This window comes from Hypomesus transpacificus, chromosome 8 (assembly GCF_021917145.1).
Source record: "Hypomesus transpacificus isolate Combined female chromosome 8, fHypTra1, whole genome shotgun sequence".
Lineage (NCBI taxonomy): Eukaryota > Metazoa > Chordata > Actinopteri > Osmeriformes > Osmeridae > Hypomesus > Hypomesus transpacificus.
In genome coordinates this window covers 721585-860779 of record NC_061067.1, presented here as the reverse complement: position 1 = coordinate 860779, position 139195 = coordinate 721585, and the positions used below count along the sequence as shown (strand labels likewise).

At 42.9% G+C, this 139195-nt stretch overlaps 14 protein-coding genes across 31 annotated transcripts in view; 7 read left to right on the top strand and 7 right to left on the bottom strand.

The window, feature by feature from the left end:
* Nucleotides 1–1479, top strand: part of LOC124470206 (cystatin-B-like) — a 16629-nt gene extending 15150 nt beyond the window's left edge. The window contains exons 2-4 of the mRNA XM_047023976.1: nt 674–750; nt 912–1013; nt 1112–1479. Coding sequence (XP_046879932.1) covers nt 674–750; nt 912–1013; nt 1112–1240 — 308 coding nt within the window. The 3' untranslated portion in view covers nt 1241–1479. The remainder of the gene's footprint in view (nt 1–673; nt 751–911; nt 1014–1111) is intronic.
* A 5496-nt stretch (nt 1480–6975) lies between these two features.
* si:ch211-161h7.8 (thiosulfate:glutathione sulfurtransferase) lies at nt 6976–9914 on the bottom strand. The gene is made up of 4 exons (XM_047023407.1): nt 9553–9914; nt 9032–9154; nt 8568–8730; nt 6976–8200 (listed from the first exon to the last, which is right to left on the bottom strand). The coding sequence occupies exons 1-4, from the start codon at nt 9689–9691 to the stop codon at nt 8146–8148; spliced, it is 480 nt and encodes a 159-aa protein (XP_046879363.1). The 5' UTR covers nt 9692–9914; the 3' UTR covers nt 6976–8145.
* Nucleotides 9915–10136: 222 nt separating this feature from the next.
* Nucleotides 10137–11056, top strand: cst14a.2 (cystatin 14a, tandem duplicate 2). The gene is made up of 3 exons (XM_047023410.1): nt 10137–10312; nt 10471–10572; nt 10670–11056. The coding sequence occupies exons 1-3, from the start codon at nt 10247–10249 to the stop codon at nt 10796–10798; spliced, it is 297 nt and encodes a 98-aa protein (XP_046879366.1). The 5' UTR covers nt 10137–10246; the 3' UTR covers nt 10799–11056.
* A 286-nt stretch (nt 11057–11342) lies between these two features.
* On the bottom strand, nt 11343–14371 carry mix23 (mitochondrial matrix import factor 23). The gene is made up of 5 exons (XM_047023409.1): nt 14297–14371; nt 13491–13616; nt 13181–13327; nt 12521–12580; nt 11343–11893 (listed from the first exon to the last, which is right to left on the bottom strand). Exons 1-5 carry the CDS (start codon nt 14345–14347, stop codon nt 11843–11845), a joined length of 435 nt encoding a protein of 144 aa, XP_046879365.1. The 5' UTR covers nt 14348–14371; the 3' UTR covers nt 11343–11842.
* A 384-nt stretch (nt 14372–14755) lies between these two features.
* Nucleotides 14756–18755, top strand: fam162a (family with sequence similarity 162 member A). The gene is made up of 5 exons (XM_047023406.1): nt 14756–14927; nt 15478–15576; nt 16427–16538; nt 17055–17163; nt 17510–18755. The coding sequence occupies exons 1-5, from the start codon at nt 14885–14887 to the stop codon at nt 17639–17641; spliced, it is 495 nt and encodes a 164-aa protein (XP_046879362.1). The 5' UTR covers nt 14756–14884; the 3' UTR covers nt 17642–18755.
* Nucleotides 18756–18919: 164 nt separating this feature from the next.
* kpna1 (karyopherin alpha 1 (importin alpha 5)) lies at nt 18920–25587 on the bottom strand. The gene is made up of 14 exons (XM_047023405.1): nt 25442–25587; nt 24488–24621; nt 24144–24257; nt 23880–23979; nt 23675–23769; nt 23398–23529; nt 22758–22846; nt 22514–22613; nt 22189–22352; nt 21694–21772; nt 21445–21570; nt 21099–21226; nt 20691–20866; nt 18920–20571 (listed from the first exon to the last, which is right to left on the bottom strand). Exons 2-14 carry the CDS (start codon nt 24611–24613, stop codon nt 20384–20386), a joined length of 1617 nt encoding a protein of 538 aa, XP_046879361.1. The 5' UTR covers nt 24614–24621; nt 25442–25587; the 3' UTR covers nt 18920–20383.
* A 2781-nt stretch (nt 25588–28368) lies between these two features.
* si:ch211-161h7.5 lies at nt 28369–33154 on the top strand. Its single transcript, XM_047023879.1, has 8 exons — nt 28369–28740; nt 28833–28941; nt 29047–29191; nt 29391–29504; nt 31340–31484; nt 31978–32126; nt 32265–32404; nt 32639–33154. The coding sequence occupies exons 2-8, from the start codon at nt 28842–28844 to the stop codon at nt 32791–32793; spliced, it is 948 nt and encodes a 315-aa protein (XP_046879835.1). The 5' UTR covers nt 28369–28740; nt 28833–28841; the 3' UTR covers nt 32794–33154.
* A 725-nt stretch (nt 33155–33879) lies between these two features.
* On the top strand, nt 33880–41071 carry si:ch211-161h7.4. Of its 2 annotated transcripts, XM_047024063.1 has the most exons (17): nt 33880–34169; nt 34322–34365; nt 34516–34583; nt 34742–34843; nt 34910–35011; nt 35201–35429; nt 35748–35816; nt 35957–36037; nt 36210–36371; nt 36534–37357; nt 37559–38095; nt 38305–39007; nt 39139–39209; nt 39339–39482; nt 39884–40044; nt 40205–40295; nt 40588–41071. In XM_047024063.1, exons 1-17 carry the CDS (start codon nt 34146–34148, stop codon nt 40668–40670), a joined length of 3495 nt encoding a protein of 1164 aa, XP_046880019.1. In that variant the 5' UTR covers nt 33880–34145; the 3' UTR covers nt 40671–41071. The 2 variants fall into 2 exon arrangements, with proteins under 2 accessions (XP_046880019.1, XP_046880018.1); XM_047024062.1 differs by having other exon boundaries at nt 34742–35011.
* A 5691-nt stretch (nt 41072–46762) lies between these two features.
* Nucleotides 46763–53428, bottom strand: LOC124470552 (sterile alpha motif domain-containing protein 3-like). Of its 8 annotated transcripts, none has more exons than XR_006956423.1 (6): nt 53250–53428; nt 52356–52411; nt 48408–52260; nt 48070–48225; nt 47764–47856; nt 46763–47576 (listed from the first exon to the last, which is right to left on the bottom strand). XR_006956423.1 is itself a non-coding variant. In XM_047024522.1 (6 exons), exons 2-6 carry the CDS (start codon nt 52210–52212, stop codon nt 47280–47282), a joined length of 1599 nt encoding a protein of 532 aa, XP_046880478.1. In that variant the 5' UTR covers nt 52213–52260; nt 52356–53428; the 3' UTR covers nt 46763–47279. The 8 variants fall into 8 exon arrangements, 5 of the variants coding, with proteins under 5 accessions (XP_046880478.1, XP_046880480.1, XP_046880479.1 ...); XM_047024522.1 differs by having other exon boundaries at nt 48408–49451; nt 52204–52260; nt 52356–53428; XM_047024524.1 differs by lacking the exon at nt 52356–52411 and having other exon boundaries at nt 48408–48988; nt 49028–49451.
* A 1985-nt stretch (nt 53429–55413) lies between these two features.
* On the top strand, nt 55414–101199 carry vipr1b (vasoactive intestinal peptide receptor 1b). 6 transcript variants are annotated; one of them, XM_047023997.1, is made up of 16 exons: nt 55414–55499; nt 55650–55725; nt 58224–58298; nt 58378–58452; nt 73772–73862; nt 76460–76576; nt 84648–84748; nt 87155–87252; nt 89921–90053; nt 93239–93392; nt 93477–93537; nt 93617–93689; nt 95482–95573; nt 96203–96332; nt 96947–96988; nt 98260–101199. In XM_047023997.1, exons 2-16 carry the CDS (start codon nt 55702–55704, stop codon nt 98455–98457), a joined length of 1464 nt encoding a protein of 487 aa, XP_046879953.1. In that variant the 5' UTR covers nt 55414–55499; nt 55650–55701; the 3' UTR covers nt 98458–101199. The 6 variants fall into 6 exon arrangements, with proteins under 6 accessions (XP_046879953.1, XP_046879954.1, XP_046879952.1 ...); XM_047023998.1 differs by lacking the exon at nt 55414–55499 and having other exon boundaries at nt 55562–55725; nt 76460–76570; XM_047023996.1 differs by lacking the exon at nt 55414–55499 and having other exon boundaries at nt 55562–55725.
* Nucleotides 101200–110527: 9328 nt separating this feature from the next.
* On the bottom strand, nt 110528–115715 carry sec22c (SEC22 homolog C, vesicle trafficking protein). The gene is made up of 7 exons (XM_047023681.1): nt 115514–115715; nt 114576–114787; nt 114096–114259; nt 113529–113708; nt 113268–113386; nt 113021–113086; nt 110528–112811 (listed from the first exon to the last, which is right to left on the bottom strand). Exons 2-7 carry the CDS (start codon nt 114755–114757, stop codon nt 112611–112613), a joined length of 912 nt encoding a protein of 303 aa, XP_046879637.1. The 5' UTR covers nt 114758–114787; nt 115514–115715; the 3' UTR covers nt 110528–112610.
* Nucleotides 115716–115834: 119 nt separating this feature from the next.
* On the bottom strand, nt 115835–118228 carry idi1 (isopentenyl-diphosphate delta isomerase 1). Its single transcript, XM_047023709.1, has 6 exons — nt 118129–118228; nt 117824–118032; nt 117343–117515; nt 117164–117256; nt 116914–117044; nt 115835–116603 (listed from the first exon to the last, which is right to left on the bottom strand). The coding sequence occupies exons 2-6, from the start codon at nt 117970–117972 to the stop codon at nt 116286–116288; spliced, it is 864 nt and encodes a 287-aa protein (XP_046879665.1). The 5' UTR covers nt 117973–118032; nt 118129–118228; the 3' UTR covers nt 115835–116285.
* Nucleotides 117980–134533, top strand: LOC124470036 (WD repeat-containing protein 37-like). Of its 5 annotated transcripts, none has more exons than XM_047023706.1 (15): nt 117980–118149; nt 119309–119493; nt 122039–122135; nt 122262–122357; nt 122699–122763; nt 123725–123860; nt 123996–124067; nt 124305–124349; nt 124641–124717; nt 126090–126321; nt 126411–126552; nt 131807–131941; nt 132088–132202; nt 132663–132790; nt 133525–134533. In XM_047023706.1, exons 2-15 carry the CDS (start codon nt 119353–119355, stop codon nt 133532–133534), a joined length of 1491 nt encoding a protein of 496 aa, XP_046879662.1. In that variant the 5' UTR covers nt 117980–118149; nt 119309–119352; the 3' UTR covers nt 133535–134533. The 5 variants fall into 5 exon arrangements, 4 of the variants coding, with proteins under 4 accessions (XP_046879662.1, XP_046879660.1, XP_046879663.1 ...); XM_047023704.1 differs by lacking the exon at nt 117980–118149 and adding an exon at nt 118289–118385; XR_006956368.1 differs by lacking the exons at nt 117980–118149; nt 133525–134533 and adding an exon at nt 118289–118385 and having other exon boundaries at nt 132088–132527; nt 132663–132836.
* A 3510-nt stretch (nt 134534–138043) lies between these two features.
* adarb2 (adenosine deaminase RNA specific B2 (inactive)) overlaps nt 138044–139195 on the bottom strand; it is a 99666-nt gene continuing 98514 nt past the window's right edge. The window contains exon 10 of the mRNA XM_047024152.1: nt 138044–138795. Coding sequence (XP_046880108.1) covers nt 138619–138795 — 177 coding nt within the window. The 3' untranslated portion in view covers nt 138044–138618. The remainder of the gene's footprint in view (nt 138796–139195) is intronic.

Genomic DNA, 139195 nt, shown 5'->3' with positions numbered 1-139195 from the left:
TATTAAATAGCCTACTTTCTTTCCCCCAGTAATTTGATAATTGAGCAGAACTTGACCGCTGACCTCAGTGTGACCCCTGTCCATCCCTCTGCCATCCCTGGGGTCAGAGGTACAGAGCCTACAGTGTCTGTGGTCCTGGGGGTCAGAAGTACAGAGCCTACAGTGTCTGTGGTTCTGGGGGTCACAGCTGCACTCTGGTCTCAGTCACACAGATGCAATAATAATTCCCAGTGTATCGCTCTGTCTCCATGCCAGTGGGTTAGGGTGTCATTCCTTCATTCGTTTCTTCTCCAATCTGAGCAGAGAGGTCAGTGTGTGTGTGTGTGTGTGTGTGTGTGGGTGTGTGTGTCTCTGAAGATGTTTCTTTTTTTACAACAGGTCGATAGGCAACCCACCTGTGTGACTAAAATCCTCTGAACTGTTACACTGTATAAAGGACCCAGGCTTCCTAGAATTCTATGGAAAATTGTGCTGTACATGTTCAAAACAGGATAAACTTGTTTCAGTGATGGATGGTGAATGTAGGCTGTGCAATTTGGCTGTTCCAAATAAACCCTCATGGTCATGTGATCGCTACCAAAACGGAACTCCCAGGTCAGGGAAACAAATAAAAGCAGCATCTTTCTCTCCCATCATTTAATCTTGTCGTCTTCTGTCGTTATTCCTTATTCAGCAAAAATGGATGTTGTATGTGGGGGACTATCAAAGCAGGAACCTGCAACACCTGAAATCCAAAAGATTTGTGATAAGGTAAGTTAACAATTTACTTTCGTCCTGGTCCCGTGTCTTTAATAAAATCCATTAGTTCCCTGAATCTTCTTTGAATAGATAGTATCTGAGCCTATTATTATTACTGCACAGACTGCAATGGGCCCAATATCAATAACCTGTTACCTGTATTATACGCACAGATTAAGTGGCAAGTAGAGAAGAAGACCGGAAATAAATTTCCAACCTATACTGCGGAATTCTACAGGATGCAGGTTGTGGCCGGTACAAACTACTACATTAAGGTAAGGAGACGTGCAGTTTATGATCTGAATAGGATGCGTGTTGTGTCATATTTCCCGTAGCTTACCTACCTCCTCAAACATATCGTTTTCTGTTCTAGGTCTATGTTGGGTTAGAAGACCATCTTCACCTGAAGGTGTTTGAGGAGCTGCCTTGCAATGGAGGACAACTGGAACTGACGAGCCTGCAGGAGAACATATACCACCATGCTCCCATTGAACCTTTCTGATTTAAAAGTGATCTACGTCTTCAAGTAGACCTGATTCCCTCCAGTCACTGGTTGTTTCAGTCTTTGTTACTTGATTTGTTACAATTTTAAATCTGGGAACATGTTTTCATCCTAATTTGTCGATGCAGAAATTTGTCATATTCAAACATGATTGTGTGTGTGTAATCATATTAGCAGTTAGATTGTATGACAACAGTTTCTTTTTTAACATGGCCAATAAAATAAATGAAAGAACATTACTTCAAATGCAGTTTTTTGGATGAAAGAATGGAATGTGGTCACTTCTTTTCAAAAACCACAAGTTGTAAGATATGCTGGGCTGCACACTTATGGGCAGCTGACGATTATTCATTGTGGCTGGTGAGCATCAGACTTTTCCACAACACGCCTAGTACCAGTGAGAACCTGTGTATGTTTACTTGGTAAACCTGAGAGAACTGCAATCACACACATCACAAAAGGATCCGGCATGACCAGAACACTGTTCAAGGATAAGGATACAGCACCCACATGTTCAACACACATTGGAGACAGTGATTCAGTCAGTTTATGTTGACAAATACTTTGCATTGAGGAATTGATCACCTTTTTCACAAGTTTAGTAATCACACCATAGATTGAATAGATAGCTTTTATTGAAGCAGGGCTGGTAGCAGAGCCGAGCCTGATGGTGTAGGAGGCTGGTAGCAGAGCCGAGCCTGGGGTCCTGGGAGGATGAGTGTGTGATTAGGGGATGAACATGTAACAGACGTGGTCTTGCAAGTTCCGTCAGAGGTATACGGGCTGATATATGGGTTGATGCGTATTAGTTTATTGGAGAAAAGGAGGAGTCTTGGTGTGCCATCTTCCTCCCGAACTTTACTTAATCTAACTCCATTTAGTCACAGTATGGATGTTGGTCATGTGGTCAAACGAACGCTGTTTACAACTTAATCTGGCTCAAAAAGCCAGCCTCATGCCAGCATCAACCCATGAAGACAATTGGACAACAATTAATGCTTTCAAAAAATCTTATTTGGTATATAACAACTTTAAGTAAACTCTTTTCAGGTCCTGTAAGTCCTCTTCTCCCATCACTCTCTCATTGTCTTCTGTCCAGCACTCACTCTGAGGAGGAAACAGAGAAACAGAGCCATGAAGGATGGACAGGGAAGGAGAGAGGGTTACAAAGTGGAAATTAAGAATAAATAAAAAAAGGTTTGCAGTTTTAACTCACTTGATTTGTCAGAGGTTTGTCAACGGGGCATCCATCCAGATATTGGTCAGTCTGACACTCCCCCTTGTGGAAGTGAAGGAAACGACACCCTAATCCACTGGCATGGAGACAGAGAGATACACTGGGAATTGACATTAAGTGTTTCTACGTATTCTTATTATTATTATTATTATTATTATTATTACACATCTTCTTCTGCCATGGGAGTCTATGGCAGCCCCTAGAACCAATTGGTCAGAAGTTGTGAATTTTGGCACACTATTTGGGACCAGTCCCCTCATCAATTTCACCAAGTTTCATGTCTCCCATTCCAACCATCTAGCGCCACCAATGGGTCAAAGTTGAAAGTGTGTTTACACATGTTACTTTTAAACCATATGCCCCATTGTCCAAAATGAGGTATCGTTGGATTCCCTGGATCAAGACGAGTTCAACGCACTCTATGACATCATACCCAGTTCTATAGATTCTCCGCCATTTTGAATGTAAAGGAAAAGCGTTTTTTCGCTACTCCTCCTACAATTCTTGTCGAATCTTCTTCAAAATTGCCACAGATGATCTTCAGACCAAGCCTCACAAAAATTATCCCCTGGAGCTTTGATTTTCGCAACCGTTTGTTATATACAGCCACATCAAATCAAATTGATGTGGCTGAATTGATGTGGCCGCCATTTTGAATATAACGTTTTTTCGCTACCTCTCCTATAAGGTTTGTCCAATCTTCACCAAATTTGGCACAGATCATCTTCAGACCAAGCCACACAAAAGACATCACATGTTTTTTTGATTATCTAAACCTTTTGACTGGAACAGCCAAACAAAGTCGTCAACCAAGCCACCATAAACGAAGTGAGGTCATATCTCAGCACCTCTTTACTGCATTGACACCAAATTTGGTATAGGGACTAGGGACACTGTTCTAAAGAGGTCCAAAATAGGTCATGCCATTTCACCTCTAGGTGGCGCTGCAATCAGCAACATTTGGCACCATTTATCTTCAGATCAAGCCTCACAAAAGACATCACATGTTTTTTTGATTTTCTACACTTTTTGACTGGAACAGCCAATCAAAGTCATCAGCCAATCAAAGTCGTCAACCAAGCCACCATAAAAGAAGTGAGGTCATATCTCAGCACCTCTTTACTGCATTGACAACACATTTGGTATAGGGACTAGGGACCCTGTTCTAAAGAAGTCCAAAATAGGCCATGCCATTTCACCCCTAGGTGGCGCTGCAATAGGCAAAAATTTGGCACCATTTATCTTCAGACCAAGCCTCACAAAAGACATCACATGGCGTTTTGATTTCTGCAACCGTTTGTTAGTTAAAGCCAATCAAATTGAGCAACTGATCCGGAAAAAGGAAGTGAGGTATATCTTAGCCAAGCTTTGATGCATTGACTCCAAACTTGGTGTATGGACTCAAGGCCCTCTTATTAAGAGGTTTGAGACAGGTAGTGTCATTTGACCTCTAGGGGGCATTACAATAGGTAGGATTGTGTTTTGACCAATAACTGTTGATTTGTTTGGCGTATTTAAGCAATTCCTATGTCTCGTGATATCTTAGGAGATCCCGCGTCTGATGCATGTTAACGCGTGATACCAGACGAATTGATGAGGCCGCCATTTTGAATGAATGAATAAAACTTTTTTCCTTACTCCTACACAATGTATCCAATATTCACCAGATTTGGCACAGATTATCTTCAGACCACAATCACCTTGCCATGTAAAAATATGACTGAATTACAGCTGTTTAAAATCCGGCCAAATCTGACCATGCATGCCACAGGAGAAACGGCTTCCTTTTTGTATTCAGTAACTGTACACAGCAATTCCCAGTGCTGATAATGGCTCACTGGGATAGACTGGCTCCGTTGAAGTGCAAGGTCGTAGGTTCGAATCCAGGCAAAGTCTCAGGCATGTCATGATACTGGTTTATCTGTTTAGTGAAGCCAGGTATGTGACAGTAGCTGTCGAGCAGTATAATCATAATGGCCACGATAATGTTTCATTCTCAGGGGATTTATACTCATGAAGAATCCGATTTATTGTGCTTTGTAGATATAGTGAATCTACATCTAGCCAGTGCATCGGATTTCTTGCATCATAACTTCTGAACAGATTTGTCATAAATCACAAGATTGGTCTCTTCTGATTCTACGTGGCATACCAAGTCGAAATATATCACATTGTCCCGTGTCCACCATTTTGGGCGTCGGCCATTTGGAATTTTCATAAAAACATACTTTTTTGAACTCCTCGTTTGCCGTTGCTCCTATTTTCATGGACATGTAATCAAATCATTTTCAGACTACAATCACCTCGATTTGTCAAAATATGACTGAATTACAACTTTTTATACTTGGTTCAAATCTGACAACGCTTCCCACAGGAAAAACGGCTTACTTTTTTTTACATAGTAACTGAACACAGTAATTCCTTGCACTGAGAATAGCTCACTGGGATAAGACGGGTTCCTCTGAAGTGTAAGGTCATAAGTTCGAATCCAGCCAAAGTCATCACGCATGTCAGGATACTTGTTTATCTGTTTAGTGAAGCCAGGTATGCCACAGTAGCTGTCTAACAGTATAATCATAATGGTAATGATAATGTTTCAATCTCAGGGGATCTATACTCAAGAAGAGTCAGATTTATTGTGCTTTACAGATATGTGTCCTCTAACCTCTAGGGGGGCGATCCCATGTCTGACACATGTTAACTTGTGATACCAGCCAAATTGATGCCGCCATTTTCATTAATTAATAAAACGTTTTTGTCCTACTCAAAATGTATCAAATATTCACCAACTTTTACACAGATTATCTTCAGACCACAATCACATTGACATATCAAAATATAGGACTGAATTACAGCTGTTTAAACTTGGGACAAATCTGACAACCGCTTGCCACAGGAAAAATTCTTTATATTTTTACGCAGTCACTGAAATCTGATTTCCAGCACTGAGAATAGCTCACTAGGTTAAATTGGTGTCCTGGCAACGTCAGAGGTTCAAATCCAGCCAAAGCTGACAAGCTTGTCATGTCTCTGATTCTCTGTTTAGCGAGACTATAAGCCACTGCAAAGAAAGCCAGGTAAACCGCAGTCACTAGATGTCGAAAGTTTCTTCTGGGTCATCTGACCTGCTTGGCCACCACATTGCTGCTTGCAGCTATATTTATTATTGTATCTGTGTGACTGACTGAGACACCAGAATAACTAGTTTGAATGTGTGTGTGCTACACATAGAAAACAATAGTACCTCCCAGAGAAAAAGAAAGTGAATGAATTATCATGGCATGTGGACAGTCAGTGACTTTCTTATTTATACTTTAACAAAATCATTTTTTGAAGGGGCACAGCATTCCATTTGGGGAGACATTGCCCCCCAATGCCCCCCCTTGGAGCCCCCCCTGCCTGTACCTGCATCCTAATGGAGGGAACACGAGAGAAGGGGGGGGTTGTGGAAGAAATTGCGATTTCCTGTGTGCGTACATTATTCACTAATCAATAGAACTAGTCATTGGATTCTAGTTAGTATGTTCTCATGTATGCTATTATTAAGAATAGATTGTGTCTACGTGTCAGGGTTAATAGATGTTCGGGGTCAAGAAAAAGTGCTGGCTAAATGTTCCTTGTCATGGCTACAAGAGGAGCTCCAACTATGAACTCTCTAGTCTGAGTGGTCATGTGTTGGGAGCTGTGAATCTCTTTCTCTGAGACTGTTGTAACGTCATTACTGCCTGACTGTCACTATCTATGTTTACATTCTTGTGCCCTATAAAAGATGGTCCTCCGGCCTTCAGAGCGGAGAGAGACTTGATTGAGACCTAAGCCTGGTGTTGTGTTGTTATTTATTGTCAGAGGTCTGGTTTTCTCTCCCAATCTGCAGATTGATAATACTTATTGAAATCCATAACTCAACTGAACTTAGTCACTCCGTTTATGAAGAGACGGACTAAACACTTTCTTCATCAGGGTAAAGAAGGAGAGAGTGAGGTACAGAATGAGGGAAGGGGAAGGAAAGAGACAGTGCGAGGGAACGGGAAAGCAAAATAGGAGAGTAATACCTGGTGTGTGAGAGGTTTACATAAACAATGGTCCCTTACAATTAAATGTAATGTGTAATATGCATGCGGTGAACGATGTATTGAATATAATTGTGTGTATGGAAGGCGTGGCCGGGTCTAGGTCAGTGCCTGGTTCTGCAGGGGTCCTGCCAGCTCCGGGTCAGTGGGCCTCAGGTGGTTCAGCAGGAGTCTGATGACGGAATGGGTGTAAATCCTGACCTGGCCCGTCCGCGTAGGTCACCTGACCATGGGGGGAGCAGGGGGGGAGGTCACCTGACCATGGGGGGAGCAGGGGGGGAGGTCACCTGACCATGGGGGGAACAGGGGGGGAGGTCACCTGACCATGGGGGGAGCAGGGGGGGAGGTCACCTGACCATGGGGGGAGCAGGGGGGGAGGTCACCTGACCCCGGGGGGAACAGGGGGCAGGTCACCTGACCCTGGGGGGAACAGGGGGGGAAGAAACAGTCTGTCCAGCTGCTTAGGGAATCCCAGGGAATGGAACCATGAATCTTTCACGTCGTTTTGATGAAAATCAGTTCATTGACCCAAGATTTGTGTGGAATTCCAGAACATGAAATCTACCATCTCTGTCTAATAATATACTGCTGCATCATATGACTCCTTTCATTTTCATATTCACTTAGAAGTTACCGGTCAGTAAAATATACAAATGTAAACAGAGAGAACATTTAAGACTAAAACTATGTTGAAAAGGTCCTGAACCACAGCAACTGAAGGACACGAAGGTGAAAGGTACACAGGCCTGAACAGTACCCACAACAGGTGAGGTATAAAGGTGAGGTATACACACTCACAACTCAATGTTTCTTTCATCCTCACATTGCTACTCAGCTCTCTCCCTTTCCCTCGTATTCCATCTCTCTTTCTCCCATTTTCTCTCTTTCTTTTAAACATAACTGAGACCTTGAGCTGACTGTGTGCTTGACAGCTGTTTGCAGAGCCGTCACAAGATAAATAGCTGACCAGAATAACGAAGGTTTGACCCTCAATGACCATGCATACTGGCCCTTTAAGAACAGGCGTTTAACTGTGGTGTATACTTTTAGTTGGGAACACCTTTACCATGAGATCTATATGGGTAGTGTAAGACACTGCTGCCATCTATTGGCTCAAAGTTGAAATGACAGAAAGAGCCTTGAATTACCCAAACATGGACTTCAACCCTCCGTGTGTTTTCACACAGACATGTTCCAAAAACAAACAAGAAAGACACTAAAGGATGTGCTAGGATTTTTAGTTTCAATTGTATTATTTATCCATTTTTATCAAACCTCTTTCACGCACAGGGCCTTAAGGTTGCTCAGTAACTTCAGATTGTCAGAAGTAATACTTGTGTCACAAAAGCAATATTACAAATATTTCATATCTTGACTTAGGGTCAAACCTATTGTGCAAGTCAGGTTTAATGGGATCCTAAACCACTCGATTGCATTCAACTCTTTCAGTACCAAGCACACACCTTGTCAAAATCAGTAAGCAGTCATAAACGTAACTCAAAGATATATCAGAGGAAGTAGTATCAGATCTTGCAGTAACATCATCTGTTACAGGAACATAACAAACCTCCCTGAAAAGGCCGGTTATATGTGTGCCATCATTTGCCCTCTCTTTCCACCCACTCGCTGTAGCCCCCTTTATAATGTCTTGCTCTAAAAGAGAAAAGAAAACAGACATTGAAAACCAAAACAGTTAAGTAAAATACAGACCTACAAGCAATGAGGGAGGTCACAGGTATGGATGTAGCAGTGGTGTTTACCTAGTGAACCCCAGATTATAGGCAATGAGGGAGGTCACAGGTATGGATGTAGCAGTGGTGTTTACCTAGTGAACCCCAGATTATAGGCAATGAGGGAGGTCACAGGTATGGATGTAGCAGTGGTGTTTACCTAGTGAACCCCAGATTATAGGCAATGAGGGAGGTCACAGGTATGGATGTAGCAGTGGTGTTTACCTAGTGAACCCCAGATTATAGGCAATGAGGGAGGTCACAGGTATGGATGTAGCAGTGGTGTTTACCTAGTGAACCCCAGATTATAGGCAATGCCCAAGGCTTTGACACTCCTGTTTCCACTCTTGCAGTGAAAAACGATATTGTCATCGTCTTTCAGTGGAGCAGGCACCTGAAAGGTCTGCTTAAAGTGCCCAGGGGACAGCTTCAGAGATTCCTCCAGCTCACCCACTGAAACATGCATAAAAACATGACATATACACACACACAATAACACACAAATACACACAAACACAGATGTATATCATTTTTTTACATTTTACAATTAGTCATTTAGCAGACACTCTTATCCAGAGCGACTTACAATAAGTACAGGGACATTTCCCAGAGGAAAGTAGGGTGAAGTGCCTTGCCCAAGGACACAATGTCATTTGGCACAACCAGGAATCAAACTGGCAACCTTCTGATTACTATCCCGATTCCCTAACCACTTAGCCACCTGACTCCCTATATCACACACACACACACCTACATGGAATGTTCACAGCGTCAGGAATTCGACCAGCGAGATATTCATCGGGATTGCGGACATCAAACAACTGAATGTTGCGATTGGACAGCATATTCTTCAGCTGCTCATAGGACACCACTGATTCTGAAACCACAATATTACATTAACTATCATTGCATCACAACAGTTACATGCCAAATCATTGCACAGCCTACACTCACCATCCATCGCTGAAACAAGTTTATCCTGTCAGGTACAACACAATTCACCATAGAATTCTAGGAAGCCTGCTGAGCCCTTTATACAGTGTAACAGTTCAGAGGCTTCTAGTCTCACAGGTGGGTGGCCTATCGACCCTTTCCCAATACCATCCATTGTTGAGCGGTTACAAAGCAGGCTACAAATATACACATAGGCTCATTTACTAGAAGAGGCAGTCAAAACCCTCATAACATGATCTGCAGTATTTGAAGCTAGAGCGTATAGCCTAGCCAACAAAATACAAGGTATACCTTGTTCTAAAATGATCTAATAAACTTTACCGCTGTCGATCAAGGGTTTGCCAGACTTTGATGTCGACGTTCTAAAGCTCAGCCAGTGACCACACGAGCCGAGTGACAGACGGCTGGCAGTGTCGGCTGCTATAATTACTGTTCTCCGTGATAACAGGTAAGACAACATGTTAACTGGCTTGATAACAAACTACATGTAGGCTATTGAAGGGCTACTTTTATATTCCGCCCTCTATTGGCAGTGCTGGAATATAAAAATCGATAAATCTGTGTCGTTCAAATACGTATTTCAATTTCAACATGCATTCTGAAGTCCTGTCACAAGCACACCACTAATCAATTTTTGTGTTTTCATTTTTAGCTTAACATTTTGGGGAAACATTTTACCGAATAAACCATGTGAAATACAGTGGGGGAGTCCATATGTTTAAATCTAGTTCTATATTTCCTCATAATTCTTAAATAAACCATCCAGCTAGGACTATGAAATATGTCCCATGATATTAAATAACGTTTGCAGGAAATATTAAAATTTCCTTTGGTAAAAAGTTAACTATAGGCCATGGTATGTTCCAAATTCAAAATAATGGTATGTCCCAGAACGAGGGTCATGTGATCGCTACCCAAACGGAACTCCCAGATCAGGATAACAAATAAAAGCAGCATCTTTCTCTCTCACCATTACATTTTTTCGTCTTCTGTCGTTATTCCTTATTCAGCCAAAATGATGTGTGGAGGAACATCAGCTGCGGAAACAGCTACAGATGAAGTTCAAAAGATTTGTGATGAGGTAAGTTACTTTCGTCCAGGGCCCGTGCCTTTAATGGTATCTATTAGTTCCCTGAATGTTCTTTGAATAGATAACATATCCAGAGCCTTTTATTATTACTGCACAGATTGCAATGGGCTCAATATCAAACATTTCAACTAGCTATATTTTACGCACAGATGAAGCCGCATGCAGAGAAGAAAGCCGGAAAGAGTTTTGACACCTTCACAGCTAAATCGTTCAAGACGCAGGTTGTGGCCGGTACAAACTACTTTATTAAGGTAAGGAGACGTAGAGTTTATGATCTGGATAGGATGCGTGTTGTGTCGTATTTCACGTAGCTACCTACTTCCTCAAATGTATCGTTTTTGGTTCTAGGTCCATGTTGGGGGAGAAGACCATGTTCACCTGCGCGTGTACAAGACGCTTCCTCATGCAGGAGGAAAACTGGATCTGACGAGCCTGCAGGATTCCAAATCCCACCAGGATCCCATTGAGTTTTTCTGAATAAGTGATCTACGTCTTCAAGTAGACCTGATCCCCTCCAGTGCCTGGTTGTTTTACTCTGATTTTTTATGATTCGTTATAAAATTATATCTGGGATCATGTTTTTTTCTTCCTAATTTCTCTGTGTAGAAATGTATATTAAAAAGTTAGTTTCATATTCAAACATGATTGTGTGTGTGTAATCATATTAGCAGTTTGATTGGATGACAACTTTTTGTAACACAGCCAATAAAATAAATTAAAGAAACTTACTTTAAATTCTGTGTTTTGGATTTTTGTGAATTTTTGTAAATTTTGTGTTTTGAAGGAATGTTAAGCGGTCACTTCTCCTTTTCAAAAACCACAAGTTCTAAAATATGCTGGGCTGCACACTCATAAGCAGCTGACGATTACTCATCGTGGCTGGTGAACATCAGATTCCTTCACATCACGCCCTTCTATGACTACAACCAGTGAGAACCTGTTGTGTGTGTGTTTAGCAATGTAAACCTGAGAGAACCGCAATGTAAACCTGAGAGAACCGCAATTACACACACATTACTAAAGGATCTGGAATGACCAGACCACTGTTCAAGGATTAGGACACAGTACACACATGTTCAAGACACATTGGAGACAGTGATTCAGTCAGATTATGTTGAGTCCTTTGCAGTGAGGAATTGATCACCTTTTTAGTCATAGTATGGATGTTGGTCATGGGGTCAAACAAACACTGTTTACAACTTAATATGGCTAAAAAAAACAGCCTCATATTTTACTCCATGAATACCATTGGATAACAATGAATGCACTTAAAAAGTCTCTGTTTGGGGGATGTTTGTTAGAAAATAAACACAATCATGGCTCTTTCCTTTACATTGGTAATTATGCATCGACACGGTAACACAAGTGTCCTGATCGTCGTGGGCAACAACTGAAATGAGGCAGTGCTGGTCGGATGACAGAGGCCCGTCTGTCTGGACAGCAGCACCCTGCTGGTTCTGTCTCCAGTCCTGGTGCAGCCAACTGGATCTGCGTCTTGTCCCAGGAAACCAAAATAGGCAATCACTTAACCTTAGGAGGAGTGTAGTGGATACGGCACCTTTCACTGAACACCTGAGATGTACAGGAGAAAAGGAAGATGGGACAATGAAGGAAGTTCATGGATCGTTTTTTATGCTGCAAGCTGTTCTGATTACCGCAGCACAACCCTTGGGTTAGTATGCTTTAATTTACAGAAGATAAGAGACCCTTTGTACAACTGTGTTCCACACGTGTAGATAGGTGTGCGTGTGAAAAGGAGTATGGAATGTCCACTCCCTTCAAAAACCACCAGTTCCAAGACTGGGCTGGCTACATACTGTACAACATCTGAAGAGAGACTGTCTTCTCTTTTCTTTCCCCACTAGGAGGTGGAACACGTCTATACGTTTAAATAGATTAAAGTAAAGCAAATAAGAGACCATTGTGTGCATGTGTGCTTTTGGGGAAGAGATCATGTTAGATGTAGAATTTGTGTGTGCGTGTGTGTGTGTGTTTGAGAAAAGGAGTATGGAATGTGGGGACCTCCCTTTTCTTTTGAAAACCACCAGATTTAGGCTGAGCAGATGACAGTGACTTCCTTAACCTCTTTCACTACTAGGAGTTACAATATGTCTACGCGTACAAATACGATCCGATTTACTGACAAGAATGCAGGCCAAACCGTACAAGACCCAGCAGAGAACAGAAATGCCCTCTCACCTTCAGACTTCTATCATTGACGACCTCTTCAACATTCAGCTCTGATTGCATCAGTTTTAACTAGAGGAGAGAAAAAAAAAAGTTGGTTCAGCTTTGTCTTCGAGTAGGACTTACATGCATGTTTTAATTATTTAACCGGATAAAACTTCATGCATACACATAGTATATACTGGATTTTCTTCTCCATCTGCCGTAATCATTCACTCAAGGTGTGCTCTTTGCTTCAGCTTTCCGTCTAACTGAGAATGTCTTCTGTAGGCTACTGAAAGTTTATCTTTCATGTATAACTGAAATGATTTACATCTATCCGTGTGTAATGCACACACATCTACATGTAAGACCACAGATACATGTAATGGAAAACGTCAATCAAACCTTTTAACCAGGTTTTTTTTAATCATATGCAGCAGATTCAGTTACAATCTAAAAGTGTTCAACAATATGTATGCCAGCTTTTCCAGTGAGCTTTCTCAAACGCATGTGCAAGTGATTCATCTGAGTATGTGTTCACATATGAGTGAGCATAGAATATGTATGCATGAGCCATTCACTTGCAGTGATGAGAAACAAGCCTCACAGGGCCCCTCGTACTTGTCAAACTCATACTAATCCGTCACGAATGCCTCTGCTGCACTCTAGCGGTGATCAAACTCGTCTTACCTTGGTCTGCTCCTTCCTGAGTTGTTTGACGAGGGTCAGGTTGTCACGGTCCCTTCCTCTCTCCTCTCGCAGCTGCCCCACCACCTCTGAGGTCTGGGCTATACAGCTCTTGATGGCTCTGTCTCGGCTCAGATGGCCCTTCATCATCTACCAGACAGACGACACAACATACAGGAACAAGGTTACAGCGTGTTAAAAGAAACCAAGAGGACAAACGGTGATCTCAAAATGTTAAGCACGAGAAAATATCATACACCATGAACAAACACACACGGCACACGCTCGTGAAGAGCAGGGTAATTACACTCACAGACTCATAAAGTTGTTTGCATGTCTGTGTGGCGTCGACCTTGCCCGAGAAAGACACTGTTGGCACTGTGGTGTTGAGGGCATGGACAATCCTGTCATCGACGGTGCGCATCACTTTCAGCACCTCCTGGTAAGCACAGAGATACAGGAATAAGGAGCTGCGCATTTGAGTGAGTACCAATCCATATTGCATAAGCATTATTAGCTTAACCTATGCATTATTCGCACATCACCTTGGAAAAAGTATCTGCTTCATGAATAGAATGTGAAAACATGGTTGGTACAGGAAGGAAAGAAGTTTGAAAAGTAAAATGGAACTAGCTAGGGGACTGCATTCACTATGTGAATAACACTGGCTGTTTCTGTGTCCGTGATTTGAATGAATCTGTGAGACTGACTGACGTGGCTCTTGGAACTAGTCTAGTCACGGAAACTACACCAACTTAGGTTGCAAGTTTTCATAAATATAGCACGGTGGTTTCTTGTGATCTGCTATAATGACCTAAAGATATTATCGTGATGCAATAATAAACACAGTCTACAAGCTGTACGAGATCTCAGCTATCCTTATTAAAGACATCAACCAACATGCTGAACTTATTGTCATTACTCTGTTTACATATAATGCACATTGAACCCTGTGTAACTGTCTGCTCCGCAGCAAAGAGAAGGGGTCACTAATTCAATCTCACCGTGATCCACACCATAGAGAACGAGACCTGCCCATTTGCTTTGAGTGTCGATTCAGGAAAATGCAATTTCATGATATAGTATCTGTAAGCGAGACTTTTTACACAATCATATTACCTGAAACATTGAAAAGTCCTCACAGTTTAAAGTTTCATTGGGCGCCGCCATAGTGGATAAACAGGTCCTGCACGCTTACAAAATTTATGTATGTCTTTTGTCAATGCCTGAACGAAAACATTTAATTATATTATCTATAGAAATTAATTTTGGTGCTTGCGGTGTTTCTGTTCATATTATGACGGCGATTTAATATAAATTGTGCAAACTAACCTCATAAAATACAAAGGTGTGAACGTACGTATTTATGGGTATAAATAAACACATATGGCACATTTTTCATGTGTTTAATTCTTTGTAATTACAACTATATAATTTTATGTATTGAAGTATATATGTGAATATAACGGTATTATCTCTCATGTGAACATCAACACGAAGCACCCAGTCTGTGTGTGGAAGGTTATGTGCGTCAGAAGCAGAATTAAGCAGGCATGTAGCTAAACTTCCAAAGGTCCTTAGACTGCAGCGACAGCTCACTTTGGTGTTTTGGAACGGTATGAAAGGTTGACATTCAACAGCCAAAGAACTTTGGATTTCACACCTTCATGGCTTAACGGATTGTGGCATAAACTACTGCTTTTTAATATGAACTTCATCAGATCTCGCATTGCCACTGGGACGTTGATTGGTGAGTAACTTAGTTGTATTGTTTTCGTATTTTTGCGGTTTTCATAGTTTTTGCTATCTAGCTAGGCTTCTGAAGCTGGCTCACGTGTGAGGGTTGTTCAAATTAAACCAGGTCGTATTATAAGCGTATTAACACTTTAGATATCGTTTGATCGTCATCGTCGTATAGTAGGCCTACAACTCGTAGTTAGGTTTCTTGATGTTTGGGCATACGTGCTGTCGTTGTGGGCCAAGAGTAAAGGGGGGTGTGTTCCTCGATTGGAATGACCTATTCTATTTACAACTATAATAATACTTTTAATAACAATAATGTAAGCATTTGGAGAATGCTTGTATCCAAAACAATGTACATGAGGATTTTAATTTGCAAAGATACAGACTTATAACTATCCCCACTGTATTGCCTGCTAAGATAGTCTGGGCGTGGGCGTTTACCTATTCTTTACAAATGGAACCGCTGTCAACAAACAACTAATAACAATAGTTGTACCAGGAGAGCAGAATAAGAACTCAGGATTTGGGTATCTGTTATCACGATGTTTTTCCACCAGGTCAGTGGCGCGGACATGCGCTGGAGCATGGGGGTGTTCGGAAGATGTGTAACAAACCTCAGGAGGGGCACTCTGAGGTGCCTGCAGTACCAGCACAAGGTAGGACAAACACACAAACACAAAATAATCTAAATAACAATCACACACTTCTGTAGAGATCCTAGTTGGGGATGAGTTGAAGTGAGCTGAGTTAAAGAGATCCTGATCTCTCCCAATTCCAAATATAGCCCCCATTTCCTCTGAGGGTCCATTCCAATAGACGCACTGGAAGCCTGAGGATGAAAGGGACAAAGTTCGGGAGCATTTTGTAGTTGCTCTAGGATTCAGTACTAACTTGACTGGACTCAGTGGGACTTTAGTGTTGTAAATTGGATAAAACAGAGGAGAGTTGATTGTTTTTGTAAAGATGAATAAACAGCATTTAGCCAGATTATCATCTCAGCACAGCTATTTAGGAAATGGAAGAGGCTTCCAAGAACAGATTATTAAAGATAACATAACTCTGTAATGTTGGCAAGCACTGAATGTGATCCTCTTAATTGGCACTGTAGTGATAGTGCAGCTCTCTGATTGGGCCACATGGGTGCATGAGTGAGGTTGTTCTACAACAACATCCCTCAAACATAATCATATTACCGGAAACATTGAAAAGTCCTCAGTAGTTTAAAGTTTCCTTGGGCGCTCCATAGTGGATTAACAGGTCCAGCACGCTACAGTAGTAACCAAGGGAACGTTTCCTGTCCCTGAGGATGAGAAACAGGGAAGTGAGGTCATCACAGGGTGGAAGTTAATGGCTGGAGCGTGTGAAACATACACAATATCTTAATCTATGTTTATCGCACGGGATGTGAATCTACTCTTTGTATACAGTACACTTGGGTCAGTGGAACATGCATGGTTTTAGTTACCTTCTTCATTGTGTGTGCTCTGTTTCCCCCCCCCCCCCCAGCACCCCGTCCTGGGTTCAAGCTACCCGGCTACAGACCATCCAACATGGACAGGAAGATCCTAGTCTGGTCCGGGCGCTTCAAGACCCCCAACCAGATCCCAGAGCTTGTGTCGTAAGTGACTGTTCACTGTTTACACCAGACGTCCCAGCACACCCACCTCTGGTTGGCTATTTATACCAAGTGACATCATTGCCGTGCTATCTGCCAGCTAATTGGATGAGTGTTGTTACCGGGGGGGGGGGGGGGGGGGGGGACACACACAACTGTTGTTGTTCAAACCAAATCTGTCCGAAGGCTAAGATAATTTGGGACGTCTGCCATCTGGGAGAAGATCTAAGAAGATCTGTTGGTTTGATTTAGAGCAGCACTCTGTCCCAAACAGTCAGTCTGTCCCAAACAGTCAGTCTGTCCCAAACAAACAGTCAGTCTGTCCCAAACAGTCAGTCTGTCCCAAACAGTCAGTCTGTCCCAAACAGTCCTCCTCCCCAGACTGTCTCACAGCCACACCTCATACTTTCTTCTTATTAAACAGTAAAACACACCCTCCCATGAAACGTACTGCATGTTGTAAAGTTTTTCATTTGTGACTTTATTGGATTGAGATAACATTTGATATACCTCACACAGGTTCGAGATGCTTGATGCGGCCAGGAACAAAGTCCGAGTAAAGGCCTGCTACATAATGATGGCGGTCACCATCGGAGCCTGTCTAGTCACAGTCATCTTGGGAAAGCGGGTGAGCTTTAACAGGCAATAGAGAAACACAGTGATGTCAGTGTGCTCTCATGCATGCGAGTGTGTACATGCTATTCTCCATGTTCACGTGTTGATAGAAATGTCCTGGGTTGGATGGATTTACCCTCCTCCTCCTCCTTTAGAAGTGAGTTGAGTACATGACTCGAAGGGTCCATGGTCTAGCATGTGTTACAGTTCATTTGTGTTGTCTTAGTGTTCACCTCGGGTCAGTTCTGAAAGGAAAATGTTCAAATGAAAGTAATAACTGAGCTTGACGATGTCTCAACTGAGTCATCCTGGGCTCGGTTTTCTCCTGCCTGAGTGTCTCTTCCTCTGCCCCTTCCCAGGCCGCTGGCAGACATGAGTCTCTGACCTCTCAGAACATGGAGAAGAAAGCGAGATGGAGAGAAGAGATACAGAAGGAGAAGGACACAGCAGCAGCCCTAGAAGCAGCTAGCCTGACCGTAAAGGCTCAGTGAGAGGGACTGGATGAGAACGACCACACCTCCACCTGTCCCCCAACACTACACTCTTGTGTCCCACTGTTGTAGTCCCATCCTCTGGGCTGATGGTTGGTACGGTAGCCTGTGGTACTGGGGACTCCATTTCTCTTGTAACGTAGCATCGCACAGGAATTGAGCAGAGAGATTTGGTATTTCGTTTTGGTTCAATTACTTACACCCTAGATCCCCTATCTATTTCAAAAGAATGTATGAGAGGTCAGTTGTATACAATAACTCATTTTATAGAGAAATCTTTACTGAGTATATGTATTTGGTTTAGAGCATCTCACCCACACAATGGAAGTATGCCAAATGTTCATTGCTTTTTTCATCCATAATTTGTGTTTGATAATTTGGTCTAAATTGTCTGGAAGTGCTGTTTTTGTTTTGGGATTTTGCTGACATAATGAAAGCACTCACTCATTTTTCTGAATATAGCTTATGTGACTGTCCAAACCATCCTTATTTCTCTCTCATGCTCCTCTATGTAAATGCCTTAAATGTATCCATATTTATCCTAGCAAGAAAGTAAAACTTTAGTTTAGAATGTGATAAGTGTTAAGGATGATTTGGTCCATTCTGGCAGTACCACTAAGCCAGCAAAGACTGTAGGTGTTTGGAAGGCTGGAATTTCAGTCAGGATGGCTAAATCATGACTCAAGGTACACCCATATACATTGTGCACTTCAAATGTACAACATGGCTTATTTTCAGGTAAGTACATTGGAAAGTGGATCATGGACGGGTCCTCGTGTACATGCCAGATCACTCCCTTTAGCTTCATCCTTACCTGAATGGAGTGTCCTGACACTGAGCAGTGTACAAACCTCTGTCTGTTGTAAAGCCATTCAAATGATTGTGAAAATCTAAGTCCTGTTAAAGTAGTTCTGATTAAGTTTGATGGCACCGTGTTAGAATCAAAGAGGTTTAACTTGAATGAGACAAGTTCACGACAAGTTCATGAAACAGCATTTATGCAAATGGCATAACATAGGACAGTTACACAAACTTAATACGACTGCAGTATTGAACATGAAGAGCTAGTAATCAATGGAGGAATCTGACAAAATAAAGAACTTGGTAAACAATCTTTCAGCCTTGGTGACTAATAAATTGCTAGTATTCAATTTGAATTTAAATATCTCTATTCTCTGCTTCGTTTTCGTAAGAGATTAATTTGGCACCTCCGGTACTGACAGGTTTTACCCCAAATTAAAGCAAATCATGTTTTCAAAGAACTCAGTTTTTTTTAAAAACTCTGTTGTACAATCACATCGTTGGATTAGGTTGGTGTACTTATTTGGCATGATCAAACTGGAGACAGAACAGTATCTCAATAGCCAATACCCCAAAGACTAGCGGAATTTTAAGATTTCTTGAAATGGTGGAATTCTAAGTGCCTTGAGACATTGTCGAGCTGAAGTGAAACAACTAGTTCATTAGTTATAGTCCCAACTGAGTATTTACACCTCACTTCCTGAGGAGGGGAAAGAGCCATTGTGAACCAATGACAAGTGAGCTCTAAAAACTTCTGAAAGATTTTGAATGAACAGGTGAAATTCCTGAACTAAAGTGCAGCAAATTAAATGGAATTGCGGATTTAGGTTTTCAAAGTTCCCATGATCTGTTGGACAGGTTCACGGAAATAAATAGTTTTATTTTGTCTGGTCTACGTCCGTCCATTTGTCTCAGTGCGAGGGAAGACTCCAATTCCCATGATTCCATGGGGTATTTGTATCACACCAGAGGCAGGAGCCAGCCCAAACTCTTAGGGTGGAGCCTGCAATACAGATGGAGGGAGTCCCACCACTGTAGAAAGGAATGCATGATATGGGGACTGGAAGGGTAAAACAAGCCAGGTTAGTCACAAAAACAGGCTCCACCCCTCACAACCACTGGTTAAACTCCTATTAAGTCAATCCATGGTGACCAATCAATGGCCAAAAAGAGGGCAAAGTAACCTCCTTTTTAGTCGTTTTTAAGTGCCTTCAGTAGAAGTCATTCAGTTAGGTTTGGACTGGCCACATCACGCCGCTGGGGGCGGGTCAGTCCATTGACCACGGTCGAGACACGGTTGTGTGGTCACACAGTCTCACGGTCAGTCCAGTGTTTGGATTGGATGCTGGTTGGGGGGGGGTTTGGCACATCCGCGTGTGCCTTTTCTCAGTCGTTGATGCAGTTTAGTCAGACAAACAGCTTGGCTGTACCTACTCCCATCTCCTCCGGGTCTGGGTCAGGTCATGGTCTGGGAATGTGGTCGTGGACAGGTTGTTTTCTCTTTCTTTTCTCTCCATATGGTAACGAGCCAGTTAGGGTGAAGGGGCAGTTTGGTATCCTCTGAATGAGGGAGGGTGGGAGGGGGCTGAGGGGAGCAGAAGGAGGAGGAGGAGGAGGAGAGAGGGTTGTTGTTGCTGTGCTGCTGAACAATGAAGCGTGTAAGTGTGAGCTCGGAGAAGACTTAAGAGCACGACAGCGAAAACCTTCACCAACTGGCTGACAGGACTGCAAGGACTCTGCCTGCGTTGCACGCACACACGTGCTCTGGAAATATTACACTTCTAGTAATCATGATAATGATTAAATCAATCTCTCTTAGGGGAGTTGGGGGTGTGGGGGAGGTAAGGGGGGAGGGGCTGGGGGGGATCTGAGGCAGAGGGCAGAGAGAGGGGCAGGGGCGTGTGCCAGGGTGAGGGGTTTGAGGGAGAGAGGTGTTGAAGATTATAGCTGGAAGCCCTCCATTGGGGCCTCGCACTGCTGGAAGAGGAACTGTTGCTGCTGCAGGTCGACGGCCGGGGCCAGGGACGGGTCCTCATCCTCGGGGCTGAAGTAGCGCTCGATCAGGTCGAAAGCCTTCTGGTAGATCTCCTGGTTCTCGTGGCCCTGTAGAAACTCCAGCTTGTCCAGACCTGGAGTGGAGGCGGAACACAAGGGCCGTCAAGACCAACCCCGGGTCTGTGTGCTGTCAAATATCCTGTCCTTCCTTTATTTTTAGAGAAGCTACCAGCTAGGCTGGATGTGTGCGTACCGTAGGCCTCCTCTAGGAGAGCACAGTATGGGTTGATGCCCCCGCCCCTCTTGGCCTCAAGTTCTCCCAGCCTCAGGATGTTCTCCAGCCCGTTCAGGGCCACCTGGACGATCTTAGAGTCCATCAGCGTCAGGAGGTCACACAGAGGCTTGATACAGCCCAGCTCCACAAGGTGCCTGCAGAGAGAACACACAGACACACACACAGACACAGAAGATTTTAGTTTGATAACCTGAATGAATTACAAGGCGGTGAACGACACCTGGACAGACTGCAGTTTGAGAGCAGGCGTGGTGGCTCCTGGCCTGGGGGCTCCTGGCCTGGGGGCTCCTGGCCTGGGGGCTCCTGGCCTGGGGGCTCCTGGCCTGGGGGCTCCTGGCCTGGGGGCTCCTGGCCTTGGGGCTGTACCTGATCTGCTCCGCAGAGCCTCCTGAGGTAGCGTTGGTGATGGCCCAGGCTGCTTCCTTCCGGGTGCGGAACTCTGCCACTTGGAGAATATTGATCATGGGGGGCAGCAGCCCTGCATCCATCACCATCTACAGGCCAGGAGGGGGGGAGGGGGGGGAAAGAGGGAGGAGGGGGACGCAAAAAGCAACAGATTCAAGGAGAGTTAGCTCTTGGAAGCAGACTAACTTGAATGAAAACAAGCTGTGACCACGTAGACGGTCACCAACCAAACGAGTGACGGAGTTATAGAGCTGCTGGTCGCAGGAAATGAAAACATTAAAAGAAACATAAAAGCACACACACGTACCTGTATCTGAGCACGGTTCCCTGCAGTGATGTTGGAGATGGTCCAACAGGCCTCCTTCTTGATGGACTCCTTAGGACTGCTGAGGAGGTGGAGCAGAGACTGGAGGGCGGAGCAGTTCAGGATCACCTGGAGAGAGCGCGCACACACACACACACTGTGAAACAACAACAACACACAAGACAAATGCTGGCCAGACCAGCAGTGAGCTGCTCTGAATGCAAGCAGGACGTTCACGTCTGCGGTCTTTACCTGTGTCTGGAGGTCGTCTCCTGTGACGATGTTTCCCACGGCTCGCAGGGCTGGTGACACCACCTTGTAGTCAGCGTGTCTGAAATGACACCACAAGAGGCATCGCAGGGTTAGGTCAATGTCTGTAGCATAGAGAGGTGTGTGTGTGTGTGAGGATGGTGACTGAGTGATGCGTGTGTGTGTGTGCGTGTGTGTGTGTGGTGACTGAGTGATGCGTGTGTGTGTGTGCGTGTGTGTGTGTGGTGACTGAGTGATGCGTGTGTGTGTGTGTGTGTGTGGATGCTGACTGAGTGATGCGTGTGTGTGTGTGTGCGTGTGTGTGTGGATGCTGACTGAGTGATGCGTGTGTGTGTGTGCGTGTGTGTGTGTGGATGCTGACTGAGTGATGTGTGTGTGTGTGTGGATGCTGACTGAGTGATGCGTGTGTGTGTGTGTGTGTGTGTGGTGACTGAGTGATGCGTGTGTGTGGTGACTGAGTGATGCGTGTGACCTTACAGCAGCAGCTCCACCAGGCGGCGGCAGACCCCAGAGTCTATGACGGCCTGGATCTTGTCATTGGGGCCATCTGATAGGTAGGAGAGAGCCCAGCACGCATCCGCAAGGATGTCCGTGTCGTTGACAAACAGCAGCCACGACAGCACACTGAGACATGGAGACACCTGGAGGAAGAGGGGGTGGGGGAGAGGGTGGAGGAAGAGAACATCTATTGTTTTGTGTGTTGGTCTGCTGTTGCCACAGTCCTAGTTTAGAGACATCAAGATGGTGATGCGGGAGGTGGGTCCTGTTTGTTACCGTAGCGATGTCAAAGGTGGGACGTTACCTTGGCGAAGTCCGGGGGAGGGTTCTTCCCTCGACAGAGGTTGGAGAGCGCCCACACTGCGTTCCTCATCATGGTGAGACGATTCTGCTTGGCCAACAACCTGGCAGAGAGAGAGAAGCCACAGGTATTGATCTATCAAAGAACATAGTTCACCTGATAACGGCCTGTTATCAAACTTGAAACCCCCCAAAAAACATCAAGGCGTGAAGATTTCAAACAAGGGAGATGGTAGTTGAGTACTTACTGTACTAGAGAGGGCAGGATGTTGCAGTCCACTACATAGTCTCTGCACTCTGTGCTGTCTCCTGCTATGTTCCCCAGGGCCCACACCGCCTGCAGCGACAGCAACACACAGCGTCACAAGAACATTCAGAGTGTATCAAAAACAATGTGGTACAGCGACAATCCAAAACCAGAGGCACACTCAAACATTCCTCTCCACACACACTGGTATTCAACACAGCTCCATGCGCAACAACACACACAGAGGAGACGGGTGTGTGTTTTGCGATTAAATGTGTAACAGGACTCAGATGGCAGTGTTTCCCCTAGGTTTACAGCTTTTGTGGGGTGGGGGGGTGGGCATGTCATTTCTGTCCCAATGACAGAAATGACATGCCGTCATGTAAATAAGATAAACAAACTATATGGCCTTATGTTATTTAATAAAAGAGCAAGCTATTTACCTGTTTTATAGGAAAGGTAACTTTAAATGACTTATTTTGTGATCTGGCGCTATATAATTTATGGTTTATATAATATAGTTTATCAACTTGACCTTCCAGGGGGGGGGGGGGGGGTGTTGGGGGGGCGCCCCCCTAATATAATGGTAGGGGAAACACTGGATGGGAGAGAGAGGGCCTTCCCAGATGTATGTGACGTACCTGTTCCTGGACGTCCTCGAAGTCGGAGCTGAGCATCTCTATGAAGACGGGCACGGCTCCAGCCTGGATGACCACGCGGGTCTGGTGGGACGTCCCTGAGGCGATGTTGGTCAGGACCCACGCTGCCTCAAACTGGACACACACACACACACCCAATGAACAATCACTACTTGAATGGTCATACATCCACAGACATTGCTACAGATATGTGTGTGTGTGTATGTAAAGTGCAACATTTTGCCCACAGACTGAATCAAAACAGGTTGCGTGAATCTACCTGCAAAGTGCAGTTTTCCCTCCTCTTAAGGAACTCCACAAAGCGCTCCACAACTCCACTGGTGGCGATGACCTCATCGATGGGTGGGTTGGGCTCTGTGTGACGGATTCGACAACAGTGAGAGACTGGGCATGCAAGGGTCAGAGTGACGCCTGTGGTGAGGTCGGCACCCATACAGAGGCAAGGGCACAGCCGGCATTCTTACCTTTAGATAGCAGCTTCCTGAAGCGCTGTGTTGCCATTAGCTGTTGTTCAGGAGAACTCGAGAAGATCATCTGGGTCATGTCCTCTGAAATCACTCCTCCCTGGAGAGAGAGAGAGAGAGAGAGAGAGAGAGAGAGAGAGAGAGAGATGGACAGAGAATTGTGAGAATCAAGCACTAGTCAAATCAGAAATAAGCATAGCTTTATCGATTGATGTTAAGCAATGTGTGCGCGTGTGTCTGTCTCCAATTGTTCACACTACTCACAGTGAGGGGGTCCATGTTATTAGCCTGGGACTCTAAGTAACCGCTGTCACCCATGCTGTCCTCCTCCACGGTTCCATCCTCCTCCACCGTTGCAACATTCCTCCTCTTGAACAGCTTTACGAGAGAACCAGCTCAGATCGTTATGCTTGTTAATCGTTCAAGTCCATACAGCAACAAAGACACACAGCCTCATCACGCTTTGGCAGATGTCTACAGAGAACTGCAGGTTGCCCGGCAACGATGTCATACTTCACCTATGCTGTGATCCTACTCTGTAGATCCCCATGGGAACGTAGGGAAGGGAATGATGGTAATGTAACAACATGTGGCTTTCTTAGGCTCACCTGTTCATCTTTCTTCTGTTTACGGAGTTGTAATCCCTCCTCCTCTCTCCTCCTCCTCATCTCGTCTGTGTTGAGCGACTTATTCTTGTAGCTCTTGAGCCGTGCATTGTCTTTACCCTGACTCATTCTGTAGTCTGGAAGTAGGCAATGAGTTATTTAAAGAGGGGTTAAATTATGGGGAAAAAATATATAGTATGACCAAAGTATGAAAATAATGCTTGGAAGTAATGGATGTGACTGCATGGACTTACTTTCAGTGGCTTCACAATAATAGCTAGACTAATGATTGTCTCGAATAAACGCTAGCTAGACTAGCAATAAGAGGAAATGTAATTATGTCAACTATCCAGACAGCTACTTCTAAATGTACAGCTCGCTACACAACGTTGCCAGTAGAGCAAAATTGGCTAGCTAGACTTGACAAGTAAAAGACAACCAACATGTAGCTAAACCGCTTTAATCGGCGAATGTCCGATTTAACCGCGTTGTTGTAATTAAAGCGCTGTAACGTTGGCCCAGCAAAGCAGCTGGTAAAGGCTGTTTGAAGATATAGCTAGCCTGATATAGGCTAAAGCTATTTTAGCAACTAATGTTATTGTCGGTATGTAGCGTTAGCTAACCCAGTTTGAGTATCCAGGACTGACCTATGGTGAATTGAGTCGCTGCTGCTGGGCAAGTGGTGGGTCGAAACCCCCCTAACCGTCTGTCATGCGCCGGATTGTGAACAAATAACAACAAACGAAGGCAACAATTCTACTTGAGCATAATTTCACGTCGTCGATATTAGCTCTAGCTATTTGACGACCACCGAAGCTAACCTAACGACTGGCATACTTAGAAAGGTACATAAAAGGTCTAAACAATTTATTACTCGTTTTTGAACACAATGTAAATAGGACCTTAGATGCCGTAAATAATATCTGGTTCTTAATAACCTTGATACGTTTTACTGACCTGTATAATTTGGGTATAATAATCCCCCAATTCGCTAGGCCACCACTCCTACAGCCACCGCCGGTTGAAGTACTGCGCATGTGCACTTGTTTATTCCTCTCAAACAAACGCAGATCATCTACGAAGTCCATGGTTATTTAGAGTAATACTAAGAAATTACGTGTTTTAAGAAAACATTTTATGGTGCCACCTACTTTGCCCATGTTTTGCATTGCATCAATGCAAAACGAGTGCATTGAGTGCACTCATTAAATGACTAAGAGAAGTTACTCATTTATGAATAAGAGGATCTTATTAAATGAAGAGAGTGATGCAAAAATAGGTGGCACCAGAACACGTTTTCTTATCTCTGGAGTTACAGAAGTGTCCTGGATTTGTATCTGCATTTTATGGATACACATTGTTTACACAGTGCTGTTCAAAATTAGGTTGTAGTTTTTGTAAGGGTTTTTGCTAGGATGAAAGTTTGAAATTGTAATAGCCTACTATGACATTGGTCTTAACATTTCCCTTGCATGCAGCTTTTTCTGATGCCTTTGAGTGTCATTTTAAGCTTAGTCCTAATATTATACTGAACTGCACAATTTGTTAACCCTAACCCTATAGCACAATGTGTGTATGTAGCCTAAATGCTAAACAACAAGCTGCTGTAATGCTTGACGTGTATTATTCAGATAGATATTATCATGCACTATGGTTTAGAACATGACGTGTTTGTATGGCATGAGCTGCACATGCAGACATCTTGTGCACCTGGCCTGGCTGAAGGTGGACTCAGAGAGGGCTGAAGTGGGTCAACAGACCAGAGAAATAACAATGTTTCAAGCCAGTCAGACGCTCAAGTGGGTTGTCTGGAATCAATCTTCTTTAAATAAGGTGTAAATCAGACCTAAATAAATTACCTTTAAAGTCTATCTTACCCAAACCGTAAATGACATTGCAGTTCTCTCTTGTGCAATTTGATCAATCATCAACATCAACCCAATTTACCTTTCAACCTTGCACATATCTTCTAACAGCAAGCGCAGTGCATGCTTATAGGTCAATGTGGTGTGAGATTGATATGTACTTATCCTGGCATTGTGTTGGAAATATGTAAGCGTTTGTTGTTAGAACTGTCTGTGATGCAATTAAACCAAAGGGTTGCAAAACGAGACACCAAAGTAAACTAATACAAAAACAAAGACACATTGCAATAAGTGGCGCCAGACTGACGTGCGACCACCGTGTCGGCATGCCGCCTGCCAGACAATGTTGCAATATGAGGGTCAGTCAGTCACGAGCCAGACACCTATAAATACTAGGAGACACAAAGCCCCCAAGAATACAACAACCACGAAAAATGACAACCATGCAGAAACATCTCGCAGAAGAAAACAGCATCGGGTCAAGCAATGACTTCGACATGTGGCACGACTATATGAATCTTGGGAGGACACTGGAGCAACTGAGTGTGATGCGCAAGACAGAGAGTGGACCCCCAATGCCCGAGTGGATTCGATGCGTGCCAGCGGTCCAACCCCGTCGCCGCGATGACTCTTTAAGTAACAACTCTGAATCTGATGATCTAAGCTCAGCAAGTAGTATCTCAGACACCAGCCGTTGCAGCCCGACCTCAACTTGCTGTGCCTTCTGCAAACAGAACGGCGAAACGGAGAAAATCTACCGATCCCACAAACTGAAAGCAAAAGACGGAAGGGTTATTTGCCCCATTCTGAGGAGTTACATCTGCCCGATCTGTGACGCTACCGGTGACAAAGCTCACACACGACGCTACTGTCTAAAGCGCAAATGAGGGACAGGCCCTGGGAGACTGAAAGTTAGGCAAATCAGAAGGGAAAAAAATAAAGAAAAAACACGCAAGCCTAACTATCTACATAAGACATGGCAATGTTGTAGTTCGCTGTTTGACCAAGTTTGCCATAAATGTTGAACAAGTTACCGTTTGTTTTGTTACAAAGAAAGTAAACATAGCCTATTTTTTTACATAAACGTTGTCTTTGTCAATATTGTTTTTATTCTTCTGATCTCACCTCAACATTTCGTTCCAGATATGCTAGACATAATTAGCCTACCTCACATCTCACACTTCAGATAGGCTAAATATTAGCTGAACAATATATTGTTGCCTAATTCAACTCAAGCACCGATAAATAGTAGTGTAATAATGTTGTTTGTAAATACAAATATTTTGTCTGTCCATTTTATTTCACATGTTGCTTCTCTTCAAACTGTGAGGTCTTTCCATTGCACTTAACGCTAGTGAACAGGTTGGTGCGCTACTGCCCCAGCTAGATATTAACGTTTTATTCTTAACAAAAACGAGGCTCTCAGCAGCTACCATATCTGAGATTAAAGCTGCTATAGAAAACTATCACTACATAGCCTACTTGTGTGATGGAAAGACGTAGTGGTTCTCAACCCTGTTTGTTTGAGATGTTTCCCTGCTCCAACACACCTGATTCAAATGCATGTTCGTTACCAGGCTTGTACAGAGCTAGATAACAACCCTTTTATTTGAATCAGGTGTTTTGGCGCAGGGAAACATCTAAAACATCCAGGACAGGGGTTCCCTGAGGACAGGGTTGAGAACCACGCTAAAGCCAAATCAGTCGAAAGCATCGTGGATGTAGGAAAGTGTTAAGGATAGTGTAAACTGGGAAAGCTAACCATAAAACTTCAAATTCAAAAAACCGTGAGCTACAAAGATTTGCCCTGAACGCCTACTAAAAGTACCGTGAGATCATCAGTGTAATTCTTCTTCAGAATGTATTTTCCGCAACTCGAGTCGCAAATTGTCCTCTGTTACTTAATCGTTGACAGGTACTTCCTTCGTGAACGTATACTACAACGACAATATGACGGTTAGGGGCAAGGCCACTTGCACATATTTTTTTTTTTTTCTGACTTGCATTAAAGTTAACTGGTCGAAAAGATCCACTGGCAATATATGACAACGGGGATATGCAAAGGAGTAGCCTATCTATGTTTACATTTTAGAGGGATGCTGTCAAAGTACAGCCACACCTAACCACGTGTTCTACGTTTTATGTTTTTGTTTCGTAAGATTCTTCAACCAAGGCTTGATTTGAAAAGGAAAAAAAACTGCATAGGATATCCTTTTGTAACAGGTACTATACTCACCTGTGGTAAAGATAGCGTGCACGTGTTGTTATACAAAAAAACTGGTTCAGGTTACACAACTAGCTAGGTATATGAGCACCGCACGCCAACCATATAGGCTACACCCATTCAGTCAGTCTGTTCATCAACATTTATCCTAGAGCGGAACGGAAAAGGTATGTGTAAATTATTTTGGTTAAAGCTCATTATATGAGTGTTGTTCACGTCATGCCATTACACATGTTAACGTTAAATGTATTTGTTGCAGTTAACCAAAATGGAAAAGCACAATCCTGGTCGTTTGGCTTTAATAGTAGCGTCACTCGTTTCCTATATCATCATAATTGTATTCAACATATTGGCCGGTCCAGGACTCGGTGAGTTAGCGTAGGCCTACTAGAAATGCAATTCAAAATTCAGAGACACTTGTTTGGGTGTAATAGGGTTACACTGTTTGATACAATTCTGTATTTTCTTATCAGATCCATTTAAGTCCAGCACAGCCAATGTGTCAGCCGAGTTTGACACCCAGATTACTCCGTCAGGAGGGACGTTCTCTATTTGGGGAGTTATCTATGCCTGGTTGACGCTCATGTTGGGCTACATCCTCTCTGGTCTCTGTAGAAAGTAAGATAAAACTTCCAGTTTCTTCTCCGATACTCTTTTTATGGTTTATTTTGAAGAATAACTTTTAAGTTGGTTTCTGTATAGCCTAATACATTTCTATTTTTTCATGACAGATATTTTTGGGCTTTACACTTATATTACACTTTCAGAGTTGCTTTGGTAATTACATGTGACATTTAGATGTTCTCATCTTTTCTAGAAATGCCTATGGGTGGGTGTACTGTAGTCCTCCAGTGTTGCCATATGGGTTCTTTGTGTCCTGGATCCTGAACATGGGTCTAAATATTGGGTGGTTACTGCTGTGGGACAGAACGTAAGTGTGACAATGTCCATCAAATACAGTGCCCTCCAAAAGTATTGGAACAGTGAGGCGAATTCCTTTATTTTTGCTGTAGACTGAAAACATTTGGGCTTGACATCAAATAATGAACGTGAGACCAGAGATCAACGTTTCAGCTTTTATTTCCAGGTATTTACATCAGGATCTGATGCACAACTAAGAAAATATCACATTTTGTTTGAATCCACCCATTTGTCATGTGATCAAAAGTATTGGAACAGATATACTTAAAACATATTTAAGTGAATAAGACTTAATATTTAGTTGCAAATCCTTTGCTTTCAATAACTGCAGCAAGTCTGTGACCCATTGACGTCACCAAACTTTTGCATTCTTCCTTTTTGATGCTTTCCCAGGCTTTCACTGCAGCCTCTTTCAGTTGTTGTTTGTTTTGTGGGGTTCCTCCCTTCAGTCTCCTCTTAAGCAGGTCAAATGCATGCTCTATAGGGTTTAAGTCTGGAGATTGACTTGGCCAGTCTAATACCTTCCATTTCTTGCCCCTGATGAACTCCTTTGTTGTTTTGGCAGTGTGTTTTGGGTCGTTATCTTGCTGCATGATGAAGGCTCTGCCAATCAGTTTGGTTGCATCTTTCCTTAAATTGGCAGACAAAATGTTTCTGTAGACTTCCGAGTTCATTTTGCTGCTGCCATCATGTGTTACATCCTCAATGAAGATTAATGAGCCCGTCCCAGAAGAAGCCATGCAAGCCCAAGCCATGACATTACCTCCACCGTGTTTCACAGATGAGCTTGTGTGTTTGGGATCATGAGCAGTTCCTTTCTTTCTCCAAACTTTAGCCTTTCCATCACTTTGGTAAAAGTTAATCTTTGTCTCATCAGTCCATAAAACTTTGTCCCAGAATTTTTGAGGTTCATCTCTGTACTTTTTGGCAAATTCCAGCCTGGCCTTCCTATTCTTCTTGCTAATGAGTGGTTTGCATCTTCTGGTGTAGCCCTTGTACTTTTGTTCATGAAGTCTTCTGCGAACAGTAGATAGTGATACCTTCACTCCTGCCATCTGGAGGTTGTTGCTGATCTCACTAACAGTTGTTTTAGGGTCTTTCTTTACAGCTCTCACAATGTTTCTGTCATCAACTGCTGATGTTTTCCTTGGTCTACCTGTTCGACGTCTGTTACTTAGTACACCAGTAGTTTTCTTCTTCTTCAGGACATTCCAAATGGTTGTACTGGCTATGGCCAATGTTTCTGCAATGGCTCTGATTGATTTTCCATCTTCTCTAAGACTCACAATTGCTTGTTTTTCACCCAAAGACAGCGCTCTGGTTTTCATGTTGTTTTCACCTCTGAATACAGTCTGCATAGACAAAACCTATCTTACCCAATCTGAACCTGAGTGTAGACATTCAGTGGTATTTATTGATTGAATAATGTATGTAATAGGACACACCTGGGCAACAAAACACACCTGTCAGTCACATGTTCCAATACTTTTGCTCACGTGACAAATGGGTGGGTTCGAACAAAAAGGTGATATTTTCTAATTTGTGCATCAGATCCTGATGTAAATACCTGGAAATAAAAGCTGAAACGTTGATCTCTGGTTTCACATTCATCGTTTGATGTCAAGCCCAAATGTTTTCAGTCTACAGCAAAAATAAAGGAATTGGCCTCACTGTTCCAATACTTTTGGAGGGCACTGTATATTTTTTCTATAAGAAAGTTAATTTCTTCTAAACCTGGTTATTACCTGGAAGTTAGGAAATCTAAGTAAACCTATAATATTTAGGGTAGACTAATGTTGTTTTCTTAAACCTTTTTGTAATCTGATGGTTTCTTTTCTTTCGAAGGTACATGATACCAGCTTTGGTTTTTTTGTTTCTGGTTGCCTGCACAAACTATGTTGCGATATTCTTCACCTGTCACGGACTTCACATCTATGGTGCCTGGCTCAACAAATACCACAAAGTAGACCTCTGGCTCATCCGTGCATTAGTGAGTAGGACCGTTTCTTTTCTGTAAAATGCACAGTCTGTCACGACGTGAGGTGGGGTTGGACCCAAATGCAGGGGAGTTGGCAAGCATTGTCAAACAAAAGGGGTTTATTTCTCATAAACTGGGACACAGACAAGGTAACACGCAGGGACAAAGGGTAATGCCAAGACAAAGGCTGGGCACAAAACAGGAACCTAAATTCACAGAAACAATCAAGACATAGGTGGACACAATGAAACTAACGAGAACTGAACGAGACACGGGTGAAGACAATGAGACAGGGAACACCGGGGCAGGGACAAAAATGAAACCGGGGGGGGGGGGGGCACGGCTGTGGCCGTGACAGTGACAGTGTGGTAGTTTCTTTTTTCATCCAACAAACTGTTACATTTACTTTTTGTGAAAAAGTTTACATTTTGATATTGTTATTGTATATGTCAATGAGTTCAACCACCGATAGTCTTTTCTCACACACATTGTGCTATGTTTTCAGGTTCAGAATGCACTGTCCACCTACACAACTTGGACATCCATTGCTACCTTGATCAACCTGACAATTGTAATGAACTATGATGGAAGTCTGTCTGCAACAGATGCTGCAACAGTATCTCTCTCTATTCTGACTGTGGTGTTGGTTGTTTGGTAAGTACAGATTAAACCATCTCATGTATCAAAAAGAGTAGCCATGCATGATTTTCATAGTGGGCTTACTGCAGTATGTCTAGACAGAGGAAGAGATTGGTGTGTATTTTCATCTTTATATTGGTTAATCTTTGCCAGGTTTGTTCTGGAGAACTTTGTTTTAGACAAACACATGCGCTACATCCTCACGATCTACCCGGTTGTGATTGTGGCCCTGGCTGGAAACTTGACAAAGAACTATGATGCGTCTTCTCCCAGTCGCAATGCTGTCTTCGAGGGTAAGGAACATTAACAAAAACTATAAATGCAGGGATCAAATCCAAGAAGACAAATACTGGTGGTACAGATAGGCCTACATGGCACTGCCTTTTGTTTGTGTTTTGTTTTCACAACAGTATTATACAGTATATTAATACATTATTACAATAAACAATTCAAGATGGTTTTTGGCCCTGGACACACTATATGTACACCAAGATGTTCATTGGTTTATTTGTATTTCCTCCCCATAGCTGTGCTGATGGGTTTGACCTGTTTCCTGTTCGTCGTAAGGATTGGGTTGGTTGTGTGGAGACACATCAAGAACCCCCTGTACAAACATGTCCGCCCAGACGAAGCGGTTTCTCCAATGGAGATTGCAGAAAAGACAAGGAAAATATTTCTTTAGTGTTCGTTTGAAACATGTTTTCTTAAGAAACACTCTAAAGTGATCATAAATGAACGTGTTATGGTAATAATAATAACATGCTCTTATAGTTATTCCCTTTTGCACTTATTTTCGTTTTTTCACAATGTATGCTTCATGTTTGGCTACCCGCAATGTTTGGGGATATCTCGGTGTTATGATCAGTGACCTATGCACTTTTGTAAAGCTCTCTCTTGGAAAACGCTTTGGATAAAAGCGTCTGCTAAATATAAATGTAATAATATGATTGACTGAAAATGATCCAATGATGCATTTGTACTTTGTAATTTTGTAAATAGTTTATTTCAACTGTGATTTATTGGGTTATAATAAAAAGTTATAAAATGTTTTGTAACTAACTTGGAGTTGGGTGCACTTGATTCTAGTAACCTATTAACCCCCTCTGTTTATTCAACAGAATGTATTAGTGGTTGTGATTCATTAACTTTTTCTGTCAGTTTCATAGCAATATTGTATAGTATACAGCCCACCATAAGCAAATAGTTCTAGATAAGAGCACTATCTGAATGGTATGTATTTGGACCTAAGCTACCTATCCCAAAGTAACCTGTCACTGTTTATAAGGAGTCGTGCAAAAAAAGGCGTTTTGTCCTTGGGCAAGGCACTTCACCCTAATTGCCTCAGGGGAATGTCCCTGAACTTGTAAGTCGCTCTGGATAACAGCGTCTGCTAAATGACTAAATGGAAATGGAATGGGTAAGTCGCTCTGGATAACAGCGTCTGCTAAATGACTAAATGGAAATGGAATGGGTATCCCTGATCTCAGCGAAGCCACTCGGCGTCACTGTAGTGCCTTGTTCGAAAAAAAGTTTTCGACCAATTTTTTTTTTTCAAGCTTTTGAAAAAAGAAAATCTAAACTTTCTTTTCACACACAACACGACGGTGTTGTGTATCTATGTGTGTGTATTTTGCAATACATTTCTCAAATGTTACGTTTCTGTTCATGCTATAGTTTTATCGATTACTGTAAATTGTTAGCTTTGCCTTTGCTTATGCCGTTCTGTTGTGCACCTTAGAGCCACCGTATCCAAATCAAAAGAGAAGGCGTTTAGATAAGTCGCGCGCACTTTTGTTTTGCTAGCGGGAATTAGCCGCATAGTTAGCTCTTGTACATTTGACACAATGAGTGAAGTTAACTTATGTATAGCTCTGCACAAGATTTTGTAATGTACAATCGTGTAGATAAAACAATTTGGTAGTCGCAAGACTAAAGTGGCTTTTGCCCATTATCTCAACTAGCTAGCAGAACGAGTATCAAGCTAACGTAACGACGCTAGAAGTTAGCACTAGCCTTTTAACAAATAGTGTACTGATGGACTCCAAAATTCCGAAACTGGTATGTATACCTTTAGCTTGGACCGTTAAAAACAACCGTGTATTCGCAAATGACCACAAAATGGGACTGGTCGTTCAACAGCTGGGACTGTAGTGGTAGCAAGCTGGCCAGCAGAATTTGTATGGAAGAATAACAATGTGTCTTCACTGCAGGAAAGACCACAGAAGAGGCTCCGCTACTTCCCAATTCAAGAGTGGTGAGATAACGATTTCGTTTTTACGCGACATTCGTTTAGATGTATTGTCAATGATTCATTTGTTTTTACAACAAACGTTTTCAGTGTTGTGGTTATCTGAGTAACATCACGCAAACTAACCGTGCTTGCAATGTTATGTTGTTATGGCAGTAAATCTACAGAATTACAAGACAAACGGTGGCAATTGAAGGACATTGACAAGTTGTTCGATGACCTCGGTACGTAAGAACAGCAGTTTTTGTTGCTTTTTGAATACTTTGTCATATCCTGTGTTTGGTCCTACTGCACTTGGTCAGACTTGGTTGAGCATGAGTCTACACACTATTCACTCTTGGTAACCTGCACATAGTTAATGATGCCATGTACATTGTTACAGACTCTACCTCAGAGGAAGAGCTGGATCTACCAACTCTGTCTCCCATACCGAAGACATGTCCTGCTGTAGAGGAGCAGGGAAGTGCATCACCTGTTCCAGAACCATCTCCTCTTAAAGAGACATGTCCTGCTGTAGAGGAGCAGGGAAGTGCACTACCTGTTCCAGAACCATCTCCTCTTAAAGAGCCATGTCTGGTGTCTCAGGCTGTTATACCTGAGGAGCTAAAATGTGAGCCATTAAAGGCATTGTACTGCCCTACACTTGATACTGGTAAGAAACATGCATGCACAATAGAGTAATTTACTGTAACTGGTAAAATACATGTTGTGAAACTGAGAAGTTTGGAAGTAATCACTATAATTTCAAATATGACCAGTTTAAAGGCCTGTATTTTGAACCTAATTATAAGGTTGACCTTTTCACCTATGAGGCTGTACCATTTCCACTGTTGTCCATTAGAGGTAGTGACCCCCTTCAACGAACACGGCCCCATCAAGACATCAAGTCCCATTGAGCAGGAGGTGCATGTGGACAACGCAGGCTGTTGCTATAGAGACAAGACAGCCTCTCCTCTCCTGTTTGTCTGTGAGGATGAAGAGGATGTCCCTCCCAAACTCAACTCCTCCACCTCACAGGAAGTGCACTCCAGTGGACAGGAAGTGCACTGCAGTAGACAGGCAACAGACAGGTAAGGGGATGTCCTAAATAAATGTCCTTTGGTGTTATTCATGTGTTTTTAGTAGGTGCTTTTATAAATGTGATATCGTGGTGATGAGGTAAGTGCATACTTGGTTACTGTGGGGAGTCAGATGGCTGAGCGGTGAGGGAGTCGGCCTAGTAATCAGAAGGTTGCCGGATCAATTCCTCGCCGTGCCGAATGACGTTGTGTCCTTGGGCAAGGCACTTCACCCTACCTGCGTCGGGGGAAATGTCCCTGTACTTACTGTAAGTCGCTCATGATAAGAGCTTCTGCTAAATGTAACTGTCCCGTCCGTCCTCATTGTAGTGGGGATGACCTTGGGGTGGACTCGCCTCCGACGAAGTTTGCTTTGCTTTGCAAAAGAAAAGCACCTTGGTAAGACTTTTGAATGAAAATACTCAGTTAATCAGTGAGTTATTTGCATTTGTTATTCGCATTTCTCTGACGTTGGTATTGTAGATTATGACAGGACCTTGGCAGTATCAGCGTGATATGTTGACGTGATCTGTTTGCAGTGAAGAGAATCGTCAAATCCTGGAAAACCCATCACAGAGTGTCCAATGTGCTGTACCTCAGTCCATTCCAAAAGAATCCTCGTAAGAATCATTTAATTAAACCTTAAAGTCAGTATCCAGAACAAGTTTATGCTTCTGCAGTGTAGCGTACCGGGGGGGGGGGGGGGGGAGACGGTTCTCACAGCTGTGATCATTTTGAGGATTTATATTCTTTTTTTAATTTGTATTGTTTATTGTTTCGGCTTTTACCCAGGCAAGAAAGGTCTTGCCCTTTAGTCTCAACAATGACACAAGACACCCAACCTTGTGAGACCAGACCCTCCCTGGTGACAGAGGACAAGTCCAAAGAAAAGCAGAAAGACGCGTTTGCCTTTCTGTTAAAACTGAGGGAGGCCAGCCAGCCCATACCAGCACGGTAAGACCAGGATACCGCCTCCCTTTGTCCTCAATGGGTTTACGATTGACTGCCTGTTTCCATAACACAACGCTCTTGTTTAAGCTCACGACCACAGTAACCGTATCCTGGGGGTGCTAGTGCTAAGAGTCCTTGAAGTAAACACACTCCCATGTTTTCCAGCTCAAAGCCGGTGCCTTCTAAAGTGAGCCAACCTCCTGAGGACTTTGACGATGACTTCATGATCCTGGAGGACGATGGCCCTAGCTTGTTTTCCATCCCGAGGAAGACTGACCCGAACAAAAGCAAGGCACGAGCCAAGCAGAATAAAGTTCAGAGTTCTTCATCCAACAAGGACGCGTCTGCAGACGTGGTTCCTCAGCGGGACCATGGAGGCTGTGCTCCCGGGGTGCAGGAACCCCCGGAGGGAACGGAGAACCCGGTTCAACAGGAAGGAAAGGGAAGAAAAGGGAAGGCAGTGTCATCGAGAGGCGTGTCATCGAGATCTGTCCTCTCCACATGCACGGACAGGAAGGGTGCTGTGATGAACCGAGAGGAGAGCTCCAGTCCTGGAAGATTGACGAGGCCCGAAAGCAAGGCCGGTGGGTTGACCAATCAGGACGACAGAGACAAACCTCAGTCCAAGAAGAAAGGAGCTACCAAGGTTTCATCTAAAGCTCCATCCGCCAAAGAAGATGGACAGAAGGACCGACACGGAGAAGGTGCCTCTGGCAAACCCAGCAAAAGAGAACAAAAGACGGAGGAGAAAGCTCCCAAACCATCAGATGCTCAAAGATCCAAACCTGCCAAAGGTGGTCTGGAGAAGCCCAAGAGGGGAAGAAGCAAGTCTGCCAAGGGGAACAGGGAACTTTCCCCTGGGCTGGAGCTGCCACAACCTGCTGCAGAACCTGGTCACATGGAGGACTTGGAGGAGCCTGGAGGAGATGTAGACTTCCTGTCCCTATCAGTTGGTGGAGACAGGAAGGAGGAGGAGGATTCTGCGCCAGGTAAGGCTTCCCCTGAACCAGAGAACATGTGTATCAAGCTTCCTTTGTTCAGTCATGTCACAGACGTTGTGTGTGTATATGTGTTTTAATTTCGATAGCTTAAAGGCGTAGACATAACTACGTATGTGTCCTCTCCTGTATATGAACATGTTGTTAGTATTAATATCTCATTCTCCACTCTTGTTGACTTTTTCTCTTCAGAAAAGGCAAAGAACAAACTTCAAAAAGGACAAAGAAAAGCAACTTCTAAGGTCCCCTCCAACCCTAAGGGTCCAGAGTCCAAGCCCTCCACTGTGGGTGTTTCTGACACGTGTGCAGAGAGCCCTGTGCTAGGGAAGAGAAAGAAGTGTGCGCCTGGGGCCTGGTGGCTAGGTGTGTCTGACAAAACCATGAAGACCGAGGCCGACAGTGGACCAGCTGTTAAAAAGTCTAAACAGAGCAGCAGGAAGACAGCAAAGGGTGCCGTCTCCCTGCCTGTGGTGCAGGACGAGGCGCTGGAAGGAGGTGGAGATGTGAGTGACAAGAAGCCGTCAAAGCTCTCAACCAGGCGGTCTGGAGAACCACAGCCTAAGAAGGCTGGTACGAGGGCCAGGCACACCAGGAAGAGGAAGAGCAGCCGACCAAAACCAGAAAAACCTGCTGAGACAGAAGTGGAAGCTGTGGTCGACTCTGGTAGCCGTGACCAGGGAGAGCTCAGCCCACAGCCCAGTCCACTCAGACAACATACCTCCACTCCCAGTAAGGATGGTTAAAACCTCAACAAACATCATACTAATATAATGTGGAATCTCAGCTGTTATTATTTTTAATTTGATCGCTTAATAAAATTGATAGGTAGTGGAATAATGCTCGTCCATTAAGGAGTTGGCTGTGGTCTGCATGGGCTGTAGGTGGATGGTGTGTTTTGTGTTGTTGCTGTTCTGATTGTGCACACTATGACTTAACAGGTGAAAAGGTGTTTGACCGGGTCTATAGTCGCACCCCCAACGCAAAGTCAGCCCTGAACCACCCCTCCACACCTCAAAGACCCCATAATCACGAAAATATTCCCATGCAAGAAAAACGATGCCGGAAAGCTCCCGGAAACTGGTGGGAGATTGGCAGTCCCCCCGCCGACGTAGAGGCCACGCCCTCGTCGCCACGGAAACCCAACGACAAGAACACGAAAAGGCAAAAAGGTGAGGCGAAGCAGCCCAAAGCACACAAGTCACCTTCTCTCAGACCGCATCAGAACGGCAGATTGGCCCGCTCGCCCAAAACTCGCCACACAGCGCCCGAGCCACCACTGAAGAAGAAAGACCTCTCTGCTCCCAAGACGGCAAAGAGGTCCCTGGCCACGTTCGCAGCCATCTTCACCTCAGGTGACACAGTGCCCCCGGTGGCGAGGGTCAGAAGTGCGGCCCGGGATGGAGGACGTAAAACGTTGTTCCCCTCCCAGGGCCAAGGTTCGGCCCAGAGCAGTGTCGCCAGCGAGGGTACCAACACTGAAGATGTCGATCCGGATCAAGAACCTTCCGGCAGCTTGATCCCTTGTGATGATACTTCCAGTCCTGTAGGGACTCATACCACCTCAGTGTGTATGGAGTCTGCAGGAGAGCTGGGAAAGAGGCTGAGCTGGCCCTCCATTAGCCAACGCCTGTCAGACAACACGTGAGTACCCCCTTCACTCCTCCTTTCACAGGGTCCATGTTTTGAACAGTCTGTTCCCTCAGTTCTACACTGAGTCTTCACAGTGAACTGAGAATTCAAGTGTGGACGCTGTTTTTTTGTTTTTCCCACAGGTTAAAGGGCTTCATAAGTGGGCCGTCCTCCATGGTCGATCTGGAGCATCACGAGGAAGACGAGGACTTGTGTAAGTTCTTAACTCTGTGGCCCTAAACAGCAACAAACAACATCACTCGAACAACAACAACGTCTTTGTCCCAAAAAAAAAATCTCCTGTTGAAGTGCTGAACAATGCTGTATCCTTGACCTCCGTCAGGTTTACCTTCGTCCAGATTGTCTGTGCCTGTCCTGGCTGGCTCTGAGCTGTGTGGGCCTCCTCTCAGGCCGCTGCTTCTGCAGCAGGAGGACAGGGCCAACCTGCAGGAGTGGCTCAAGGTGCTCTGGCCCACCACCATCAAAGGTGAGCCCAGGACCCTCCAAGCAGGGGCTGCACCTCTGGGACAGGGTGATGTGAGATCAGACATCCAGGAATGCTTCTCACCCCAACGCCTGTGTTTGGACAGCAGTTACACATTTATCCCAAAGCTACGTTTCTTTCCGAGGTGCCTACAACATGGAGGCTCAGATATGTTTGTGCCTCCTGTGCACACCTTTGTCCCAGACTACATGTTTGTTTGTTGTTGGTTGAAATCAGAACTCTACACGTCCATAACACATCTACAGTGTGTGTCTGTGTAACTTTAAGGATTCCTTAAAGGCACAGACCAGACCCAGATCCCGTTTACCTTCTTTATCTGCTTCCATTGTGAGGGATGTTCTGTATCTGACGTGTCATGCAGTATCTTTCTGTGGCTACTGCAGGGGGGGGGCAGATAAGTCCAGAGCAGTTCCAGTGGTACTCCTACCGTGGCCGAGCCCTGGGCCTCCGCGTGGACCTGCAGGCCAGCTCCTTCTGCAGCGGAAGAATCCTGCTGGGCTCCTTCATGAAGAAGCCTCTATGGGTGGATCACAGCTTCACATCAGTGAGTCCACTCGACTTCCTTCCTGCATCTTTCCTCAGTCTAGTTTCTTCTTTTGTTGGTCGTCCTTCACAAGTATGTCTCGTATTGCAGTGAATTACCTCTATGGTCTCAATTCCTCAGAAACAGACTCAGAAGATTTTGGTTGTTGTTTCTTTTCCAGGTTTATAATGTTCTGACAAGCTGTGTCCGAGTGACCATCAACGGGAAGGTGTCACTTTACAACCCCGGACAAACGTTCATGGTCCCGTGTGGTAAGAACTCTTTGATTTCCCTTCATCTATTTTTCAAAACCGATTAAGACTAGTGCAGAACTAAAAGCCTTTTGTTCTTTTTTTTATTAAATCCAGGATTATGCTTTATCTGAGGTTAAATGGGTTAAATGTTCACAACCTATGATTTTCCACGCAGCGTTGGAAATGTCTTTCATGGGCAAATCAATTAGCTGTGCAGCGTGACAGGGTCTTTAGGAAAACTAAGCTCAGAAGTAAAACATGATGAATCCTCAATACTCCCTTGTGGCTCTTCTCCTGTTCATGTAACCAGGACATGCCTACAACATTCACAACCTTGCCCAGGAGCCTGCAGTCCTCTACTTTAACAGGATGCAGGCTGAAAGCCCAGAGTGAAGACAAGATGGCCGCCCGACCTGCCTTCCTGTCAACTTCTCCACGTCCTCACGGATTTACTCATTGTTAGATTAAAATAGTTTTGGTAGTCAATTAGAGTAAACATGAATGGGGCTTTGACTGCAGATAGGAGCACCTTCTGATATAATTGTGAGATGATCTTATTTGGATATTGTGTACATAGTGTTTCCTGACAGCATTTTTGTCAGTTTTTTAATAACCGTAGCGGTTAAATGGCACATCATACAAATTCAACTTAATTGAAATGATGCCTATGAAAAAAAGAAGAAAAAAACTTTCGGAAGTCATATTCTTCCTTATAATTTCAATACTGTGTTAGTCGCTGTACATAAATCAAATGTTTGTGCTTAATCTTTTCTAATGAATAATGTTTTTTTTAACCACTGTGGTGTAGTTTTGATCAATAGCTACGGTAATCCATTGAGTTGGTGCAAGTACCAGGGTTCACCTCTAGAGGATGCCATACCATAGAAAGTAGTAGATCGAGGACAAACCGCAAGTCCCAATTTTGAAGGTTGAATGCATGCCGTCTCCGGAGATGTTTAACGGTAGCAGTGTAATTGGTTCTGATAAGGAACGATGGCACACATGGGTATTAACTCCCCAAAATATGTAGAAAAGCACACAACATTTTTGGGATGAGTGATTTTCTCATCACAGACCAATCCAAATCTAATTTCTCACCTTTTTATGATTTTGACTTTCCCTAATACTTTCAGCTCACCAACACAGTCTTAACTCAAATGAGATCTTGTACACATTTGATGAAGCGGTCTTCACTAGCGGTTTTTTTCTTCAGGAGTTGCAGGTTGCCATGGTCTGCCACCAGAGAAGGTTAAAGCAGCATCTGTCTGTCTCTCTTTCTCTCTCTGCTTTAACCCTCTGAGCATTCACTAGACGGTTCCCCCAACTCTTGAAATATACAGCACGCCTTTAGCTAGTTTTATTTAGCACTGGAACAGAAACACTGGGAACACCCAGTTTCCAGCTGTTGTAGAACCGCTCAGACAGGTCTACCGGTCTCTGTCTCCTTAGATCCCAGAGCTGTAGGTTCCAGAGCTTGGGGGTTTACTGTGGTAATGTAGTCAAAAATATTTCCTCGTCAAAGCTGTCAATGTATTACATTAGCCTACTTGAAGGCAGTGACTGTTGATTAAAAAAAAGTAGCCAACCGGTGCGTTTCACATAACGGATCGTAAGCTGCACATATAGCCTACGTATGAGGGGCCGTTAAGGAAATGATTCAGACGGTCCTCACACAAACACATCGAAACACATACAGATTCACATATGAAATGTTCACACACATTATACACTACTGAAAACTTCCATCCACATATGTGAAATGCTCGCACGAACACGTGAAATGTTTGCACACATTCCTATTACTGAACATTTGCATAGGCTATTATTTCCTGAACGGCTCCTAATACAGACGAGCCAACTGAAACTAAAATTACTTCGCTGTTTATAAAAATGATTTCGATATCCTGGACAAATAGCCTAAATAAAATAAATACATCTGGACTTTGACTAACTTCGATCCCATCTCCACAACCACTTTCCAAAAGTCTGAAGCAGAAAAGTGATGGAGTCATCATGGGCTATTTCCCTCTATCACAAGTTGCCCAGAGGCAAAGAGCAAAATGCATAATGCCGGGCTTCCCAAGTTGGTTTAAGTGGTGATAGAGGGTCATAACTCTGAGCGGGTAAATAATGTATACTTGAAAGTCTGTCACCCAGCGGACCAAAACTGTAGCACTCATTCTCTCCTCTGTTTTATTGAACCCCCTCCCCCCCCATCCTTCAGTCGCACCGCAATCAAAGTACTTTGAGGAAAAATGACAAATTTGCGAGCAAAATTTGGTCTCATTTTCGTCACGCCTCACGCTAAAGGCCCTTCAAGACAGTTTGGAACAGCTGGCGACCCGAGCAAGGCTAAGGTTTTAGGTAGGTTATTACAAATGTAACTACTGCATTCAGTCACAAAGAAATACATTTAGAAACATTTCAGAGAAAATGTACCTTAATATATTTGATTTACTTTCAGATGAACATATGTTACCATGCCCGAGGTGGTTAGTGTAATATGGTCACCAGCGGTTTACTCTGTCTCCTTAGGAAGAAATATCAAACCGTGAATAATCATACAGCTTGCACCCGTGGATGTAATGTATTACGCCGTTTGCTTCATACGCAGCAAAATTTGGGTTGGCCCCACCAAATCTCACTCCAAGTTTTTTTGAAAAGTTGACAGCCCTGCGTTTGAATCACCATCTAGCTAAAATACTGCCAGAAGGACAATGTTGTTTGAATCAGCTTGTTTCAAAGGGGTTTCTTTATTCATGAAATGCAATATGAGTACTAGTAAATCAGTAGAAAGGGAATATTCACAATATAGTTTTGGGCCATTTTTACACACGATTGCCCTTTATTTCTTTGTTTTGATGCAATTGTTTAAACAATGGGTTTATAGGTGTATTGATTTTTTTTCATCCCAGCTACAGTGGCCACAAGCACACTTCACAATTTCCCCAGAAATCATACCCTCTGTAGTTTAATAATATAGTTTTTAGGACAGTATAAGTCATTATTACAGTTTATTTCTGCTTTGCATTTAGACTGAAGGATTAGCTGACTACAATACTGACAAGTACACAGTTAGAGCACGAGGAAAATAAACAAACCTTCTCTACTGCTCGAGAGAATTATTTCAGGGGGAAAATATCACTTGCTTTTATGAGTAATATGAAGCTGCTTTGCCAGAAAACCAAGACTGTTTGACATGACTACTTTATGCTTAAGGTCTAGGTGTTGGCACCCTGGAATATGTATAATTTCCTGCAATTGTTATTGTGGCCACTACACATTGTGACTACGAATCTCTGCCATTGCTCAGGAATGAACCCATTAAAATTGTATCAGCCCCCACAATGAAGCTGGTCTTACTTTCTTCTGTGGCGCTGGATTGCTCCATTAATCAGACATAAACAATGAGGCCATTCTGTTCGTTTGGCATTGAAACTAACTGGAAAAAAGGTAGAGTCTAGGAGTTGAAATGGAAGGGACAGTAAGTAATTGATCAGTCTTGTGTAAGGTGCTATAACTGACTGTGGGATGTGGGAGTGAGGGGTGAAGTGTGTGTGTGTTGGGGGGGGGTGGGAGGGGGGGTGGATGGGAGGGGGTATTGATGATAAATTCAGTGTGGAGGTTTTCTGGGTAATTTGACATGGTGTATGTAACATGAGTTATTGTTCTATTCACAATATATGTTGGAATTATGGGTCCTACTGTTTGAGTCATCATCATCATCACAGTCCTGAAACAAGGACTGTTTTGCCTTTAGGACAAGAATAGGACACTGAGGATGTGATTTCTGCTCCCAGCGTTTACTGGAAAAAAAACATAATAAAAAGGATTGAAATAAAAGCCAGTTAGCATAATCATATTGGAACAAAGCTAGAAAACTGTCCTTTGGCAATGAATAATAATTATAAGCAACAACGACCAACGGCAACGTATTTATAAAAATTGTTGATCCTGTATGATTCGCCTTGTTTTGCATGAAAACAAAGCAATTGTGCATTTGCTTTCAAAACTTTTGCAATAACAATCCTGGCAGGAAGCAGAATCACATCACCTGCGAGAAAGAAAATAAAATGCACCTGTACATGAAAAGCAAATGTATAAACAGTAAATCTTTTTATGTGTTTGTTGAGCATGTTGTTTGTTCACCTGTGTCAGTGTGCAGTACTTTGCGCCATGAAAAACTGGAGTCACTGTTTTGTAGCATTAAGGCCTTCAATCTCCTTCAATAGTCATGTCATTCTCAGCAGCACTGCATGATGACATGGAGTGTGGTTGGAATTCATTTGTTGATCAGTTATTCCAGAACCCTTCTATATAATTCTCCTCACTGTTCTAATCAGGACTTCATGGTTCTTTGGGGGAGAATGAGGACCACATATTTGTAATTCTTGTAACGTATGTTGACGTAAGAAATAGTTCACCCTGTGTTCAGGATCAAGACCCTAATGAAGCATCAGGGCTAAATCCTTGTATAATCCACTGCTCAGCTCATTCTTTTCATCTACTCAGTTCACTCCATAAACAGGCCCTTTACACTTAGATTTGTGGAAGCATTGGGGGTAATTGGCTTGATAAGAATCAGAAAGAACATTTGTCAAACATAAACAAACCCCTCAATAAAGACCGAATATCCTGAGATTGAGTTTTGGTTAGTTTTTTATTAAATTGGTGGAAAACAATATTATGTGTCATAAGTACTAAAAGACTTCTTGACTTTTTTTAACAAGCTTCATTCCAAACTGAAAAAAGCATACTTAAATGGATTAAATTATAGTTTAATACTTCCTTCAAATATGTATATTGTTCTACACAATTGAACTATTGAATAGTTGCAAGTATTTTTGTACTGTAAAGTTAACTATTTGTTTTTTTGCTTGAGATGACAGCCATGGATTTCCTCTAATGGATTCTGGAAACAGCTAATCAGTCTAATCCCCGTGACACAAACAGCCATGGAAAGAGCCTCAGATTTCTCTGTTTTCAAAGGACTGTAAATTGGAGTTGATTTCCGATGCTTCTTCCCATTGGGATGTGCACATATACATCGTCACCTCTGCTGATCAAAATCTAAGATGTTTCATTGGATTTGGCTCTTCTGACCGATACTGATGTGCTCGACCACCCAGGATTCCAGCCCACGAATTGTCAATTACTGCCCTTTGACTTGGCTGCTGAGCTCACATGCAGAGACCCCTTTGACAGAAGTAAAAAGTAATTCTACGATTGAGCAGTGCTGTGATTTGTTGCAGAATGAATCAATAGATAAGACAAACAGATGCTTGGGCGACATTTCGGTTCAATAGTAATATGCGAGGAGTGAGTGAGTGAGAAAGTATAGAGAGAAATAGAGAGAGGTGTGTACACCATGATCACCATGTTTATTTTGAGAATGTATTTTAATTTAACACCTCAAAGTTATATTTCTCCTTTCATCATTCATGTAGTAATTGGCTGGCATTTGGCTGGCACTATCTCCATCTTTGAAAGTGCATTTTTATATATCAGAAAAGATGGAATTCAGAAAACCAAACACTTAAAATAAAGTGTAGTTGAGTGTGTTAAAGTCTTTTGTGTCTCAGCAGGAATACATGAGCAGCATTTGTTTCCTTAATTAAGTAAATGCAAGATAACATTTAGTCATTTAGCAGACGCTCTTATCCAGAGCGACTTACAGTAAGTACAGGGACATTCTCCCCGAGGTAAGTAGGGTGAAGTGCCTTGCCCAAGGACACAACATAATTTTGCATGGCCAGGAATCGAACCAACAACCTTCTGATTAATAGCCCGGCTCCCTAACCGCTCAACCATCTGACCCTAACCCCCCAGATAACCTTTCATGATTTCCTCTAACATCCCATGCACAGTCCAAACTGTAATTGTCTGCCACAGTTACCTCTGCAACCTTTTATCATCAGTTAAGAGCAACAACTTTTTTATGATAAAACAAAGGTTTAGAAAACGAGAAGGGATGTGAGAAATAATTTAAAGTGTTCCAAGAGCACACTGAAAAAAAAAACTTGTAAGATATACTTGATAAAATCCTCGTAACAATTTGCACTAGTACTTTTCAAGTAAATTGTACTGCTCTTATATCAAGTAGAACTCATTAGCCTGAACCTAGTAAAACGTACTTACCACTAAACTTCACATTCGTAGGGATACAGTAAAGCTTACTTAATTATATGTATTGTATGAGTTATATTTATTTAAAACAATTAAGTAAAGTCAATAAAAAAATTCTGACAGGAAATCTGCTGTGCTCAACGTAATAAGTAAATCTTATGACAGTAATATTTACTGTTATGAAATAATTAAGTGGGTATTATTATATTTTTGTTTGTAAATAAGTCAGTAATAAAGTTATATTATTGACAATATGGACATTTTCATCAAATTATCTTTTGATAAATATTACCAAATTAATGTTATCATTACCTATGCATTCAATATACTTGCATCACAAATCACACACAAAATACAATTAATCAGTTTTTCTTTTGTCCAAATTTATTTTTTTATAAATGTTATCAAATCACTGCTCTATCAATTCACAAGGTACAAGCCAAAAACTCTTAAATCAGAAGTCTGTGAAACACTCAGGTGTCTAGCATGACCATTTTAACAACTGCAAGGCTTACATGACTAAAGAAAATGCATGTATTTGGGTTAGGAATGCAAGTAATAAATTCTGCCAACAGGCTTTGTGAATGCATTCAAACAGTAAGGAGTGGTTCAACAGATTGTTACTTCATCAAAAAGCCAACACATGTCCTGATGAACTCTAAAGCTGCATGTGTTTATAAAAAATAAAGTGTTTTATGACAGTGCGTGGTAAAATAAAAAAAGAAACGTAGATTTCCTTTTTAAATCATGTCTGTGTGTAACTGACATATTGGATTTCAAACTAATAAATTCTTAACTTTGTGGTAGAGTATAATATGTTAACTAAACTGTCATAAGCTCTAACAAGATTGACTGCACCTGCCATGGTGGTAGCATTTAAGACAGCAACTTACATTTGAAAGCTTGTATTTTTGGGGACAGCTTAATCCCATCCAGTTCTAGGAAAAGTTTTTGAAAAACTTCAAAAGTGTAGCGCAGTGTTGGGGGGTATGCCAGGTTGAGGGCATAAATCAGCCCCATGACCAGCGCGCAAGCTTTAGCAGAACTCCCGCATCCTGGCAACATCTCCTTGCCTTCAAGAAGGATGGACACATCCACTGGATCCTCTCCATCAGCACCATGAACAACAAGGATCTTCAGGATGTGTTGAGTGGCATCACTGCGGCTGTCCTCCTGCATACGTTCACACAAAAAATTCAGACAATTCTGTTAAGAGTATTTTACATTGAGCAGAGCGGAATATCTTGATCCCTAAATTGGCTTACATCTTTTACTTTAGGGTTACCTTGGACTTGAAATGACAACACATTCCAATTTCAAACCATGTCATAAAATATGTATTTAGAAAATCAGGCTTTACTTGGCAATCTTCAAAAAGGTCCTCTTCTTTCTCTGCAAGGTACAGTATAAGGCTGCGGATAACAGCTTCACGTTTCGTTTCAATGCTTTGGTGCTGTGAATAGATTAATGTTGTGTTAGTCTGAATCACAGGATGTAGGTTTTTGGAGTTAGAACACAAGCAGAGATTTAAGCTCAAGCTATGTGTGGATAGAGCATATAGGGGCATCTAAAAATCTATAGTGTGAGGATTTGTGCTATGTGTACGCATTCGGCAAAGTGCTTGTGTATGTGTGAGTCTCCCCTGCCAAAAAGTGAACAAGCACACCTGACTCAGTTTGTCCAGGAGCGGCCTCAGCTTGGTCCCCACGACACCTCCCTTGGCCTTCATCAGGGAAATAAGTCTTGGTGTGTAGTGATCCAGTTTGTGCATGAATCTCTGCTCCAGGGAAATTGTAGTAATTCTCCTGAATTCCTCTTTGATCTGAATGGACAAAAGATTCACAAGTACAACATCAGGAATCAGGCCAACCAGTCTCATGCAAGAGGACGAGGAAATTCTGCACTTTAAGAGGAACACTAATTTGGCTTCCAATCTTAACATTGAGAAGTATTTAAAGTTAAATTTTAAAAGGGGTAAATAAAGGGGTTTGTATGTTCACCTACCTCTGCTTCACAAAACAAAGCTGGCCATCTCTCTTGGAAGTCATCGGCAGCTGGACTACCACTCACAACCTCAAGCCTTCGATAGGAGAATGTTTTGGCCATTTTTTCTGCTATCACCTTAGTGTTGTTCTTCTTCTTTACCTCATTAAGAAGCTGCAGTCTCTCCATCTCCAGAGTGTTGCTAGTTTCTCCACTTGGATGTGGAGGAAGGTAGTTTACCTCTGCTCTCTTTGGTCTCTTACAGTTTTTGGCTGGATTTTTCTCCCCAGGAGATTTCCTTTTCAATGAGTTGATGTCAAGTTCAGGACAATGTACTTCACGCCTTCGCAGTTTAGAACGGAAATTTGCCATCTTGTATTTAAGACGCTGCTGCCACCCGTACATGCCTGAATATGAAGTTCCAGGCTCCCTTAGGCAAGGATGCTTTGCCAACAGGGATTCTACAACTGCCTGTATTTGACGTCCAGTGGGATAGGCAGTGTACTGAAATATAGCTTCAGCAAGTTTCTCAAGTACGTCAGAGTTCATGCTTGGATTTTGAAGGAGTGAGCCATCACTTTCATAAGCCTTGTTTCCTGCTTGAAGGGGGATTTCGACATTATATGAAAAAGTGGGTATCACAAAAGTAGTTGGCCACGGTTCTGATCTGTAGTCTGGGGACAGTGGTAACATCAAGGTATCGGATGAACTAACTGAGGAACTGTCATCCTGGAAAGAAAGTGGCACTGGAGAAGAAGAAGCAGCAGGCTCATTGATGGGACTCAATGTGAGAATAATAGAAGGATCTGTTTTCACTAGTTTTATAGTGTCTTTGTCGTTGACCACATCTGTAGATGTTAACGTAAAGAATTGGTTATCAAAATCTTTGTCCATATGCATTACTGCATAACTCCCTTCAAGATCAAAATTATGCTTCGCAGCTGCCAAAAGTTCGTCTAAGGTACTAGGAATTCCATCTGGTAGGATTAATTTGTGAATTTCAGTCTCTTCAATAATGACACGTAGTTGACTGGGGTTAGACATCACAGCCTTGGGAAAGCAGAACTGCAAGAGGAAAAAAAGACATGGCTAGAGCATATGATTGCAGTATTCATGAAAACTTTTGTTTATAGTGAAACTTTACCTAGTTTGACAAGCAGATGTAGTGTTTCAAAGAAACCATTCGACAGCCTTCGATTGTATATGTAGCAAGTGGGTACATGTCAGTGAGTTGTGATTGATGAATTACTTTCACAATGCTCGTGGACTCCACCTTGAAACATCTAAAATGCTCAGTGTACCATGTACTTTGCATTTTCACTACAAACACAACACTGTTACAAACTATCATGATTTGTAGTATTTCAGCAAAGTCTGGTAACCCACCAGTGTTGCCATAGACCAACATCATGCCAATACTGTAACTGATGCCCTGAGATTCTACCTTGTTTGTCAAATGAACAACTGTCTCTTCAGGAAATTTCTGTGATAGAAATTCTTGTATGTTCTCATTTACAATCTCTAATGGAACCCTTGACATCTTTGATACAGAGACAGCAGGTTTATTGACATTTGAACCATGGAGATGGTATGCAATCATGGACTGGTGTTTTTTTGCCATAGACTTTAAAATGTTACGGAAACAGCTTGTCTGTCTCACTATCTTCTTAAAGAAGCGGTGTTTGGCTTCGAACCTCATCGTCCATAAGGACACTAATGGGCCGAATGCTTTAATGAGCTGCGGGTAATGCTCTACAAAATGGTGTTTTGGAATCAATTTTCTTTGTGGAAAAACACTGCTAAATCTACGCCGATGCTCAGCAATAAGGCTATCTAGGTGACCAATGCTTTCATCTGTGTGGGTAGGTGACATAACCAACTCAACAACATCTTTGAGTGTCATCAACAACTGCCATGTCTGTTCCTCTTCCTGTACTTTAGAGCCAATCATAAGTGGAAGCAACCTCAGTAAGCACCAATTTTCATGTGCGTTACCACCAATGGTGTTACGAGAGGAAAAGGTTGGTGGTATACGTATCGGACAATTTGTTCTGTCTTTCCACTTATATGGGAACTTCTTGATGATACTATTGAGCTCTTCAAGAGAGAAATATTTTTTTTTGATCAAGATATCTAAACACAATGCCAATTCTACAGGTACAATACCCTCAAGTAAATCATGTAATACATCCGGTGGGTAACCTGTTGTCACATGAAAATGCTTTAACCTTTGAGTAATTGCACAATGCCTTTTAACTCCATGGCTATGGGTGTTACTAGCCAATGCTGCTTCAACATCCAACTGGTGTTGCTGTTTTGTTCTACCAAGGAATGCTCCTGTCCTGACTTCAAGTTCCTGAAACTGGGACCGCTGTCCGACACAAAATCTGCAATTGTATGACCCACTGAAACTTTCAACAAACCCCCCGACTGAGTGGGCACCAAGGTTATCGGCAATCACAGAAAATACAGTGCCCTTTATGATTTTTCCCAAACAGGGTACAAAAAGACCATCCTCTTCTAAGCTTTTCAAATCACTTAATAATGGCTCTAGCACTTGAGGATAGCCAAATTTCTTTACGTCGTCTGCCTTGCACAAAACAGCTAAGTAAATGGAAGATAATGTTGACCTTAATACAGATGGAATATCAGCCAACACCCAGTAGACACCTGTTACCTTGTGCTTCTTACGAGAGGTTCCTAATGGATTACATATTTCAAAATCATCACAGTAGAGTAAAATTGAAAGTCTTAACTCCTCTCCAGATAGAAAGCTGTTTTCTTTGAAGTGGGAACCATCATGAAAACTTGTATACTGACATGAAGAACCACAACGTCTTGCAGTCTTTAACAGCTTCTCCTGAATGTCAACATTTTTCAGAACTTGTGACAAGGATTGCAAAATTGGTACATATTGAAAAGTCCTTCCCTCTTTTGCATCTAATATATACTCTAACGGTTCAACAATAGAGAAACGTTCTTTCAAGTACTTGTTTCTCTGGTATGCTGTGCCAAGAGGACCTTCTTCACTAAAGGCTGCACTTACAGGATTCAATTGGCAAATGCTATTCACCAATTCTGTGATCACCAATTCTTCAACAGCGCAGTTATGGTTTTCAAATGTAGTATGGACAATGTTTTTGATAATGGGTGAGGATGCTGAACAAGTAATAAATTGAAGCTCCTCTGCAATGTCATCTATACATCTACTAGGCACATTGAAGATGCATTCTAATTTAAGCAACAAGGAACCAAGCTTATCAACAATGACTTTAACTAAATCGTCATCCTCTCTGACAAGCGTTTCATTTGAAGTAACTTCACGCTCTTCTACCAACACACTACTATCCTCTGTAGCCTGACTTGAATATGTCGAAAGTACAGTATGTTTAAAATCATCAAGGCAGTGAGGATTGTGCTTTCTACTTTTATGTGAAGCAAAAGTTGAATATATATTAGTACTGTAGTCACAATCTTTAAAGACACAATGAAGAGTTTCGTGCTTTTTCAGGTGAGCTCCGAGATGTTCAAAATATTGCCTCTCTGTGTGAAAACTAGATAAATGGCATACAAGACATGAAAATGAAACTATCTGCTCAAACTGTTCAGTTGGTGTATGATCTCTAGACAAATGTGTGCGAAGTGCACCCCATCCTTTAAATGAACAAGGACAATCAGAGTACAAGCAGGGTAGTGACCGGCCCTGACCGGTGTGTAGATGTTTCAATCTATAATGCTTTAAAAGCTCTAAACGTTTTGATGCCCTAAATTCGCAATTTTTGCATGACCATCTCATAGTATGCCTACGGTTTCTCACTGATGACATCCATCTAATGGACTTCCTCCCTGGACCCGTCCTAACCGTAAGGTCACCCTGTAAAAGAACACACAATTTGTGATATTAAAAAAATTATCATTTCATTGAAGATAAACAGTAATATTGTTTCATAAATACAGATTTCTACTTGCCTACTAATGTTACAGCCAATCACTCCTCTGACCTATCCCTTCCAACTCACTGATTACTGTTGATAGAAACATGTTAAATTACTGTCAGTCTCCTTATCAAGTGCTCTTAAAGAATAGCCAATGTACGAAAAAAGAGAGAATAGCAGAAAATAAGGAAAATATTAATCCACCAGTTATTTTTACATTATAATTTTTGGGGATAAATGTTTAACTTGTACACTTGTACACCCAAAAATTAATGGGCTAGTTTTCAGGCATTTTGGGCTGGTTTTGAGCACTCTTTGGGCTGGAAATGTTTGCTGGAACTGGCAATCCTGCTGCTGACTGGTAGCACAAGGAACTGGCAATCATGCTGCTGACACGTGCTACCGAGTGCAGAAAGGTTAGATGAACTAGTTAGCTATATTCCAGTATATACCCTGGTTTGGTCAGCATGTTGTAAATTCATTCAAGTGACATTTACATAACTCATCCACTAAAGTAGGCATCTTGAAATACTAAATTAGAGATACATTGATGGCTAAATTTAAGTTAACCTGACATGATTATTTTTTCCAGAACGTTGATAGCGATGGTTTGCCATGTGCAGCTAGCTAGTTAAAGCTAGCAACAATTGCTTTTTTCTGCTTGTGAATAATCTCCCTCTACACTTTTGTGCCTTACGTTTTTATAGAAGTTAAATATATAGCGGAGCTTTCCTGCATTGTTAGCTACGTATGTTAGCTAGCTAACTACTGTAGCTACTGTAGCTATCTAGAACTAACAATTACAGCTAGCACAGATAAATCACTTATGTCTAGCCTAATTTCGCTGTGAATAGTATACAAGCAAACAAGAAGCTAACAAAATGACCCATATATTATTACACATTTTAAAAAGAAAGGTAAAACTCACCAGAGATAACATATGGATGCTGTTCAACCCAACCAGAGCACTTCTACATTCTCTGAACCAACCGTCTCTGACCGAAGTAAAATCGCGCGTATCTTCTCAAGTCCAAGGGCGCAAGCGCAGATGAAAGGGCTAGTTTTTGATTAAAATTTACTTAGTATTTTTTGGTGTATTTATAGTGACTCTAAATCAGGGGTGTCAAACATACGGCCCGCGGGCCGGAACCGGCCCCCAAGGAGGTTCGATCAGGCCCGCAGGATAATTTGAAAGTGGAAAAAATGCATAAAAGACATGGAATTAATATTTTTAATTCGCTGTAATTCATGGATTATCCGCTAAGGGGCGCACTCTTTCCATCAGAGTAGAAGACAAGCCGCATCACTGAGACAGACTGAAAACAGCAGACGGTATCAATTAATACCTTGGTCTCTACTAGGGATGGGCGAACGATGCCTTGTGAAGCTTTGGTGGTTTCTTCCGGATTGTGCCGGCCCAAAGAGCCGAACTATCGGCGCTTTGAAAATGAACAGCGTCATCTAGCAGCCGTTTAAACTGGCTGAATGAGGCGTAGTGGTTGTCTCCGACGGTAGACTACCCTACGTTATTCAATATTTAATTAATGCTACATGTGTTCATTTTGATCTGATATTAGTGCTCACACATTAAAATGTTGTGATACATCCGTAGGCCTTTAGAATTATGTCATTTTCTCACAGTAAAAGTTAAAGAATATCGTACGAGATTCACTGGACTGGGGCGCGAACTTGGGATCCCAGATTCGCATTAACAATATGTAGCCGTACAATGCTTTAACCAACTACACCACCGAAGAGATCATCACGTGTTAAAGCGGTTGGACGGAGTTTATACGATATGGTCTTTATATCAATTAAACTAGATAACACAGAAGAAAGACATGATATTTTGGTTATTTATAGCAGAGTATGGTATAATTTTAATGGTCCGGCCCACTTGACATCTCCCTAGGCCGTATGTGGCCCACGATGCGAAATGAGTTTGACACCCCTGCTCTAAATCATTTAAATTGTATTAATAAATATGTGCTAAAACGTAATCTTCCCACACATTTAGTTTATTACATGAATTAAATGCGTATATATTGAAATACTTACTCAAAACATTGTAGTACACACTGAAACTTAATATAATAATGTACAATTTATGACAATTGAGTTAATATATTTTACTCTACCATAAAGTTCATTTTATCAGTGCAGCTTTTAGTTGCCTGTCAGAGTCTTTGTGGCTCCTGGTGGGTTCTGATCAATGAGCATCATACAAGATAAGATATTTTACCTTTAGCAATGTGTTAACACCACCTGAGTTGTGCATCTCTCTCCCCAGCTCAGAGCAGCATACCTGTCACCTTTTCAAAGCCTTCAGCCCGCCTTGTTTTAAATAAGCTTCCAGTCATGCTTTTTAATGAATGCTCAGAAATGTACTCTCAAGTAAAAGGTTTGTTTTGTTCAGCAGAATGTGTTTATTCTAGATTTCTCAACTACCTCTATGTTTGCCATTAACAGTTACTTAGCTGTGAAGTTTAGATACAAACTTTAGGTCTTGTGCCAATCATTGCAAGTGTGAGCCTCCACAATGATAATGAATGCTCCAATCAATGCTCCAGATGTCTACAGTTTGAAACATCTACTTCAAGTGTCAAACAAGGTCAGCTAATATGCACATTTATTGTATGGATTCATGTATTCTATACAGAATTAATATACTATCAATATCTCCAATAGCAGTTAGCTTTTAATTCGCCCTGCACGCTCTCACTCAAAACTAGAAGAAATCAAGGCAGTAAGTGACTTTGCTTTAATGTACTTTCAGTTTTAATAGGCCTATCTGTTCTGGCTCGTTGCTTACGCACTGTAATAGATGGGTTTGGAGAGGTATACGGTCTCTTCGTCACAGATGTCTTGCCGCCAAACCTTGAAGTGATGCTCTTTCTAGCGGTGCAATCCACGCAGCAGCAGAAGAAGAAATGCCAGCTGCCCTTGAGGCTTGATAGTAAACCAAACAATTAACGTAAAAGCACAGCGGGTCCACATTGTGACAGTGACATGCGCCAGCAATTATGCTACTGTCCTGGAGCCTGGCTCCCTATAACTGGCTACTTTTTGTCAAAAAATAATTTGTGAAGTTATTCTCAAACGTAGCACAGAACCTGTTCTGCAGTCGCACCACGACTCATGATTAAAGGCTCTGTGTTATCTGAAGGGCGTTTTTTGGGTGAGGCGATGATAATATTCTGTGACCTACAATCTCAAGGGCCACACTTTATCTCGGTTTACAGGAGTGGTAGGCTACTGAAATGTATGGTTGAAGTTCATTAAATGCTTTTGTTGTGTTGCCAGTTACTTTCTGTTCTGTCACGCACAGGACCGACTTTGAACGGTGAGGATACTTCACCGAGTGCTGCGGTGCCGGGTGGATGGATGTTACAGAAAGCGACGATGTAAATATCTCAGTTTGCGTTTTCTTGGAAAGTGTATCAAATGGATTGTGAACAGTTGTCATCCAGAAAACAGGCCAAGGGAATGCTATGCATATGTGAGAGAACAAAGAAAGACAGAGCCTACACATTTAATGACACAGCAGACTTAATAGGAAACCATAGACGGAATCACCAGGAAAGATTCTTGAGAGCTGTTGTGAAAAACAAATTAATGAGCTGAATCGGAATAATGGCTTTAGAAGGTTTTCTGCTCTCCTGCTGGAGAAGATAAGAAAACTGATGTTGGTACAAGTTCAGTGTCTCGTCTGGTCCTTGTGTCATCACTGCATTGTCACATTGTCTGTTTTTAAATCCAAACTTAAAACGCACCTATATGCACTAGCGTTTCCCACTACCTCTTGAGTTGTATTGTTACTTATTTTACTGTTATTGACTGTTTGTATTTTGTTTTTATATGTATTTTATGGTGTTTATTTTGTGTACTCTTGTTCACCTCAGTCAGCCTTGCTGTGTTAGTGTGCTTTATGAATACAATTTACTTACTTATTTACTTACTTACTTTCTTACTTACTTACATTGTCCATCTCAGAGTCCCTTGCAACAATACTGTCTATCAGAGATAATTGCAGGGGTCAGGGGCTTGATAATATATAGTGAAACAGTAGCAGTGACCACATCTGCATCTATGTTTTTGTAGAACATTTTCCTGTGAGTGTCAGGTGTGCATGTTCTACCGCTGGAGATTGGAACACCCATCATCTTTTTCTATTCAACTTTATTTTGTCTTCGACCAACTCAATGAGAGGATGAGGTCAGACTGTGCTGACACAAACGTTCCAGACTCCCCGGTAGGCCTGACTACATCAGAGTCATCGTCAGAATCTCATTTCCTCAGGCATGTGAAGCCCCCGTGCGCTCTTGATACACAGCAGTGGATATGAAAGCATGTGCTTCTTTCCTGGGATCAGAGATAATTTCTGTGACAGTTTGAGCAATCTCCCTGAACTCCAGGTAGACCAGGAGGAATGGTCACTGACGGTAATGTTTAGCCAGGTGGATGTTTGTGGCTGAGGTGACACAGCTGTAGTGGACAGACCCATTGAGCTGTGCTTTAGTGCTAACGTCAGGCACTAACTTGTTGGCTAAATAGTCAGCTTTGTGCTCTCCTATCTGTAGTCCTGCAGATGTATGCACCCACGTGCGTTGTCGGCCGGCCTGGAGGCTTGTCACATGCTAAGTTGTGACATGTGAATTTCATATAGCCTGCCCTTGGTTTCGATAGGCAGTTTTCTCAAGTGGCAGGGATCAAAAGCTGTGGTGTTTATTATTCAGTCCCCTTCTGCTTTCTCTGCCATGTAATGGGACATTATCGAAGACCAAGGAGAAAGGTCAATTATCCATCCACCCACAACTTTGTAGGGTCATTTTCAAAGGAACTGACAATTCCATGTGTTCTCTCTTGTGGTCCCATTTGAATCATTCTTTATTGGAGTTGACAGCCATACTGTGTGAAAGCGGAGTACTTTACATCTTTGCAGTTAATACATTTAATTACCTCGACTGACTACAGATGTGTTTGGTTTAAAACATAATGCTTTCACACACAGGACTACAGAAAGAAACCACATTTTCTTTTAAAGTTTTCTATGACGGGTGAACGTTGCCATGAGGAAATTCAGTGTGTGGATATCAATCTCCCCTAATTGGCCAGTATCAAGTATCCCGATGGTGTTTCTTCCTTCCTAAAGGAATACATTACAGGCAACAGTAAAGTACATTTAATAGAGCAGAGTGCTTAACTGAAGCGTTGGATGTTACCCAGAGGAACTCGTGTGTCTTACATCTAAAGGTGAGAGCAGTATGTGCAGGTAAACACATCCTAATTAAGGTTTTAAGGTCTTCTACAGCCATTTGAAATGCATCTGAGGAGCCCTATTTCTGCTTGAGCTGTTATCGATCTTGTTTTTTGCTTTTTTCGTTACTTTTTCCACCCAACCAATTCAAGGCTTACCATTGATTTTCTAACCACAAAGTGTTTTTTACCCAAAATACCCTGACTGAATCGTCTTACCTCATGACTTGGCAACTTTCATATTGGCCAGCATCCAGTGTGCCACTTATTAATCCTTCACTTCAATGTTTGTGGACAGTAGGAGCAAAGAATTTGATATTAGAACCCCTTTAAAAGTGTAATGGATTGCCTCATACAAAAAAACGATTTGCCTAAAAGCTTCTTTTGGCTCTTGGTTAAAGCGTCTACATGATTGAATGTCTACATGATTGAATAGAATGTATTTCACACAATCAGTACTAAGGTCAGAATTCTGATACATTTGCTTACCTGTCCCGGCAACAGAGCTGTTAATTATTTATGACCTTTTCAGTTGAAGTATATTGACTCATCTGACATATTTTGGTGCAACTATTAAAGTTGCTACCCTCTAATTTTAATTGACTTTTATTTTGTAAATTAATCTATTCCGTGTCATTCTTTCTAGGTCCTGTTTGAAGCAAGGGAGCCCATCACTTTCTTTGTCATCACGGATGCAGACAACAGCATAATACAGAACTTGGTGAGGACAAGAATTATACCCTCTAATTTTTATTGACTTTTATTTTGTAAATTAATCTATTCCGTGTCATTCTTTCTAGGTCCTGTTTGAAGCAAGGGAGCCCATCACTTTCTTTGTCATCACGGATGCAGACAACAGCATAATACAGAACTTGGTGAGGACAACTCTTTGTCACAAATTGATCTGTCTCTAAAGCAGACTAAAGCCTACCAACTCTTAAATCAAGCTTGGATTGGAAAGACCTATTTCATGCGTCTTGTGATAAAGCCTCTGTTGACCCACCCCTCTGATGATCCTTATGGTGGTGCTTTCCATTACAATTACATTTAGTCATTTAGCAGACGCTCTTGTCCAGAGCGACTTACAGTAAATACAGGGGACATTCCCCCAGAGGCAAGTAGGGTGAAGTGCCTTGCCCAATGACACAACGTCATTTGGCACGGCGGGGAATCGATCCAGCAACCTTCAGATTACTAGCCCGACTCCCTCACCGCTCAGCCATCTGACTCCATTAGGAGTGCATGTTCAAACTATCTGGAGCTGAAATTAAATTTGACAGCCCTCAAGACTTGACGGTGTCTAGCAGTGGTTCATTAAAAAAATGATGCAAAAAAAACTAGTTTATCTGTATTCCTCTATTGTTTACAGGTTTTGGATATTGCAACATCATGATTCTTTAATGAATCCGACTGTAGCCTATAACGGTATATTTAGTAAACATGACAAGAGTCCTGGTTTGAATGCCATTGTGAATTGGGCTTTCATCATTCTGGTGAGAATTTTGAGGCATGCATTTCTTGACCTGTAGACCAGTTTCATACTGGGTCGGTGCAGTTGTCCAAACAAGCTCATCTAAGCCTTCGCCACTCTAATTATTTACCTAAATAGATTTTCACCAGGCACAGTGGAGACCGATTCAATATACTTGTCTGGGCAGGGCGTCTTGAAATGTTATTACTTAGCTGTGATGATGAATTAGGTTGCATCTCTTTTAGAAAGGAATAGAGTAAACTTTCCAAAACTCAAACTGTTTCCCCTTAAACACTGACAGCTTCTGGATGTGATCATTTGATGCTAGTTTCTAGTCATAGGTAGCAGAAGGTAAACAGGACATTTTCTGTGAGTTTTGGGGACTCTAGCTTTGGTGCCTGTTCCTGGTGGGCCACCAATATCTGCACACCCAGTAGCCCAGTCCTGCAGAGCATAGGCCCAGTTCAGAGAATCAAAAGGTCTCAGTTTAACAATTCATCCAATAAGCCTGCGGTTTTTCCGACTTGTAGTTCTTAACTGCTAGTTCTGCTCCGGGTACGATACACAATGCCTGCAGTCTGAATTATAAATGTTGCCAATGCTGAGAATGTGCTGGTCATAGTACCACTCCGAGCAGTAATGTAATTATGTTAGACAACCTAAGCAAGAAATGATATAGCATCCATTGTTTGCCTGTTGTGGTCACAGATAAGTACACCAACTTCAGGGTACATCAGTTTGCCTATAGCTTGCATCGGTTAAATTTGCATGCGAGTAAATGTAAACCCACTCAGTAATGATTGCAGTGCTTGTAGAATCTCAGTGTTAAAATATAATTTCAGAATGAGTTCTGTGAGATGTTCGCAGGCTAACTTGAGATGGAAACCCATTGATCATAATCGGTTGTGTCACAACTATTGTGCAATGGCCTCTCTTACTGTAATGTTTTTTTGCATTTGACTTTGTGTTCACCTCCAAAGGGAGATGGTAATTTTTAGTGATCCATATCACATTGGGCCTCTATTCGTCATGATATCTGGAGGGTTTTAATGCAGACATAGCCTGAATCATGATGAGCAATTAGCTAAAAAAAAAATTAGTCTGATGTTGACTTTTTGTCCATGTTCTGAAAAGATAGTACATTTTATGAATAGTTTTTAATTTCTTCTGCCAAGAATTATGACAGATTTGTTTTCTTATTTTCAAATCACAAACTCACACAACAGTAAACGGTGTTGTCACAGACAACTAATTTCTATGTACAGAGCATCTACATGTCGGTCCTTCTCTGAAAAGGTTAAGATTTGTTCGTAATGATCATGAAACAAGGGACATTTACATTTGCATTGGGACGAGAGACATGTAGTCTGCATTGGCCCCTTAGCAGACTGTTTATGGATGTTAAATTGATCCTCAGGTTTGTGGTGAAACATGTATGTGCCATGGAATTCAATTGTGTGGAAATTGATTATCGGTGACACCATGGGCTCTTGACCCAAACATTCATTTGTGACCCGCAGTCAATCTATATTACATTCAGTTTGCAGTACCATCACCCACTCACCACTTGTGACAGGAGGTCATTCCTCCTCCTCCTTAAACAACGGTGTGCAACAGTTCCACCAAGCTAAAAACAGAACAACATGATAGATGAGGATGATCCAACGATACGATGACTCCCTAGATGTTGTGCCTGTCAAGGATAAATCTATGATTTGTAGGAAGGTTCAAATACTTTAACTGGATACGTTTTATAATGCTCAGAGGCTATCCTCCTGTGAAATCTGTTATTTATCTAACTCCGTGTAATGTTTTAGGCATCACTTCTGTGTTGGGTAGACCTTGTTGTGGGGGATTCATTTAAAGAAAGCCAAACTACTTGTGTTTTTGAAACAGTGGACTATTAGTTGACGCGTCCATCTAAACATGTTTGGAGCCCGTTCCAAACCCTGACTCTATTTCTTTTTTCTCCATTTTACTTTTTGCCATCACATTCTCTATTTCTGTCTTCTTTCTGTTCTTTATTTCTCTCCAGCCCCTGTGCAGAATACCTAGATAAAGTAAAAGGCCTTTAAGTAAAAATTGATATTAAGGTCTTGTAACATGAGGTCGTAACATTAGCTAAATTGGTACAGTATGTACCTGGTAGTGGTGGATGCTTTTGGGAAATCAGATGCAGCTGGTGGGCTATAACTGTTCACATAGCAGCTGCGGTGTGACTATCTTATGGACTTTAAGCACAGCCTGGAGAACAGAGCAGTGGAACACCTCCTTTTGGGTTTATCAGAAACTCGTGTACGGGCACATGAGGTTTTACCCAAAGCTGTTTAACGACAGCACACACACGCCGTAGAGCAAAGGTAAAATAAAGAGGACGTTGATATTTTAATGAAGCCACAGGGTTCATTTACTCTGTGGAGTTGGATGTAGGTCGCAAGAATATGCCAACCCTAAATTAAATGACATTGTTGATTCAGGTGGTGAGTATGTGGTCAGAGGTAGCTGTGCTGTCTGAGCTTGACCAGAATCCTCTCTTCAGTCTCCACTAAAAGTGTCACAAAGTAGAAAATTGAAGTTCAAACTGGAAATCCCATTATCTTTAAATCAAAGCGGAGGAGACATTTAACCCTTCAGTATGTCAGGAGGGTCCATCATCACGGTCAGCAGAGTTCCCTCGTCAAGGTTTAAATCACATCTCCAGACTTTCAGAGTGAGATCTCGGCATGACATCACGAGCCACCTGGGTAATCTCTGCACGGAGGTGTGAGCCAATGTGTCAGGTGCTCCTTAGTCCCTGAGATGGAACGGTGGCCAAAACGACTCTGTCACACTGTGCCTGACCTGTTCCTCCAGCTCTGGGTTCCTGCTTCCTGCTTCCAGCACCTCCATCCGCTGCCAATACCCTGACCCTCAGGCTCTCCTTGAGACGCCCGCTCGAAGACCGTGCGCTCATACTACAGCACGACAATACAAGTATAATACAGAAGCTTTGTGTGTGTGAGTGTGAAAGCAGGGCGAAATTAAATTTTTAAAAACAGTTCACCGTCAAGAAATCAGTTTTCTTTCACAGCTCGCAGCAGCTTGTCGTGCGTTCTCAACCAGCTACACCATTAGCTGGATAGCCATGGGAAAAAGAAATGTTTTCCATCTCTTGGCCCCCTGTTTGACTACCTATGACTCACGAAGCCCTGTATGTTTCATCATGTGTAAATAAACTCACCTTATTATGGTTACCTGATTGCCTGCTAAGCTCGAAAATTGTGTGCAAATGAAACAGTGGCCCTAAATAGGCACAGCGTACGGTCTTGGAGGGCAGTGGAGGAATGCACCAGTTGTTCCTCGCGATGTCTCACCAGAGCCTTGTTGATTGTGTTTGTGTTGGTCGGTCACGTTGAAAATCACGTCTGATCCTCTGCACTTGGGGAGTGTGTGTGTATGTCACTATGGCGATTAAGGGGTAGTGCTGGCTGGAGAGACACACGCAGAGCGGGCGAAGCTGACAGATCTGGAATGTGGTGTTGGTGTACTGGGCACCCGTTGAGGGTTCTTTTGACTCACCGAAGAGTGAAGAGACCATTTGGCTACCTTTGTGAACACTGCAGCTCTATGTGTTATAGCTGTGGCTAAAGCTGTGGCTAAATGTGTTATAGCTAGATCCATCAGGGCTTCGGTTTATTTATAAGGGGGTGATTTTCACAGGTTCTCATCATTTACTAAATAGAAAAACTTGCGTTTGAAAACAACCTGCCTGCTGTGGCTATACTTCAACCAATTCAAACTCGCAAACACACAAGAGAGACTATTATACGCAAAAGAGTTGACTGCCAGGCAATTAAATTAACACCAAAGAATATACAGTAGTTTGGCAGATGGATTTTGGTTATTTATGATCTGTCAACCTCCTGCCGCAAATTATTTGGTTCCAGTTACTAACACACAAACACTATAAATGGTAAAAAAGGGCTCATTCATTGTAACTCTGATTATAAACAGACTCGACAGTATTGCCTGCTGTATTTCTTGAACAAAAAATACAATGATGAGTTGGAAGAGAGATTTCAGATGCAGACTCCTTTCAGTTTTTCTATTCATTTTTCTTTTTACTGTGACTCAGCTGTCCTTGTAGGCTAATATTCTTTAGAAAATAAGTCACAGAGAAGAAGTAAATGTCTCAGTTCATGTTAGCAGAGGGAAAGATAGAGTACGTATTTTGAAGGGCTGGTGATTCCACAGTGAGGCACCTATAACACACTTACACCAGCTAATCTGAGGCAACCATCCCAGCTAATCTCAGGGCAACACGTCTATTGGTGCACATTTACGGTACCAAAGAGACATATAGGGCATTCTGGAACAGTGACATAAAATTGTAACCATTAACCTTTTAAGGAGACCATAATAGCCACTTTGGTTGATTTCCTGGTTGAGCATCGACCTCTGATTGTGAGTAATAAGACTGATACTGTGACACCAGTGGCTCCTGTGTGCAAGAACCATGTGATAGAAATGTTGTTCCTACATGGCAGAATTGATGATAATGGGGATGAAGAAATCGTATTGATTAATCTTAGCCTTGGGCCTCTGTAGGGTTCTGTAAATCTCACTCTATCTTCCTTCTTCCTGTTTACAGTCCTGTGATGTCCCCCACTTACTGTGGTGTCTGTATATCTGAATTTAGGACTGATAAGAAATTGAAACGCCAGTGACTTCAGCAATAGTGGCTGGAAACTGAATGGTGTATGACTGAGAGGATTTCAGGACATCAAAAGGTGAAGTCGGTCAGATTTCTAAAAGTACCAATTCCCCCCACAGTAATTGCCCTAATATGCATAACACAACATTAGCAAAGTAAACAAAAGATTATCACATAGTTACGTTAATCCATAACGCAACAAAAACAGAAAGTAAACATTTAAGAAACACTTCTTTACTAAAAAACAAACAAATATTATATGTACAGCACCGCAGCATTAATTCACAACAGTGACAACAAAAACAAAAATGAAACTTTTGGCAAAACGCAGACTATATTGATGACATTAAATGTATACAATGTCTTATATTAGACCTAGGTTTCAATCGAAAGAATCAAGAGCTAATGAGACAAACTTGCTGATAAGAAAATGTAATCTACACAAACATTTATCAATGTAAGTGATATGCATTGATATAATGCATCGGCCTCTGCTTGTTTCCACTTCCAGATTTTCTAATTGGAAAACCAATTCTATGAGACACTGCCCCTAGTGGTGTGTGTGGTGTAATTCCACCAAATAAAGACCCAGCAATCTAGTTATCATCTACTTTGCTTCTATCTGTTTTAGATTCTCCCACTGTAGCAGTGAACCATAATGTCTTCAACACAATGAGAATCCTGCAAATTGACTGTGCTGGGACTAAAGCCCAGGTATTGAAAAACATTGTCAACTTCCTCTTTATATCCGCTACATGGTTCGGCCATTCACTGGTTTCAGCAGAGGTATGGCTGGTTAACTTCCAACTCGTGGTTGAAGCCCAAGGTGGAAGAAAGGGAAACATTCAAATCCTTCCCTGCCACAGATGCCGAGGCAAGTCTGTAAGTAGGGAGTCAGATGGCTGAGCGGTTAGGGAATCGGGCAAGTAATCAGAAGGTTGCTGGTTTGATTCCCGGCTGTTCCAAATACTTGCCTTGAGGGGGAATGTCCCTGTACTTACTGTAAGTAGCTCTGGATAAGCGCATCTGCTAAATGACTAAATGTAAAAGTATGTAAGTTGATTGCAGCAGAGAGAATATTGAAATAGAAAAGCCCATGGTTAGCCAAGTGCCAAGGTTATAAAAGAACCATTGGCACAAGTTCCTGGACTAGGAAAATGGTTAACACAAGGGATTTCATTCAAACTTTCAAGTTGTGATACAGTTTCAGTAAAGGTGGTATAAGTTTATAGTTTCAGTAGGAATGAATGACATGAATGACAGAAGAACGCCTGCTTCATGACTCCCATCCCTCTATCTCTTAAGATTACAGTGTTATGTCATTTTGGTGACTTAACATCTTTAATAGGTTTTAGACTTGCTTATTTTTCAGACTTTTAATCACGTTAAAATCCACAGTGTTCACATGTATCTGTAAACACTTCTGTTATGAGTATACTCTTACTGGCTGACTTCACAGCTGCTTTGCGATACTGTATTATAAATTGGTCAAGTTACGCCTGTTGATTTTGGCCAAAAACATGAGTACAATAAATTGTTTAAGCATTGCTACACAAATATAGAAAACAGTCTCGCAAACCCCTTTCTCACACCTTCCCTTGCTCTGTCTTTGATCTACTGTATCACAACTTGGAACAGTGATAAACTCAGTCAGAATCAATCACCCATAAAACCCATTAGTCATAATATATTTAATGTGATTGCAACAGGGATTTGCTTTGCATCATGGTGGTTAGAGATACATTTTATGGGAGAAAAGTCTTAATTCAATATCAAGTCGTCCGAGAGGGCTTCGGCACTTACGAAGTATAGTCATCTAAACTTCACACACAATGGTTTGGAATAGTGCACCTTCTCTCCATTGAAACAGAAGGTCATGCTTGTTTACAATGCAAAGCTATACTGTGCTGCTAAGCGCACTTCTCCTGTAATCTTTTCCCACAATGCTTTGACGAAATTCTGATAGGCTTTGACGGGAGCTCCAAACCATTTTATTGTGAGCTGTCTATGCATGAATAATCAACAGGACATTTCTTATAAGCAGCAGTCGTTAGGCGGTCTTTGAATTGCGATTTTATTTATGAATTTCAAGCTTAACGTCAATGAGTGAACGGTGAGAAACTAATTAGTTGTCTACTTGGATGATTATGATTTCATAGTTCCTAATTGAGAGCTGGATGGAAACTTTGGAGTGACGCTGTAACCACACCTAAAACGTTCAGAGTCCAAGGTAAACCTTTGTTTTGTCACTATGAGGTTTACTTTAGAGTGTAAGCTTCAAATACACACCATTACTTGGTCCCTTATCCTGGCTATGGTGAAGAGTTAAGGCTGTATTCTCACATTGCATGATAAAGCACACACTAAATCTATTAGCCATTCACAATATTGTCGGTACAACACCACAATTCCCAATGTAAATTGTACATTGTTTACAGACGAATGTAATACAATATATAGCAGATGACAGTTTGTTGAACGCGAGGCAGCAATAAAAATGCTAAGAGCATTATGCCATTAGGGCAAATTCATTAGACTGAGTTCCTGACCGTTCTCTGACACCTCATATACATTTAACTGTCACGATGAGTCACTAGCAGTGATCATTGGCTGCTGTGTCGGACCAGTTTACTAGCAGAATCCTGAATGGAGAATCGACCGCTACAATTAAAGAAGATCCAACGACCAAAGGGCGTGCGCAAGTTAAGGTGAACGCGCACTGCAGCCACTGGCGAAGTTATCCCTGCTAGTGTTGACGGCTTCACGCTATACACTGACTACTGTGCCGATGAAAAGTCTTTGGAGTGATCTCAAAGTAGTTCAATCTAGTTTGGAGACCAATTTTTTATTTATTGAATTACAAACTCCGGACAAATTCAAGGGACTTTAACAGTTTAGTCTTTGTCAGAACTCAAATAACATGATGGATGCCTCTAAATGCGCGATTCTTCTACTTTCAATACACCTCGTGCTGTCTGTGGTAAGTCGTTTACCATCTCTTCTCACTACTAAAATGTTTCACCGACACTAATGAATAAGAAGTCATTGTTTCAACAAATGGATACGACTTGCCTCCTCGGCGTTGTCGAACAACAGTCGGAAGGTGCGGTGCCTGCTGTTTGTCATCCTGCGAACTGTATCATACGTATTGTAGCCTAGTTCATTAAAATATAAAGGCGTCAGACCTCGGATCAAATCTATTTAAAGTTACGAAATTGCATCGATACCAGAGTCGCTAATCTATACATTCTTACATTTGAACATGTTTTGCGTAAATACGCAACGTTGTCCAACCTTGAAGTGGTTGCATCTCAAACTTAATGATATCAACTAATTGGCTAGCTTCCGCTTGTAGATTTTGGAGGTTCGTATATCCACGTCAAACCAAGATGACCTTTTATTGTGACTAACGCCATCGATAGAGCCTCTGCTTTGGGCACCCACGGAAGGAATTAGTCACTCCAGGGTACACACATCCTTACATTTTTTAGGACACACAATTGTAATTACTAGTATAAATATCATCATACTTCAGTGGCATCTCCAATACACAATCTTTCTCACTTAATTCTACCCAATTTTGACATTCCCTTACTTCACGGTTAAAGTAATGTCAGTGTAGGGGTTTAATTTAAGTGCTTGTTGTCTCTTACGCAGAATAGCCTTATTAGTCCAATAGGATGCCACATCAAAAGCACACTGATTATGATAACTAATCTGTAGTGACATTTATGTCACCTATGTGAAACTGTCCACTATGATTACTAAGGATGTACAGTATAATTCAGGGGGAGATTTGAAATGTCTTTTTGCTTTACAAACGTGGACTATGAGCATGGGTGGCAGTTTGAGTTTGAAGTACAGTAGCCTCTGTGTGGTTACCTAACTGAGCTGTCAGTTTGATATCTGAAGGCAAATCATAAGATAAGCAGAGGAGTTCTACAAGGATGACACAACTGCAAAAACGTCATATTATTGTTTTTTTTTCTGCAAAACCACTTGTCTAAAGCACAGTTAGGCTTAAGACAAGTGGTTTTGCAGAAAAAAAAACAGTAATATGACGTTTTTGCAGTTGTGTCATCCTTTTCACAAGGAAAGTGGTTCTGTTTGAAGATGTTTGTGTTTACAATGACAGACAGACACTGTTGCTGTTTAATGTAAATAACAAAATTTTTCTGTGGAAAGTAGGTGTGTTTAAGAGTACCATTCAGGATACATACCACACTTAAAATATAAATTGTTGTGGCAGTTGAAGGCATTTAAAGTGCAAGTGGAGGCAAGACAGGCATCGACCATGTGTTAGTATGACCTAATCATCATCGAACAACTGCTAGCATTTATCTTCTTGCAGAGTAAATAAAACAGGGATTAATGACTTGTGATTTACATGTGTTTTTCACTCTTACTTAAAGCTGGCCCAGGTAACTATGGTCATGCTTGATATTACCTTAATTGAACGTTATTAAATACTAATTAGTGTAATTAATGGTTCCGGAAAGAGGGCCAATTTAATGGATTCTTGCGGAAAATGCTGATTTAAATTTAAATCATTTATAAAATAATTATTGCAGTACTTATAGCACAATTGGCTTGAGACTAATTTGGAAAATCCATTATGCAAGGATTGAGTCAAATTAAAATATTTTCGATAGCAAACTATATACCTGTCCATTAACCCAAGACACTTCTGTGTTTACTTCAAAGATTGCTCTTTCACTTCCTGTCCCCACCAAACCAGGGGCGTGTCCAGACATTTTTGATAGGGGTGGCACAAGGGGTGGCCCGCCTCTGACTGGGCATATAGCCAATCATATTTTAAGATATTGGGGTGGCCAATCAGATTTCAGCGGTGGCCCGTGCCACCGTAGGCCACTCCCTGAACACGCCACTGCATCAAACCATTCATATTTTTTGACACCATTGACTTGGCCAAGGAGGCTTTTCACTGAGCCCTTGACTTCAGTATCTATCAGTCATTCATCTCACAGCACACGTTTGAAATCATGTTTCTGCTGTTAAATAAGGCTGTGATTTATGACTGGGGGTTGTATGAAAAACCTGATGCCAGTTGATTTAGCGTGACAGAGACAACAGCCCGTTGCCTCACAATTTTCAATACTGAAAAAGTTTTGAAGATGTGAAAAGGCAGAGAAAGGGAAACTCCTTAAAAGGAAAATACATTGGTGAACTAGAAGAGCATATGAATGGGTATCAATTGTTGTGGTTTAAAATGTGTCCCCCCACAATCTTTGTGGAGAAAGAAAAAAGTGTGATTATGGTATAAATTGTATATGTATTTTTTACACAATTCAGACAGTCAGACAGTCTTGTGTTTGAATGTGTCCTGACAAGAGTAGCTATCTTTTCCCAGCAGGGGGACCACAGTGTGGACTCAAAGTGCGAATTTCCAAAGTTCTCTGAAAAATGGATTCCCTCTCCCCCTGACAACCCTCAGATGTCTGGCCCACCGTGCGGCCTGGGCTGCTGCATGGAAAGCTTTTGTTGACATATTTTCAGAGGCTATCACAAGTATTTGTGTGAACGTTTTTTAAACATCTGCCTGCCCAGCTCTTAAAACATCTGTCCCTTTTCCTACAATCCTCAGACGCAGCTTTACAATAACACCCTGACATGACCTACGATGTACAGGCTGAGATTGGGTAGTATTAGGAAGGGTGACCAGACCCCTGAAGTGCCAGAAATGTGTGAGAGTGGGTTACATGTCAGAGTTATTTGTGTGACACAGTGCAGAGGAGACTAGAGGAGAAGGGAGGGGGGTCTCGTCTCGGGTGGCCGATATCGGTGCTTAGGTCCTCCTCACGTTCCTACATCCGAACTGTGCTTCAAACCAAATAGAAACAACATTTCATTTTGACAAATTGCTCAGCATACTTCGAATGCAGATATAACTGTCACCCTCTGTCCTTGTAAACAGTTTTTGGAACATAGGGACGGACATGTTTCCTGTATTTATCTTCTCCGCTTGGTGAAACGTCCGGCCTGAAATCAAATTGGACACGTTCATATGTTTGCCTGCAAATCAAAACGCAAAGCAATTTCTCTGGGAGCATATTTAGTATAAAATGTCCTCTGAAGATTGAAATAGTAACACTTTAGTCAATACACTTATATTTTCCAACTGCACATCAGTTGTTTTATTTTATAATCCTCTGTTGGCTACATTCTTTGTTTTACTAGATTGTAATCTTCACGCGACCGATAGACAAGAGAACACGTGTCTAGGAATAACATCAACCTGGCAACCAAAGTGATAAGATGTGTGCTAACAAACCGTCAACTTGGCAGTTGGCACACATACACGTGCATCAAAGCCGTAATCATAATACATATTGGGGGGTGGGACATCCAATATTCAACCACGCAACCACGCACGCTGTCCGAAAAAAACCTAATTCGTCCCCCCCAATGTTGACTCCATGGCTACGGCCTTAGCGTGCATCCTCCGCTCTCCAAAGGCAGACAGATAAATTAATCCTGTTAGCCTGGAGGAAGCCATTGAGAAACTACAGCGCAAGTGTTTCACGTCACCGCAATGTGTCTGGGCTGAGTTTTGTCTGCAGCAGTTTAACGTGACAATTAGCTCAGAGTTTGTAGCTTTCCGATGCTTGATGCTTTACTTTAACAGGCCGTGATGACGGGAAGCAATCGAACCAGATCATCCTCTTCTCTCCAACACAAACAGCCAGACAGCAGGAAACGCTACTCTGTCTCATCCACCTCTTCAATCATAACCGTGTGTTAAGCCAAAAACTCAGTTTTGTTGTGACTTGGCTTTGCATATATGCCTGGTTAAAATCTGTATAGTATGATAAATGAACTATTAATCCCCATCCAGTCAAGTACACTTGGACGATACTATCCCACGGCCCAGCTTGTTGCCTGCTGTCCTGTCTGTTTTTCCTCCTGATTAAGAAATCTGGCTACATTCTTTCTGTATTTACCCAGTATTAGTGCTGTCCTGAAGATATAGCATTGGTATATTCTTCTCAGGAGAGATAAGAGATCGTTATGCAGGAGCTCAGGCATGTTCGCCTGCAACACATTTAAAAGAGGATTACATTAATATCCTAATATGTTTGATTTAGTTCCAGTAATAGCAGAAACCCTCTCCAGTGTCTTTGAGAAGCATATGCTTTGACCTATGCTAACCATGTTTTTTTCTTGTAGCTTAAATAAGAACTTAAGAATTGTGCTAATTCAAGTGCTGTGGAACACTACTCATTGATATTGACTTTGTAAAAAAAGAAAAAAAGAGGTGATTGTTTTGTTGTTAAACAGAGAAGCAGAAGTTGGCTTCCCATTGACACCTCAACTCACGTCTCCAGTCACACCCTTTAGCAGCCTATGTCTTCTCACTGCTATACGATCAATTTCAGGGTTGTCAAAAAAAGGTTTGCTTGGTTGATCTTCTTTACACAGTCCTATGTTATTACTGTAGATATTGCTGTGGACCTGTTGATGGGGGGGGGGGGGGGGGGGGGGGGGGGGGGTAGAATGTGTGGAATTCTATGTTGATTGAGATTTCAGATAGCAGAGGCTTCTATGTTCCAGGGTGGATGAGAGTACGATAGCCACTCATCCACCGAGAGCTGTGAGGATGATTTGGGGATGATGATTTAGGCCCAGATAAGGCCTGACAGATGGGAAACAGACCAGGAAGTATCTGGGTGTTCTGTAGGGGGCATCCTGGTGGTCTGTTGCTCGGCTGTGCTGCGTGATGATGGGGGATTGTCCACGGACTAGCCACACAGCCCAGTCGATCTTTTTTGTTAGAACAACCTTTTGGCAAAGTCATCTGATAGCTTATGTCCTACGTCTAGGAGAACCTCATACTTTCGCTTCCTGATAGACAACATGGGGCTTAGTATGCTGTGCTGGTTACTTTCTATTTGCCTCTAAACGTGAGCTTTGTACATAAACCTACACCACTTTGTATGTATCGACATACTTTTGATGTTGTGGCATTGAATCAAATATATTTGCAACGTTCTGTAGTGAGAGCTCTTTGAATACCTATTTTACCTACATATATCTATTGTGCTAAATGAGAACTGTCTGGAAGAATAATGACAGTGATGGTCATGTTTTGAGACAGGCGAGAGAGAGCGAGAGTGAGGGAGCGAGAGAAAGAGAAGAGGACACGGGGAGAGATGGACAGGCTGGGGGGGGGGTATAATTGTGTGTCCTGATAATCTTGATTGCATCTAATGCTGGGTATCCTGGTGGCTTTTAGAGCAGTCAGCGTGACCTTCCCTCCTTATGGTTTGACAGCTTGTGTATGGAGAGGCTATACAAAGTTGTAATTTTTCTGGACTTTGTAAATATGAAAGAGAGAAATTGCGGTGTGACACGTCTGTGATGGAATAGCAAAAGCTCAGAAGCCGCTGTCAAATTCCGTGTTTACACTGTATGTCCACCGTGTCTGCAAGCTTGTCATCTTACACCACTTACAGTACGAAATCTATTGATGAATTGAATCTATATCTTCATCAACGGTAGTTAAATTCAGCAAACAGACATGCCCACGGAACCCCTCCTCCATTCGGACCAGTAGGGATTCTACACTGTAGCAGAACACTCTATCCTTCCCAGCTTGATTCTGAAGTGATGACAGTCATCAGTACGCAGTTCTGAGTTTGCTGTTGGTACGGGGGTTGTTGAAGGCATTAAGACTGCGGCTGCCCGGGGAGAGGTCTGCTAATGTCCTGGAGATGTCAGCTGAGCTGAGTGGAGGGACCCTGATGATCCTGGCAGAAGCCCAACATCTGTGTAGACCACTCAGGGTACAAAAGCCCTGGGAACCACACATCCCAACTCAGCGTATCATCCATGCATTCATGAGGATCACTACGGTTCGTGCCCGTGAATGCGTCACTCTCCACGGCATGCGTGTGTTCGTGAGGCCACCGCCTGTGGGGATAGGGGGTGATGAAATGTGGTTTGAGGATGTGATAACAAGCTCACCTCAAAAACGTGTTATGGTACAAGCGTTTGTCTTTGTTGTTGTGATGTTAAAGCCACTAATCCTGACCCCCTGTGTTTAATATTGTGTCCATGATACCGCAGTGGGCTGTGCTGGGAAGCTGCCTTGTCTTGCCTGTGTAATCCTGTCTGGGAAGCCATGAATAAGCAGATAGGTCTGTGTGGCTGCTGTCTGCATAGAACTCCTTCCCTTGTCCAGAGCAGGAGGAGGGGGACTCCTCCTCACCCTCCTACCCCCCCCCCCCCCCCCGTCTGCATCTTACTTATTCCGTGTTTTCTTTGCTTTCTCTTTCTCCCTTCCTCTCTCTTTTTTCTCTCTCTCCCTCTGTCTTTTTCCCTTTTTTACTTCCCTCCCCTCTTATTTACCCTCTCCTCCACCATGTGCCATCTCTCTCTCTCTCTCGCCCGCCCACCCACCCCTTCTCCGCTGACCTTCTCGAGCCGCTTCGCTCTTACACATCTTCAGTGACCCACGGCACTACGCCAGCCAGTGTCAGCTCGAGTTTGTCAGCGGCTTTTGACACAGATGAACAGTCGTGCCCCTTACTCACTGGACCTCTCTCCTCACTTCCACTTTTATCAATATGATATCATCCATTAGCAAGGTGGAGGATTCGGGGTCAGTGCTGGGGGGTCGGGGGCCAGGGGAGTTCTTGCGTCAGACATGGTGTGTTGACACTAATCTGTAAGGGTCTGTTCAGTCTCAACTCGCCTGCAGAACTTTTATGTTCACCCTGAAGGGAGAAAACGTTGACAGACTTTCAGATTTTGCGTTGACACAAACCCTACATCATAAATAACAATGAATGCATTTTTACACACTTTGGTTTGGTAAGGGTAAAATATGACAAGGGTGAAAAATACGAAAAAAAGTTGATAAGAACCGCTACGTTTCCCTACACTTCCAATCTTCCTGATTGACATGAGCTCACAGGAGACCTTGACGGGAGCACTGCATCAAAGGCAGTCTGGTTCAGTGTTTGTTTTTTTGCGAAATGAACAAACTTGTGTTCTGTGTGTCCCTCAGGTGTCGTCCATGCAGATGTGTGATGTGGTGAATGAGATTGAGCAGGAGAAAGAGCACTGCGAGAACAGAACCGCAGGGAATGTCACGGAAGGTCAGTTTTTCCACCCACAATGCATTGCTTTCCTCTCTCATGGTATTTATTCATAGAAGGCAATTTACAGAAAAATAGGTGTGAAAACCAAGATGATGCTGGATGAAGACCCCAACAGTGTTATGACCCAAACGTACCAATCTGAAATTGCATCCCCGTTCCGTGTCACTGTTATTGCACATGGACACCTCGGTTGTTTAGTTCTGGTGATTTCCAGCCCAGTTCTGTATGTAAACAAAGGCGCCACTGTTGAGAAAATTTGTCTCATCGCTCGGAAGCGATTGTTCTGGGAGTTAACGTATTTTAGAAATCTCTTCGTATTTATGTTTTGCCTCTGTGGCACGTCAGGTCTGTGATCATACATGAGCTTTTCTGTTTGGACTCAGTGAAGTGTGAAATAGGTTGTCCTTGTTGGACCGTCCTGTCACACTGAACCAATGAAAGAAAAGGTAGGCTAGTTCTTTCAAGTCTGTTAGGACTGTCAGAGCGAAACTCCAATTATAAAACTCTCAGTGAACATGGCTGGTTAATTCAAATGACAGTTTACTCTCACGTTTGAAGTGAAGGCCATCCATTTCAATTCCTTGTTTTGTCCCTTTCGTGCAACTCAATGCTATCTATAACACGCCACTGATTTCCCCAGGGAACATGATTGTTGTCACGTATATCAACAAAAACTTTCATTAAAAAAAAATCTAGAAAGTGAAAGATTAGAAAACGTGCATAAAATATGTACGCTGTATAAAACATACACACAACAAAAGTGAATCATTTGGCTTCTGCTGTACATCCCTTTGTAAACATGTATTTAGTTTTAGACCTTTTGTAGCCGTGCGTGTCATGCTTTGAAAGAAACATTAGCATTCTAAATGACATAGAACGTCAGACATGTACAATCTTAACAGCTTCCCACGGTGTATGGTCAGTTTTATGAAGTCATAAACATTAGGAAGATTTCATCTGATGTGCAGCTGACATCCACAGAAGTCTTTGAGCTTAGTGAAAAACATACTCTATTACATGGCTCCATGGCTATGTAAATCCAATTACAAGATATGTGACCTTTCCAGTCTACCAATTTTCCTGTCGAGGAAGTAGATAAAGTTGCAGATTTATGTAAATAACGGTGATTAAGGAGATAAGGATTGTGTGGCTACTGTCACAGTACAGGTTTCTATGGTCCTCTAGAAAAAGCTGAAATCCATAGGAGCATTTGAGTCTTTGTTTTGGTGAATAATTTGTTGTTGAAAATAACAACTTTCTATGTTGTTTATAGCATTTTGCTTACAGTGGTGGCATTCTTTTTAATGTGTGCCAATTGACAAAATGTTATGTAAATGTCGCACTCTCAATGTAGCCTATTATGTCTTGAAGTGGAAAAATTATTTCACAGGCCGTGCGTTTTAATGTGAGAGGAAAGATAACAGTGAAGTCTTGCAAGATATTGGTTGGATGTAGAGTAAATCATTTGTAGGGAGAGTGGGGGGTTTGGGGATGGTTGCTTAGGTCTATTCCATTCTCTACTGCTCCAGATTCAATGAAACGACTCATGATATAAACACATAGATCATTTTTCAATTCTTAGTTCAATCTTCATGCTGCGTAGACCAAATTTCCATATGTCAGACTTGCATATATCGGCGTTAATTATAATGTATGGTAGACTGGGCTATCTCAGCTATGAAGGGGATTCTTAGCTCTAAATTTAGTTGTGACGAGTTTTCAGTGACCTCCCAAGTTCAGGAGATCAGGAAACTAACTTATTTTAAATTTGATGATTTTTTTACATGTTTACTGTTACTTGTTTTGCTTGTTTATTTATTTGTGTTATAAGTGTTAAAGCAGGCCAATTCATTTAGTCAACATTTCCATCTTGAAATACCTGAAATAAACTTGTCTTAATTAAACTGTTTAACATTCTCCCTTTGGCACCATTTAAATTAGCATTTTAATTGATACGACCTAGTTGGCCAAAAGCTGTAATCCTGACAAACAGAAAAATGCAGTCTTGGATTAGGAAGCAGATTTATAGCATAGGTTTAGGTGTGTTAATATACTATGCTGCACACCTTCATAGCTTCATAACATTCTGACTTAATAACATTCAGACTTATGACTTTGTGTCAGATGCATAAGTGGGACAGATGTTATTTGACAGGTAATGAGTTTTTGAAAGAGGTAAGGTGCTCTACTTAAAAGGATCATTCAACTTGACATTTATTGACACATACTACATACCTAGGAAACTCACCTATGATTGCATCTGGAAGAATTGTGTATACCTCCAAAGAGACATCTAAACAGACAGTACTTCAGTACTTGTTGGAGCTGGTGTTGAATGATATCGGTAGAATATGTCCATGTGTGCTGGTCGTGACATGAGTCTGCTCCGGCTGATTGATGATCATTTGTAAAACAGGATGTTGATCTTGATGTTAAGTGTAAACCTGTGAATCTTGGTATTTCCAATAAGTGGAACAAAAATAACAACTACTTGTTATACCTCTTAATGGCAGCTAGCAAAACAGCCATGTTAAAATCTTTTACTATTTGAACTCCCCTTTATTGATGACTGTATTGATTTTTTGTCTTTGCAGGTTGCCAAGGGATGTGGGACTCGATCGCCTGTTGGCCATCAGCAAAGTTTGGAGAGGTGGTCACAATATTCTGCCCTACTTACTTCAGTTACTTTAGTGATCAGCATAAAGGTAAAGGTAAATGTTTTGTTCAACACTTGACACAGTCCATTAACCCTTAAAGTAGGTTAAGGTAGGCTAACTTTAAGTAGCTTGGTGGCAAAAGAAGTATGTAAACGTGATGCAAGTTGTCGTATTGGGCTCTTAAAGATAAACAAGTAACAAATCGACACAGCATCAAATATAGGTCTAGGTGTGAAGTGATTTTAAATGTTGTCACCTTGAGTATTTTCAGTTCTCAACATTGAGAAACAGAGAACTGTTTCACAAAAGAAAAACTGTGTAATCTTTCATAAAACAATCATAGACAACGGCTGCAGGCATCTGAGGTCCTGTAGTAGTTTTGGTGGCAGCATTTTGCCTTTAAATTCATTTTATGGTCACTTCAGGACAGAAGACAACAGAACAGACTTCCATCAAAACTGTAGCTGGTTGGCATTATTATCACTGAGAGAAAAGAGAGAGAGTGAAAAGATAGTCATTTTAAACAGATAGTGTTTTTTAGTTGAAATATACCAGCAATACACACTCTAAACTGTTCAAAGGCGGGGGGTGGGGAACATTCTGATGGAGTAAAAGACAGATAAAGGTAAATATTATGTCATAGGAATATATAAGATACTTACCCCTGTGTCATTCTGTTGGTAGCATAACAGATGGATTAGCCATCTGAGATTCCTTGGTTTAGGAACAGCACTTTCTGTGAATTATTGAAAGATGAGCTTATTGTATATCCTCTTGTGATTACTCATACCAGCCCTGCATTGCATAGATAATCTGGTCTCAATGCTGGTGTATTTATGTATAACTTGGCATCAAAGACAAATTGTCATGTTTTAAGTCCAGAGATAAAGAAAAATCTGTGTCAAGGATCATGTCCGTTAAATGTCTAGTTTTGGCAGAATATGTGCCATAAATCATATTAAAGGGGTTGCATTTCACAGCCAAAGGATTGATTTTGTGAATAACATGTTTTATACACTGTACCTAAAAAATGAAGTAACTATAACTATCTGAAACAGTTTTCATCCATTTCACTGTTTGGATGTTTTCAAGGTAGTTTGTAAAGTTTGTTGAAAATGTATTTTAAATGGATAACACAAAATCCAAGAAACATTAAGCCAAGGCAGTACACTATAAATAATTTAAGTATCCCCCCTACAGTGTGGCCCCAATAATGAGGTGTGCGTATGCTAAGCTACGTATGCTAAGCTACGTATGCTAAGCTGCATGCTAACACAGAAACTCTACCTCAGAGGAGGTATCCAGATGGCACTCATAGTCATTATCACATCCCAGTTAAATGGTGTGTTTGGTTCACAAGAAAGCATCAAGAGGGCCCGGAATGCATTCCAAACCCCTCATGATGCTGTGTTGAGACAAAGTGTCAGGTCTAAAAGCTAAAATAGGACTCTGCATGTTTTAAGGGTTTAAATGATGCTTTCACGGGAGTGGGCGGTCTAAAAGCTGCCAAAGGCTGAGGTAGTTCCTCACGATATGTGGACCAGAGCATCGATGAGTTAAAATATTCCTCTAAAACTAAAAACCTACAGTTTGCTGTCTCATACTGAAATGAATAGATGGTATTCCATGTCTGTTTGTAGTCGAACACTGTTGGTTCAATTGTTTTTCCCTGATGAATTTATATATTTAATAGAATGAAGATACATTTTTGGAGCAAAGAAAGTAATCAGACACCTCAATCGTGGATATTTGCAGCAAAAGACTTACAATTAGCTTTTCACTCTTTCCCATATGCTGTTGATTGGAAATTGAATGAGAATCATGTCGCTTGAGATTGAAATTTATTTCCTACATGAATCTGCATTCAAACACACGAAAACCCCCTGCAGTAAGAAGTGAGAGAGGTAATAGAATAGTGAGAAATTACTGCCACAATCAGTGTAAGATAAACATCCATTGATGCACCCAAATCATATTAAGTGTGTGTAAGCTTTGTTTTTATCTGTAGTCTGTGAAACATGACACACCTTCGACTTGCTTTTAGTCTCCTTTCATGAGACGATGGCTCAGCAAAGTATTCTGATCTCCATCGTAGATCATAAACAATTACACGTCAATCTTTTACATTTCGCACGAGTTAAATAGAGGCTTCAAGCTTTGCTATATCGAATCATTTGCGTTACATTTACATTTAGTCATTTAGCAGACGCTCTTATCCAGAGCGACTTACAGTAAGTACAGGGACATTCCCCCCGAAGCAAGTAGGGTGAAGTGCCTTGCCCAAGGACACAACGTCATTTGGCACGGCGGGGTATCGATCCGGCAACCTTCTGATTACTAGCCCGACTCCCTAACCGCTCAGCCATCTGACTCCCAACACTGTGTCTGGAAACACATGGTCCCTTTACCTCCCTCATCAGGGAGAGGATGCAGGGCACGCTGGTGTCCATCACTCTGGGTGACAGGACCCTGCGGTTTGTCTCTGACCACCCCTTGGCAGAGTCCTAGACACACACACACTGCTAATATTGCACGAGGGGAGGAGGTCTTAATGGAATGAGTCATCAACGTGAATGCCCTTCCTCCTCACCCCTTCAGTGGTTGTCCCCCACACCATACTTCCCCCTCACACCCTGCAGAATGAGAGGCCAGTAAAAAGCACTTCCTCCTTGTCCATCTTTTACTCCGATATTCCTACTGAGTCTGCCTGTGGGGATGGGAGTTATGTGCCCAGCGCTGCCCCAGATTAAATCACAGAGATGCTCCCTCACCACTCAGCCATCTGACTCCCTCTGACTCCTATTCAGCAAGACTGATACTCCAGTCTGGGGGATTCTCCCCCTCAGGAACGCAGTTCTGGCAGTGTATTATTGACAGACACACATTCGATACTGTGGTGGTAGGTGGGAAAATCTCACACTTAGATGTTGAAATGAAATGGTTGTTTTTAAGTGATCAATCAGAAGGACTGTTTAACCGTTTTAAGGTATTTGGCTGGAGAGCACTATCTTGTAGATGGAGTTATTCCTAAGTGATTCCTCAGAGCTTGACTGATACAGACAGACATCAGACTCGCTCAGAACGCAGTGGTGCGGAGTATTGTTCCTTGTGTAATTGGTAAACTCAACAAAATGTCCGCCATTTGTGTAGAAACGACAGTGGTATGGGAACTATGGGATTTTGGTTATTAGTCCAGTTAAGTTTTATGTCCTTTTAGAGGTCTGAACAAATCCAGGGTCGAAGAAATCGAATAGGAAATGTACTTGTCTTAACCGTCCTGGGTTTAAACGGAATAACTTTTGTATTTGCCGTTTAAAACGACAGCAAACATGTACAATGCCAGCCACAGCTAAGGATAAGTTTAGCCTGGCCCCCCAACCTGCTGACACAAACAGCAGCCAGTTTAACGCTCTTCTCAGAAACGCCAAGCCACGCTGACTGGAAACAAATTCAGGGCCTCTCTCTTTCACACTTCACGGTGCCGTGGCTGGATCGACCGGGTGGAGCGACCTTAGTGCTGTTGCCGATGGCAGCGGCCCCCCTAGGGGGGAGGCAGACAGGAGACTGCAGACTGCTCAGGCTCAGGAGCCGTGTTCAACACCACTGGAGCGCCCATCCACACACGGCCACGCTCAGACCTCACACACACACACACACACCCTTGTTACGTGACCTGCATTTGTGAGGTATTCTTGCCACTTGAAGGGAAGTATTTTTTCTTGTGTGCGACAAAAGACTACCATCTTGCTGACCCAAAACTTTCTTTTTTTTACCTCATTAAAAGTTAAGATAGTATAACCTGTATTGGAATGATCATCCATCACATTTTCTGGCAAGTTACACCAATTTTTGTGTGCAAATTAATTATTATAATAATGGGAAGTGAAGACGCATCTTTAGCTGTTATGTGTCTGACTCCATCTTAGATATTGATCTTCCTGAGCAAGAAAATAAATCACTTGTGGAGCCGCAAGGAAAAAAAAGTAAACTTTAAAGAATATTCCTGGACTGGTATTTACCCAGATGTCCCTTAGATTCTCTTGATAGATTACCTTGTTCCACCAGTGGTCCTCCAGACATTTTGAAACTCAATAATGAGCCACACTGCTTCCTTGGAGATCACTAAGCTTTCATACATATGCCATTTCCATATAAAGGATATTGGTGAGCTGCCAGGTTCAAGAATGTAGGTGATTCACCGCAGCCGCAGGTTGAGAGAGGAGGAATAGAGAATGAGTCACAGGTTGGATGAGCGGTCATTTAAATCAAGGAGACTCGCAGGATTCTAGTGGAACATGGTTTACCTTTCTTTCATCAGTGCCTACTGTAGTGTAGCCCCCCAGGAACAGAAACACCATGTCAACCAATACTATTCCATATCAATAGGACTAGATGATGAAAGGGCTGCATGCCACCATGCCACTAGAAACAAGGTTGTTCTATTGCTTTTACAAAGGTTTTTGCTCTCGGATGTCAGGCTGACCCGTCATTAGGCAGACTATGTTTGAGCCGGGCGTGGAGAAGCTGCAGCTTGTCCTGTCGCGAGTGTGATGTGGGTTTGTTGAGACAGCAACGGGGCTTGTAGTTTGAACAGTAGCCTTTCTCTATGTAGTGTGGGTGAATCCTTGTTGTGATGCCAGTTGAAATCGCTCATCTCTGCACACTGTTGTACTTGGTTCTTTTCTAAAAGTGGATGTCAGTTGGGTTGGAAAATGTTGCTCCATCTGCTGTCATTTGGTAATGGATAGACCAGTAGGAGGTCCTGAAGTAGGAGTTGGAGTGAAGATAAGATTTAGGTTGGCTGAGGAGGGACAGTTCTGTGGGCATATGTGAAGCCCTATGTTACATGTCTTGTAAAAAGGGCTATACAAATACATTTCTATTTTATTTTATTTGAAGATAACAGAACTTTGGCCTCTTTGCGTCTGACTATCTACCTTTATACTGGGCTGTGTGTAACCTACTGTGCATGCCAAGTTAGAAGGCTATATTTCTGTCAGTTTGTTTATATAAAAAATTGGGAGAATGTTCTAAGTATGGGCTTATTAAAGTCAACCTACGCTCCTGGCTCTGCTAACGCTCTGGTGTGCTATGCAACCGGAGGCCTTGACAACAGGCACCTATAGATTTATTATAGATTTTTCAGTAAATGCGACAGCTGCATAAGAATGGACAGATTATGCTATTAAGATTGATAACGGGCTGTTGAATGTTTAGGATTAGTAGGGTGCTATGCTCCAAATGGTCTCTGTGGCATTTTGACAGCTAGTTTGACCCAGAAAAATGGATTTGGAGGGTGCAGTTATTGAGGAGGAATAGGTGTGTGCTTCTGCATAAAAATGTGGAAGTATATGAGGTAGTTCTAAGGTTGGAGACAAAGAGGGCCCTGTTGGTCTAAAAGCAAACACTGTCATAAGCAAAACCAAGAGGCATTAAGCAAATATGGTGCACAGGCCTGTCAGATCCTACAGGCTTATCTCTTTATTAATGTTTACAATCTAATGTTTACCAAACAGTAATTATATAAATTATTAACTATAAACAATTGTTGACGCATCAGGGGATTTGACTTTGACTTCCTGAATTGAACTCTTGGTTTGGTTCTTACTACTGCCTTGTGTTGCTAAGGCCTATTTTCAACTACAGTCCATGGTGGATGCTAGTGCTAATGTCTGACATCTTTTTCAGGGTGATGATATTGCCGTAGGATATACAGAGAGTAAATTGGATTTGGGGGTTTTTGACAGACTCCAAATACCCTCAGATTGTGTCGTCCTAAATGACTCTTCTGTCAGCGCCCTTTCAACCGGTTCAGTTTATCGGTTTATTAGTTATCATTGATGGATCTCTAAGCCTTCTTTGGTTGGTTTTGATGGCAATTTATTTGTCAGATTCAATTAAATCTTTGTCGTTTTTTTGGCGGCACAACAAGATAGGGGTGTATTTCTGTGTCTGTTTGTGTGTGATTGCATGCATCCTCAGAAACTGTTACTTGTTTTAATTAGATGTATTTTGGTTAAGCCACCTGGAGCATATTGACAGGAACCATGTTCTCTAAATGTACCACAGGAAACAACACCAGGTGAACATTGATTTATTTGACACTCCAGTTTTAGCGCCAAGTTTTAGTCCCAATAAACAAGTTGATTTAAAGTTGCTTTTCTTCAACCAATGTTGCCTGTGGTGTCCATCATGAAGGTGATCTATCACACTGAAGTGGGAAACCCAGGGAATTACTGCTAACTGATTTTGTCTCACTTTTTTTCTGGTTTTCTCATGTTGCCGTCAGTTGTACTATGCATGCATAGATCGATCTTGTTTTATTCATATATCATTTAACTGTCAGATTACAGAGTCTATATTCAGTCCAGCAGTCAGCGCTTCATGAGTGTCCAGAGGCATGTGGTGGAATACTAGGGATGGGCGGTTTGCTGGCTACAAGAGACATGCAACAATGTGCCTGGAGAGTCATTTTACATGAAGGGACTGTGCTAAATAGCTAAATTGACTGCAGATTCTCTACAGTTCATTTGAAGAAACAAATCATTAGCTAACCACACTTGAGATGTAATTAAACATTTGTAATAAAAAATAAAATAAAAATTATTCTGGATTTTCTCATTTAGTTTGGTTTCAACCCAAGTTTTTCAAAGTTGCCCCTCATTAGAGTGATTTATTCAAGGCAGCAAAGTTTCCAATCCTGACAATAGCTCTTTGTTCCTTCATGCTTTGCTTCACCCATCCCGTTCTAAGTGAACTCGTATTATAATTGATGTCTTCCGTCTCCTCCATACAGCACTGCATGTGCCGAAGAGCCTGATTTTGCGTCCGCATGATACATGAGGACAGGGGAACAGCTTTGAGTTCTGTGACTAGAGGACAGAACTGAGAATCTCTCCATCTGTAATTGGCTCTGGAACTTTCTCATGTTTAGTAATGAGCCTCGAGCAGAGAACTTTTATCCTGAGACACACTCACACTATTGTCTTCTGCCTTCATCCATAGTGTTGGAGCCAGAAGACTTTACTGAAATAGACTTCGCTTTATTTTCAGGTTAATCTAAAGGTCTGTGAGTAGCCATATAGTAATAGAGGTTTTACAGACTTACCTCTTCCAATAACTTCAAATTCACAAATTGTTTTTTTTTTCACAACAATTGCAAATAAAAAAAAGCATGTTTTTCTTTAACTAAATGCATGTCCTTTATGTACCCATCGGTGATCTATAAAAAGCACCGACCAGCTGGTTAGTATTGAATTGTAAATATTCTTACCATCTCTTAGTGCGGGGCTAAAAGTACTGCCAGGGTTTGTCATTGATTGATGCTTTGTACAGTGGCCTTCAGTCTAAAGCTCTATGAGTGATTGTGAGTGCCTCTTCATGGCTGAGTTCCATCCAGGCACCTGTTTAGACAGAGAGAAATGCACCTAAACAACACGCCTAACGAAAATGCCTCTGATGCATTTTATATAAAAACTCTCCCTTTTAATTAGCCTCACTGTGACATGCGTTCCTCACAGATGCCAACCTCCCTTCCTACAACACACAGCAGCCTTTAATCACAGGCCACATCGCAGCGTGACTCACAGACGACTACTGACGCAGGTCTTGGCTATGCTGATGGCACTCACTACACTGGGGTTATGCGAATTCAAGAGAATAGATAAGCCTCATTGAATCAACAGCGTTACCTGTGATTGATTTTATTGCTGGACGTTGAGAGTCTATACAAGTCTATGAAGGCACAATTGATTGAGAGTCATTATCATTGCGGAGAGTCATCATCATGTATAGTTGATGGGAAGATACATTTACATTTACTCATTTAGTAGACCCTCTTATCCAGAGCGACTTATAGTAAGTACAGGGACATTCTCCCTGAGGTAAGTAGGGTGAAGTGCCTTGCCCATGGACACAATGTCATTTGACACGGCCAGGAATCGAACCGGCAACCTTCTGATTAATAGCCTGATTCCGTAACCGCTCAGTATACTTAGATACAAACTTTAGCTGGAGTGACAATCTGACTGTTGGAGGTCTGAATGGAGACGGGGTTTTGGCCTGAAGAGAGGAGTGCGTGAAAGGCAGCTCTGGCCCTCAACTTTCCTCCCTCTGTCTTCCCCAGTGAATCTGTCTAAGACCTGCACCACAGATGGCTGGACAGAGATGCACCCCATCGACATCGCTCTGAACTGTGGGTACAACATGAACAACACGGGCGACGACGTGAGTACGCTGCCTCCACTGCCTCCACTGCCTTCCTTTTACACAGACGGACTCAGGGTACTGATACACACGTCTCTTCAAGAAACAAGTACAACAGGGGACCATTTCCCTAGTCAGTGAAATGAGATAGCCGTATGCAAAGACAGAAGGTATCTCTGTTTCTCAGTAGGTGATTTCAATGGGACTGGGTAAGTCCAATGTGAGTAAAAATGACCTTCAATATGGCTGCCTTTTTCCTCTGTTCTCAGCCTTTTACAACCAAACACTTCCTCTTGTTTCAGATACCATTGTTGACTTAATGATTCAACTGTTCAGGTCACAGGGCTGAATGTTATGTTTCTATTAACTTTCATGTCTGGCATTTAGAAAATTGCTTCTAAAGCCAGTGCAGAAGGTAATTGGCCGAACACGAATTTTGTATATTGTAACAATCTTTGCAAATAGAATGACTATAAAACTGAAATTATTTCAAGAATGATGGTATGGACTTCTTTACAGATGTCAACATGAATTTGAACCAGAGGCCAAAGTACTGAATATTTACACAGAAGGAATTCACTTTGTTTCAGCTATAGGTGATTAAGTGCTGATGAAATATTCATGGGTTCAACAAGGGCATCAAAAAGCCTCTAAATGACCTGAGATGCCAAGCCTACCAGCCTGTCAGCACACATTTGTTAACTAAAGCAAATCCCTTTTGATTCAAATGGGCAAGACAGGGTTTCCTTTTCATCATTCTCTGTTTCCATCGCTCCGTGGGTCTTTGCCATTAAGTTCCTTTTTTTGGGACCTGTCCCAATGAATTAATGCATGCTTGTTGTTTTGTGTGTATATGTTTGAAAGGCTTTGCATGCTGGCTTTGCATACTGTATGAGGCAGCTAATCTGTGGGGCGGTTTACAACACGGCTAGTTAGCTGAAGATTGAACAAGCTCTACGGGGCAGTAAGAGCTTTCTCAGTTGGGCACTCTCATCCCCAAAGTCACCCACAACACCTCATTGGTATGCCTGCTGGCAGAGTCCAGAGGGATCTTCCTGGACTTTTAAAAGGAATTTGATGTCAAACTCTCCCTCCCAGTCTGTGCAACACCACCTCAAGTTGAAGACATAGCACTGCTCTTCCTCTTGATCCAAGCGTCTGAAACGTGGTGGAAGTAAAACAGGTCAGTCTGGTGAGTGGAGAGAGAGAGAGAGACATAGAGAGTGACATAGAGATAGAGACATAGAGAGAGAGACATAGAGAGAGAGAGACAGAGAGAGATAGAGAGAGAGAGAGTAACTTGAAACAAGAAGTAGGACTCAGGAATAGATCACAGTAAGAGGAACGATGAAAAGAAAGTCAGAGAGCTCATGTTTATAGTGAATCCAGAAAAGAACACATTGATAAGAAACATCAGCTGATGAAGCAGGTGGATGAACACAAAGTCAGTTCTCATGTTATACTTGGTCCTGATGGTCCTAGTCTAAGCACAGAACATGGGGAACACACATTGGGGAAATTAAGGAATACCTACAAGACAATGCAATACAATAGTCCATATCAAAGAATAATGGTAATGTACAAATAACAAAGGGAAATTCAAATGTGATGTATTAATCAGGTAATAGAAGGTTAGACTTGAACTACCCATAAGGATTAACGTTACCCAGCGTTAAAGCATTTTATTACTCCCAAATGTCCGAAGGCATAGATGGTGATAAAATAAGAAGGTTCCGGAGGGAAAAAACTATGTTAGTTAAAGTGAATGGGTTGACAGGTTCTGAGCTACGGGAGAAGGCTAGTTGTTTGAAGGCCAGCGATGAAAACCGCCTGAAGGCATTCAGCCTTGCAGAAATGGAAGAACTTTGAGAAAGACAACTATTGTTCAGCCGTACGTTCATGGTAAATCCTTTGAAGGTCAATAAACGCAAAGATCGACCCTGTTGTGATTCATGTACATGCACTCCTCTGATCCGTCAAGAGAAAAACTGGGAATCGTGCTGCTGTGGTCTGATGCCAATCCCGTGTCCCTCTGTGGCCCTGAAAGAGATCCAGCTGCAAAACAATACTGGACATAGATTCATGCATATTCCCGATCTTCTTCTGAACGACCTTGTTTTGACCTCCTCCTCTTAGTCTTTTTGCTTTGAGACAAAGATCAATACCATCTAATTAGGGTGTGTGACCTATAACAATTGATCCGCACTTGTGTTAAAACAGGCTTCAAAAAATCATGATTTCATTGTAGTTTCTTTTGTTTTTTGTTTGAAGGCACACTTAATGTAACATGTTTTTTATTTCAGGTTATATCATGCAACTACTAATCCAATTCACAAAGCCAATGTGATTTCTATATTTAAAATCCTTGAGTTGTTCATAAAATGTTACGGTAGTGGGATAATCTATTGCTGTTGTTTTTTTCCGCAGGGAAAATTTTTCTCGCAAGTGAAGATTGGTTATACTATTGGCCACAGTGTTTCTTTAATCTCCCTCATCGCAGCCATCATCATACTGTGTATATTCAGGTAAGTCTGTCATACCTCCTAGTGCTAGGACATCCATTTGAAAAGAACACGATTATTTTCTTTATAAACATAGGTTAAAAAGATCCAACTATCAGTTACCATCAAAGCCATCTTTCAGAAAAACACCAGTGATCTTATTTAGTCCCTGCTAAAACCTTAATGAATAGCCCAGGGCTGGCTGGAGCACCTCTCCCCTCTCTGTCCTTTAGGCTTCATTGATGCTTCACTTCAAACAGGATTTATTTTACTGAATTAATAGGATTGAACAACTTATTTAACGGCTGCCTCAGCATGTAATGGAGACAGCTGTAGACAACCTGGGGTGTCCTTGGGGAGAGCAATCTTAGCCCAGCCTGTTGTTCTCTTCAAAGACAAAGCTAGTTGATATGAGAAGAAGAGCTTATTTACAGATAAGACGTGTCTCCAGATATTGGAACAGGGATAGCTCGCTTGTAATTCATCTGATTCAAAGTGTGCTGGAGCAGGGAAACATCTAAAACATGCAAGACAGCGGCTCTCGAGGACCAGGGATGTCCACCCCTGCCCTATTGGATAAGTCTGTGTTATAATACATCACATAATGGTAGTGTGTGTGACTGTGAGTTACACAATTATTTATTTTTGACTTTATTATTCTTGACTGGGTCATCTGAAGTGGCCATGCATTTATCTAAATGTTTAATATTAGTCTTTCATTACCAACGATATGCACTTCCGTTTTTTAAAGAGGGCTCTTTAAATTCATTCAGATGGTTTTTTTTTTTTTTTTTTTCTTTTCTTTTTTCTTATCCTGGAGGTCTGACTAAATGAACAGATATTGCACTCGCTTGACACCTACATGATTTATTGAAGACAAAAATAATTACATTCTAATATCAAGGATGACTGCTTTGGAAGACTTCCAATCCCAGCCGATTGAAAATTGACTCAGGTGGTTCACACCAAATAGCAATGAACTGCCATCCTATGTGGCTTTAAGTAATAATCTTCTATAGACCAGACCTGTTCTGTCTTCATAGTTTAAACCATCATTTATCATGTGCTTAATATGTTAATATTTGACTGTAAAATGTTCCAAACTCTTTTATAAACCCTTGAGGAAAAGTACATGGAACAGCAGTTTAAATATTTAATCAAAGATGTTTCATGCTTTGACTTTGACAATCCTTAAAGGTCTTTGAAGGTCCTTAAATGTGTTTATACATGCTAAAATGCCACAGCCAATTGAGTCCATTTGGTCCTCACATTTATAGTCATGGTTATGTCCTCACTGTATGTGTGAGTCAGCAAGAAATCTTTGTGGGTTTGTGATGTCAGGTTCCCTTCCCTTTCTTGAGACACTCAAGCCCTGCTTCAGCCAGGACATACTATGGACAACCAGGAGCACAGGGGAAACTGTAAAGTTATTAGTACACACCAAGCATTGTTTATTAAACACTTTACCATAGGGGCTCTGGAAGGTGTAATGATGACACAAGTGATGAGTCAAGTAGGATTCAGCTTTCAGTAAGACAACCCTTTAAAACAAAAGCAAAACTTATTGAGTCGAACACCATCCATACTAATATTTTTCTGCTATACAGTGGATTAACTAAACATTCAGCCTTTTGATACTCTTTCATGGTCTGACATGTGCTGTCTATGTCGTTTTATTTCTGCTGGAGGTTTTGTGTATTTAAATGAACAAAAACTTAAGCACCAGGCTGTCCTGGACAGAATGGTGTCAGAGTGACATCGGTCCCAGACAGCCCTTATGCAATGTCCACTTTAGAGTCCCATACTTAAAATAGATGGATGCTTTAACTAAACCTGGGGAAGCTTTTCACATTTTAAGTGATATGGGAAAAAAAATATCTGAAGGTCTAAAACTTTGAAGTAGTGTTGACTTAATAGGACAAAGTAGTTTACCCTTGGCTGCCTATATCGCTGATGTCAGGCACAGTAATCACTTATGGTTGAGCAAAGGCCACATACTCAGTCCTGACTGACAGCCAGGCTTGTATATCCTGCTCTGCCCATAAAACTAGTGTTCAAACAACTCAAGCATCAAACTGTGCGTTTACACCCCTCCATTGCGAAACAAACACCTATGCACATACCCATACGCACACACACACATTTACACACACTGAGTAAACATGTGGCGCTCTATAAAGCTGAACACTTCAGAAAGCTAGAGGCCTCTTGAATACACAGGATGAGGATGTTGGTAATGGAACGTATGATGTAACCTGACCTGAAACTTGTGTATATATATGTAGATGCCAGGCTGCCTTATCACTGAAGTAACGACTATACTGTACAAAGCACTAAGCGTTTAAACAGTCTTAAGAAAATCCAGTCAGGATGTTAAAAACATATCAAAAAAATGAAATTTCACTCCACGTTGGAATATTTAGAATAGTTTTAGATTAGCCTTGTTGAAATTCTTGACCTTATTGTAATTTTTCTGTTGGGGTGTGATAATGCTTGGGGCTCCTTGTCCATCTATAATGGGACAAAGGGAGCAAAGGGTTCAATTAGGCCTTGATTCACGCTGCGATTAGTGTCCACTTAGTGCTCATTAACGCCAAGGGCAGAGGATGATTAGTGTGAAAATCCTTTCATCAAGCAGTGTTGTGTGTAAACACAATCTATGTGGTGTTTTTGTGTTGTGCGTGTCTCCCAGGAAACTCCACTGCACCAGGAACTACATCCACATGCATCTTTTCGTGTCGTTCATACTGAAAGCCATCGCTGTTTTCATCAAGGACGTTGTCCTCTATGAAGTCGGAGAGGTCGACAACTGTTCCCCTGGATCTGTAAGTGTGTGCGTGTGTGTGTGTTTGTTGATTCATGAGTCTGTGTTTTTGGGATTTCTGAAGTGTGTGCGCCTGTCTTTTTGGACGTGGAGAGGGTGAAAGGATTACCCAGTTGGAGGATGAGTTTGATGTAGAGTTAAATCACAAGAGCGTAGCAGTGCACAACAAGGCCCCAGTCCTCCACTTAACACACACACAGGGTCGTCTGAGTAACTACCCCCATTAGAGTGCTTAATCAGATCCTTGGAAGTCCTGTATAAAACCTCTTATTCTGGCACCTCCCATCAGTGTTTCCCCAGCACTTTCATATCAGACAGGATTCCAATTTTGTATGTTGTATTTTGGGGAGTCCTTTTAAGATCGGTTTGCAGCATTGGTTGGTCTTTGGTCACTGTCTAATTATTTGTGCCAGGCTTTTTAGAAAAAACACTCACAATCTGGTGAAGCTAATGTGAAGTAATTATTGTTAGAATAGTATGATCTGCTAACTTCTAGGTCACTTTATTATATGTTACATTTAAAGGCTAAGGTCACTATGGAACACAGGAGAACAAAATGTAGATAAACACACTCCCTCTCCCCTTACAGCTCTTTCAACATCCCTGCAGTGTTCAAACACTCCATCACTGACACATTAATATCCAGTTCAGAAGGTTGAAGGTCAGGATTGGGGCTGTAAGGAGAATGTTGATGTTTTTGTGAGTTGCCGTGCCAACAGAAGTGTCCTGAGTTCATCTGCACTTAGTATTTCGTACATTCTTTGCCTGGTGTATGTCTGTGTGGTTGTGTCTGAATGGTGTGTTTGTGTGTGTCTGTATGGTGTGTGTGCGTTCCTATGTTTGCTGAGAAGAGGCAGCTGTTAATGCAGCTGTCAGGAACACATATGGCTCAGCCGAAGTGGGTTGCATGTGTTTGTGTGCATTACTAACCCTGATTCTAAACCCCCTCCAAAAACCTTTAATCGATTTCTTTGACAGCGGCGATGGCTTCAAGGATTTTGTGTCAGGTAAAGCTTTGGCTAGCAATTTATGATGATTTTTACGGATTGGAACTGCAAGAATATCCGGTCTGACCATCCAGGCGTATTTTAGTCCCTCATATGGCAGAGCAGAAATTGATTTCTCCACTAAAATCTCTAAAACCTCAACGTTTGTTGAGCATCATGCTGTATTGCACATGAATCTCACAGGGTTTATGTCTTAAAGGGTGGATTGGAAGAATACTTGGTGTAATTTGTCAATCTTAACTGTAAGTCCGTGTAGGCTAACGATAGAGCTGTGACACCCGAGGACATGAAATGTCTGACTTTAGTGGATATTTAACTCTTTTGGAATTGTTTGACCTTACAAGTGGCAGGGTGATGAGATGGTGAGGACATGATATTCATTCAGAGAATGTTTTTTTAAGAGAAAAGAGGAGAACCTTCCTTGCAGACTTTGCTGTGCTGTTAATATTGGATGTGAAATCTTTCAAGTCCATCAATGATTCAGCGCTCGAAGGAGAGGGGAGACTGGGGTAGATGGCATTTCCACCATAATGTCACGTCTTCAGTGGCACTGTTTTGTTTGGTAGTGGTGGTGGGGTCTGCTCCAGTCTGAGTGACTGGAACTGAGTCTTTGAAAATGTTACTTGGTTGTAGTCCTTCCTTACATCACTATCTTTTCCTCTTCTCTTCTGATGCTTCTCCTGTCATCACCTTGTACTCCTGTTACTCCCTCTCTCTCCACGTCTCCCTCTCTCTCCACCTCTCCCTCCACTTCTGCCCCTCTTTTTACAAAGGGTTGGTTCCCACTCACTCTCTGGCCCTTTCATGCCCTGCATTCCCTTTATCCTTTTCTGCCGTGTCTGCCTTTCTTCCCGCCTTTCTTTCTTGCTCTTTCACTCACTCACTCACTCACGCTCTCTCTCTCTCTCCATCTCTCTCTGTTCATCCTCATCATCTTCATGGCTCGCTCGTCCCTGGTTGGTGGAGCAGAGCAGCTGAGCAGCATATTCCCAGACTGCTGCTGCTGCCTGAGAGTCCATCATCACAGCCTGGGAGGTATTGAAGGCAAACGGAAGCCGTGCATCGAGCTATTTATAATCTGTGACACTGTCCACGACAGCCCAGGAGCGTGTCCCTCAGCGTCCCAGGCTCTGTGAAAACGAGTTTTATCTGCTTTATCTTTCTAGGAAAGAACTATATGAGAAATAAACAGACCGCTGTCCATTATCCCATGTCCGTGGCAGCAGGTTAGAGGGCTACATCATGCTGGGTTAGAGGGCTTCATCAGCATCTCCACTGTTTCCTCTGTGGGAGCAGAGCAAGTGGATTTGGATGAAATGCAAAAACAGGGAGTGAATTAAATGGATATAAAGAAGTACTGGAGTGTTCTCAACCAAGCCACCCAGAACTGACATGATCATGTTATCCTGCATGGCTGTCTCCACCCCCGTCCCCCCCCCGTCCTCCACAGGACGGAGACACTGACAGAGCCCTCTCTGTGCTGTTACTCAACATCACAGTCACTTGTCATACGCAGATTCACTGAAGCGATGTTTGTGATATGGTCTTGCAATACCAGCCTTTGCTGTCATGTCTCTGTCTATTGGAGGGTCTGTTTACGCATGGCCTTGAACATTTATCCATGACATTCAACATAAAAAGAATGCATTTGCCTTAAATATGAAATCCTCGTCATCTAGGAAAGCTAATATGTTTGAAAATGATGTTGGCAATTATGAAGCTATTACTTGCAGACAGTTCACATAATTGCTTTTTGACCATGTAAAATTGAGTGCTCTCTTATCAGCTAATAATATTGTAATTAATGCTGACTCACATTGGGATAAGACAAGGCAAAGACATTATTAAAACCTCTACACAAAACCCTGCTGAGCCTTGTCACCAAACCAAAGAAATGCCCTTGCTCATTTTTCCTGGGTGATGTGAAACGTGTGTTCATTTCACTCTGTATTTGTCTGGAGTATAACAAATAATTGCGACCGTTTTTAAACCGTTCTTTGTGCAATTAACAACTTCATCCTTCCTGTCATAAGCCACAAATGGGAGTGACTTTGACAGCGATATGCAATGTTTGAACATAATACAACAGGGACACATTGTACTCTTCAGAATCCGTTGTGACATATCCATTTTCCTGTACACCCAGAGGAAATTTTGTTTTTGTGTCCTATTTTGTCAGATGGGCTGCAAGGCGGTGATAGTCTTCTTCCAGTACTGCATCATGGCCAGCTTTTTCTGGCTCCTGGTTGAGGGCCTTTATCTCCACGCCCTATTGGCTGTGTCTTTCTTCTCAGAGAGGAAGTACTTCTGGTGCTACATTCTGATTGGCTGGGGTAAGTACTGACAGAAACGTGATGGTCTGTGGTGGGCATTCTGTGTTTTTATTAACCTCTATATTTTTACCCCCTTGTCTGCAGGAGGACCAATGCTTTTTATCACGGCTTGGAGCTTTGCCAAAGCTTACTATAATGATGTCGGGTAAGGAAAAACCCTTCTATGAGTACAGCAGACTTTGCAAGTCTAATGCATTCTAATCGTGATTGATTCTCCTTGGCAGGTGCTGGGATATCATTGAGAATACCGATATGTTCTGGTGGATCATTAAAACGCCCATACTGGCATCAATTCTGGTAAGTTTCTGGCCCTAGAATAAGCAAAGTATGATTCAAATTTCATGACTTCAGTATTTTGATAGGCAGTGATAGATTGACACAGTGTGATTTGAAATTGAAATTTCCCAAAAGGAAAGCAGAGCTCACTACAATCTATCTATCAAAATGATTTTTTTTTCTCTCGGTAGTTGGCTGTCAGGTGAAACAGGCTATCACAGCCAGGTGTCAGTTATCTTCACTTGGTGGATGATTGAACTCTGTGTTACCCTGGAACCTGCTGTAGGTTACAGCGACATCCATCCTAGTGAACCCACACACAAGAGCTCTTCCTAATGTTAGCGTTTGATCAGAGTAAGAATGGATGATACCTATGTATTATAATCGACGCTGTAGATTCTACGGTCACGACTCATAACTTGTCAGGTTCATCACTGGCTGACTGTGTTATTTTCATCTCGTTTTGATAGGATAGTTGATAGTCTCTGATAGTCTCTGATAGTTGAAGCTTTTAAACATTAAAATCCGTTTTATCATAACACAGAGATTAAAATGTTTTCTTAATAATAGATCTTTGTGCCCCTTGGTGTATGTTTGTAGATTCAAACCCCAGGAGATCGTGGGAGGTTGTGGTTTTTTGTGTAACACCTTAGAAATGTCTTTGTTGTCGTGCAGACAGTCGCCTCTCTCTGTCTCCCTCCCACATGTGAGCAAGATGAATTGTGCTCTCGGTGGCACAGATCAGGCACAAAATATCAATAAAGCTGAAGGTGTGACGCACACTTTCACTCAGGCTCACACATCAGGAGGCTTTTACATTCAGACACACTGACAGAGAAAGTCACCGAGCGATATGCGTTGTCAGATGTGACAGAGAGAGAGGGAGAGAGGACAAAGAAGCATAAGAGGTGTTGGTGGAGTATGAAACAAGAATGAAAACAAGAGACCTCAGGCGTTGAAGATGAAGGTTTCCTAGGCCTGCACCTACTGTGAATGAACTGTCTTCTTAAGCTTGGCGCTTTTATATTTGTAATGAAAATTGGTAGCATTTCTCTGAAGTCGTTGTTTAGCAACGACCTATCAGAGAAAAAGTGTCGTCCAGCACTCCATTATTGATGTGTACTGTTATTTCCTTGGCACCGACAGGGCTGCAAAATGTCGACAAAGCACTGAGGTTTTCTTTCAGTGTTGTTACATCCCTATTTGCTGGCTGCTGCCTTTGGGGTAACTACAGAGTTTAGAGATGAGCTGGGATTACCAAGTCCCAGGTTCTCTATTGGGCCTGGCTAAGGGGGCTGAAGAGCTGTTGAAGCAGCCACACAGCTGTGCAGCAGTAGAATTATAAAGTATAAACTAAATGTATGAACTCATATTGCTATGGCAGGTAGTAAGTTCTACTACAGTAATTCAGGCTAGTTCAGTGTCAAATTAAACAATTTGTCAATTCATATAACTTAAGTAATGAAAATCTTTCTTGAAACATGTTTCTATCCCAAAAACATGCTTAACCCGTTAATGAATAGCGTCACAAATATGTGATCGTTCAAATGTGGGTCCCACAGCTTAACTTCCCAAATATGTGATTTTGAACTGTTTCAATTGAATATTTTCAGATAGACAAAAACTATGCGAGAAATGCCTTAGTATGCCTTCAAAACGTGCTAATGAGAAGGCCAACAAGTAACACTAGCATGCTAGGTAACTTTGCCCGGAAGCTAACTAAGCTAGCCAGCTGCCGTTTCGAAAAAATAACGTTGAAAATATTTAGAGCTCACTCAGTTTAAGGCTTACACACTGGCTCTTCTGCCCGTAGATGAACTTCATTCTCTTCATCTGCATCATCCGGATACTTCGCCAGAAGATTAACTGCCCAGACATTGGAAGGAACGAGTCTAACCAGTACTCGTGAGTACATCAGAAACTGAGCCGGGAGATTGTTGGTGCCTTTCATTTCTGTTCGTTTTTTTGTTTTTGCTTGTGGGTTTTTTGTGTTCTCAGCATACTATTGAAGCTAAATGATTGTCAGTCCAATCACATAGCAGGCTGAGTCTGAGCAACAGACCTGGACCTCTGGGGCACCATTTAAACCAAATCTAACATTACTTGGAATTTTCTCTACCATGTTAAATGTGCCAACCTCCAACCACACTCGAGGGTGGGCTTTTATCCTCAGAGCAAATACGGCTGCAGTGACAGAACCTTTCAGGCCACGGATAGGCAACTCGCCACGCTAAATCACATCGCATAGAAACCTCGGGCGGTGACTGACTTTATATTAGGCTTTAATTTTGTGCTATGGGTCTGTAAGTGCCTCCCTGTAATGGAGGTGATAGTAACACAGTTATGCTGGTTCAGCATCAGGTTTTTGGTTTGTTTTCTGTCATACTCTCTTAATGGTTTGACTTTACCTGGAAAACCCTTCCTTTGGGTTAGGGTTAGGGTTAGTCTTGGAAGTTTGGATGGAATGTTAAGTGCAGAGAAAGAGCCTCGTATATAATAATTTACTGATCTTTTTTTGTCATTCCCTTGCGCAGGCGGTTGGCTAAATCAACTCTTCTGTTGATTCCCCTATTTGGGATCAATTTCATCGTGTTTGCCTTCATCCCAGAGCAGGTGAAGACTGAGCTGCGCCTGGTGTTCGACCTGATACTAGGATCTTTCCAGGTACTGTGTGTGAGAGATAAGTTTCTTCAGTGTCAAAGTATTCAACACAACGTTTTGAAGTTGAATTAACTGTTTCCTCCACTACTTGTGTTTTATTATTAGTATTTTTTTCAAGTTTACCTAGTGTTTTTTTTCTCCATCAAATGTAGTAATTTATCTTGGTGGAAGTGTATTAACTGAAACAAATTACTTTGTTCATGTGTTGATCAATTTGTTTAGACAAGTTGTAAGAGGGTTAGATCCTGGTTGATATCTCCAGTTTTCTGCTCACTGTCAGCAACAGTGCTGTTGGAGTGTTTCTATATATCAGTACTCTAATCGCCATGGCAGGACTCCCGGCACATTTTCCTGGCTAATATAGCCCCTGTGTTACTGTTTTAGACCCTGATGTTATTTCGGTCCATCACGTAATGAGAAATGATTGGGGAATCAGCCAGACTGGCCCACTGGCTTAGCTGCCAACAACACAGAGCCTGGGAAACCAGTCTCCTCCAGCCCATTGTTCCTATCATCCTTCCTCCCAAAATGACTAATTAGTCAAGTGAAAGCTTCATTTTCTTCTTGCAGTATAACGCCAAAAACCCTAATGCCCATCTCTCTCCGTCTGTCTCCAGGGCTGCGTGGTGGCCGTCTTATACTGCTTCCTTAACGGAGAGGTAGGCCCTATCAGCGCTACATCAGCACTGCCCCCAACATTTAGTCATTTAGCAGACGCTCTTATCCAGAGCGACTTACAGTAAGTACAGGGACATTCCCCCCAAAGCAAGTAGGGTGAAGTGCCTTGCCCAAGGACACAACGTCATTTGGCACGGCGGGGTATCGATCCGGCAACCTTCTGATTACTAGCCCGACTCCCTAACCGCTCAGCCATCTGACTCCCAACACTGTGTCTGGAAACACATGGTCCCTTTACCTCCCTCATCAGGGAGAGGATGCAGGGCACGCTGGTGTCCATCACTCTGGGTGACAGGACCCTGCGGTTTGTCTCTGACCACCCCTTGGCAGAGTCCTAGACACACACACACTGCTAATATTGCACGAGGGGAGGAGGTCTTAATGGAATGAGTCATCAACGTGAATGCCCTTCCTCCTCACCCCTTCAGTGGTTGTCCCCCACACCATACTTCCCCCTCACACCCTGCAGAATGAGAGGCCAGTAAAAAGCACTTCCTCCTTGTCCATCTTTTACTCCGATATTCCTACTGAGTCTGCCTGTGGGGATGGGAGTTATGTGCCCAGCGCTGCCCCAGATTAAATCACAGAGATGCCATGCTTAGTTGTTGTGTGTGCTTGGCTGAATATTAATGTGCAGTCGTTAGTCTAGATTCCTTTATATGGCCAATGATTTGTTGTGGTTTGTTTCAAAGGTACAAGGTCACCCGTTAGACCTGAAAAGATTCTAAGAATCTATGTAACCATAGCTCAAGTTAATATGCGTATGCAATATGGTATAGACAGGGTCAATATTGTACAGATGTCAGTCAATGTTCGGGTGATGTGTAGGTTACCCTGAAATAATGGCTCCTTCATCATGACTCAATTCCAGGGGACATATAAGGTCTAACACGTGTTCTACAGCTTGAAAAGACTGCACTTGTACAGTATGTCCTTGAAAATATTTCTACGTCAACAGATGAATAAACCGTGAAAACCATGTATAGAGTTGCAGCGGAAGTTTATGTCAGATCGAGAGTTCTTTCCTGTTCGGTTCACACAACTTGAGGATACTAAATAAACTTTAAACCAAGCTTGATCTGATCCCAGCATCTCCATGCTGCCTGACCTTTATTAGATGTCTACACTGTACACAAGCACTTCAATGTCTTTGCAAATAGGATTAGAAACATGTCTGGCTGCCTCAACAGACAACATCCTTGATGATGATGATGATGATGATGAATCAGAGAGTCTTTTTTCCGTGTCCCAGGTTCAGGCTGAGATCAAGAGGAAGTGGAGAAGGTGGCACCTGCAGAGGTACATGAGCTCCTCGGACACCAAGTACCAGCATCCTTCCATGGGCAGCAACGGCACCAACTTCAGCACCCAGATCTCCATGTTGACGCGTTCCAGTCCTAAAACACAGCACGCCTCCTCGTACTGCCAGGACGAGTCCTCCATCATCTGAACGCACACGCAGGACGTGCGCACACAGACATGCTGACAAGCACACGTGCTAATATACAGTCTCTCTCTATCTCACGTTCACTCTCTCGCTCTTGTCTCCTCACACACGCACGCACACGCACACACATGAATGACATCAAGAATGTGAAAGCACTAGTTCCTTGTTAAAGAGAGCTAAGAGATACTATTCCAGACTAAACCAATGAGTATCTTCTCTCTGTGTAAAAGTCTTGCTGGTTGGTTACTTGACTGTGCAGGCAGTGTAACATCTTAAGAACCCTTCTTGTCGGAGTACATAGAATGGAGTGGAGTCAGGTGGCTGAGCGGTGAGGGAATCGGGCTAGTAATATGTGGTATTTTATACCAAGAAAACACGGGATTAGAACGCTCTCCCTGGGCTCGTGGCTGAAGGACATTAGAAGGACCACTGAAATTCACAAGAGCAGAGGACAAAGCCAGCACAATCCAGGACAAGAGTTTATATCTGGTTTATGTCTGGAAGGATATTAATCTGTGAAATATGTAAATGATCTGCTCTTATTAGCTATTCTTATTAAGAAGTGTGTTCTGTTATGGCATCTTATCTATTATGGTCCCTCTCCCTCTGCTTTCCCTTAACAGATCATTCCTAGGTCAACTATCTGGCTGTGTGTTATATTCCCTACTTGTGTGACAGTGCGTTTCTTAGCTCTCAACACTCCAGTTATGATAGCCCCAAATCTGTCATAAGATGTCTTAAGGGTGACAGTGATGTGTGACAGCACAAAGTGGGATCAAATATTTTTCAAGTTGTGGCACATAGCTGTGAAATCTGATTTGTCTAAAGGACGTTGTTTTTGAAACCATGTGGTTGGAGTTAATAAGAGATTGATTTAAAAACTAGTAAATGGTTTTTTTTTTGTATTGAACCCCAGAACAGAGTCTCTTTAACTCACAATACTAAGACACAAAGCACTGAAAATCTTCAACCACTGTCCAGAAATCAATAATCTTTTTTTATTCCCTCAGTCAAGTTTGGGTACAGCACAGCAGACAAAAATATTTGTAATAAACAGTTAAGTGTAATTTTCATTGTGAGTCATAGATTGGAACAAGTTTATGTTAAAGATATGCCTTGCCATAAGTAATTGAATAAGAACAAAACGACTGTCTCTTCTACTGTGATTGTACATCTGTGTCACTTTGCATCATTTTGTCTCTCTGGACCCTACGTGACTGTCATGCTAATGAGTGCCAGCTATCTGTGGGTGTGACAAGCGCTATAAGAATGCCTTACAATGATTGGATATTGTACAGGAAGTGTACAGTACAGAACACTGTTCAGAGGCAGTGTTTGTGGTTTCACAAGGTGCATCAATCTGGGTCATTTAAGCTACAAGCAAAAGGATTCACTTTTTCTATCACTGGATTTCACTAGTCTTCAATAACACTTCACAACAATCACAGCATTGACAGGATTTCCTGATACACTGGTAGATGCTAGATGCTATTTTGACACTGGACATTTCCCCCAACCTACAGTAGCAGATTCTCCCATTGCATAGGACAACTCTACATGATGTACGGGTTTCCATCGACATGCGTGGCTGCATGTTGTCGTCTGACGTGGACACGACTGACACGTCCTTGCTAAGCAGAATGCCCACATGGGGCTACACGGTTTACTGAAGCCATCACTTCCTTAATGAGGAGTCAGACTTGCTCTGTTAGGAGAGTTGTGTCTTTGCTAAAGCGCTGTGGCAGTATGTCTATTTCTGCTGAGGATAAGGGTTGGCTTTTTAACCTGCAGAGTCAGGAGAGACGATGGGAGTTGCGTAAAGGCCGGAGAAGCGACAAAGTGTTAAGCTGTCCTGTCATGGTGATGCTCTTGTTGTGCTTTCCAGCTCACATGGTTAGACTTGTAGCTATACCTCCCTTTTGTTCCTCAAAGGAAGTCAAGTCCTACCCTGCGTGTAAGCTTCGGGGGTTGGACGTGCTAGACCCACCAGGATACTCAGAGCAGGTGTGTTTCTGCAGATTCAGAAACTCTTGAGATGTGATATTTTCCAATGTGGATGTTGTACCTTTTTGGGATATTGATGATAAAATTCACAGTTTGGTGGCTGGTTTCTCTTTTAATGTCGTGTGTCAGCCAAAGTACCTCTGGTGTCATGATGAATAATGTACCTTGTTTTCAAACTAATGTTCATGTTAAAAAAAAAAAATGTTTTATCTCTGTTTATTAAACAATTTATGGATTGTGGTAATGTCCTCTGGGATGGTTATTGTGTAATATGTAAAATGATACTGTAAGTAATTCAATACAATATTTAGTTATCAATAATTGTAAATGTGTAGTAAGATGTACAGTGTATAATATGAAATAGATGTATTCTCACATGTGATATGTTGATTTGTTAGAATTTGTTGTGTAGGAACTGGATGTTGTAATTTAATATATTTATACGTATATGTCTATTTATATAAAGGACTATGGGTAATGTATACTCAGTTCAAAGCATGCAGCAACAGTAAAATGATGTGTTATGTACTGTACATGCCATGAAGATGTTTCTCACTGAAAATAGAAGTGTACCAGAAGTGGTAATTTAATGTAATGCTCATGCCCACATACAAAACAAGCCAATATTTTTATATCATGTATTTTCTCCTTTCATTTTAATGTACAAAATATGTAAATATTTTGTTATATTGTTATAATTCACAATTCAAACCAATAGAAATAAACATTTTAAGAACCACATTGAATTAGTTGGATAATGGAATTATGGTCACGTAAAAAAAAAGATCTGTTAAAAAGAAATCGATCGCGGTGGTAAGAGCAGAAACACTGTCCTAATTTCTGTTAAATAAACAGCTCAAGGCATGCTTATTATGATACAAGAGTGGACTGTCTCGCGGTATGAAACTGCACTTCAATATGCTGTCCACGGACCTCCAAAATGTTACATTGAAAATTAATTATAACAAGAGATATTTTTTCCTCAAGTGGAATCCAGTTGTTGCAACAGTAACAGTAGCCTAACTGAAGCTATAATTAATTAAATTCAGCTGGCAGAGAGCTTTTAATTGATTCTTCATATCGCATGCCCAGTAGAGACACTGAATCATCCGTGTATGTTATTAGTATGTTCCCTTGCTGATCCATACAATGGCTGTCTAATTAGATGTTGGACGTATTCCCAAAGTCTCTGTTCATTTCTCCCTTTGTATTTATGAAATTGTGGTTTTTGATGAAGGCTGCAAGTGGTAGCCCCAGTTTTCAGTTGAGTTGGCAATTATAACAGCATAAACAACAGGATAGCCTACTTTAAAAACAATTACCCTGCCGTTCAACCATCATATATGATGCCTATACTTGGTTGCTCTATTCTCCCAACTGTTGACATGGTAGGTTTCACTGCAATAGTTCCAAGCCTGCTCGAGAAAATCCGAGAATAGCCCAGATACTCTATTTTAACTCTGGAACCCCAGTTTTTTCATGTTCTCGACAGTGTTTCATTCTCTCAATGCTTCCGACTGCTTTGACGTGTTTCAATGTGTAATCTGGATAAATCAGATGCGTTATGTTTTTATACCCTCATCGTTTTATGTTTGTACCCTCAACATGTGAATCGCCTGATTTCTGTCGCCCGACGTCAGCTGGTTGCGAGGCCTTAGCTCAACACCTTAAATAACAAGAAAACCGCTCGAGGCTGGGACTCCCTGCACGGTAAACCAATTAAACAGACTTTGCCACAGCAAGCTTCACTGATCCAATGCCTTTGGGTTCGATATTTTATGAGCTCCCACAGGGAACCACCTAATGCAATATAAGATTCAAAGTAGTCTTGATGTTTCAGTATCAACACACAAGCCATGTTTCGAAAGGCAAACGGATCGAGAAATGTTACTTTGTAAAGTTTACTAATTGATTGTTGTTGTAGAGTGGGATACTTACATCTGACCACTAGGGGCAGTAGCCATTGCTGAGTAGGCCTACAGTATCCTACCGCTCTCTACCCTGAGGTAGCCAGTTGATGTTTGGTCGCTATGCATGAAAGCCACGGTTTTGGGGTTCTCAATAAATGTGTCATTAGCAAAGTCTCTGACAGTCCCACAGGGCCTCCACTGAGCCAAGCCATCATTATAAGGTAAAAAAAATTGTACCCTGATCAAAATGTTTCGCCAATACCACATTTCTTACACACAACGTTGATGTTTGTAAGGGCCTGGAAGGAGATGGGTATGGCTGCAGCCTGCAGCCTCCCGCCTCATGCCCTCCCGTCGCATGCCCTCCCGTCTCATGCCCTCCCGTCTCATGCCCAAGCTGTCCAACGGTAAATTCAGAGGGTCAAAAATACGAAATCGCGAATAATTTTACGGATCGAGTTAAAGGTAGCCTAATGAGCACGTTTGTTGCAATAAATTGAAATATTATTGATAAAATAATATATGTTATCAATATATTATTTGCTGATTTCTGGATGTTATTGTTCTGTCCCTGATGTTAACGAATATTTGATGAAACCTGCGATGACCTTCATTTAAAACTGCATCAGCGTTTTATGTTGACATTTGTTAGCGAATATTAGCTAACGTTGCCTAGAGCAATTTATGGTCGCAGACTTTGATGGTTTCTTTTTGTGATTTTCCTTAAGGTACAAATCAGTGTCTTAAAAATAAAGAACACACCCCAGGTGACAAAATGCTTGTACCGACCATCATTGTCCCCCAACCGTCGTGGTTGTGCCCAACCTTAACCTCGAGACGTACGTCTGGCCTTAAACTAATCCTAACTTCAACCGTCGTTGTGACGCCTAAACTCAACCGGGCCTCCTAGGCTGCAGCCGTAGAATAGATTTTAGTTTGTAGTCTAGCAAAAAAAACGTACACCAAATGAGGAAGGAGAAATAGCGGACCAGACAAGCTTTTATTTCGAAAAGTAGAGGCATGAGACGGGAGGGCATGAGACGGGAGGGCATGAGACGGGAGGGCATGAGACGGGAGGCTGGAGGCTGCAGCCATACACTCTTGCCTGGAAGGGCCTACTTAAGCGTTAGGCATTTGTAATTCTATGTTAAAAATGTTTTTGGAGAAATGTCAGCTAATTGGCTGTTTCCCAGTGAGACAAAAATGCACGGCAGATGTTTCGCCTGAGAGCATATTTCAACATTTATATCATTGGTTAAACATTCATGTGCTAGATACTCACTGAATCTTCACAGGTACATATATTGAGTAAACTGTCCCCTGTTTCATACATACTGCATATATAGGTTATATACTTGTGCTATATGGTGCCTAGTGTGTATCAATGCCTGTGGTTGAACAGCGCTGGGCAAGACTTTATAGTTTCCCCCCGTGGTACCATCCCAGCATCTTGGATACATGTCAAAGTGGATTGGCTGTGTGTGGTGGGTATTAGAAGGTTGCTTATCTGTGCCTGATGTCTTCAAACGATAGTCTTTGTTTTTCAAATTCTTTATTTCTAAGCAGGTACTCTATTTTACTCTATTTAAGCATGTACATATTTCAGAATGCTACTAGTACTAGTATGCTATAAAAATACATTGTAATATAGTAATTAACAGGGGGTCAGATGGCTGAGCGGCTAGGGAATCGGGCTACCAATCATAAGATTGCCGGTTCGAGTGCAGCCATGCAAAATGACGTTGTGACCCTGGGCAAGGGACTTCACCCTACTTGCCTCGGGGGGAAAGTCCCTGTACTTACTGTAAGTCGCTTTGGATAAGAGCGTCTGCTAAATGACTAAATGTAAATGTAATTAACACCAAATAAATGATTAGCCTTTTCATTCCTGCTGAATAGAGACCCCCAAACGAATCTTGAATTTAGCCAGAGGTTTTGGAAATTGCTTTGGCTTTTTTCTGCCTTTGATCCAGCCCCACTCCCACCCTCCTCTTTATAGATAGCTTTCCAAAACAGGTACAGTTGCTTAAAAACTGATAGCAGAATGCTATTTCAGTCAATCTGCATATGATCAGAATTTCAGAGCAGGAAAAGGTTTGAAATGAAAGGAAAACATTTAATTCATTCATGACATACTTGTCTTCAAAGGAAGCTGACCTCTTGAAGTAAATTGAATAAACTTATGGCCAACCAATGCCCTGACATAAAATTGGCAAAAGAAAATATCAAACTTTCACAACTGGGCAGTATGTAGTTCTTTCTACAAGATGACTTAAATCAAGAAGTCACAACAAGAAGTGAAGGAAGTTCTTCTTGTACTGAAGGAAACACTGTTTCATAACCTTTGTATCATGAAGGACCTCGCAGTTCTTTTCTCAAAATCCAAATGCATTGAGACAGCACAACATTGATAAGGAATGACAGAAGAGGAGAGTACCGTTTGAGATGTGTAAGTGATGGTCAGTTACTGCTATTGTTCTGACCATATGACGACATCTTTCAAAATGAATATCACCAGGCCTCGCAGAGAAGCTTGTGCATGTACAGTATGTCTAAAGAATGTGGAGCCCCTTGATAACAGTGCCACTCATCTCGCGAGTGAAGCAACAAAAAGATGAGAGCGTAGAATCATCCCACATCCCCAAAGTCAACCATCTCATTATCTACAATCCACTAAAACTCTGCAGTAAAGTTTTTGAATCATTAAAATCGTTCTGTGAGAAGTTCCCCCAACAGCTTTAATTTCAGTTGGATTTCAAACAGTTTCTACATCAGGGAATGGTCTTTGGGATGCAGGGACAGAGACTGACTTGTTTGAATCTTGTTCTCTCCTGGCCTTAAACATCTGAGGACCAACCAAAACCTACTCCAATACAAGAAATTCATCGTAGTAGTCTCCTAATGTAATGTCAAGGGCTGACTTCAGAAGCAAGCGAGGGAAATGTTCTGTTGAAAGGTTTGTGTTGGGTTTCACTGCAGTTGCTATATTGGTAAAGTATGGAGAGATGGGACATCAAAGATGCTCAGCCTATTATTGTTGACTGTCCTGAAAGGCATGAGTAAAGCCCCTCAGGTAGAACAGCATCCCCATACTCATTGGACCCAGCCAGCGTGGCCTAAATTAGTTTATATATTTATTTATATATGGGCATGCTCCTTGATACATCTCAAAATTATAATTTTGAGGAGCGATCAGCCTAAGGACTGGGTTTTGATTGAAACGTTTGGGCAAAAACATCCCCATAGCTGGAGATAAAGAATCAAGCAGGAATAAACAAACACCGCGGCAATGTTCAAAAGCTGGACTTTTTCTATTCTCACCAGCACATAAGACATCGTCATGAAAGTATCAACTTTACCTACAGGCCTACTGTAACTCTTGACTGAGTGCATAGACAGTTTTAAATAAAGTCCTGTCCTTCTGAATAACAGTGTCAGATAACTCAGCTTGGTTACAACTCTGCCAGTCAGCCTTTCCAATAACATTTTCGTGATGTTGCTCGGGGGTAGGAAGTTAATACCTTGGTGGTGTCCTGCCTAGACTGATACGCTTCATCAGAGAACCCGGAGCATTCGAAGCAGTGGGGAAGGATGATAAATGAGCTCAGAAACTGTCGTCAAAGTGCAAACTGCGGCTAGTTGCTTAGCAGGTGTCGCCGGCCAGGCGCAGCGATAAACACGGAGAGGAGATTAAATGGATAAGATGGGGCCGACAACACTGCAGTGTTCCACTTTGATTCAATCGGCCTTCAATCAGGATTCACCTTTGATTAGCTACATCAAGACCTGGATCGTATCCCACAAACCTCTTCTGAAGTCTTCAACTCCCGCAGCTAAGCACTAGGTCTAGCTAGGTCTTCAGCTTTTTGACCAGTCAGGCTGTTTCTGGTTCTGCCAGACAGTATAGTTGTAAAAAGTAGGATTGAGGATGTGTGGTAAAGTCAAGCCTATACTCTCAGGTACGCAACAGTTATGACTAAAAGGTGCTTAAAACAACATAGATGTTAAATTACACCCTGCTCTAACTAAGCACCCTGCTCTTACTAAGCTCTTACTATCTGACTAATTGACACAGCAAGGATTCATTTTGGAGATGAATGTCGAATTGAAATGGCCACTTCATTCTGCGAGACTAATCATGATAATGATTAATAGCAAATTAACGATAGAACAACTCATTTCACAAAGAGCAGCTTGACTTGACATACATGTTATCTTTGTTTATTCGTGCTCATGATATGTACTGTACTGTCCTAAATAGCTGCTGTTGGCTGGAGAATAATCCGCTCTAATGGTGTCCCATGACAGACAATATAAAGAGAGGCTTCAACACAATGGCTCCATGAGCTTCACATCTGAATTATTCAACATCCGAGTATTTCATATCTGAGTATAGATTGTTATAAATAGAATGGCCTGGATACCTACTCTGTTACAACATAGGAATCGCCAGAGGTGGGGGGGGGGGGGGGGGGGGATAAGTGTTGATATCCAGTAAAGTTGGCCCAAAGTGCTGAATTAGATCTCGGAGGAGAGAGTTTGGTTCACTATAATATATACTTTAAACCCAGGAACATCAAAATGAATGCCTCTTTCCTCCAGTGTTTGGAAGTTAAAAATTAATGCAATCATGTCAGATAGCAAGCTATTTTGTATGTTTGGGATAATATAGGACAGAACCATTGTTCCGATAGGCACTTCCAGACTTCAGGCTTTGGATAGAAGTGACTCTGACACTTGCTTGATGGTGACGGAGATGTGAATGGATGTGGAACAGTAGAAGGAGAGTGGTGGGTGGGCAAGTAAAAATAACCAACACAGACACCAACATGGAAGGAAGATGGAAGGTTGGGTGGTGGTAGTGGTGGGGGTGGGGGTGGGGGGGGGGGCATGTTGTGCTGTCTTGCCACAATTAATCCTGCTCCTAATTAGAAAGGAAGTTATTGATCCCTCTACTGAGGCAAGGATCCACAACAGATCATTTCAGGTCTTGGTTGGTTTCCCATCCTGGCTCCTGTACCATTGAGGTTTTTTTTTACTAACACCAAGAGTGATAAAAAAGTGTCGAGGGAACCAAGGGATATTGTCCCCAGAGCATGAAAGTAAATTACATTTGTGCGAGAAAGTCACAAGTCACTATAAAAAAAACTACAAGTACAAAAGTTTTGAAGAAAATGAATCTGAAATCTACCGTAAAGAACAGCCAGAGGTCATTATATAGAAAGTTAAGGATTCTGCTTTTTGTAAATAGTTTGCCATTGATCCAGTGCTCTAGTAGTATTACCCAGGACTAAGGCTTCTCTCAATGCACCATATAAAATATTCATGATATCATGCAATGTTTTATGTGACCTACCTGCACAGGTTCCATTCTTTACCTCTTCTCTTTCTGATCATATTATTCCTACAGTTGGTCTTATTTTCACACAATTTAACATTTCAAAGAAACTTGTTTTATGAAAGTGGGACACTTTTTTAAGACTGGTCCTGTAACCTACCCGGTTTGGACAAGAGGTCCTCAAAGAACAAAACTAAAGTCACGTCTAACTGTAGCTCTGACAGCTGCTCTCAGCTATACTCTGTGTTTCTCTATTAAACACCTCAGGGGTGCCATAGAGCTGGGACAAAGATTTCACAGGTGTTGAATTAATATGTATGATAGAGGAACAGTTTGAAATGGTTTGCTCCCCCTGCCAACTATATCGGCTAATCAAGTAAAAGGGTTCTAACCTGGTTGTAAATCAGGATAAGAGTGTCTGCTAAATGACTAAATGTAAATCAGTTATGAAATACATTGAATTGTGAGACCTAAAATCATTTGTCACCTCCTGATTATAATTATAGGGTTATTATAGCCAGGGGAAAGTCTATTCATATTGTTATTTTTTTTTGAAATAGCAACTACCTAGACCACCAAGCAAAAAAAAACTAACAAGCTCATTTGACATATAACTAACTGATTAGTTTGAAAACGATCCCAATCAAAAGTTATTTTCTACAATACGATTATATCATCTTGACAGGGCTGTTTGACAGTCAAGTGCCATGTCAAGTATATTGTCAACTCAAACTTGTTACACTGAGGATCCGTGGAACAAAATGATTTTGTGTGACAGAGTAGAACATATTAAGAAATTAATCGGATTAAATCTCAAAATTGCTTTCTCAGTTAGACCTGAGAGAGGCTTTGGTGTGGCTGTCTGTGTAAGTGAAGGTTCACTGACCCATGGAGATCTCTGGTCGGGAGTAAATTGGATAAATTCAGGATAAATTCCTGAAATTTAGAGAGGGATAAAGATAGCGCTGTCATTTACCAACCCGTACTTCACAGGGGCCCCTCAGGAATAATTGTGAATGAGCTATAAAAGACGAGCAAACCGCCCAGAGGACCTGCAAATTGATTCTGGAAATATCGCCAGCACCATAACCCGGACTGCCCATTTCTCACTGCCAGACCTGAGTGGGTGCAAAGGTCTTCTTTATCATTAAGTATAATTTCATCCTGTCAAGCTCACTGCCTGACCCCTTTAAAGAAGAGACTTGGGTAAAGCTTACTGGATCAAACAGCATTTTGAGAGAGAACCTCATATGATTATACTTGCCTCCTTCCTCCCGCTTGCTGCATGTCAGATGAGCGATGAGGATGTTTTATCGCTGGTACTAACGTGAAACACATATTCTGTACTCGACTTCACTAGAGGAACTTTGTCTTGTTGAGGCATATTTTGCTTGTGAGATCTTGTCTTCCATTCAGACTTGGTGAAGCCTGAGCAGATTGTAGCCTTGGGTGCGTTTTAGTCTTCCCAGATGTCAGTCTTGTTCTCTGTCTGCCATAGCTGCACAGTGGAGGGCTGTTTTCCTAACATAAAAGAGAGCCTTTTCCTGATAGCTGATGGTGCACTTACCACTGAAAAACCTTGAAGACCACAGCACAAAAGGGGAGAGATTGTGCTCAATGTTATCTCTATGACTGGAACACATACACCTAGTTTCAACTGATGAAATGATCAAGCTCAGCTTGGTACAACCTCCTCAGAGGCAACTGAAGTGGTCACCTGGGCTAGTCCAAATCACCAGCTTACCACACTTTTTTTGTTCCAATACATGGCACCATATGACAAACCTAGTTAACCACAAAGTAGGTTTGGAGAAATCTAACCCTACTGTTAGGTATATTTCTCTTTATCAAGTAATGCACAGAGTCGATTAAGTCAAGGAAGTTCTATTTACATGCGCATGAAGCATGGAGACAAGTCTAAAAGCTTCACAGTAATAGGCAGTTCTTTTACACATGGTTTGAACAAGTTACAGGATGGAGACAGGACTTTTCGCCTCCCCCATGTGGAGGTGGAAGTCTTTCACCATTGAATGTCAGCTAGTCCATCTAAAGCTTGTGGAAAGTTTCATGCTTCGTTTGCAACATGTATGTGATACCTGCTCCTCATACATGCACTGAAAACTATCAAACAATCAGCATATTTAACCAAGGCTTCAAGGCAAACAGGAACATTTCTTGAGTGGTTTCACAGTCTGCTAAACCACTGCAGTGGTTTCTCTTTCTGAGCGCAAAGACGTCACACACACACACACACACACAGTAGCATTATTTTCAGCCTGTATAACAGGGTTCAAACATTTCCAACACCTACTTGATACAAATCATAGTTTACGCCTGAAATTGAACTATTGAAACGTATTTGGGGAAAAGGGGACTTGCTGAGTTGAACAAAAAATATTCTGTTACTGATATTACTCTTTACAGGTTAATTTAATATATCCATATTCCATATCTTTTTATAACAGTGATTGTCATTAAACAAATGTGGAAGTAAAACTGGAATATTGTAGCTGAGTGTTACCTTTTTAATTGTGACTTCATACCAATGTGATACTAGAAACAACATTCCGATTCAATATACAGTTTTCATGGAAACAGATCAGCACAACTGACCGTTGTGAAGACAATCCAGGCTCCGGTTTTCGAGCAACCGTTACCATGACACCAACAGATATTTGCTGTATTAGAGCTCCCTCTGTTGTTTATTGAAAATCAAACTAAGTGTTGTTTGAATGCTTGAATTATTGACGCTCGTTGCCATGTGAGTGACAACTACAATTACAATGTGGACACAAGGACCGTGTTTTAAATAATGTCACGCATGCAAAAAGACACTGTATTTATTGTGTCAATTTCACCGGTTTATGACAGAGTACAACATTACTAGTTACCTCACTATATTTTAATGGACAATATGGTATCCAAGCATTATTTCATACTCATTGTTTTTTACTCAACAATGGCTTTAATTCCATTTTCAATTAGTTGTTTTTCTCACTTGGGTGAAGAAACTGTCCCAAACCATAAACAATCCAGGAAAAGGATAACAATCCAGTGATGGTAGGCTAAACTTAAAAGTGCTTCATTTGTTAAAGTAATTGGAGGGAGACATACCAAAAGGTCAATCAAGTGCACATGCAGAACACATTGCAATTGTTAACAAATTTTAATTACTGCTGCTACACACTGCCTGTCCTATAAAGCAAACATTACCTCTTAATTTTAAGACATTTTGTAAATCGTATAAATAACCACAAAAATTCAACAGAATTCACCACATTACTTAATATATGGCAACAGCCTACAATGGGTCATTCATTTGGTCAACATAATACACATCGCACATTAGTCTACTCTTTATAGAAATAAACCACAGCAGCATGTATATCTCTAACTACTCTAGATTTGAGTATTAAACTGTTATATTGTTCTTTTGATAAGCTATGTCTGAAAAACCAAAACTTCTATACTGTACTTTTGTCACTTAAATGAAAAAATACACTACTTTCCTATACTTCAAATCCACAAGCAGCTAAAACATTTGAATAGAAATAAATTCATGAACATGTCTATTAGTTATAGCAGCTATCATCGTATACAGACAATACAAACTATACCTCAGGAGTACATAGTAGAAACACAAGTTCACAATCCAATAACTTTCCAATCAATTAAAAAATTTGAATAATTTGAATGAATTTCTGCAGAATTTCTGCAGAGCTCATTCAGTAGCTCACAAAATAAGAAATCTACCTATAGTGCAAAGTGATTGTAGGCCTATTCTAATATAGAAATATTTTAGATTCATTGCCCCACACATTACTAATCAGTGCTTCTCAACAAAACGTTTTAAAACATCTTTACTTTAGACTAAAGAGTCTTGTGTAAATGTCAGTAGTGGATGTGAAATATTCACAAACTGCCCCTTCAGTGTCGCTGTCAATCATAGAAAATGGGTTGTTTTAAAAGCTGGGTCCATTTGATCATGGCTTTTTTGCTCAAATGAAGCACATGATGTGCTTATTACTTATTACTGTGACCCATACTAGTCTGGCAAACGGAATAGAGTCCTCAGATTACAAAATCCATACTGAAGCACTTGCTGGTAAATATCTAGTACCCTGTGAATGTGTACAATACAAAATAACTGAATAGTTAACATATAATACAAATAATAATTGCAGGCATTAACAGTAAGGCATGAAAGGTCATGTTGCTTTAAGTCGATTGCCATTAGGTCTAAACAATTAGCAATGATGCAACACCCACACTTTATAACACAGTATAAGTGTTAAATGTTATGACAGTTATGACTTGTCAACTCTGTACCAATAATGATCCCTAACTAAGCAACTCTTACAAACCCTGAACTGTTAAAACATAACACTGATCCACCTGAAAAGAACATTTTTACTTAAAGGACATTATCATGGTGTATGTAAAGCATTACCCTCTTTGAAAGTTTTTGTAAGACCAAACTTTGGTGAGAAACTTTGATACATTTTCATGTACTGGACATCCTTCAACAAGCTACCTGGCATCGCTCAATCACTTATTTAAATCATACAAAATTCCCTTTACAATTTCCTTAGCTCATTAGTACTTCAGTCATTGACTCACCCAAAATTATTGCCTTTGCTTTTGAATTAATATTTAAATTGAAATTTGGATCCAACATGTCAGCTTTACTCTGTGCTATTCCAATGGGTCTTTGAGGCTATGTAAACAAAGTACCACTAGTAGTCAGAAAATAATCCTTCATATCAAACACTAAAAAAACAAATTTAAAAACCCACATTCCAGCGGCTTCCATCTTCATCGACCCCTACCCTCCTTCCTCTTTAGTGTTGCAGAGTGAAGAATTGTAGACAAGTGGTGCCGCCTGCTCAACTGTCCCCTGCCCCTCAGACCCCACAGTCATTGGTTCTGTCCTGGAGTTTGCGGGAAAGGATGAGCAGGGTGGAGATGGAAGCAACAGACATGTGAAAGAGCAGCTGCCAGATGTTCCTCAGGCCGAACAGGAAAACGTTGCATAGGACGATCACGCTTAGCAGACTGAGAGACTTCAACTTCTTCAGAGACGAGTGGAACAGGTACAGGTGACACTGTTCCAGCAGAGAAATAAAAATATTGTTATTACACCAATATGTGTGGACAAGTGAAATATGCCAGCTCAATCTCAAGGGCTCCCCTAAAGAATTAGCTGTACAGTGTGTAATCACACCTTTTTTTATTTTTACAAGGCAAGCGTAGATCATGATTGACTGGATGAAAGTAGTAAAGAGGATATTCTGGACATGGAAGGAACACATACCTGACAAACACAGCAGACAAATGCCAGGAGAAATGCCACAACATTCCATATTCCTTCATAATCATCCTGGTTGCAACAAAAATATAAAAACACATACTTCTAAATAAGTAGTAAATCTGACCTGATGTGAACATACACACAGGACAAAATACATAACCAAGACAGCCAGCTGGAAATTAAGGAGTAGTTAAGACCTGAAAGAATGTATATAAGTCATTATAAAAGGGTGGGTGGTCCAGGACAATACCTGAAATGTGTACTCGATAAGGTGGATGCCCCTGATGAGGTTCAGAGAAGCACACACAATGTTCAGGACCAGGGAGAGGATGCCTGGTGCTGTTACTGGTGCCAGTCTCTGATTCTGACCTGAGAGAGAAACACAAACAAGTTAAAGTGCTGCAACACTACTTCTGCTAATATAAGGGACCCGACGAGAATCCAACAGCATGTGATACATGCATGTGACGTGCTGATGAACTGTCTTTAGACAGTACAAGAAGACTCTCACCAGAGGCTGGGACTGGTTCCAGGTGCCCATTGGCAGCACCGTTGGTGAGCTGTAATTCCTCCAGAGAGAGGACCTGAGGGGGTCGAGTCCTGAGGTCCTCCTGGACCTCTGCCAGGGTGACCTCCAGGGTGGGACAGCCCTTCTGGTTGTACTGCTGCTTCAGCCTCTGGATGGTGCCGTCTGCCAACCAAGACACAAGAAGAAGATGGGAGTCAGATAGCTGAGCGGTTAGGGAATCGGGCTATTAATCAGAAGGTTGGCGGTTCAATTCCCGGCCGTGCCAAAAGACATTGTGTCCTTGAGCAAGGCACTTCACCCTACTTGCCTCTGGGAGAATGTCCCTGTACTTACGGTAAGTCGCTCTGGATAAGAGCCTCTGCTAAATGACTAAATGTAAGAAGATGAAGATGACAATGGTAGGACATCCTTTCAGAGCATTGGGATATTCCCAATCCACCGCTCACACTTGACATGATGATAACAGACACACCATCTACGAACAGAGGACTAGTCTACATTATATCCCCATGGAAACACGTTTTTCAAAAACATGTTTTTGCAACTTGCCAAAATCCAGGAATGGGTAGGGCCTCACTGCCAGGGCGACCCTGGCGGAGTCGAAGCATGCTGTGAACTCCCAGCGCAGGTCCTCCAGGAAGCAGAAGGCCAAGGCTACAGGCAGGCTGTGGTGACACACCGTCATATAGGACACACCCTCACAGGAGATTAAGCTGTATGGGAGCGAAGGGAGGAGGGAAGAGGGGGGGGGGGGGGGGGGGGGGGGGGAGAGAGGGGAGGGAAGAGGGGGAGGCAAGAGGGGAAGGGAGGGAAGAGGGTTAGGGGGGAGGGAAGGGGGGGAGAGGAGGGAAGAGAGGTGAGGGGAGGGAAGAGGGTTAGGGGGGGAGGGAACAGGGGAGGGAAGGGAAGGAAGGGAGAGAACATATAGAGGAGAGAAGGGGATGGAATTGGAGAAAAGATTCCATTCAACAAACTTGACCCTCTCTTGAAACAGTGATACATGGTTTTAGTCTAGTCTAGTTTCCTTACTAGATGTTGAGTTCATGACCCTTGACCACCCCTCTCTCAGGGAACAGGTTCAGAGTCTTGGAGATGGTTTTCAACTGTTGTTTCCGCTCCTGAAGTTCCTTGTTGTGCTCAAAGTCTGTGGAGGCCGAGAGGGGAAGTCCGTCCCTTACCCGCACCACAAAGGCAAACAGGATCAGAGGCATGATCCACAGGACCCCTGGGGAACACACGGCCTTAGAGTAGACAGGGGGAGAAAAGAGGTAGAGACATAGATGAGAGAGTATGACCGTTAATGAATCGATATTAAACGCACTAATTGAACAGGTGTTACGCATACTTATATTGTTTTTCGTTAGAAGGCTTGTAGTATGAACTTGTGCCTAGGCTTATAAATGACGAGCCGGTTAACATAGTAACGGAAAAATACATGTGGGAAGGGGGGGGGGGGGGGCGTGGCTAGCCATTATTAATAGGCCTATGCCAAAAACATGTATACGAGGGTATATAAATATGAGAGCAATCAAACATTAAAAGACTGCGCGATGAGTGCCAGCTAGCTGCGCGTTTTGTCAACTATTACTTATCAGCTGCAGTCATTAGCAAGCAATCTTTGGGGAAAACTCAAATTCAGGACTGGTGTACCACCCGCCTAATGCACCGTGGGACGACCAAGATCGAAACGAGTGTTCAGTACCTAGCTTAGCTCTGCTAGATGCTGTTGTTAGGGGGAAAATGTACTGTAATGCCATACTTATAACCTTAGCTACCTCTTATTTTAATAATCTAAACAATGCCCACTAATCACTAGTGTCCACAATGTACGATATTGGCTGACTAGCTACTTCCCACATACAAAATCCTATAGTGCAATGTGTAAACCAGACTAGCTAGTTAGTATGCCTGCTAGCTAGATACCCATGCCAGCGCAAGCTAACAATGCTAACCGCTAGATAGCTTACCTCATCATCCTCCTACTGCCGCTCAGCTCAGCTGGTTTCTAATGTTATACGTTCTATTGAAAAGCGAATGTGCTGAGTGCTGTAGCGCAAATCATCAAACGATAGGTAACTGATTGCACGACTACTTTTATCAGCTCAACTGGTCTACTACTTGTTTCCCAGCCGCTAAGCTTTAGCTGTTGTTTACTTCCTAGTACAGCTGCAAAGCAAGATGCAGCGTTTGCTGCCACCTCGCGTTCATAACAATGAGAAGTTAGTTTAATCAATGGTGTTTCATGATTCATAGAAATGGTAGCATTGCAACAGCTAAAATGTGATCACATTTAAGTTTTAATAAGCAAAATAATTTACATAATTTTAAACTATTATACAGTGTGGTGTAAATCCTGGTAACAGTAGACTAACAAATAGCATTCCTTACAGGTCGTCAGGTTCAGGCACTTTATACAGCCTTACAAAAATATGCTATATAACTAGTACAAGAAGCTAGCAATGTCATATCTCCCAATACAGCATAATAACCACTTTTAGTCCTGTATTCTGATCAATTAATGGATAACTGAAAAACAAATCTACACAAACTGAATTTTTAAGAGCTCCTGTATAGTCCATGTTGAGGCAACGTTAAGAGAAACCTTCACAGGTAGGCTACGTTTGAAGTCTTGCAATACATCCTTGAAGTGAGTTCATCTCATAGAAGTGTTGGATGAAATATGCATGTTGACATTATTTCAACAGGGCTCTACACTAACAACAAAAACATGATTATCAATCACATGCGGTGGATCTTGTCATGGTCCATGAACTGCTTTAAGTTCTGCAGGTTGTCCCACCACTTAAAGAGGAAAGTTTGGGCGATCAAGCTAAACCAGGGTGTGATCAGCAGCTCTCCTCTCTTGGCCTTCTCCAGCATCTCCTTCAGTTCCTCCTTGGTGACATAGCAGTGGCTCTGGATCTCATTGGGGTCTGGGTTCACCTCCACGTCCTTCTGCATGAACAGGATGTAGTCGATTTCATGCTCGCCCCAGACCCCATCTGACTGGGCTTTGTAATGGATCCTGGTCAGGTAGGTCATCTCCTCTGGAGGCACCTGAGAGAGGGGGCGGGAAGAATTCAGCACAACTGAATCCTGCTGTGATGCAAAAGATATTTAGCTGTTTGATTGATCTGTTTGAGTGCCTCTCCCACATAGTATAACAGACCAGTAAGGCTACATCTACTGGTCTATTATACTACTTGTGGGGCAGGTACTCAACAGCTAAATACATTTTGTTTTCATATCCTCAAAATCCCCAATTATAATGATATTATTATTATAAAGACAGACTTTAGACCGTTCTAAATGTATCCACATGAGATACAGCACAGGTATACAGTTAGCACGTATGCACACTACTAACCTGATTCATGGGGATTCCCAGCTCTGCTTCAAGTCGTCTTTGTGCCGCTCTCCTTATCCCAATTGCGTCCTGCTCCTCCAATTCACTTACTGTATGTAAAGGATGGCTGCAGCAGGTGTTGGTAAAACACCCTATAAACACACACAGGTCGTTTCAACACCAAAGCTTAACCGAGTCATAAATCACCTTTTCACAGTTGATATTTCAGATAAGAACCGGGGCTTTTTTTTAATCGAGGTTATTTTCTCACCTGGAAAGGTGATCTTCGCATCCGATCTTTGTTGTAAAAGGAGCTTGTCCTCACTGTTGAACAGGAATACGCTAAAGGCACGATGCAGTAAACCTGGAACAGAGAAGGAGTCAATGTTATCAGTAATGTATCGGTCATCCGCACAAGAAATATTTTGTATGCTATAGTCTGTCACTTACCTTTGTCAATTTTCGAATTAAGGTGGCAATTTTTTTTGCTATCCGCTCCTGTTTTATGGTCATTCTCATCGATGAGGATGCACATCTCTGCAAGAAGTTTCACCTGCTTCTCGTCCAGATTATCCGTGTTTATTTCAGGCATCCTTGCAGCAGCACGCAGATCTTTCGCTTGTCTGTAAACAGTATTTACCACGGTGAGAACTAGCTAACGCTTCGGTTTTTAACAGTTATCTATCCGTGTGCAAAATAGCCTTGAAACTAAACGAAAACATCCTGCATCATTAGCTGTGTAAGTAACATGAAGCCATATGCTCCAAAAGGCAGTCTATCAATAGACCGTGCAGATAGCTAACGTTAAATCGGTCGCGCAGATTGGAGTAAACGAGATTAGCTAGCAGCACTATTGAAACTATTAAATAGCAGTGGTAGTTTGCAATATTACAGTATAGTTCGAGAAAACTTAAAACACTTCAATACACACCTTGAGAAATATCTAAAGGAAATAGATGCGGGGAGGAATCGACGATGTTTTATACTGCTTCCACTTGATACAGGTACGACTGGCTTCAACAAGGCTGGTCCCTCACAGGACACCATCCGGAGCACAGCCCACAAGCCGCGCGCCATCATCACACCGACAAGGAACACCAATCACGCCTCCAGAAGGAATCAACACGCCATCGAACCATCCTGGTTTATTTGAAAGAAGATTGATCGTAAAACAGTGATTTCATTTAGGAAAAATAAACCCATCTCGATCACCGATTATAAAGCGCTATTACTTACAGATGAACAGTTGTAATTCAGGTATAAATTGCCAGTTTTATAGCGTATTTCATGATAACTTTGCTGACGAAGTGAACGTGCTTGCTTCCCATGGGCGTAATTGTGTGACGTTAAAGTTCGCAATTGGTTCAGACAGTAACGGCGTTCCTATTGGTTCGCAGATGCCATGTGGCACGGAACATAAACATGATCCAAAATGATTTAAAACAAGGAAGATATCAAGTGTCATTAAACATAGTCTACTTTACATCATCCCGGTAATTATATTTCGTGTTTAATTTAGGGCACGCCAACTCTCGACTCGTCTTAGCGCTAAATCATGATACTTATGGCGTCCAGTCTTGGGGCTAAGCGCAGTGCTTTCTTATTTTGTGGGGTATCTTAGCAAGCTAGCCCTCACAAGGTCAATCAATTTATCAAACGCAAAGAGATAAATACCTTGTTTCAATAGCAATCTATATAATAGTGCACGTAACTGTAATAGTGCACGTAACTGTAATTGCGTAAAGGTTGAATTAGACCTCGATAGGCTTCCGTTGTCCTTAAATCCGTAAATGTCTGCATGTGCTAACATTTTCTATAATTGTAGATATTTCGAACGTTCTCGGTCAGAACTAGTATTCTGCAAGATCTGCTCGATACCCAAATACTATCAATATGATAACTAAGTAAAGCTGGCCTTCCATGACGCACCAATCTGTCACCAAGACCGTATTTGTATTGTTACTATGAAGCTCGGTGTTACGTGCTTTGACAGGCTTATTATCATACTCCGTGGACAACATTTTCCACACCTACTGTGTAGACAGAATCTCAGGTTGTAAAAGAAGCTAACTCCAACACGCTGAAATTACTTGGCTGACCCATGACCCGAACACTCCTAAACAGGCTACACTACTTCTGGTTTTAAATTCAGCCATAGTTTACTCTGGGTTACATTTCTAGGCGTTACGCTTTGCTAAATAATTCCGTTGTCCGTCTGAGATTGTGCGGTAATGTTTAACCGCTCTGTGGGAACAATGGGTCCTGTCCTACCAGCCGGACTGCAGTAGTAGGCTACAGAACGGCAGAATGTCAGCGGTTAGGTTTGATTAACCATAACCCTGTGTTTACCTGTGCAATAGCAGGCTATCAGTGGTTAGCTGTACCCATGGATTTACCCTGGCTTGTGTTTACCCAGCGTCAGGAAGGTCAAGGTAAACAGGGGACTAGCCCAGAGGAGGGATGCCTGGGGAAAGCGGAAGCAGTTCTTCCACCTCCCGCCACCCCAAGCAGAAGCGCAAGTCCCATAGCCTGTCCATACGACGCAGCAACAGCACGGAACAGGACAGGGCAGGCTTCCAGAGAGACATGCTGGAGGGCCAGGTGAGACACGAACAAAACACTCCCACATACACAGTAACTTTGTACTGATTTAGCCGTGTATGAATGGAGTAACTTAATAACGTTAATAACTAAAAAAAAAACAGATATTGACCAAAAAATTTAAGGGGGTAAGTTCAATTCTTAACACACAGTTTATGGCATGTTTTTTTTATGGTAATGGTTTTGTTGCTGTCAATTTATCTTTCATGGGAAGGGCTTACTGTGGTGTGACCGAGCACAGTACTGTCATTCAATGTCCAGGTAATCTTTCGTGTTTAATTGAACAAGGTCTTTGGTCAAAGAGGAATCCTCGATCAGGTTGAAGGCCAAGTAGAAGTCCGTACAGTGAGACTGACTTGATGAGTTGAGTTCAGTCAGAGTTTGTATTCCTTAGTGTTGCAATCCCAGGAGAGACTCTCATTTTGTTTCTGTTGAAAAACAAGGTGAGATACTTACATGTTTTAGGTATGTTCTACTCAGACAATCTGGTACTGTTTTGTGTGCTCACTGCTCATCCAAAGATGGTAATCAGAAAGTTGTTTGTTTAACTTGGTAATATGTTTTTCTCTATGCTGTGTGAGTTTGGTTGGTTTATGTGGTAGATGGTCCAGTACCAGCCGGTTTTACAACAATTCTCAGGATTTGTGGGCTGTGTTACAGATTCAATATAGATCTTACGATTCAGTAATGGTACACTTGTTAATGATTTTTTTGGTTGTATTAACAAATTGAGCTTTCTCAGTTTGAATATTATAGATTGATTCCGCTCCTAGTTAGAGATTAACCATTCTCCTCATCAGTACACTACAGTGTCCAGTGTTTGGATTGACTGGTCTTTACAGGGACACAGTCTTCTGATAAGAGGCCGCACCTGATGCTACCTGGCGCTGGTGTGTCCCACTCTACTATACAGAAAGATAATCAAACTGCTTCTCTGTTTGATCAAGGCTGACAAAGGCTGGCTGTGAATCGAGTGTGGCTAGCAAAATAGCAAATACAAACTGGATATCCTCTGCCTTGTTTCCTTGAAAACTACTTTGAGAAGTGGTTTACAAGTGTTACCTTTGATGACCGAAGATGTAGTTTATGTTGTGTAGCAGTAGGCTAAGAACCCAGTGTTGTAGTCTATGGCAGATTAAATGGTAGACGCACAGGCTCCAGGACAACCTCATCAAGTTTTAATACAGTCTGCTCGTCCAGGTCTGATGAGTCTTTTCATCAGGCCTCTCTGTCTGTCGACAGTACCTGTTGGTTCACGGAGGACCCCCTTCACACACACACACACACGCGCTCACACACACACTCTCCCTCTCTTACACACACTTGTTCTCTCTCTCTCTCTCTCTCTCTCTCTCTCTCTCTCTCTCTCTCTCTCTCTCTCTCTCTCTCTCTCTCTTACACACACTTGCGCTCTCTCTCTCTCTCTCTCTCTCTCTCTCTCTCTCTCTCTCTCTCTCTATCTCTCTCTCTCTCTCTCTTTCTCTCTCTCTCTCTCTCTTACAAACACTTTCTCTCTCTCTCTCTCTCTCTCTCTCTCTCTCTCTCTCTCTCTCTCTCTCTCTCTCTCTGTCTCTCTCTCTTTCTCTCTCTCTCACCCTCTCTCTCTCACCACAGAGATTAGGCCTGGCGGCCTCCACATCTCAATGAAGGCATTATGTCCAGTAACCATGGAGATCTTAATTTTTTAGGCACATGATTAAGCAGCTTTGAGAGAAGGGGCAGTTTGTTGTTGGCTAATTGGCATTTTTCCCCCCTAACATGTTTACATATTCCACTGACAGAAGGGAGACTTCCTTTAGACGCTTGCACTGGAGTACACATTAGTGAAAGAGAGAGGACGATAGAACGAGTAAGAGGGAGGGAGAGAAAGGGAGGGAGGGAGGAAGGGGGGGAGAGAGTGAAGGAGAAAGGGAGGGAGGGAGGGAGGGAGAAAAAGAGAAAGAGAGAGGGAGGGAGGGGGAGAGGGAGAGAGAGAGGGACAGGCTCACGTGCCTGTCAGAGAAAGTACAGTAAAAGAATCGACACTCAGGCAAGCTGTCAGAAGCAGGTTTGAATCCTTTGTTTTCATGCTGTGCTGCTGTGTGTGCCTGTAAAATACCTTTGTGGAACTTCCAGGAGTAGAGCATGGAGGTTAGTCAACAAAGCTTACAAGGTGTTGTAGCTGTATTATAGTGGTGACGTTCCATGTTTTTGCAAAGATTTTCTGGTATCTAGTAGTTTTAGCAATAGGATATGGCTTTGGCTGGTGTTTGTTGTAGACTTTTGTTCCTGTGCTTATCCACCCTCATTGAATCGTAACTGTCCGATGAACTTTCACTAGTGTAATGTGAGTGTTCTGGTTCTTCCAGATTGTTGCTGAAATAAATATTATTTGACATCTATCATGATCAGTGGATCCACTGTATTACACTTGACAAAGGAACTTACACTTCACTGTTTCCTCCTATTTCAACATCTAACAGCAAAACAGGTTAACTGACATAATCATGGCTGCATTTCACAGTTGGTGTTTTTTTTCTGCACTGTTCTCATGTCTTGTTTGTAGGATTCCAAGCTACCTATGTCTTTGCGTAGCAATCTGCTTGACCTGTTTGGTCAGATTGAACGCGAGTTTGAAAATCTCTACATTGAAAACTTGGACCGTAAGTAATTTATCTCAAGTGCCTGGGTTCTAGCTTGACGTCTTGTTGGTTGCGCTGTCATGCATGTTTTTCATGTCTGGTAACAGTCTTGCGCTAACTTAATGCTAATGCTTATGCTAACTCTAGTACGCCGGGAGATAGATACACTCAACGATCGTCTGGCTGGAGATGGACAAACCATAGAAGGTGGAGATCCCAGCAAAGGAGCGCTTAAAACAAAAGGTATTAAATACTTTTGTTAAAGACAGCACTTGCCACACAATATCCTTATATTTAGGTGTATTTTAGAGAAAGGCTTCTGACCATGTTAATAGTCCATAGATGTTCCTTAACCCATCAGCAAGTTAGTGTGTGTTTTGGTTCCAAAACAAACTAGGTTTAATGCGCCCAAATAATGTACGGGTGGTGAAACGTGGGTTATCAAATAAGGAAGTGAATTAATCAACAGTTCATTTCTTGTTCTTTGTTTTCTTTTCTACAAATGTTTTCCTCTGATTGTCTTGAAATGAATTTGAATCGATTAATGAACACATTTGTTTATGGGTCTGTGTTTGTGTCTGCAGCTAGCCATAGCACAAGTCAGCTCTCCCAGAAGTTGAAGACAACGTACAAGGCCTCCACAAGCAAGGTAACATGAGATAGGTCATAGTGAGGTTTAAACAGGAGAGCACGATAAGGCATCTATGTAAACTATGCTAGCTGTTTTGGATTACCGGCTTACTTTATATAATGATTAACGGTGATAACAAGCTCCTTTGTTGCCCAGTGGTTAGACTGGCTGTAGAATAGCACTTCTTCTTCTGAATGACAGAGGATTTTTCAATTATTTATCACCCAGTCAAGTAAAACGTTTTTGCAATAACTTAGCAGGGTAATTAAACCAGGAACTAACTTGGTAATATTTTGTAAGACCCTAGCTGTCAGCTCATAGCTGAACAGTCCAGTGCTGTTTTGCAGGGTTTATTTCCAGATCCCAGAGGATTAAAAAAACGAAAGGATTTTTCACTTTCCCTCTCCCTCTACTGATATAGTGCCACCCCTCTTTCCACGGAAGAGTAGGGCGACCTTGCACCTTCCCTGTGGGCTCATGGGAACTGTGTGCTGGGGACTCCTGGGTAATGACCTGGAAGTCCCCCTGGGTGACACCAGCGATTGTCTCTCAAGTGATCCACTACAGCCAACTGACCCATGACGACTCACTAAATGCACTGTAGATCGTGAACGAACCTGAGTATAACAAGCATATACTAATGCCAACTAACTCAAGTCTCATCGCTCATGGCAACTGTGGTGGTGGGAGAGAAAGGGTGACATGCTATGTCATGGTGTGAGCGTGTGCCTTAAACTGGGTTGCTGGTGCTGGGTAGAGTTCTGTCAGGTCCATTAACACTGAGAAGAAATGTTCTGAGCTGTTTAAGTGAATTTGCCCTGCACCACACTCTAGGAGGGTCAAGGAGAACTTGATATTTTTAACACCTCATTCTCTCCCTCTCCTACATCTCCCCTCTCTTCCCTCCTTCATTCCCTCCTTCATTCCCTCCTTCATTCCCTCCTTCATTCCCTCCTTCATTCCCTCCCTCCCTCCCCAGATCGTGTCTAGTTTCAAAGCCACCACATCCAGAGCTGTGTGCCAGCTGCTGAAAGAGTACGTGGGCCACAGGGATGGCATCTGGGACCTTGCCATCACTCGCATCCCTCCCGTGGTCCTGGGGACCGCGTCCGCAGGTCAGACTTAAAGGGCCAGGTCACCCGAAACACCATCAGTTTGTTCCGTGAACTCTGACAGATCCCTCCCTTTAACAGTACTATGCATGATCAGTTCACCTGCTTGGCGAGATGCTCATTCTTCCCCTCTGACAGATCACTCTGCTTTGCTGTGGAGCATTGAGACAGGGAAGTGTCTGCTTCGATATGCAGGTCACGCGGGATCAGGTAAGACTGCTCGCTACATGGAAGATTAAATCTGATTTGGTCATACAAAATTGATAAGAGCATTTTGATAGAGTGACCCAGAGCTTAATTGAAGATGCTCTCGCACTGCGCAGCATGGAGAAGGTTCAGGGGATGGAGTGCTAGAGGAGAGACTAAAGTGTCTCTTTAACGTTTGAAAAGACAAATGAACCATCCACATGCAGAATGTACCTGATTAATCGTGTTTGTGTTTATCAGTCAACTCGATCAAGTTTCACCCCACGGAACAGATGGCACTCACAGGTATGAGGAGGAATATGCTGTGTGTGTGTATGTTTGTGTGTGGGTTTGTATGTTGTTCTAACTACCCAAAGATTTCATGAAAATCAGTTTGATAGAATCTGTGATTTCATTTAAGCTGTGTGTGATGTTAGTCCTTGTGGCATACTGTGTGTGTGTGTGTGCGTGCAGGTGCTCCAGTGGGCTGTATGTGTGTTTACAGTACAGTTTGGGGTTATGAGCTTGTGTGCTTATTTGTGTGCGTGTCTGTGTGTGCGTGTGTGTGTGTCTGTGTGTGCGTGCGTGTGTCTCCAGCGTCTGGGGACCAGACTGCTCACATCTGGCGCTACATGGTGCAGCTGCCTGTCTCCCAGCCCCCAGCTGACATCAGCGTGAGTTCCTCTCCTCCCTCCATACCTCCATACCAACCCTCCTTACCTCCCTCCATACCTCCATACCAACCCTCCTTACCTCCCTCCATACCTCCATACCTCCATACCAACCCTCCTTACCTCCCTCAATACCTCCATACCAACCCTCCTTACCTCCCTCCATACCTCCATACCTCCATACCTCCATACCAACCCTCCTTACCTCCCTCAATACCTCCATACCAACCCTCCTTACCTCCCTCCATACCTCCATACCTCCATACCAACCCTCCTTACCTCCCTCCATACCTCCATACCAACCCTCCTTACCTCCCTCCATACCTCCATACCTCCATACCAACCCTCCTTACCTCCCTCCATACCTCCATACCAACCCTCCTTACCTCCCTCCATACCTCCATACCTCCATACCAACCCTCCTTACCTCCTTCCATACCTCCATACCTCCATACCAACCCTCCTTACCTCCCTCCATACCTCCATACCAACCCTCCTTACCTCCCCCCATACCTCCATACCTCCATACCAACCCTCCTTACCTCCCTCCATACCTCCATACCTCCATACCAACCCTCCTTACCTCCCTCCATACCTCCATACCTCCATACCAACCCTCCTTACCTCCCTCCATACCTCCATACCTCCATACCAACCCTCCTTACCTCCCTCCATACCTCCATACCTCCATACCAACCCTCCTTACCTCCCTCCATACCTCCATACCTCCATACCAACCCTCCTTACCTCCCTCCATACCTCCATACCTCCATACCAACCCTCTTTACCTCCCTCCATACCTCCATACCTCCATACCAACCCTCCTTACCTCCCTCCATACCTCCATACCTCCATACCAACCCTCCTTACCTCCCTCCATACCTCCATACCTCCATACCAACCCTCCTTACCTCCCTCCATACCTCCATACCTCCATACCAACCCTCCTTACCTCCCTCCATACCTCCATACCTCCATACCAACCCTCCTTACCTCCCTCCATACCTCCATACCTCCATACCAACCCTCCTTACCTCCCTCCATACCTCCATACCTCCATACCAACCCTCCTTACCTCCCTCCATACCTCCATACCTCCATACCAACCCTCCTTACCTCTCTCCATACTTCCATACCTCCATACCAACCCTCCTTACCTCTCTCCATACTTCCATCTCTCCCTCAATACCTCCATACCTCCACTCTTCATCTCTCCTTGACTTAAGGCTTTTACTTTCACTGCCGGTCTAAAACTCATTCAGATCATTTTCAGTTCTTTCATCTGGAAATCCTTTGAAGTCATCAAGGTGAAGGATTTGATTGGATGCTCCAGTTCTGGTGACTAAACTTTGACCCCTGACCCCCCCCCCCCCAGGTTCCCTGTGAGGATGACCTGGAGCTGTCGGACAGGGAGGAGGGGGAGACGGACGAGGGTCCCTTTGAGGTGCCCACCATCCGTGTTGCCACGGCAACCCTGAAGAGTCACCAGGGCGTGGTGATCGCTGCTGATTGGCTGGTTGGAGGGAAGCAGGTCGTCTCGGCTTCCTGGGACCGATCGGCCAACCTGCACGAGGTGGAAACATCTGAGCTGGTTCACACACTCACAGGTACACACACACACACACACACATAGTCCAGGGGGTTGTATAAGTGTCGCATCCATGTGTCACGATGCTGTGTGTGTGTGTGTGTCTAGGTCACGACCAGGAGCTGACCCACTGCTGTACTCACCCCTCCCAGCGCCTGGTGGTCACCTCGTCCAGAGACACCACCTTCCGTCTGTGGGACTTCAGAGACCCGTCCATCCACTCTGTCAACGTGTTCCAGGGCCACACTGAGTGAGTGGGCCCAGAGCAGCACAGCCACAAAGCACCCAGCCACACAGCACACATCCCGGACACCTCGTTTTTAGCCACCAGGTGGCAGTACAGCACCTTATTTTCTTTTCGAACTCCGTCGGCATTCTGTCACCTCCTAGCCTTTTCATCAGCCATTTTCTCAGCTTTTCAGAGGAAACACTCTCAGTATTTTTTTTCACCCCACATTGTCACGTTAATTTCCAGGACTGTGTTGCTCTAAGCAAAATCCTCCGCTTGCTCCTCCGCTCATCATGGAGCACTTCTCTTCCACTTTGCTCTCTCTCTCTCTCTCTCGCGCGCGCGTTAATCCCCCTCTCTCTGTGTAATTTGGCCTCTCGTTCGTAGCCAGGGCTCAATTTGAGTTGCTCATTTGAAAACACGGACTGTCAGCTTGTCGGGGAAATGTCAATGCCACTCCGTTAAGGCAGAGTGTGTGTCGCGGCTCTGGAAGCCTTTGATTGCTGGGGATTACATGGTACTCATTATGTGAGACCCCAGCATGTATAATTCCTACAGATCCTACTTTAATTCTCTCCAATAGACAATCAGCGTAATGAGATTAGCGACAGCGACGCGGGCCTTCGCCAGTTTCCGGATGGTTCCCCCCCCCCCCCTCCCCTCCATCCCTCTATTTCCCTGTCAGTGTGGAGGCAATTACTTCCTGTACGTTGAGAGCATATCGAGCAGGTTTGCTGAAAACCTACCGTCTAGCGCTGAGACGAGGGGGAGAGCATGGTCGGGGACGGTTAGTAAACGCACGCCAAGCGATGGTGTAGTCCTCCTACTGTGTGGAGAGCCTGTGAGGTGAGGGGTCCGTTAGAGGGCCCGTGAGGTGAGGGGTCCGTGAGGTGAGGAGTCCGTTAGAGGGCCCGTGAGGTGAGGGGTCCGTCAGAGGGCCCGTGAGGTGAGGGGTCCGTGAGGTGAGGGGTCCGTCAGAGGGCCCGTGAGGTGAGGGGTCCGTCACAGGAGTGTCACGCTAACACAGGTCGCTTTTCTGCCCGCACTTCCAATTTACCAGGCGAGGGTTCAGCAGGGGGACGCCACACCTGCACCCCCTCCCCCCTCAGGACTCAGAGCCAGTCTTATCCTAGCTAGCAGGACACTCAGTCAATAATTCACCCAGGCAGTGTGCTGCAGCTATCAGATGGTTGTCGCTAATCCACAACAGACAGACCACGCTACAGGTGGGAAGGCAGTGGATTTTTGAACCCAGCCGGCTACTGTACGCGTGGCCCATACCTGGTCACGGCCGCACGCTGGGCCTCTTTTGTCATGGACAGCAGATGGTGTGTGAGACTGTCAACACTTGGGCTTGATTGACACTTCACTGCGTGGGATGTTTCAATGCATCTGCGTGTGTGTACACAGAACATGTGTGTGCGTGTGCATGCCCTGGTGCGTGTGTGTTTGCCTGCCTGCCTGCGTTTCAGGAGACAGCTGCTAGTCTTAATGAGCTGCAGTCACAGTGACGCGCGTGCATATCTGGCTGAGGAGGGGGAGAGAGAGGGGCAGGGAGGTGACTGGGGAGGAGGAGGCGGAGGAGGTCTACTGTCATCTGGAGGGGAATGCTCCGATGCCCCGTGCTCACAAGATGAATGAGGCCTGCACACAGCCTGGCAAGGCCTGGAGGCCTCCCTGGTAAAAGCCCAGTCAGCTCTCCAAACACACACACACACACACACACACTCCACAGCGGGGGTGTGAGCGTGGCCGTGGGTGTAGCGTGGTCGGTGAAGCTCCAGTCTGTTTGTTGTTTCGGGTCAGGTGACAACCAGAGCAGCCGATTGGTCCTTCGGCAGTAGCAGGTGGGAGAGCTCCTCGGATGAGCTCCTGCTTCAGGGCCTCTCTGCCGTCGAGAGCGGGCGCCAAACGCCTCTTCACGGTGTGGGAGGTAACGCAGTCCTCTGGAAGCCTCTCTGTGACAGGCAGAATGGCAAGAGCTGCTGGTAGGCTGTGGAGGATTACCAGGCGGGAAGAGGAGAGCTGGAGGGAGGGGCTCGTTTGCAGCGTCTTCAGCGGCAATTAGCGCTAACAGGTGCTGACAGTGTGCGGTGGCAGTCAGAAGAGCAGCGCGTTCAGTCTGGTCGGCCACCTCCTCTCGGTCTCTGGGCCGTGGGGGTGAACGCACGGGGGCACGGGGAGGGGAAACAGACGTGACAACGCTGTCGCTTTACAAACGGGACGCCGTGTCGCGTTCAGCGCTGATCACAGGCGGCGGTGTCTTTGTGCCTAAGCGTGTGTGTGTGTGCGTGTGTGGGTACGTGTGTGTCTGACAGCACTTCAGAAGACTGGCACGTCAACACGTTCCTGATTCAGAAGTGACTGTGAATAACACCAGGAGCAGTGTGCGAAGGCAATGTCTTATTAGAGACATTGTCAAGATGGATGTAATTACTCAGGGATCCAGTCTGGAAATAACCAAGCTCACTGGGACGTGACCAGTGCTGTCACAAAGCTACGACAAAAGTAGCGTGTTATCTAGCGTTTAATCTTGTTACGCTCCTTCACCCCTGCATGTCTGCCTGTCTGTCTGCGTGCCTGCCTGTCTGTCTGTCTGTCTGCCTGTCTGTCTGCCTGTCTGTCTGTCTGTCTGTCTGTCTGTCTGTCTGTCTGTCTGTCTGTCTGCCTGTCTGCCTGTCTGTCTGCCTGTCTGTCTGTCTGTCTGTCTGCCTGTCTGCCTGCCAGTCTCTCCCTCCTCCCGCCTGTCTGTCAGCCAGTCTGCCTGTCTGTCTGTCTGCCTGTCTGCCTGCCAGTCTCTCCCTCCTCCCGCCTGTCTGTCTGCCTGTCTGCCTGCCAGTCTCTCCCTCCCGCCTGTCTGTCAGCCAGTCTGCCTGTCTGTCTGTCTGTCTGTCTGTCTGCCAGTCTCTCCCTCCTCCCGCCTGTCTGTCAGCCAGTCTGTCTGTCTGTCTGCCTGTCTGTCTGCCAGTCTCTCCCTCCCGCCTGTCTGTCAGCCAGTCTGCCTGTCTGTCTGTCTGCCTGTCTGCCTGCCAGTCTCTCCCTCCTCCCGCCTGTCTGTCTGTCTGCCTGTCTGTCTGTCTGTCTGCCTGTCTGCCTGCCAGTCTCTCCCTCCTCCCGCCTGTCTGTCAGCCAGTCTGCCTGCCAGTCTCTCCCTCCTCCCGCCTGTCTGTCAGCCAGTCTGCCTGCCTGTCTGCCTGCCAGTCTCTCCCTCCTCCCGCCTGTCTGTCTGCCAGTCTGCCTGCACACTGCTTCAGTGTTCCCTAGGAGATGCTTCTTTCTCTCAGCCGTTCCTGTTCTGCTCGGCGGCTGACGAGCTTCGACCTTCCCTGTCACAGCCTCCAGCTAGCGGAGAAACGCCACTCTCCAGAACAGAACACTTCCCAAGTCCTAATAGGACTTTAATCAACCTTTTAATCTGTTGCCCCCCCTCCTCCTCCTCCTCCTCCCCCTCCTCCACACATCCTCCAGCTCAGGAAGTCAGAAAGTGCATGATCATCATCATCAACATCATCATCAGCGATGCACTCCTTGGCTTTGGGTTTAAGTGGCCGGAGCCGTGAGCTCGCCCTGTCTGGCAGTGGTGTAAAGTACAGTTTCCTGGAGCAGCCCCCCCTGCTCCTCTTAACACACCGTAGTTTAGCCCCTGATTAAAGCTTAATTAGATGTCAATTTAAATTAAGCGGGCAGCTAGCTAACCGGCCGCCGAGTCACCCAGGCTAGGCTAGGCCGAGAGAGCTAATCTCAATCAGGGGGGGAAGAGCTACGGCACACCAAGTCCAATCCTCCTACGGTGTGTGGAGAGGAGGGGGGGGGGGAGGATGTGGGGTCTGACAGCAGGAAGTGACATTATAAATTGGAAATATTAAAGGGAGAGAAGGGAGAGAGAGGGGAGAGAGGGAGGAGAGAGGGGAGAGAGAGGAAGGAGAGAGGAAGGAGAGAGGGAAGAGAGAAAAAGGAGAGGAAGGAGAGAAGGGAGAGAGAGGGGAGAGAGGGAGGAGAGAGGGGAGAGAGAGGAAGGAGAGAGGAAGGAGAGAGGGAAGAGAGAAAAAGGAGAGGAAGGAGAGAAGGGAGAGAAGGGAGAGAGAGGGGAGAGAGGGAGGAGAGAGGGGAGAGAGAGGAAGGAGAGAGGGAAGAGAGAAAAAGGAGAGGAAGGAGAGAAGGGAGAGAGAGGGGAGAGAGGGAGGAGAGAGGGGAGAGAGAGGAAGGAGAGAGGGAAGGAGACAGGGAAGACTAGAGGGTTTCATAAGATGCAGCTTCCCAGTTCACTCAACAGCCTGCTGTCATGTACACTACCTTCTCCCCAGACACCTCTCCCCCCCCCCCCCCCCCCCCTCTCTCTCTCTCTCTCTCTCTTTCTCTCTCCCCACCTCTCTCTCTCTCTCTCTTTCTCTCTCCCCACCTCTCTCTCTCTCTCTCTGTCTCCCCCCCCCCCCTTGAACTGACATTATAAATTGGAAATATTAAAGAGTCCATTAAAGGAATGGGCCTGACCTCAGCAAGGTGGGAGATAGCCTGCTGGCTCCAGTTCATCATGAGCGAGGGCGAAGACGTGCTGAGGGGAGCACTTTGGCCTGACCCTGCCGGTGGGGGTGGGGTGACTTTGAACAGCCCCCCCCCCCCCCCCCCCCCTGCCAGAGGTGCTAGCGTTAGCATTATGGGGAACTCTGGGGTGAGGAGGCTCTGGCGTGCTAGCACCAATGTAGCTTTCGTCGTGTGACCGCGGGCCCCGTGGACCAGCCATTAGTTAACCAAGCAGGCAAGGGTTGTCAGAACATGCTCTACCCCAGTCTGTCACATTGTTCCACCGTGTGGCTGTGTCTGTGCCCCCCACCAGCCAGCCCCCAGCGCTGCCGGCTGGATCACCCACAGACGGCACGCTGAGAGGCAGCCACAGAGACACGCTGCCTTGAGGGGCTCCGGGCTGGAGCGACAGGGACGAATTGAATAGAGAAGGGAGAGGAACTCCTAGTTCTGTTCCAGAGCTGTTGCACACCTGCTGCTAGATTATTAATCCCAGCCCTCATCCTCCCTCCCTCCCTCCCTCCCTCCCACTACCTCCCTCCCCTCTCTCCTCCTCTGCTTAGAGATATCTCATATTACTCGGTTGTATGAATGAGTTTGCAGCAACGACCTCTTTCTCCATAGACCAAATGATTTACTCTTGGATAAAGAATAACAGAAGAATTCTTCTTCTTGATTATGACGTTAATCGCACAGCTAATTAGAAATATCTTATAGATCTATTTGTAATCATGTCATCACTGTTTGTGTGCAGCACTGTGACATCGGCAGTGTTCACCGTGGGGGACAACGTGGTGTCAGGAAGTGACGATCGCACCGTCAAGGTGTGGGATCTGAAGAACATGAGGTCGCCCATAGCAACCATCCGCACAGACTCCGCCATCAACAGGTACAGTAGGAAACATGAGGGTGGAAGTAGGGGGGTGGGGAGCTTGTTCCCTCTGATCTGATTGTCTGTCTGATATGTAGATTGGATGGATGGATGGGCATGTGTGCTATACCAGAGCTAACCTTGCCCTTGATCTGAACCTGCAGGATCAGCGTCTCAGCCAACCAGAGGATCATCGCTCTGCCACATGACAACCGCCAAGTCCGACTGTTCGACATGTCTGGAGCGAGGCTTGCACGACTGCCTCGCAGCAACAGACAGGTACACAGAGAGAGGAGTAGAGAGAGAGGGAGTAGAAGGGGAGAGAGAGAGACAGAGACACACTGATGGAGATGGACAGAGAGAGAGGAGAGTGTCCAGAGGTGATGGGAGGAAGAAGCCAGCGCCCCTCCACCCACTGCTGGTGGCTGCTTCTGCCAGTGGCCCTGTCTCTGGCTGTTAGCACTGTTGATGTGGAGACCAGAGGAGATGTTCAAGTGGTTGTTGTTGATGCCCAGCTGTCAGGACCTGTGGAGAATGCCCTGGTCTGTCTGTCATTCAGGCTCTTTCTGGGTCATCCACATGCAGGGAGTCAGATTGCTGAGCGGTAAGGGAATCAGGCTATTAATCAGAAGGTTGCCGGTTCAATTCCCGGCCATGCAGAAATTCAATGTGTCCTTGGGAAAGGTACTTCACCCTACTTGCCTCGGGGGGGGAATGTAATGTGTGTATGTGCTTTCAGGGCCACCGGCGCATGGTGTGTTGCTCCGTGTGGAATGAGGAGAACCAGTCATGTAACCTGTTCACCTGCGGCTTCGACAGGCAGGCCATCGGCTGGAACATCAACATTCCTGCTCTGCTGCAGGAGAAGTAATGATGCACACACACACCATAAACACACACACACACCATAAACTCACACACACACACCATAAACACACACACACACACCATGAACAACACACACACACACACACCATAAACACACACACACACCATAAACACACACACACACACCATAAACACACACACACACACACCATGAACAACACACACACACCATAAACAACACACACACACACACACACACACACCATAAACACACACACACACACCATAAACAACACACACACACACACCATGAACAACACACACACACCATGAACAACACACACACACACACCAACACACACTTGCTTTCACCCATTCACACGTGGTAGCATGCTGCAGACAACTTTACAACTGCAAACACACACACACACCAACATCTATCTTTAGAGTAACTATCGGCATTATTCTTTTGACATTTTGACCTTCTCAGATCACAGATGACCTTCTAAAATTTTGTTTTTATAGATATTTCCATGTTTTGTAACATGCTACTGTAAGGATATTTTAACTTCTCAGTCCATCGTTTCCCATGCTACTGTTGTCTTCTGAATATCTGAATGTTTATCGTATTAAGACATCCTGTTACTATAACAACCACAATATATCCTGGCCCTGTTTCAGTATTGTCATATGCCTCCTTCCTCTTTCCCTGAGTGATCTCAGATGTGAGATGTGTAGCACACTTCTGGCTTTCATCTCTCCACTCATGTTAGAGATCTTTGAGGACCTCAAGGGAAGGGCAGGATGCATCTTGACAGTATTGGAACATGGCCCTCAGCTCTCTCTGTCACTGAACCCAACCCGGAAGAGTTCCTGTTTAAGGAGGAACAGCAGGAGTGTTTACACTGGGCGTTTGAACCCTAGCTTAGAGAAACCATTCTGTGTGGATGGCACATCCTTTTTGGTAAAGTGGTCTTCCTCTAAACGCATGTCGGTCTCTAAATGTTAGTCTCTCTCTCTCACATGTCCACCTGAAAATGAGCCGTCACCAGAAGTGAGTTTGAGTGGATCTGTTTATCTACAGTGCTTTGGGATGTTTGTTTACATTAAATAGCTGTTTGTCTGTTGCACCGATTTGTGTACATCATGAGGTTTTACAATAATGTGTTATTTGGAAAAATGTTAAGTCAATGTCTGCTATTTATTTAACTTCTATAGATCCTGTTTCCATGCCAGTAATGCCACCCAAATGTTGTTTGCTTAGGGTTTCTTGCTTAATACATATATAGGGAATGCTTAAATGTTAAGAATCTAAGGACATAAAATGTAATTCTGCATGAAGTTAAGTTCATTAATGTCGTATGTAATGCCTTATAACTCAAATAAGCAATCGCATAGAACTGTGCTGTATCAGTTAGAATATCGACGCCTCTGGAATGAAGGGAGGCACTCTGCAGCTCAGATATATCACCAGGTTGAACCTCTTCATTCAGGGGATTCTCTCTGTCACGTTTAATGTGTATCAAATTCATCTTTTAATCTTCAGCAACAACGGCCAGCCACGTACTCCACAGTGAATGAATTATAACTTGAAGGGATGCCAGATATCTGTGAAAATGTAATTTGCCTTATACTGTGTATGTACATACATTTGAACTGTGATGAGATTGAAAAAAGTATAGCTAGTTTCCCCATTGTGGGAAAACACATTCACCCCAAACCTTATCATTTTTTTTTGCACCGAGGCTTGTAAAAATCTAATAAAATGTGTGATTCTTTTTCCATGGTCTCAGGTGAGGTTTTCTTTTCATCTCATGAATGAATCTATCTAACCCCACAAGAGGTGTTTTTTATTGTACACTGAAATTAATTTAGTGTTCAATACAATATTAATATGGAACATTTGATATTGGTTGATGACAGAGAGTACTTCAGGGGAGAGTTCCAATGTATAAAAAAAATCTAACAGTATTTTTGTAGTTCTGTAGGCCAGGGAGTCAGGTGGCTGAGCGGTTAGGGAAGCGGACTAGTAATCAGAAGGTTGCCTGTTCGATTCCTGGCTGTGCCAAATGACGTTGTGTCCTTGGGCAAGGCACTTCACCCTACTTCCCTCTGGGAGAATGTCCCTGTACTTACTGTAAGTCGCTCTGGATAAGAGCGTCTGCTAAATGTAAAACAGCAATAGTTTTCTTTTTCTATTTCTTGTCCATTTGAGACCTGCCAACATTTCAAGAAAAGAGGGATGACATAGGACAAATGGACATATTAAGGGTCAGAGGTCAAGCTCCTATAAGTAGACATTTTCTTTCCATAGGCAAGGAGCTTAACACACACCACCATATTTGTATTTCCAAATTCAAAATCTTTTTGGTGCATATTCTAACAGAATATCTGCAGACCAACATCATACACACTGTGTGTTGACGGGTGTATTTTCCAGTCTTTAAACATGGCAGCTGGAGAGCCTCTACTATTTGACTTCTAGATTTCATTGCATCTAAACGGCAGGCCTCCCGAGCGACGCTTCTCTCCCCGTGGACTCTGTTAGATTACAGTGGGTTGGCCGTGAGCGGCCGGTGGAGCAAATTGTCAATTATGATGTTTATTGTAGAGCAGATACCACCCTGCGGCAGGCCTGAGGGGAAGGCTGCTTCGGAGGCAGCCTCTATCTCTCTCTCTCTCCCTCTCTCTCGCGCTCTCTCTCTCTCTCTCTCTCGCTCTCTTTCTCTCCCTCTCTCTTGCGCTCTCTCTCTCTCTCCCTCTCTCTCGCGCTCTCTCCCTCTCTCGCTCTCTCTCTCTCCCTCTCTCTCCCCTCCGCTCCGCTCTTCCGACACGGCAGCTAATTTGGTGCCTGGTCTGTTTGACACCTGCCACACATGCTGGGAGATACACACAGTATTCCTTAGGGGGTAGGTTTTTTTGTTCTCCTGCTTTCTGTGTGTGTCTTTGTCTCATTCTCTCTCTCTCTCTCTCTCTCTCTCTTTCTGTGTGTGTCTTTGTCTCATTGTGTCTCTCCGTCTCCATCTCTCAGTCTCGTGGCCACAGTTTTCTCACTACCAGAGATGGGAAGTGGTATTTAAGTATATTTTTCTGGTATCATTACTTTATAACACTATTTTTTATATCACCATTTATTTATTTTATAACTTTTTACTTCCACATTTTTTACACAAATATCTGTACTTCCTACTTATTTCATTTTCAAACCAGGCTGTTATTTACATTTTAATCAGTATTTGATCGCATGATCAAAATGATTTCTTGTCATTTTTCATTTAATGTCTATCACGCAAAATGTAAGATTGTCTAGAAGCTACCATGGAACAAGGCAGAAGGCGACAAGAAGAATGGCTAATGTTATGGATGAGAGAGAGTGAGTTTGCGATGTTGACTTGAGCCATTCCTGGTCACCCATGGCCATATTTGAGCGAGATGTTCGAAATTGTCGGTGTCAAAAAGGATTATTTAGGCTACCGGCAAATGCGCTGCGTGTCTATATTTACTGTCTTTTTGTATTAATGTATATGATGCAGGTCCAGTTACCAGCATGACACTAAATCTGTAGTTATGGCTACTTTTTACTTAGTATATGTCATAGTCCATTGGCCTACTTTGTTACTGTAACTTGAGTGAACAAGTGTAGTCAGTACTTGAACTTGTACCAGAGTATTTTAAAACATGAGTTCTGTACTTCTGCTTGAGTGAAGGATGTGTGTACTTCTGCCATCTCTTCTCACTACTAAGTGGAAGTTGATTATAACCAAGACTAGATAAAATGACCACATTTTCTCATTTTATTCACATATACAAACATTCACTTTTAAGGTATTACTGAAGTGCAATTTACAGACCTTAGCAGCATGTACTTAAATTTACATATTAATTAGACATAATCATAATTATCATACATCTCTCAATATTTTGTAATTCTTATTATATGTACAATGTATACAAATGTACAAGTGTACATACAATATTGCAATTCAATCATGCCTACCTTATATCTCTCAAATGTATGAACGAACCTGTGCCCAAGGGAGAGTCAGTGACTTTGAAACCAAATTAGAAGAATACATGTCAGCAGTGTCAATAAAAATAGTCCTCTACAACATTTCTAATATAAAATAACAGAAACGAAGACAAGTTGAAGATCACATCAAGAACCAAGACTGGCTTAAAGGGGGAAGAAGTATGGGCTTATCTCGCCAAGTAAAACATGAGGTTGAGAATGGGGCTTTTACAAAGTTATACCACAACACACCACTGGGTGTCACTATCACAACTGGTCATTTTTGGGGCTTAATAAATTCTTCTGAACTCTGGGGAACAGTCAAGGTTTGTGTACGTGAAAGTGGTAAAATACTCAGCATACATTGTATTATCATGGTCAACATCAGTGTATTTAGTTTCCCCTATTTTCAAAAACACGTTTTTCCTATGCTTATCTAATGATAAAGAAACATCGCAACATTGAAAAAGAAAAATCATATTTACATGATTAGAGAGAGGAGCGTCGCTAAAAAGGAAAGCAAACATGAGTGGACTACATGGTCCTGCATGGGTGAACTTTATCAGGTTTGGGGTTTGAACATGTATTATAAAAATGTTATCAGTTACTGTTACTAGGCATAAAGTGCCTTTAGTGGAGTGGTTATCACTGGGCCGGGTCCTGAGCCCTTTTCAAAACAGCTCAAACTAGACTCCAGCCAGCTAACAAGTCACACCCAGGCACAAGTCCTTCTATTGTCAGATGACCCAGCTGAGGAGAACCAAGCAGACAGCCCAGAGGAGTTGTGACAAAAGAGAAAATGGGAAATCAACTCCAGGAATAAAGGGAGTGAAGGTGTATTAGGAGGAAGGGAGAAAAGAAGGGAGAGGAGAGGCTTAAAGAAGCTAAGATGTGAAAGGTAGACATGTCTTCCAAGGTGGGCTAATGGCAGCATTTATGTTTTCAAAACACTACCCCTCCCACTTTCAATTCTTTCTTTCTCATCGGGGACTTTTAAAAGGAGGCTGAATGAACCTGTTGCCACTGTGTCAGACCATGCCCCAAGTTCTTGGAGTTGTGCAAAGCGAGAGAGAGAGAGATAAAGAATAAAGGAAGATTTAGGGAAAGGGAAAAAGTGAAAGATTAAAGAAAGATAGAAAGAAAGGGGGAGAGGAGATACAAAGAGGAGGATGTGATTGGCAGTGCTGAATAAAGGTGAGAAGAGGGTAGAGCGGTGTGGGGCGGGGGGTGGGTAGAGGGCGGGGGGGGGGGGGGGGGGTGGGGCAAAGGGGCGGGGGGGGGGTTTGGTTGAGGGGGTGGAAAAGAGATATATGCTCTCTCTCCCTCTTACTTCCTCATTTCTTCTCTCTCTCCCTCTGTCCCACGTCACTCTGACAGGCGCTGTAATTGGACGGCCTTCTCCCCGTCGCGCTGCAACTCTGCAGGGGCCTCGTCGCCCCCAAATGGCTGATGACAAGATAGCTGGTGCCGCTGCTGCCTGCCTTTCACTCTGACCAAGGTTACTCTCCTCGCCCCTTCCCTCTCCTCTTCTATCCCCTCTCCTTTCTACTCTCCTCTCTCTCCCCTTCCCTCTCCTCTTCTATCCCCTCTCCTCTCTAGTCTCCTCTCTCTCCCCTTCCCTCTCCTCTACTCTCTGACATCCAAGGGTAAGGGAAGGATTTAAAAAGGTAGAGAACAAGGTAACTGATGGAAGGATGTATTGAAGTTCAAAAAAACTTAAGAGTATTTTTTGGTGGGACTCAATAAAGGAACAACTACATATTGGGGATTGAGATCTAGAAAGTTCTAAAGCCCCAACGCAACTGTCAGACACACATACACACACACTCCCTCACCCCCCCCCCCCCCCTCATTTCACTCAGTCCGTAAGCAGGAAATGCTCTTGCTCGGGCGGTTTCTTGACCCAGGTCCCCAGGCCAGTTTCCTGCAGAGATCTGAACCACTGCTGCTTGACTGTCTGGTAGCAGCGCGCTGCCATCTTGGCTTCACAGTACATCAGCGGCTTGTCCACCGGCCCCGACGTGCGGACGCTCAACTGGAGAGAAGAGAGGGAGGGAAAGAGGGAGAGGAAGAGATTGATAGAGGGAAATACAGTTGAAGATAAGAGCAAAAGAGATAAATAGAGAGCAAGAGAGAAAGAGGAAGAGAGAGAGAGAGAGAGAGACAGAGAGAGAGAGAGAGAGAGAGAGAGAGAGAGAGAGAGAAAGGGACGGCACAAAAGGGGCAGAAGGTTAGGGTGGGAGACCGAGACGGGGGGGGGGGGGGGGGGGGAGAGCAAAACAAAAACGAATGAGCCGGCACAAACGGGGGGAACTTCAACAGCTGTGTAATCTCCCCATTTAAATTTCACAAGCAATTGAACATTCTCTGTGGTTTTGTGCATTTCTTTTGTCGCGCGCCGAAAAAAGAAAAAGAAAGGAGAACGGCAGCAGATG

Excerpts from the sequence above, each read along its gene's own strand:
- si:ch211-161h7.8 (XM_047023407.1), bottom strand. The coding sequence starts at position 9,691 with ATGTTGTCTTACCTGTTATCACGGAGAACAGTAATTATAGCAGCCGAC. Across the intron at positions 9,155-9,552 it reads CAAACCCTTGATCGACAGCG|AATCAGTGGTGTCCTATGAG; the intron begins GTAAAGTTTATT and ends TTGTGGTTTCAG. Across the intron at positions 8,201-8,567 it reads TATAATCTGGGGTTCACTAG|AGCAAGACATTATAAAGGGG; the intron begins GTAAACACCACT and ends TTTCTCTTTTAG.
- cst14a.2 (XM_047023410.1), top strand. The coding sequence starts at position 10,247 with ATGATGTGTGGAGGAACATCAGCTGCGGAAACAGCTACAGATGAAGTT. Across the intron at positions 10,313-10,470 it reads TTCAAAAGATTTGTGATGAG|ATGAAGCCGCATGCAGAGAA; the intron begins GTAAGTTACTTT and ends TTTTACGCACAG. Across the intron at positions 10,573-10,669 it reads GTACAAACTACTTTATTAAG|GTCCATGTTGGGGGAGAAGA; the intron begins GTAAGGAGACGT and ends TTTTGGTTCTAG.
- mix23 (XM_047023409.1), bottom strand. The coding sequence starts at position 14,347 with ATGGCGGCGCCCAATGAAACTTTAAACTGTGAGGACTTTTCAATGTTT. Across the intron at positions 13,617-14,296 it reads AGGACTTTTCAATGTTTCAG|GAGGTGCTGAAAGTGATGCG; the intron begins GTAATATGATTG and ends TGTGCTTACCAG. Across the intron at positions 13,328-13,490 it reads GCAAACAACTTTATGAGTCT|ATGATGAAGGGCCATCTGAG; the intron begins GTGAGTGTAATT and ends TCTGTCTGGTAG.
- fam162a (XM_047023406.1), top strand. The coding sequence starts at position 14,885 with ATGAACTTCATCAGATCTCGCATTGCCACTGGGACGTTGATTG. Across the intron at positions 16,539-17,054 it reads CAGATCCCAGAGCTTGTGTC|GTTCGAGATGCTTGATGCGG; the intron begins GTAAGTGACTGT and ends TACCTCACACAG. Across the intron at positions 17,164-17,509 it reads CAGTCATCTTGGGAAAGCGG|GCCGCTGGCAGACATGAGTC; the intron begins GTGAGCTTTAAC and ends GCCCCTTCCCAG.
- kpna1 (XM_047023405.1), bottom strand. The coding sequence starts at position 24,613 with ATGAGTCAGGGTAAAGACAATGCACGGCTCAAGAGCTACAAGAATAAG. Across the intron at positions 22,847-23,397 it reads TCGAGGACGTCCAGGAACAG|GCGGTGTGGGCCCTGGGGAA; the intron begins GTACGTCACATA and ends CTGTCGCTGCAG. Across the intron at positions 21,227-21,444 it reads GGAACCGTGCTCAGATACAG|ATGGTGATGGATGCAGGGCT; the intron begins GTACGTGTGTGT and ends CCTGGCCTGTAG.
- si:ch211-161h7.5 (XM_047023879.1), top strand. The coding sequence starts at position 28,842 with ATGGAAAAGCACAATCCTGGTCGTTTGGCTTTAATAGTAGCGTCACTC. Across the intron at positions 29,505-31,339 it reads TTACTGCTGTGGGACAGAAC|GTACATGATACCAGCTTTGG; the intron begins GTAAGTGTGACA and ends TTTCTTTCGAAG. Across the intron at positions 32,127-32,264 it reads ACTGTGGTGTTGGTTGTTTG|GTTTGTTCTGGAGAACTTTG; the intron begins GTAAGTACAGAT and ends AATCTTTGCCAG.
- si:ch211-161h7.4 (XM_047024062.1), top strand. The coding sequence starts at position 34,146 with ATGGACTCCAAAATTCCGAAACTG. Across the intron at positions 40,045-40,204 it reads TGGATCACAGCTTCACATCA|GTTTATAATGTTCTGACAAG; the intron begins GTGAGTCCACTC and ends TTTCTTTTCCAG. Across the intron at positions 40,296-40,587 it reads AACGTTCATGGTCCCGTGTG|GACATGCCTACAACATTCAC; the intron begins GTAAGAACTCTT and ends TCATGTAACCAG.
- LOC124470552 (XM_047024520.1), bottom strand. Across the intron at positions 48,226-48,407 it reads CTTTGTTTTGTGAAGCAGAG|ATCAAAGAGGAATTCAGGAG; the intron begins GTAGGTGAACAT and ends TTGTCCATTCAG. Across the intron at positions 47,857-48,069 it reads TCCTGGACAAACTGAGTCAG|CACCAAAGCATTGAAACGAA; the intron begins GTGTGCTTGTTC and ends ATCTATTCACAG.
- vipr1b (XM_047023997.1), top strand. The coding sequence starts at position 55,702 with ATGGATGTTACAGAAAGCGACGAT. Across the intron at positions 73,863-76,459 it reads CGCAGGGAATGTCACGGAAG|GTTGCCAAGGGATGTGGGAC; the intron begins GTCAGTTTTTCC and ends TTGTCTTTGCAG. Across the intron at positions 96,989-98,259 it reads ACTGCTTCCTTAACGGAGAG|GTTCAGGCTGAGATCAAGAG; the intron begins GTAGGCCCTATC and ends TCCGTGTCCCAG.
- sec22c (XM_047023681.1), bottom strand. The coding sequence starts at position 114,757 with ATGCCTCTGATCCTGTTTGCCTTTGTGGTGCGGGTAAGGGACGGACTT. Across the intron at positions 113,709-114,095 it reads CTACCCATTCCTGGATTTTG|ACGGCACCATCCAGAGGCTG; the intron begins GCAAGTTGCAAA and ends CTTGGTTGGCAG. Across the intron at positions 113,387-113,528 it reads GGAACCAGTCCCAGCCTCTG|GTCAGAATCAGAGACTGGCA; the intron begins GTGAGAGTCTTC and ends TTTCTCTCTCAG.
- idi1 (XM_047023709.1), bottom strand. The coding sequence starts at position 117,972 with ATGATGGCGCGCGGCTTGTGGGCTGTGCTCCGGATGGTGTCCTGTGAG. Across the intron at positions 117,516-117,823 it reads TCCTTTAGATATTTCTCAAG|ACAAGCGAAAGATCTGCGTG; the intron begins GTGTGTATTGAA and ends TACTGTTTACAG. Across the intron at positions 116,604-116,913 it reads TGGGAATCCCCATGAATCAG|GTGCCTCCAGAGGAGATGAC; the intron begins GTTAGTAGTGTG and ends CCCCTCTCTCAG.
- LOC124470036 (XM_047023706.1), top strand. The coding sequence starts at position 119,353 with ATGCCTGGGGAAAGCGGAAGCAGTTCTTCCACCTCCCGCCACCCCAAG. Across the intron at positions 122,136-122,261 it reads CTACATTGAAAACTTGGACC|TACGCCGGGAGATAGATACA; the intron begins GTAAGTAATTTA and ends TGCTAACTCTAG. Across the intron at positions 122,358-122,698 it reads AGGAGCGCTTAAAACAAAAG|CTAGCCATAGCACAAGTCAG; the intron begins GTATTAAATACT and ends TTGTGTCTGCAG.